We start from the raw sequence: 144,179 nt of genomic DNA on the forward strand, positions 1-144,179 counted from the left end.
AGGGTTACTGGGTTCAAATTCCAGTTCGGACCCTTAATCTATGGTATGGAGCTTGCGTATGTATTCCTCCTATTCACATGGTTTTCTTCTCATGTGTAGTGCTTCCTTCTTTCCCCTCCAGTCCAAAAAGACATGAATGGTTTCAGATCCTCGTGTCCTTACTCCTGCTCCAGTCTCTGGCCTCGGCACTGAAATTGATCCCCTGCCACTGGACTTTGGCTGCCCTGCCGTGTCGTAGTAAGACAGAGGACAAATTCCTCCTCTGAGGTCAATAAAGCGCTCCGCTTTCTGTTCTCTGAATGCTTTTGTCCTTCTGCGTGGAGTCCAGGTAGAAGTGCTACTCTACTTACTGGCCTCTGTGTGACATTCATTGGTATTGAAGGGCAGCCGTAGCCATATTTACCTCCATTTGGAAGATGGAATGACCGTTTTGGGAGACTATAAGTTTAGAGGCAAGACAATGAGAGGGAGTGAGCCAGTGTATTTGTTTGTGTGAAAGAGAGAGGGAGAGAAAGAAATAGTTCACTTTAATCACCAGCATTAGTCCGTTTATTATTCTTACTCGTGAGCTTGTGAGCACAGACTTGTGTCAATACACATTTCATGTCTCCCCTCAGAGACCGGTAAGCTAAACAACAGCTGTTAACATGGGCGTGAGACTCTCCATACGGCTCACACACATAAAGGCGCATACATGGAGTTAATTCCTGACTTTCTCTGGAATACCCCAACGTTTCTGAATATCACACACACACACACACACACACACACACACACACACACACACTGGTAGCCTACGCACTGAGTCGTCTCAACAGCATATACACCCGCTGGCATGGCCCAAATCCTCTGTGCTCTGCGTGTGACAGCCTGGTCTGCCGCCAGCTCAAGCAAAGGCCAGCCCCTCTCTGAGACGGTGAACAGGTGGCTGGCTTTACTCACTCTGATGTGTATATGCCGACAGACATAGAACCACGGCGGTGAGGCTGCACAGTGCTGCTTGAGGGCTGGAAGTGGTGGCTGCTGTGATGTGTCAGAGCGTCAATATGCAACTTAAGCCGTAACACTCTTTTCACACATAGTTAGTATTTGGTTAACTCAGCACCAGTGTACGATTTCGAAACTGCTGTGCTATATTTTTTATATTTTCATTTGTTCAGGTTTTGCAAAAGGACAATTTGAGTGCACCAGATTGTAATGCAAGCGTTTCATGATTGATCAGAGATTTGGAGGGTGTGCCTCTTTATGCTTTTTTTTTTACAATATTCACCTTATTCTTAACCTTTTCTTGCAATTTGTCACATCATTTTGTCCATCATTCTGGGCAGAATAAAATATGACGTGACTATAGAAACACACTGATTGTGTGAATGAGAACTGGTTTATAGTCAGTAATGCCACGTGTCCCTGAAGGAACCTGCTCATGTCACATCATCAGTTAGAACAGAAGACTATTATCAGAGGGCAAATAGAGGTCATTGTGATTCAAACAGGCCTGTCCTTGTCCGATGTGAGTCAAACCAAGATGTGAATCGTGCATGCGCTCTTTAACGTCATTAGCAGTACGCTAAAGTACCACACTACATGTCCCTCTCTACCTTCAGCTTTTGAAGACCCAACTCTTCAGAGAGCACATCCCTTCCTAACTGGCACCTTGACTAGTGCTTAACTTGCACTTACAGCAGTTGCATTCCTGCACTTCTTTTCTTTTCTATGTCGTTTTTCTATTTCTTATGTAAAGTAGTATTTCTTGGTACACTAGGTTTTTATTGCTCTTAGCTTGACTGTTCTCTCCCTTGTACGTCGCTTTGGACAAAAGCGTCTGCTAAATGACTAAATGTAAATGTAACATGTCCAGAGGGGAAGACCGAGAAGATCAAGGAGTGTCTTTTCTTTATTACAAAGTAAATGCTTATGCATTGTAAGTTGCAAGTTGTAAAGAAAAGTGCTGCGTGAATGAAACCCGTTTCTCTCCTTCCTTCTAGCGAATGGAGGGTCCAGGAGTGGGCGTGGTCAGGACTCACCCCGGGCCAGGGAGCCCTCATCAGGTGCACAACGGCAATCTGGGTCACCATGACGACAGAACAGCAGGCGAAGTGTGCCAGCTGAAGCAGGAGCAGAAGGTTCTGGAGAACGGGGTTTTCGGGAGAGCAGCGAGCCCCAGCCTGAGCCTCTCCCAGGAGAACGGCGTGGCGCCCAGCCGAGACGAGCAGGAGAACCCAGAGAAGGACAAGGAAGAGGGGCTGGGGCTGGGGCCTCTGCGCAGGAAACGAGGCCGCAGGAAACTGGAACGGCCGACCAAATGTAAGCTGTGGTGCCTAATCTGCATGCTGTTATCAGTAAGGCCTGAAATACATGTACAAAAACATATAAATACGTAAATCAATGTCAATCAGGTCAGATCCACACACAGTACTGCATATGTGTACTCTGTGTAGGTGTATACCTCTCCACTGTCGTCTCTCTCTCTCTCTCTCTCTCTCTCTCTCTCTCTCTCTCTCTCTCTCTTGCTCTCTTTCTCTCTCTCTTAGTCTCCCTCTCTCTCCTGCACCCTGCAGGAAGGCTTTGACCTTGACGCACTCGGTAAATAAAGTTGCCGCCGCAGACAGTGGCATCTGCTGGCAGGCTGCCCTGCGGGTGCCGCTGGCGAGAGAGAGGCAGCAGGCCTCTCAGTGACGAGCTCCTGCGCTGGCAGGGTTGCCACGACGATGGCATGGTGCCCAGAGCCACTCCGCCGCAGCTCCTCGCTGCCCCACTGCTGCCTGTAGGCCTGCAGACGGAACCCTGCTACTAATAGGCACACCTGCAGCACACACACACCCACTGAGCTACTCTGCTTCCACCTGCAGCACACACACACACCCACTGAGCTACTCTGCTTCCACCTGCAGCACACACACACACCCACTGAGCTACTCTGCTTCCACCTGCAGCACACACACACCCACTGAGCTACTCTGCTTCAACCTGCAGCACACACACACCCACTGAGCTACTCTGCTTACACCTGCAGCACACACACACCCACTGAGCTACTCTGCTTACACCTGCAGCACAGACAGACAGACCCACTGCGCTACTCTGCTTCCACCTGCAGCACAGACAGACCCACTGAGGTCCGGTGTCTCCGACTGCAGCACAGACCATGGAGGTGTTATAGATCCTGAGAGACTGACGGATTACCACCTCCATTCATTTCAATGGCTAATCTCAGCCCAGGAAGAACGAAATTGATCCCGACATTTTGTGCAATGATGCACCGTTTCGGCATCTAAGCCATGAAGAGCCAGCCGCCTGAGCTGCAAATGCCTTGTGACCTCTGACCACATTAACCAAAACCCTACACTGAGTGTCCTCACTGGTGCCTGATTGGAAACAGCCTAGGGAAAAGTGCTCTTAGCACTGAAAATGGCTGACGCTAACCGGTTGAAACTACCCCTCTAAAGCCTGACCTTGCTCAGCCAGACTCACTGAGGTCTGAGTGTCTCCAGCGGATGACGTGCAGACAGAATCCCCCCTACTGCTGCCGTTAGCCCCACACTGCACTACTGCTCTGCATTTATCATCCCATCAGTGCCTACGGACAAACAGACAGATCCTCACCACTGTTGATTGATAGGGTTAGACTGACAGACCCTCACTGCTGCTAAGGAATGATAGATAGATGCAGACTGACAGTTGCAGAGTCCCTCGGCTCCTGTGGCGAGTCTGTCTCGCTGCTCCACAGACAGATCCTCTTTCGCCTGTCGTATCATACGGTCACTTGTCAACATGAGACATACATGTAGAGAGATGTCCTGACTGTGCCTGCTGCCATCAATGACATCTTAACACATCTATTCTGTGCACGTAGTACTGGATGCTTTGCCAATGTGTCTACAGAGCATTGCGTTCCTAAAACACTCAGGATACACTTTGTGTGATTTACTGGTTGTTATGACCTCAAAATTCTGTTCCTTATTATATTGTCAGGACTGCCATGTTTTAAAATGGCATCCAACAGAGACCACCACAGGACCAGTCTATAGTCACTCTGTTGGCATCCCCTGATAGGCAGTGCAGATGCATTGGTGTGATTTAAGGAAGGAGGTTTACAGGCTGGGCCTCGGAGGTGGAGGTTTTGAAAGGAGGTTTACAGGCTGGGACTGAAATCCAGTAGTGTACACCACCAAGGAACTTGTTCCTTTACATTGTCATTTAATAGATGAGTTTGTCAGTCAGGTGTTTCTCCTAAATCCCCTAAATCTCTCTCTCTCTCTCTCTCTCTCTCTCTCTCTCTCTCTCTCTCTCTCTCCCTAACCCTCTCTCTTTTCCTCTTCCTCTGTTGAGGTTTCTTATTCCTCCTGGATTAAAAATGGTGTACACAACTCTAAATAACACGCAATCTGAGGATGTCATGTGGTCTTTCCTCTGTAGATGTGGAACAGAAGGAGGAGGATGGTGGAGACTCTGGAAAGAGTGAGGTAAGGATTCACAACCTGTGAGCATTGACACACACACACACACACACACACACACACACACACTGGGCTGAGACTGTATACCAGGGCCAGGAAAGAAATGGTACCTAGTGGCAGATAGATGTGAACCACCAAATAAAATACACCTGCAGTGGTTCTTTTGGGCCGGTTCTCTTCTCTGCTTTATACATATTAAATACTCGACCTATCCCTACACTTGCTTACTCACACACACACACACACACACATGTTCAGTTCCCTACCTACCTCTCTTAGGGCCTCATTTACTAACAGAATTGCGCCCACTTCAGGCATAATTTCTGCACAAAATGTGGGTAAAGATATGGAACCGTATTTACAAAGCCGGCGCACTTGAGTAAAAACCGCTGCATAAGCATAAATGAAAGGGCATAAAGGAAAGTGGGTGTTTGCCACAAAGAGATGAGAGGAGATGCGTAAAGTGCGCCTAATGATGTATTCCGTGGTATTTAATAAAACTGTCTGACAAGACTCTAATTTGCGTGAGAATTCTCCGCCTCATAAAAGGAGGTCTAATCCAGGTCTGTTCCATTTGTGACGAAACAAGAGGTGTTTTAGCATGACATATCAGCTGGTAAATGAAAACTATGTGCGAGAAATTTGACGCACTACGAACATCAGGGTTTTGGGTGAAAATATAAGAAAAATTGTATTTGTTTAAATATTTATATTTGATATGTAATTTAATATAGGCATATAAAAAAAAATCCCATCAGCTAACTGTTCGGCCAGGTGTTACCCAGAATCGCTGCTCCATGTAGGGTTTAAACTGTCTTCTTTGCCAAAACAGGCTAGACGGAGAAATATTTATGAGTTTCTATATTTATTGTGGACAGGGTCTAAGTTCACTGTAACCTCGTGAACTAAAAGCTCTAATTCTAACTCTAACTCTAATTCATCATCCATGGTGGCAGGAACGCGCAGGCCCATTCTCCCCTATTTTAGCGGCGCGCTAATAACACTAGAGGGCGGAGTAAGGCGCTGATTACGCGGCGAGGTTCTTGTTTGATAAATACTCCGCAAAATGCAGAAACACATTGTGTGCTATATGCGGGTTGGCAAAGGCGCTGATTACGCTGCGCTCGCAAATATCTGTAAATGAGGCCCTGAGTGTTCACAACCAAAATTACTGTCAGCACCGGTTGGACTTCCACCTGCCAAACACACCCAGAAACACCCCCATTTCCCCTGTCAAGTCACCCTCTGTACACCTGCTCAGATCCCCACCTACACCTACACTTGCTCTGTGGTCCCTTCTTATTCCCTGTGAGAGACTCAGCTATGCTCGCAGACTTCACCCAGCTCACTCAACATGTCGACATCAGGGAACCCCACTACAAAAAACCTCCACCTACATGTTACCCAGCTGAAACATGAATATCAATTAGATCTGCTCTTGATGAGACACCCTACCCTACCTACACCCTTCCTGCCCTACCAACCCTACCTACACCCTACCTACCCTACCCTACCCTACCCTACCTACACCCTACCTACCCTATCTACACCCTACCCTCACCCTACCCCACCCTATCTACACCCTAGCCCTCAGTTGACAGCTGCTTGCTACCCCTTCTTCATTTGTTCATTTGAGACCACATAAACGTAAGACAGCCCAGAATTATTCACTTATTCCTTCACTGCTGTGTCCCTTCCAGCAGGGCGTGTGTGGGCGTCTGCGGGGCGTCCGAGGCAGCCTCCGGCAGCGGCCCCCGCCCAGAGATACCTTCCAGGCCGGGGACCCCTACTACATTAGCAAGAGGACCAGAGAGGAGTGGCTCAACAAGTGGAAGATTGAGGTGAGTGACCACTGCTAGCCACTGTCCCCGACAGAGAGAGATGGAGGGAGGGAGGGAGGGAGGGGGTATTGAAGGGAAGCAGGGAAGAGCGGAGGGAAAAACAGATAGGGATGGACCAAGAGGGACAGAGAGAGTGTAAGAGAGGACTGAGGGATCCCTAGATGAGGTTAAAACACACTATGTGAGGGCATTTGATAGGTCATCTGATATCTCATGACGGTACCATTCATTTCATCATTTCGTCAGTAGTCAAATGCATTGGTCAGCTCCAGCAAAACCTGCTACTTAAGTGCTATATAAATCTTTGGGCGCAAAACCAAGGCTATCTAAAATATAGCACTTACTATTCATATAAAAAATAATATCAAAGAAGAGGTGGGGAAAATATATCAGTATGGAAATATATCATAAGATATTACCAGTTCCTAATCTGTTCATACAGCAAACAGTGTACAGCAAATAATATAGCAATAATAACAGTTATTATACCTATAATGATAATTATATGCTTTAAGATCCATGTTTTTTTTGCATAATCAGGTCGTTGTCAATCCCACCCATAATATGTAAATCAGAAGACACTGAAGAGTACTTAGATATGGGGCACTGCATTTGACTTTTACACACTCACACACACGCACACACACCATAGTGCATACTGTTCAATCATTGAAATATCCTGTTTCTTTTGCCACACCCTGTTCACAAAAATAAAATGTAAAAGAAATGTGTCTGTAGGCACCAGTTGAGCAGTGGGAACAGCCTGCTGCCACTAGTACTCTCATGTGGAGGTGGGTGGCATCTACCCTCTCAGCCAGGGAGGGTAGACCGATAATAAGAAACAAAGACATGTCCATATGATATTTCGCTGTGTAGCACTACTGGGAGGCCCAACTGAGATGGCATTTCCACTCCCAATGGCGTTTCCCTGTCGAGTCGACAGTCGAGTCGGCTCAGAGTTTCCATGTGGCACTTAATCGGGCCTCTTGAGCCTGAAGCACTGCAAGGTGTCCTGTGCTTCATGTTATTGTTCAGGTGTGTTCCACTGCATGGGATCGCCATGTTCTTTCCAATGGATGTGCGATCCAGAGAGGTGGGCAAGTATTTCATGCCAAACCTGTTTGTAGCCTCTAGGCAGGGAACATGTCACGTCAGTCCGGGCCTCCTCTTTTGGTTGCTTTAAGCACTTTTGAACATTCCTGTGTATTGTGAGGACGTGATTATCATGGTGGTATTGCTGATGTAGGTATACGTACATGTATTTTATTGACGTAATACTATGCATGCTATACTTATTATACTGATATATATATATATATATATATATATATATATATATATATATGCTGATAAACTGAAGGAGATGAGAGAATCTGGCCTCCTGCTCTGGAATGTAACACACCTGTGGGTCTGGTGGTACAGTAGGGTTGTCAGTCCGGTGGTGACTGGGGTTCGATTCCCAATCACTGCAAGTTGACTGTATAGCTAAATTGACTGTGGTAGCTAAATTGACACCTACATATATGTTGTGCAGTTAATTGAATCCTTAATTCAATGGCTCAACCTCACTTCAAAAGAGGATAGTTTCTAAACAGTCAGGTGTTGTGCAAAAAATGTTTGTTGTAGCTGTGGTAACCAAGCTCTACAGCTTGTCAGCTTCAATCAAACTAAGGTTTGTTTAGTTATTTCATTGTTGAATTCTAATGGTATTTCCGACAGTATTTCTATGTTGATGTCATATTTAAGTAACAGCTGGTGGGAATGCTCTGAGCCTTGCTTTGTAAAATACTGTAAGTACTTAAACTCAAGTACTTGTCCCAACTATTGGCAACATTTCTGTGTGTGTTTATTGTGTTCATAGTAATAATAATAATAATAATGATAATGATGAATTTTATTTATATAGCACACTTTAACAAACAAAGACGTCTCAAACTGTTATTGATTGCATGCATACATGCATCAGTGTGTGTGTGTGTGTGTGTGTGTGCATGCATGCGCAAGCGTATGTGTGTATGTGTGTATGTTTGCATGCTCAAGCGTATGTGTGTATGTGTGTATGTGTGCATGCGCAAGCGTATGTGTGTATGTGTGTATGTGTGTATGTGTGTATGTGTGTATGTGTGTATGTGGGTATGTGTGTATGTGTGTATGTGTGTATGTGGGTATGTGTGTATGTGTAGTGCCTCAGCCCAACCATGGCGGAGATTGTGGCTGGCAGCGACGCTCCATCCTGTGAGAGTCTTAGAGTTACATAATGAGCTGTTTCCATGGTGACAGAATGGGGCCTACTGTTCGGGCAGCCCATTACACACGCGAGCACACACACACACACACACACACACACACACACACACACACACACACACACAGACACACACACACACTCTTGCCATTCCCCCACTGGACACAGGCATAAATGTGTCAGAGGCTTGAATTATTGCCAAATTAGCAGGACATGCCAGCGTCTCGTGAGCGAGAGTCGTAAAATTCCAGGGAAACCAGAGCCACATTTTCCACACAAAGGGAGCCTTGGATTTTTGAACTCAATGACTCCACTGAAAAAAACAGAAAGTGAGAAAGGGGAAGATAAAAAAGGAAAGCGCTTTTTTTCCCTGAATAAGCACGTTATCTTTAGGGAAGTCGGTGAGGAATCTCCGTAGGAGTCTCCTGTTTGGCTGCGCTGTTGTTGTTCTAAGGCTGAGGCCTGGGGAGTTATCTGTCCGTGCAACCCGTCTCTCTGCACCTCTCCTTGGCATGGGGGAGTGAAGTGAAGGGGCTAGAGGGCCTGGACGTGCTCATGCTCATGCTCAGCCTCTTTCATTTCTCTGTTTCTACCCACTCTCTCTCTCTCTCTCTCTCCCTCTCTCTCTCTCTGTTTCTACCCTCTCTCTCTCTCTCTCTCTCTCCCTTCGATGTCACTTTCCCTCTGCATTCTTTCTAAGTCTCTCTCTCTCTCTCCCTCTGCTGTCTGCATATCTCCTACACGCACTCTCACACAAAGCCAGACATTTTCTCTCTCACACTCACTCTCACTCTCACTCTCACTCTCACTCTCACTCTCACTCTCACTCTCACTCTCACTCTCACTCTCACTCTCACTCTCACTCTCTCTCTCTCTCTCTCTCTGCATTCTCTCTTTCTTTCTCAGTTTTTTTTTTTATGCCTGCAGGGCATCAGTTACTGAGAGGCTCGGAAAGGGTGGCAGCATGAAGAATGAAACCCAGCGTCTTGCTTTCAGAGAAAGAGAGAAAGAGAGAAAGAGTGGGAGTGAGAGAGACCGAGTGAGAGGAGGGAGGGGGGTAGCAGGGGGCTCACTTCTCTCTCTCTCTCGTAGGCCTAGTGTTACAGTTGATATCTCTCTCTCTTTCTCTCCCTCTCTCTCTTACTCCCTCAATCGTACTCTCTAGCTCCCTCCCTCTTTCTCTCTCTCTCTCTCTCTCTCTCTCTCCATCCCCTCGGTCCCTCCCCCCTCCTCATTCCAGCGCGGCGACCCTCTCTCTCTGCTCTCGCTATGGAAACCAACAGGCAGCTGCGGAGGCAGCAGCGAGCGCAAGGGGAAGATGAGGTTTGCAGCGTAGCGCACTTCCCGAGCCGCGCGCAGCAAGACAGCCTCCTGGCTCGCCGCCAACCGTTTGCAAGTCCTCTCTAGCCAACCAGAATTCCTGTCGGCAATCACCTGACCTTGAATTCCCAGACAAAGAAATGTTCATGCTTCTTTTCGTTTTGTCGTTTCTGTCCTTTTCTTTTTTCCTCCCTCGCTCTCTCTCTCTCTCCCTCCCTCTCTCTCTCTCTCTCCCTCTGAACTGAGCAATCCTCTCCCCGCGCTTAACTGAGGTGTGCAAGAGGGACAGCTCTGTGAAGTGGACTTGTGTATGGGGGAGAGCCTGGCTTGTGTATGGGTAGGTGCCTGTGATATTTGTTTGGTAACAGAGAGCGGTGTGTGTTGGGGGGGGGGGTTCGACCTGCAGCTGGAATTCTGCTGACTTCAGGTGATTCAGGAGAGGCTGGCTACGGGAAGCGGAGCTTAAAGGGAAACCGTCTCTTTAAAGCCCCATGTGCGTGGACGAGAGCAGAGGGCCGCCGCGCTGGCCCCTGCTGAAAAGTTGCACTGCTTGGAAACAAGTTTGATTGCTCTGCTGTTTTTCTCTCACTCTCTCTCACTCACTCACTCACTCTCTCTCTCTCTCTCTTGCTTTTTTTCTTCTTCAGCAACTAGATGTAATCACAAGGGTCCATTTGTGCAGCGGAGCTATTTCCTGTTTTACTCGCAGAAGGACACATGACCCAGTGTGCTTAGAGCTTCGGGGTCGCTGTTAGTCAGGAGAAAGTAAAACATGCTACAAGGTCGGGATTTGCACAGTCAGGGCAGGGTTTTTTCGCACTGCAGAGACTGCTCACTTTATTAGGAGCAGTTTTGCAATTGGTTACTGATGTAAACAATGGAATTAGTTCCAGGGCTTTGAGGTTACTGGAGGGCTTTTGTAGTAGGTTAAGGAATTGGCAGAGTGAATATTGTCTTTAAGTGTTTATATCCGATTTGTCAGTGAAAGAGGTGGATTTATTCATGAGCATTACTAAGGTATTCATGAACAATTATAAAGTTATTAACACTGGCTGTTTCTCAAAAACAAAACTGGAAGTTGGTTATGTGGTAAGATGTTTGAATCTTAACTGTTTGACACAGAAAAAAATGTATTCGGTTGGTTTGGGTAGAAATATGAACTGTGAAGAACTATTCGTGTAATTCTTAAGGTCCTACTTAAGCAGGTTCATCAACAGTTGTTGCCGGCTGTTTGTGCATTGTCTGGATAAAATACGTGCATAACTAATATCATTGGTCATTAATATTCATTACCTCATTAATTCATGAATGTAGTTGAGTTAATGTAATTAAGTAATAAACGTATATGTTGGCGATACTCCTCACGTGCATTTGACTGATGTTATAAGCCATACTCAGTATTCTCCCACAGTAGGAGAAAAACAGTGCCAGGGAATGATTCATATGGCTTGTAAACATGTCAGAATGTATTGCTGAACTTCAGTACAGTTCAGTAAATACAGTTCCAATAAGATGATTACATACAGTACCCATAAGATGTGCATTCATAGCTCATTCATAGTGTATTGGTGGTGAAAAAATAATGAAACTTTCCATTTGTTGAGGATGTCCTTGCATTGTGTCGAAATATGTTAGACATTAGAGGTAGATATGTTGTGTGATTGTTGTGTGAATACAGGTAGAGCTGAGATGTCACACAGAGCTATATGTGATAGTTATCAAGGCACTGTTGAAAACAACCTGTTGTGTTGGCAAGAGTGAGCAACTACAGCATGTGTTAAAACTAACGGTTCCAGTATTTGCAGCATGAGGGAAATTTTACAATGATGGTGGTAGGGACCATCAGAGACTCCATCCTGTTTGGTCATCCTTTCAGCTGATCTTTTCATCAAGTTCTGTTTCCACGGCAGCAGACAGGAGCATAGGCACCGTTGGACCGTAGACATTTCAAATGGATCGGCCTGTTTCATGGAAAAACACTGATGGCCATTTCAAATATGAATAAAGGGGTGTGACAACCATTGCTATTATGAGACATCAAACCACGGTTGCTAGTTATGGCTGCACAGTGCTAAGCTGGGTTCTAATGGCTGAATTAGGGCCTTTGATCTTTAGAGTAGCATTGTCCAGAGAGGGGTATGGGTAAACATGTGAACTCAACTTACGTCATCGTCACTTCATGCCCTGCCATGTGTGTGTGGTAGCAGAGCCTGTGACTGCTCTGCCGCCAGAGATCTCTTCACCAAAGCGTCCCTGATAATCTGCTTTAGAGGGGTTGGAGTTTAGTCTGTTGAAGCAACAGTCTGAGGGTCTGAATAGACTGGGTATCTGTATTTATTCTTCTTGACCGAAGATTTGGATAGATTTGGAAGAGTTTTGGAGAATATTGTGTTGTAACAGTTACCGCCAGTGGAATCTTGACAAAAGGACCCTGGCTTTTTCTACCAGGCATTTGACTTCCAGTGGAACAAACAAAGGAAAGGAAAGGATCTGGGCTCCACCTAGGTGCCTTAAAATACCTCCATACTCAGCAAAAACATCACCACAATACAATGGGGACATGGTCATATAACAAAGTGCTATTTTGTACCACCATGATCCAAAATGACTTGTATTACCAGTATGGTATGGCATACATTTTGCCCGTTAACTTTCTTGTTGCTGTGTATTATTCTTGTTGTTGGAAAAAGGATGCAGTATTACTTAGTTTTTCCAATTGATTATTGGGGCCTGTCACACCCTCACCACAGCCTTTACAGTTGGACTTGTATGTGACCTGTATTTACCGCAACAGAAGGATCCCAATTGTGCTACCTAGGCCTGCTCTTGATCTGCCTTAATCAACTTCCATTCGTGTTTCATAATCCAAACTGGGCTAACGTGAGCTAGCAACAAGGCTTGGCTAGAAACAATGTTATCCGACATCAGAGAAGTTCTCTAGGCTTCTAATAACTCCTTTTGCCAGACAATGCTGAACAAGAAGCAATTTCTCCTGTCAAAAAGATGCCAGATCGCTCTGAGAAATGTATGTTTGTATTTTAATGGTGGACAGAAGCAGTTTGACCCTTCATATACAGCATAAGGTTGTATTCCTGGTGCTATCAAGTCATGCGTGTAAAAGCAATAAACTCTCTCCTGTGGCAGTTAGAACCTCCTCATTATCTCTCCTCCTCCTCTCTCTCACACACACTCTATCTCTTTTTCTCACTCTGTCTTTCACTCACTCACTTACTCACTCTCTCTCACTTTCTCTCAGTGTTGCTAGGTCTTTCTTCGAGATGTAGAGTGTCTGAAAGGGGGTGTTTACGTTTGGGCAAATGCCCAGAAACAAATCTGTGGTTCGTATAGCCACTGCGCTCCCCTCCCCCTAGTAACATTGTACTCACCCCACCCCCACTCAACTTGCTTTCCTCAACTACTGTAAGCCGACTGTACTCCCCCTCTGAGCTCCAGTAGCCCCTCTCTTTCTTTGAACTTTCTTATTTCTAGCTTTTTCTCTCTCCTTCTCTCTCTCTCACTCTTTTAGGCTCCTTCAATCTTTACCTTCTCTCTCTCTCTCTCTCTCTCTCTCTCTCTCTCTCTCTCTCTCTCTCTCTCTCTCTCTCTCTCTCTTCCTCTCTCTGTCCCCCAGCATAAAGGGCCTGCCTGAAGCAGGGCCCCTGTGTTTCTACTGTAATGGATCCTGACATCTCGGCGCTGTTTCCTGCCATGTCAGAATGAGCAGGCAGACCTAAGCGGCTCCTCTGCATACATTAGGCCACTCATTGTGTCTTTGTGCACTGCATAAGTACCACTAGTTGCTGCTGTTGCTGCTGCTGTGGTGGTGGTGGTGGGCTGTCTGCTTGTGTCTGTCGGCCATCAGAATTCAGGTCCTTGCTCGCTTGCCTGAGTCCGTTGTCTGTTTGAAAGCAGGCACTGGTGTGGTCAACAGGCTTTTCTTCATGCTGCTGGGAATATAGGCTTCTCTTGGAACAATATAGACTTCAGATAAGCTATCTGGAAAGCGGTTTTGTTGTGGATTTACTTTAGGTTGATAGCAGGGAGTAGAATGAGTTTAGGAGAGGAGACGATAACAGGCTGAACTTTGTGTGTGTGTGTGTGTGTGTGTGTGTGTGTGTGTGTGTGTGATGTTTGTATGAGATATGGTGTGCATAAATCCCTAGTCTTCAACAGGTTGCTGGTTGGTATTCTCAGCTCACAGTCATGTAGGCCAAAGGGCTATCCAGTTCAATCTGTTCATGTGTGTTTATTCATGTGTGTGAGAGAGAGAGAGAGAGAGAGAGAGGAAGAGTGTGTGTGTGTGTGTGTGTGTGTGTGTGTGTGTGTGTGTGTGTGTGTGTGTGTGTGTGTGTGTGTGTGTGTGAGTTTATGCATATGTGTGTGTGTGAGAGAAAGAAAGAGAGGGAGAGAGTGTGTGTGTGTGTGTGTGTGTGTGTGTGTGTTTTTATGCATGTGTGTGTGAGAGAGGGAGAGAGTGTGTGTATGCATTTGTGTACTGTATGTGAGCATGTCCGTCTGTGAGAATATTTGAGTGACATTGTGTCTATCTCATTGCGGACACAATGTTACAGTGCAGATGGAACCGTGCTTGAAGCTCATTTTTCAACTCCCCTTACACACACACACACACACACACACACACACACAAATGCACACACACACACACACTCTCTCTCTCTCTCTCTCTCTCTCTCTCTCTCTCTCTCTCTCTCTCACTCACTCACACACGGAAGAACGCACTGCCCCCTTTCTTTCCCCACCCTCTCAGAGCTGCACGTGTGCTAGTGAAATTGGAGAAGCGAGACAGAGAACGAGTGCAGCTGTGAAAGACATTCACGTGTGTGTATGTGAGCAGGAGAGGAGGGGTGTGAGTGTGTGTGTGTGTGTGTGTGTGCGTGCGCTGGTGGGGGTGAGAGCAACAGAGTGAAGGAGAGAGGGGGAAGAGAGAGTGAGAAACAGAGAGTGAGAACGAAAGTGAAGTGAGTCTGTGGAGAAGAGAAAGTGTGAGAGAGAGTTTGCGCGCACACGTTGAAAACGAGAGCGAGGGAGAGAGAGAGAGAGAGAGAGAGAGAGAGAGAGAGGTTGTGGAGTCTGTGCAGCTGTGTGGGATTTGCGGTGAGCAGCTTAAGTCATGGCTTGGCCCGCGTCCTCCGCTGTTGACCTAATGGCTTAGAATCAGGTTCCTGCAAACCCAGTGAACTCGCGGGAGCGCGCCTCCGCTCTACTCCACTCCGCTGCGCCGCGCCGCGCGCCCCTCCGCCACTCAGGCACACAACAGAGCTGATTGTGTCTTTTTCTTCCAAAAAAAAAGAGTCCGAAAACAGACCGGCTTCGGTGGATAAACAAACGCTTCTTTTTTTCTTCACATCATTTTTTTTTTTCTTGTCTAATCTCTCACCTCTTTAAAACTGGATACCCTGCCGCCTGTTTCTTAAAGAGGTCTTGGAGTCAAGCGACGGAGCGGTGCACCAGCGATCTCGTAAGCACCTCTGTTGTTTACCTTCTGCAGCAGAGTTAAGTTGAGTTCAGAGGAGAAGGGCTCGACGGCAGGGAGACCTGTTGCTGTTGGCAGGCTCCCCTCGTTGACATGTAATTAACATGAACATTTACACTGTGCTTGTTTTGAATGTCACCTGAGGTAATGTCAGGCTGCTCGTTTTTAAAAGTGTGAAAGCACATTTTAAAGGGTCTGTCAGTTACCTGAGGGAGTTGGATTGAAATGAAAATGCAATAGTTAAGTATGTATGTCAGTATGGCTATGCAGTCTTTAGAAAATGGCTCTGTTTCTGTTTCTCTGGAATGTACACAGCAAAGGTTCCGAAGGTCAAAAATAGCTTTTATCTCTTGTAAAGCACGTTGCAAGACGAATGCTTTTAATGAGGATTATAGTTATTAATAAGCATTGCCTCCATACCCCATGTCTACTACAAGCTTATCTGTTTACACCTTTTAGCAGGCCAGAGAAGGATGAGCTCCTGAATTAAGATGAATAGTTTTGTGCAATGTGTCTTACTTGTAGGAGAAATGGTGGTCCCAAGCCTCTTTGTTGGGGCCAAGTTCTCTCAGATGCATCTTTGTGGTGTTGTTGTCTTTTTTGTCTATGAACAGCCGTTGTAAAATTGTACAGAAGTTTCCCCAAATGTGGGCAGACATATTACTCAACATTGCCATACAGTTTCAAGTCCTCGGTTGTAAGTTCAAAGGCCAGTGACTACACGCTTCAGTGTCTTCAGAGAGACATGCTTGTGATTGTGCTAGTACTCATGCCTTTGAAGCCTAAGGTAGTATCTCCCTCTCGTGCTAAAGACATGCTTGTGATTGTGCTAGTACTCATGCCTTTGAAGCCTAAGGTAGTATCTCCCTCTCGTGCTAAAGACATGCTTGTGATTGTGCTAGTGCTCATGTCTTTGAAGCCTAAGGTACTATCTCCCTCTTGTGCTAAAGACATGCTTGTGATTGTGCTAGTGCTCATGTCTTTGAAGCCTAAGGTAGTATCTCCCTCTCGTGCTAAAGGTTACCGGCTCACTCCCAGTGCTTGGCTGTGTCTCACAGCCCAGGTTGCACAGTCAGTGCACGGAGACACACATGCAACACCATACACACTAATACAACACATCAACACAAGCGTGTTAAACACACACACACACACACACACACACACACACACACACACACACACACACACACACACACACACACACACACACAGCTCACAGAGACTGATACCTGTGGCTAATGGTCTGAGATACTCTACCTGTAGAGCCTCACACGGGTCTACGTTACTGTGACCTCATATTAGCCTCAGCTCCTGAAGTTGTTGGACCTCGTATTGATTTACTACTTTTGTGATGTGATATGACCTGTCCTCAGGGAGACCTGTAAATAAGGGACTCTACCCGTTGGATTTATACAGTATGTGAATTAATATGTCTTCTTACCTGTTACCAGTTAAGTCTGCTACTGCATTGTTCTTAATTTGGCCTCATATAAAATAAAATAAAACTCAGAGGTACCTGTCATTGAGGTACTCCACCTATCAGAGCTCATATTGGTATGAATTATACTTTATAAACTAAAAACGTTGTTAACTAAAACTGCTTTTGTGAGAGAACTCGTGGTAGTCCAGCGTACCGGCACCTTATTATCCTGGACCTAAGACAGTGTACCTTACTGCTGTGCCTTTCTGTGTCTCCCTGTTGTGCAGGCAGAGAAAAAGGCCCAACTGGTTTCTGTGATGAGCATCATGGAGGCTCACGGAGACATGGCCGAGGAAGCACAAGCGGAGGACGAGCTGCTCCTCAAGAGTCCCCTGCCTCTCCAGAGCCAGCTGAAGCCCCAAGCCCAGTTTAAGCCCCAACCCCAGCCCCAGTCTCAGCCTAAGCCTCAGGCTAACCCTCACATCGGGACCTTCTCCCAGCCCAAGCCTCTGACTCAGCCCAACCCCCCAGCCCACCAGACACAGCCTAAACCACAGCCTCAGCCTCAAAGCCAACCCAATCCACCGCCTCAAACGCAGCCGAAGCCACAATCGATGTCTCAGTCCCAGCTGCCCCAGGGGCCGCACGCCCAGGCGCAGGCCCAGCCACAGCAGCTCCAGCAGCAGCAGCCCACAGACCCAGCCTCCCCCACCGTGGCCACCACACCTGAGCCGGTGCTCATCGGAGGCGGAGACAAGACCTCACCTAAAGCTGCAGATATGGAACCAGAGTATGAGGTAAGCTGCCCATTTATACAGAAGCCATGGCTTTCATGTAAGGGATAACGGCCGACAAGCTGTACAGTTCTACAAAGATAATGGACGATGCAGGGCAAAGAACTCCACGACGCGCAGAGGGAGATGGAGAGAGAGAGAGAGAGAGAGAGAGAGAGAGAGAGAGAGAGAGAGAGAGAGAGGTCGATCCTGGCGATACTGGATATACCCAGAGCTGATGAATGTATGTGTGCAGTAAGCCTGTGAGTCATGACCTTTTAGGTTAGGTTAAGACAGTGAGCCACAGTCTTAACCTAAAGAACCTAAATCCAGAGTAGAACCATTTCTCTCTGTTGAGTAGCTTTTTATCCCTATAGTGGGAATAATATACTGTAATTGTTAGTGACAAACAACAAAATATTGCCAGACATTGTGTATCTTTACCATTCATCAAGCAGGGCTCACACTGCTGTAACTCTGCTCGTAATGCTCACATCACAGCAGGTGTTTATTAACCAGAAACCCTGCTGCCTTCATGCCAACTAATTCCTACCACAAAAGCAGTAGCCAGTGGTGAAATCCCATTATGCTTAAAATGAACATCGCCAAACACACGCCCACATGACAATATGCTGTAAGTGTCTTTCAAAATAAAAGGGGATATTACAGAAACGATTAAATCGTAGAAGTCAGACCACACAGGTAGGGGGGACAGGAAGTATTAACACCAGTAAGGATTATTGCCTGTACTGAGGAGCTGTTCTCTTTTAATACTGTCACACAAAAATTAATTGTGACAAAATGGAACAAGCACATTTAGCGATTAAATTGAGTAAATGGCGTGTGTGTGCTTGATTGTGTGTGTCTTTATATGCATATGTCTGTCCGTGTGTTTGATTTGAGTGTCTGTGAATGGATGTGAGTGTGTGTGAATATTTGCACATTTATATCTGTGCCATAGCCTATGCTGATGTACTGTCTGTACTGTTGTGTGTGTGTGTGTGTGTGTGTGTGTGTGTGTGTGTGTGTGTGTGTGTGTGTGTGCGCGTGTGTGTGTTTGGTGGGGGGGGGGTTTATGTGTGCCCAGGATGGCCGTGGCTTTGGGATCGGTGAGCTGGTGTGGGGAAAGCTCCGGGGCTTTTCCTGGTGGCCCGGCAGGATTGTGTCCTGGTGGATGACCGGCCGCAGCCGCGCCGCCGAGGGCACGCGTTGGGTCATGTGGTTCGGCGACAGCAAGTTTTCTGTGGTAAGTCACGCCACATGTGTGAATGTGTGTTTTAGGTGAGTGTTCTGAATTTGGTTGGCTTTTGGACAGTATCTGTTGCACAAGACTTGAGAATGTACTGTAAGAATCTGAAATATCCCCCAGATATTTAAAATGTTCTGTAGTATCTTATCTTTATGATATACTTCCTCAGGCTTCACTTCACCAGTGTTTTTAAAGGTACAATGTATAGTTTTAAGTGGCAACTTCTAGTAGAAAAGGAATATAGTAGTCATTATTATGTTTTAGTGTATAATCTATGAATCATTGTGTTTTTGTTAGCTTAGAATAAGCCCTTTATATATACATAGGAAGCGGATCCTCTTCTACAAACTTCTGGACATGAGTCCACCATGTTCATGTTTCTACAGTTGCACAGAGCAAACAAACCAAACGACTGGCTCGAGATAGGGCTTTTTTGGTTGTTATGGCATTCAACAGCCACTGTAGGTACTTGCACACGCTAGATGCCACTAAAAACTACACACGGTACCTTCAAAGTGTATTTGTCAAAAACAACATTTATGGTACAATTTATGTTAAAGATTTGACCATAAATATTATATTTATGTAGTTTTAAATGTATGTCACCATGTATGTTAAAATGCATTGACCTGCATAAAAAAAGGAAGAAAGGACTGCTCTATAACTATAAGACTTCTCCTGTATCGATATCTGACCTAGATTGAATTGAGAGTAAGTTGTGGCCCCTCTGATTGTCTCCGTTGTCCTGTGCAGGTATGTGTGGAGAAGCTGTTGCCTTTGAGTTCCTTCTGCAATGCCTTTCACCAGCCGACCTACAACAAGCAACCGATGTACAAGAAAGCCATCTTCGAGGTGCTGCAGGTCAGTGTGTGGATGTGAAGGGAGGTGCAGAAGGTGCCTACTCTCAAGTCACATTAAAGCTAAGAGAAAGACTCTATTGTTATGGCTGCCATAAGGTCTCATACACCAGCTTGCTTTCAGTTTCCTCAGTAATTGGTTGATAGTTCTGTGATGGTGTGTTGTCATGTGCTTCATGACCTAATGCAAAGATCAATCAGTTAATCAATCAATCAATACATACATAAGTGACAAAGGCTACAGATTCAATAATAACAGATAATACAATACCTACAGACAGAGTATCTATGCATCCCTTACGATCTCCATAAGTATTCCCTCGTGATTGTGACGGTAGGCTAATTCTGCATTCCAAAACATTGAAACATGGAATGATAGAAACTGCCATTTTCCGTTCGTCTGGGAATTGGCTTAAGTGAGTGTGGAGTCCTCTCGCCTACTTCTTAGTTTTCCCAGTCTTAGGTGCTTCTATGAGCACTAAGGGGCTTTGTGAATAACTCACACAAAGGAGACCCAAAGTTAGGACTGACACACCCATTATTAAGTCAGGAGCTACTTTTAGTCTTAAGATGCTTTGTGAATACGGTCCCTGGGGAAGCTGTAGGAATGTGTATGCTATGTGAATGTGTATACGTCCTGTGCTGGTGTTAGTGCCTCTTTTGGAACAAGTGTGTATGTTAAATCTGATTACAACATTGCCACCTGTTGAATTCATGATATAAGCATTCAGAGCACTTTCAGTTGAGGGCTTTTAAGTCCTATGCCTCCTCTGTCGCTCAGTGCTCTCACAGACAAGTGAAAAGCATGGCAAGGTTACAAAGACATTTTATGACAGTGACCCAACTGACCGGTAGTGTGTCTAGCTCGCTTTGAGCAATGAGGTTATAAACAGGCAATGCGATGGGTCAGTGTTGTTTCCATGATTAAGCTGATGCTCTGATGTTATAATGTTACAGAGCTATATGTTGTTCTTTAAATTGTTGTATGTTAATGTTACATGTTATATGTTTTATTGTTATAGTGTTATAGAGTTTTATGTTATTTTTTGGTATATGTTATCTGTATGACGTCTACTGCGTAGATGATGATGCTGGCCAAGTCGTAAGAATTTTGCTGTGCTGAAGCAATTTGGTACATGCAACAATAAACACACTTTGACTTTGACTTTGGTGTTTTGTGTGTCACTGCAGGCAGCGAGTGTCCGGGCGGGGAAGGTGTTCATTGGCTGCCTGGCGAGTGACGACACGGACACGTCGAAGTCAGTGGAACTCCAGAACAAGCAGATGATCGAGTGGGCCCAGACCGGCTTCCAGCCCAGCGGGCCCAAAGGCCTGGAGCCGCCAGAAGGCAAGAGCGCCAAACTGCGCCTCAACACACTGAAACTGAGCACCTGTGTGTGTTAGTGTGTTAGTCTCACTTTAAAATGACCATCGCAGACACAAAATTCTTAGTTATATAATTGTGGGTAACAGGATTTAGGATTAAACTTGTATCCAAGACCCTACAAACACAGTTTCTAGAAAGCCATACACCTGTTCATTATTCTAACACCAGTTCTAAATATCATTGACTTTAAAACCTTTATGAAATATTGCATGGTTTGATATCTGAGTGTCTGTGCCTACAAAGTACTGACTCTGTCTCCTCTCTTTCTCTCTCTCCTCGACCTCCTAACTCCTCCACATTTCCCTGCAGAGGAGCGTAATCCATACAAAGAGGTGTACCCTGAGAGGTGGGTGGAGCCAGAGGCAGCAGCCTACACGCCCCCACCGACCAAGAAGCCCCGGAAGAGCGCAGCGGCGGAGAAGGCCAAAGTCAAAGAAATCATCGACGAGGGGACCCGAGGTGAGTGTGTCACCGAGGACAGGCCCTGACCACAGCAGCCAGTGCTAATCCGTACGCTCCTGTCTGCATAGAGGACTCAGGAGTGACAGTAGTTTAGAACGGAGAAGGAAACCAGAGTGTGAAAGGAGATTCCATGCTCGCCACTTCTCCCAGAGCTCATGGTCTTGCTTGTCTGTGTTTCCTCTCAGAGAGACTGGTGTTTGAAGTACGGCAGAAGTGCAGAAACATAGAAGGTACACATCACTCCACATCACTCCAATCCACTTTTCACATCAGTAGCGTTACGTATTGGGAATTATTTTGGGGGACCTGCAAGAGTCTGTCCCCCTGTCCTTGACTCTCTTGTCTGATTGGGTTTGACAGATATTTGCATTTCCTGTGGCACTCTGAACGTCAAATCGGAACACCCGCTCTTCAGCGGAGGGATGTGTCAGGGCTGCAAGGTAACGCTCTCTCTTCCTTCATTGATGCGGGTGACAGTGGTACAGGAGGTAGAGAAGTCGTTTAGTAATCAGGAGGCTGCTAGTTCGATTCCTCAATGTCGAAGCGTCCTTGAGCAAGACACTGAGCCCCTAATAGCTCCTGATGTGCAGTGTGCTATCAGTTTAGATGTAAAATGTACTGTATATACGTCCTTCGAAGCCGCTTTGGATAAAAGCGTCTGCTAAATGACTAAATGTAAATGATTCACACTCTTTCTCACGTGTGTGAAGCCATTAATGTTTTACGGCTTCATAGACATTAGACAATAAAGCCCTAATAAGAAAAAAAGTAGGTTACATTTGTTGACTGGATGAGGTCAGACTACATCAAAGGAATTACCTCAGAGAGCTACTGTAATTGAACACAGGTTGGGGTTGTCTGGCGTTTTTTTCTAAGGTTGACTGCCGTGACTAGTGTATTAACGCATGCTTTTGTGCCTGCTCATGCTGATGGCTGGCTCCTGGCTCCTGGCTGCTGGCAGAATTGCTTCCTGGAGTGTGGGTATCAGTACGACGACGACGGCTACCAGTCCTACTGCACCATCTGCTGTGGAGGAAGGGAAGTGCTCATGTGCGGCAACAACAACTGCTGCAGGTCGGAGGCCATGTGTCTGTGTGTGTGTGTGTGTGTGTGTGTGTGTGTGTGTGTGTACCTGTGAATGATTTATTATATGTATGTCAGGGCATGGGCGCATTCCTCTTTTATGTGAGTGTGGACTGTGTTTGTATTTTCATCGGGCACTCTGAGATTCCTGTGAATGAAAAGTGCGTTAAAAATAAAATGAATTATTATTATTATTTATTATTATTTTGTGGGGAATATGTTTGTGCAAATCTGTAAGCATGTGAGAGTGTACATGTGACGCACATGTGATGAGTCTTAATTAACGTGTGAATTCAGTGTATCTCTGACCAATGTTCTGCTGTCTGCTGTGTTGCAGGTGTTTCTGCGTGGAGTGTGTGGACCTGCTGGTCGGACCAGGCGCGGCACAGGCAGCTATAAATGAGGACCCCTGGAACTGCTACATGTGTGGCAAGACGGGGCTGTACGGGCTCCTAGTGCGGCGGGTCGACTGGCCCAACCGCCTGCAGCACTTCTTCGCCAACAACCACGACCAGGACTTTGTGAGTCGTGAGGGACCTCCAGGCTCTGGGTCCACTTTGTTTTGGTTCTGATGGAAGCAGCTTAGCCCTTAACGTGTGCTTGTGCCATGTCATTGGCTCAGCATTTAGTATAAGAGACTGGACTGATCAGGGCGAGATGCATTATAGAATTTGAGTGAAATATCTTTATAACAGTTATTGTTGAGGCATACCTCATGAGAGTTTCAGTAGTTCAGAGTAACTGTTTTCAATAGAGTCGTTATACTCACCTTCTTTATTTCTGTCCCAGGAGCTACCAAATTTGTACCCTCCGGTTGTGGCGGAGAAGAGGCAGCCCATCCGTGTGCTGTCCCTGTTTGATGGCATTGCTACAGGTGAGACGACAGCATTTCCCTCAGTCTCAGCTGTCAATCAAACTGACATACCGATCAGGAGATTCCCTCAGTCCCAGCTGTCAAACAAACTGACATACCGATCAGGAGATTCCCTCAGTCCCAGCTGTCAAACAAACTGACATACCGATCAGGAGATTCCCTCAGTCCCAGCTGTCAAACAAACTGACATACCGATCAGGAGATTCCCTCAGTCTCAGCTGTCAATCAAACTGACCTCCCGATCAGGAGTTTCCCTCAGTCTCAGCTGTCAATCAAACTGACCTCCCGATCAGGAGTTTCCCTCAGTCTCAGCTGTCAATCAAACTGACCTCCCGAACAGGAGTTTGCCTCAGTCTCAACTGTCAATCAAACTGACCTCCCGATCAGAAGTTTGCCTCAGTCTCAGCTGTCAATCAAACTGACCTCCCGATCAGGAGTTTCCCTCAGTCTCAGTTGTATGCCCATCAAACTGACCTCCCGATCAGGACTTTGCTAATGACTTAGTGGGGTTACTTTCGCTGTCCGCTTCACATCGTAGGTCCAGTGATGGGTTTACACTTCTTGACAAGCAAACGCTGTTTAAATGCTAACTATAACTCTCCATAAAAAAATTACGTGTAGATCTGACAAAAAGCAGGTTTTGGCCAGAGATTTATCTTCCTTCACCTCCTATAATAGTCCTACAAACTGAAAAGCTCTTCCAGATGGTATGACATTTGTTTCACCCTGAGCTTTAACCTTTGCCCTCTGACCTGTGTGTGTTACGCACAGGGCTGTTAGTGCTGAGGGAGCTTGGTATCCAGGTGGACCGCTACGTGGCGTCGGAGGTGTGCGAGGACTCGATCACCGTGGGCCTGGTGCGGCACCAGGGGCGCATCATGTACGTGGGCGACATCCGCAACGTCACACGCAGACACGTGAGTGGCCACTCCAGCCTTTCTCCACCAGCTGCCCTCCACTCTGTGCCTTCACTGAGGCAAATCGTCTTCTGGCAGTCTCACTTTCTTAGGTTTAGCCATGATATGTTTCTGAGATGTGTATATGTGTCAGTCTCCCTTTCTTAGGTTTAGCCATGATTAGCCAGTATTTCTTTATTTTTTTGTGATACATTTTTTATTGACACCATTTATGCAGTCAAGACATTCATGCCGTTACGACATGCAAGACAAAAGTATATCAGAACTTTAATTACATGTGTCATTTGGTGTACGCCATGATATGTGTCTGAGACGTGTATATGTGTCAGTCTCACTTTCTTAGGTTTAGCCATGATGTATTTCTGAGATGTGTATATGTGTCAGTCTCCCTTCTTTAGGTTCAGCCATGATATGTATCTTTCTGGCCCAGCTTTCACCAAGGGAACCTGAAAGTTGTTGCTTCTCTCATGTTTGTCTCTCAGATCCTCGAATGGGGCCCGTTTGACCTGGTCATCGGGGGAAGCCCCTGTAACGACCTGTCTATCGTAAACCCCGCCAGGAAGGGGCTCTTTGGTATGTCACTCCTCCTCACATCTGTGATGCTAGTTTACTGCTGCATCCAACAGTGACCTTCTACCCTCCATGTGTACCCTAAGAAGGAAGGAACCCATTTCCCTTAAGAGCTGTCAAGGGGAATAGTCTGATAATAAAAACACAGCTGACAAACAAACCTTGGTTTTCATTTAGACAGGAAGGTTGTATCCATGGCCCGGAAATCCATAATTTAGTTAACTAGCAGCCCTTTTCTCCTGCAGACTTCACATAAGCACACTTCGCACCTGTATCAATTCATTAAACTATGTATTACTGCAGGCTAGTTGAGGAGTACTACCAAAAGGGGGATTGTTGTCATCAGCAAAACTCCTTCCCTCTCTAACCTCTCTCCTCTCTTGTAGAGGGCACAGGTCGTCTGTTCTTCGAGTTTTACCGCCTGCTGCATGAGGCTCGGCCTAAGGAGGGTGACAGACGCCCCTTCTTCTGGCTCTTTGAGAACGTGGTGGCCATGGGCGTCAGCGACAAGAGGGACATCTCTCGCTTCCTGGAGGTGAGTCTTGCTCTCTGATCCAACCTCAGATATACAGCCGCGGAAAAAATTAAGAGACCACTTCAAAATTATCAGTTTCTCTGGTTTTACTATTTATTGGTATGTGTTAAAGTAAAATGTACATTTTAGTTTTATTCTATAACCTACTGGCAACATTCCTACCAAATTTCAAATAAAAATATTGTCATTTAGATCATTTATTTGCAGAAAAATGACAATTGGTCAAAATAGCTAAAAAGATGCAGTGTCTTCAGATCTGGAATAATGCAAAGAAAACAAGCTAATATTCATTTTTAAACTACACAATACTAATGCTTACACTTAGGAAGAGTTCAGAAATCAATATTTGGTGGAATAACCTTGATTTAAAATCACAACTTTCATGTGTCTTGGCATGCTCTCCACCAGTCTTTCACATTGCCGTTGGGTGACTTTATGCTACTCCTGGCGCAAGAATTCAAGCAGCTCGGCTTCTTTTCATGGCTTGTGACCATCCATCTTCCTCTTGATCACATTTCAGAGGTTTTTTATGGGATTCAGGTCTCGAAATTGGGCTGGCCATGACAGGGTCCTGATCTGGTGGTACTCCATCCACACCTTTACTGGCCTGGCTGTGTGGCATGGAGCATTGCCCTGCTGGAAAAAACATTTCTCCGAGTTGGGGAACATTGTCAGAGCTAAAGGAAGCAAGTTTTTCTTCTGGGACAACGTTGTACTTTGCCTGGCTGAGGTTTGTAAAAGACCATAAGGATTGAAAAAAGCGGACTGGAGGGTCTTCTAGTTCGTCTTCTCTGATGAGTCCAATTTTCAGCTTTGCCCAACACATGGTCGTCTGATGGTTAGACGGAGACCTGGAGAGGCCTACAAGCCAGAGAATCTTGCACCTACTGTGAAATCGGACTCATCAGAGAAGACGAACTTAGAAGAACCTCCAGTCCGCTTTTTCAATCCTTATGGTCTTTTACAAACCTCAGCCAGGCAAAGTACAACGTTGTCCCGGAAGAAAAACTTGCTTCCTTTTGCTCTGACAATGTTCCCCAACTCTGAGAAGTGTTTTTTCCAGCAGGGCAATGCTCCATGCCACACAGCCAGGCCAGTAAAGGTGTGGATGGAGTACCACCAGATCAGGACCCTGTCATGGCCAGCCCAATTTCGAGACCTGAATCCCATAAAAAACCTATGAAATATGATCAAGAGGAAGATGGATGGTCACAAGCCATGAAAAGAAGCCGAGCTGCTTGAATTCTTGCGCCAGGAGTAGCATAAAGTCACCCAACGGCAATGTGAAAGACTGGTGGAGAGCATGCCAAGACACATGAAAGTTGTGATTTTAAATCAAGGTTATTCCACCAAATATTGATTTCTGAACTCTTCCTAAGTGTAAGCATTAGTATTGTGTAGTTTAAAAATGAATATGAGCTTGTTTTCTTTGCATTATTCGAGATCTGAAGACACTGCATCATTTTTGCTATTTTGACCAATTGTCATTTTTCTGCAAATAAATGATCTAAATGACAATATGTTTATTTGAAATTTGGTAGGAATGTTGCCAGTAGGTTATAGAATAAAACAAAAATGTACATTTTACTTTAACACATACCAATAAATAGTAAAACCAGAGAAACTGATAATTTTGAAGTGGTCTCTTAATTTTTTCCGCGGCTGTATATAGACAACTTCTGAATATTTAATCCAAACTGCATGTTGACTACCACCAGGTGGCACTGTTTTGAAAAATCCTGTGTGAGTTTACATTGGCAGAGCAGTGTATCACCTGGTGTCAGTGTTTTGTCCTGGCTTGTTGCATTACATATGAATACCACCAGGGGGCAATGTTGTGACTAAGAGATTAGCATCTACTAACCCAGCCCTGCTCTCCTCCTATCAGTGCAACCCTGTGATGATTGATGCCAAGGAGGTGTCTGCTGCCCACCGGGCCCGCTACTTCTGGGGCAACCTGCCTGGCATGAACAGGTTGGTCAGAGAAGAGTGAGTGATGCGGTAGCCTTGGTAACAGTCCAGAGATGTCAGACACGCGCTGTTCACAAACACTGTCAATACACTTTTTCACGTATACCTATCCTCACATGTAAAGTGATCTCTCTTGTTACTGATTCTGTTGACAGACCTCTGGCTGCTATGAACTCTGACAGAGTGGACCTGCAGAACTGTCTTGAGCACGGCAGGACAGCTAAGGCATGTGTGCGCGTGTGTGTGTTGGTGTCTGTGTGTGTGTGTGTGTGTATGTGTATAAGTATGTGTTTTTGTGTACCTATGTGTATGTACACAGTCATTGCTACATAGAAAATGGTGTTGAAAGAGTTAGAGTTAATACTAAGAGTCTCTCCTCACCCTCGTCTAGTTTGACAAAGTGAGGACCATCACCACCAGATCCAACTCTATCAAGCAGGGCAAGGACCAGCACTTCCCCGTATATATGAACGACAAGGAAGACATCCTCTGGTGCACTGAGATGGAGAGGTAAGAGGCAGACCTGCTGCATCTCCAACAAATACTGCATGCTGATTGGATATAACAGTGTTCTATTTTGTCTTGCTCAGAATAATAACAGTATCACAGTAAGTGCACTCACACTTGGTACTGTTTATGTAATGTTTTACATTTTTGGTCTCTTTAGCCTGGTATATTTATTTTGTTCAAAAAGCTATGGTTCTTGAAATACAGCTAGTGTGTCTTGAAATATAGCTAATCACACTAATCTATGCTATGCATTTAAATTGGCATTTCGTTATAGTTTCTGAAGAACTAAATCCCCTTAATCAGAATATGTCAATGATTTATTACAGTATTTTATAAACGGCACATGATTAAATCATCCTTTTAAATGTTTGATTAGTCGACTTATGTAATACCATGAGGATATTATGTTTACTATCAGCTCTGCTACAGTTTTATAATGCGATAAAAGCAAAATACTGCTTCCTCATTACATTTCACTCGTCATACTGGGTCTTTTTCTTACCAGTTATATTTATGTGTGTCTGTGTTTCCGTGTGTGTGTGTGTGTGTGTGTGTGTGTGTGTGTGTGTGTGTGTGTGTCAGGGTCTTCGGATTCCCTGTCCATTACACTGATGTGTCCAACATGAGCCGACTAGCCAGGCAAAGGCTTCTGGGAAGGTCGTGGAGCGTCCCCGTGATCCGCCACCTGTTTGCACCACTCAAAGAATACTTTGCTTGTGTTTAACACCCTTTAAACACACGCTGCAATGATACAGATAAATGTCTAAAAAAGAAACTACAAAAAAAAAGCTCAATCACAAGAAAACTGACGTCTGACGAATTAACAAGAGCATTGAAACTGTACTCTTGTGGTATTTACAAGTCAACCATCGAACGTAGATATTTCATGGGTTTTTTTCCTGTTTTTTAAAAAAAAGATTCATTTTATTCTATTTAATGTTTTTTATATTCATTTTGACTTTTTAGCAGTGTTATCCAGTGTTTGAACTGATCTATGTGTGCAAGCTATACACAAGGCAAAGCTCTCTTCTCCAGGCACTGATGAGTGAGAGTGAGGAGGTTAAAAGACTCAAGAGTCATTGGCGTTGGTAGAGGACATCTTAACCCGCCAACATCCACGTGATTGGTCACACTCAGAGTTTTTTCTGAGATGTCGATCAGTGGTGCTTGATTGGTCACATGTCGATCAGTGGTGCTTGTCCTCAGTGTCTGGAGAGCTCTTGTCTTCATGAATCCAAAACACCAGATCTCATATACCTCTTCGTTTACAGTTTCTATACACAACTGCAAGTAATAAAGGTACTACTGTATTAAGGTGACAAAATGGTGCTCTGAGGGGGGAAGAATCAGCCCAACCCATGTAACTCTCTGTAAGGCAGGCCTGCTGGAACGTCTCACGTAGGCAAAAAAAGGCTCTGGGACTCATCTGAATCATGAACGAGACCAATATGCCATATCTCATTTTTTAAATAAACGTGCTATTTTTTACTTTACAACCTCTTTTACTGTTACTCAAAACTACAAACTGGTGCTTATCACTGAACCTGCAAGCCTTCGGTTGCCATGGCCACTGGCCGCCATGGGTTGGGCTGTTTGCTCCCTGCCCTCTTTCCTTGAGATAGACGTCTGAGAGGACGCGCGTCTCTTTTCCTGGTGTCCCTCAGACCGTCGTCGTTACTGTACACTTACAGCAGGTGTGGAGGCAGCAGGAGGGGTGTGTGTGTGTGTGTGTGTGTGTGTGTGTGTGAGTGCATGCACGTGTGTCTGTGTGTGTGGCAGGTGACCACCACCACCACCCACAGCCTCTCCACAAGCTCAACTCAAGTCAGGTGCAAACTTCAGCAAATATGGTGCGGCTTCACGTGGTTCTTCTACCTTTTATAGCAACTTTTGTGCTTTATTACCAACTATATTGAGCACTTTTATACGTATCCTTCTGTTGTTTTTCTGATATTTTAAAGATTTCTTTTGCTCTTGATTTATGTGAATTGTTTTGTTTCTCGTTTTTTGTTCTATGATGTGAAACTTTTGTAGTCAGGTGTATGATGTTTCTGGTGACCCGTAGGGCTGTGCCAGTAGATGTGAAAGAGTGATTTAATTTTTTACCTTTTTTTTTTTTTTTTTTGGAAATGTAGAAGTAAATTTGTTCTCAAATGCGACAGGAGGATTTAACACAGAATGTTCTAGGTCCCATTACCTGTCATACTCTGGTGATATAGAGCTCGGGACTTCTGAACCCACTCTCCTCCCAAGTACCAGCTCAGACAGGCACCTCTTTCCTCCCTCGGCTCCTGGCCCCCTGGCTGTGTCCAGATAGTTTACTAACTGTCACTTTAACTCAAATATGAATTCAAATGATTGTAATCTGGATTGTAATCTCTCTCTCTCTCTCTCTTTTTTTATATTTGAAGGTAACTGAAGATGCAGGGTTTTGTCCAAAAAGGAAGACAGTGTAGAGACAGTCCACCTGCTTTTTAATTATTCTTGCTCAGTTGGGAAGTGATGATGCTAATGTGAGGCAGCAGAATTCTGATCATGTGTTTGAGAAAATGTCTCCCAAGTAGCGGCCTGTCTCTGGAACAGATTCAGTCCTTAATCTGGAATCAGATTACGGTCAGAACTGGCCCAGGGTCAGTCGATATGTGGGCTTCCACAGCACTGAATAGAGATGTTCATTCAGACTGGTTGAGTTTTAGAATTTGAATGCAGAGCCCCCCTTTTCTTTTTTAGAATCAACCACAAAGCCCAGATAGTGCTCTTGTCTTGGGTTTTTTGTACATTTTGTACATAATCTCTTCCTGTTGCTGTTTGGATTTCTTTGGAAATAGCCTGTGAGATGTACAAATATAATTCTTTGCTAATATATATCAAGGAATTAGGAATGCTCAGATAAAAAAAAAAGAAACCTGATGAAATTGTTTCGATGTTATTGACAAAATGTTGAGCAGCATAAGCTATGATGCCTTTTTTTGAGTGGACAATATGGGGTCATTTTTTTATATTTATGAATTTATTTTGATTTTCTCAAGCAGGGAGAGGATAAGTTTGTGAAGTGATGAGAACAGTTAGAACAGTCTCATCTAGACCGCACAGCCCTACATCGCCTCAGCCAGTTTCTCTCTTTCTCTCTGGTCCTCTCTCTCTCCCTCTGTCTCTCTGCTGCGTTCTGTTTGTTTCTTTGGCTTTTTTTTTCTTTCTATTATACTAAAAGAGGGATTGTAGGTGTTTCCTAAGGTGCTAAACGTTTTATCAAATTGAGGAAAAAAATATATTGTTTGGAAGAGAAAATAAACCTTGTCTGACTGTTTTTAAGTTCCTTGTAGTCTGGGTAAAGCGCTGTTGCTTGGCTCACTCCTCTGATGGGTATATTAACAAAGGCATTTAACTTTGTACTTGAATGATAAATAATGGAACAGATTCTTATATTGTCTTAGAATAGACATGGCTGTAGTTGGTGCTTATCTGTGGGGTATAATCATGAGTTCATATTGGGAAGTAACAAAAGAAAAAAAGGTTTTTGTAATCATGTTTACTGTACACTTATGTACCTGCTTAGTGCCTAGTGGCACTGCTTCTTAATCTGGCATTCCATGCAGCCCCATCCCAAGCCCCCCCCCCCCACCCCCATGTTCGATTTGATTTTCATATATATAACTCTGTCTTTTGTTATCAGAAACTTTGATATTTATTTGGCTACAACTCTTGGAGACTGCTCAGATTCTTTATATATCTCAGTGTCTCTGTTTTATCCCTTTTTTGTGATTATTTCTTCATGTATCATACCTGTTTCCGGCGTCTCGCTGCCCTCTCGAATCTCCGCGCATACAGCAGATGTAGCAGTCATTCTCTCCCTCTTTCTCTCTCTTCTTGCTCTGCGCCTAGAGAGAGAAAGAGGAGGGAGCCTTATGTCCCTGTGCTGGAGAACACTTGAATAAATGTTTTGTTTTTGTGCAAAATTCGCTCCTGTTATTCTTCTTGACCTACTACTAGCTTTAGACAGACCACTTTCATTGTTACTTGGACTTAACCACAGTACATCAGTTAGAACACTGTCAAAGGAGTTGCATTAATTAGTTGTCGAAAGTGACATTTTTAAAGCAAAAGCGAGCTGTCAGTGTGACATTTTCTTTTCTTGGGTCTGTCAGAGCATTTCCCCAGAGATACACACTCATTAATGTTTTAAAGCCTTTTACTGTGCTATTAATGACCTGCGTCTGGAGCGTAACAAGATTGTGTTGCCTACTGTCTCGTCTGTTCACACCAATAGCTACAGAGGGTCAGTGAAAGTCTTCTTCCTGCGTTCTCCACTTTGTCTTACTTTCTTTGAATGTGACGTTATTTTAGGTTTAAGTTTATTAGTAAATCTGACTTGTTGCGGCTGTCTGTTCCCGTGACTCTTCTACCCACTGTTGAGACGAGCTTTGGCACAAACCCCGGATGAGAAGGCACGCCCGAGCAGCAACGCTATTGGTCAAGGCAGCGATGACAGCCGTACGCTTAGAGGCTGATTGGACCTTCTGTGTGTCGGCCGCTTGGATGCTGCGAGCGGAGGGTGTGCGGGCTGGACCGGGTAAAGCATCTGCTGGTGTCTGCTCGTGTCTACTGGAGGGTGGCATCGGCAGTCATTGTTTGCTGCTATTGATTGAGAGCTAAGGATCAATTTGGGAACGTTGAACGTGAAAGGTATGTTATTTTTCTATTACCCTATGTCCTAATAAATTATATCACCAGCTACGAATCTAGACAACATTACGGTCAAAGGCCGGTAATTGGTGTCACTGGTTTTATGGCCATGATCACTGAATAGGAAGCTACACTGTTCTGAATTGCATTGTTTTGTGCCGGTCTGTGCAATTGCAGCCGGTGTTGCTTCACTCTCTAATTTACATTTATCAACGCTAATGTGATTAACTTCTAAGCTATACGTGCTCATATCTCCTGAACATTGAAATACTGTCTCGGTTATGGTGCAACATTTGACTTATGGCGGTGTAAAAGCTGAACAATGACGATTAACTGCTATGCATGCTCCTAACGACCCATGAATGAAATCATCGCTATGTTGATTGAGGCAGCCGGTTATTCTTGGGTGGTGTTTTGCCGTGGTTTAGCGTGAGCGATGTCTCTATTAGAGTAGGGTTTGGCCTCCTCTTTGTGTGTTATAGACTCGGGAGCGTCTTGTGGGATGGGTCTCTCACTTTCTGAGATGCCGGCAATACTTGGAACCTATAGAAAGCATCCGATGGTATATTATTTATAAGAATTAAGTTTGTGTGTTCGTGGAAACACCCTATCCACACCCACTTATTGTTGATGATGAGTTATTTGCCCTAAAGTAGCCGGGAAGCATCCTATGAGTACGTCCACCTCGACAAATCACTTAAACGACCCTGAGGCAGGGAATCTATTTTAGCCACCAGTCTTCATACCTCATTACGGTGCAGATATGTGTCAGCGTATTGTTGAAACTGTATTACAATTGATAATTAACATAAAGATCATACAGTATATCTTAAACGAGACTGTAGTTCATTTAGCATGAGATGCTAGAAGGAGCCAGCAGCTGAGCTGAGTGGTGCTGTACACCTTGCACTGGTGCAGAATCTATGGGGCTTTCTTCTTACCCTCCCTCACTCTGCCCTAAAGCAGAACCAGTAGCAGGGAGAAAGAGGGAGGGGTAAAACACCATGCCGTAGTCCTGCCGCACCCACACACACCCATGCACGCACACACAGGCATGCACACAGCCTCATTCGTCCAACCACCCACCCAGCCAGCCTGCCAGCCTTGCAGACATGCGTGCACACACACACACACACACCATGCACCGGTCAGATGTATTCACATTATGCTAGGCATTCCTGTTCACACCTTATGGAAATACTCACAACTTGTGTGTGTGTGAACACACAGACACACCACGTGCACAAACACACACTAGTTTTCAAATGCTTATGCCTATGGTGCATGTAGACCTTAGTACAGTTGCCTCTGAAACACAAGGGGAAAACTTTTAGATAAACCAACCTGGGCCAAAGACCCACTCTAGCTCATTCTCGAACATCCCCTCCCACTCAGCTGTTTAAAAACATGCTGAAGCACTTTCACCACCTTTTAAACTGAACACTCTTGGGTGGTGGTGGTGCGGGGGCTGTGTGGACTTGAAGCAGTGGCCTAGTTTGAGGCGAGCGCGTGCCATGTGCTCATCGTCAGGACTGAGAGAGACGCTCCTCAGCTGTGCTCTCGGAGGCAGCACCCGGAGAGTGTCTCTCTTATCTCGCCCAACCCAACTGACAGACTGATGTCATCATCACACGTCTCGCTCACTGTCTGTCGCTCCAAGCCTCAGACCGATGTCACACCCGTCCTGTCGGATTACTCGTCAGTGCTACCCTCATGGCTCTTATCTCTGCTGTTTAGTCATGTATGCTACGTCTTCCTCCTGCATGCATTATTCCAGTGCCTAACTCTCTTTTTCCTCATCTCTTCCATCACTTGGTGTCCCTCCTCCATATCTTTTCCACTTCTCCTCATTGGATCTTCTACCACCCCCCCCCCCTCCCCCCCCCCCACCTCTTTCTCTCTTTTTATCTTTTCCGTCTTTCTTTGTCTTTCTGTCCTTCGGCCCTTCTCTCCATTGTATCTCCTCATCTATTGGCCATCTCTTTATCTCTCTTTAATCCATTTTCCCATTCCCATCTCTCTCTCTTTTTACATGCACTTTTTTTTCTCCTTTCTGCTTCTCCACTACTCTCTCTCTCTCTCTCTCGCTCTCTCTCTCTCTCTCTCTCTCTCAGAATCATGTCTTCCACCGGATCGACAGCACGGATCCTCATTAAGGGGGGGAAGGTGGTGAACGATGACTTCACGCAGGAGGCGGATGTCTACATCGAGAACGGCGTCATCCAGCAGGTGGGCAAGGAGCTGATGATCCCGGGTGGCGCCAAGGTGATCGACGCCTCGGGGAAGCTGGTGATGCCCGGCGGCGTGGACACCTGCGTGCACCTGAACCAGAGCTTCATGAACGCCACGCCCGCAGACGACTTCTACAGCGGCACCAAGGTGGGGACCAGCCCACGCAGAAGTGACTCTGTTAAGGCTTTTCTGTGTCTAAGAATAGGCACTACTTACACAGTAAATTGCCAAACAGTTGGAAAAATCATATCATCAGATTTGGACTGAAATTGGACTTAAACAAAGTAAAAAGGTTATAATGAGAAGCATAAAACAGTGCCATCTGATGTGGTGCAAATCAATGTGATATTGACATGATAAGTATACATCATTTGTTCTGATTATTTGAAATTGCAGATTAATTGACTGTGTCGCTTGTCTCTCTTGAAGTCACAATGGCTTGTAAATCCTCTCAGCATTGCTGTACTGCCTTTGCTGCAAATACTTGGTAGGGGTAGGTGGTTTGGGACATTTCCTGAGATACTATGTTGAAATGTTTGCCCCAGATGTTGTGCCCCATGCATTTATACTCAGTTGGGATTCTTGGTGGAAGCAGCATTGCCAGTTGCCTAGGGCAACAGCAATTGGAAGCAAACATACTTTTTAACAGAGAGCCCCCCCCTTACAACACATAACCCATCCCACCTGATATTCTCGGTTTGGCTTGGGCACCAAATGAGCATCTCATCCTTATATCCTCATCTGCATATACCTCCTAATCAACACGTTACATACAGAGTGTGTATATATGAATATCTCAGAGGAATGTGGAGCTGAGATATTCAGATGAGTTGGAACATTTTAGGGAGCCAAGGGAACTGAGATCATTCCTACCCCCAAAAGACCTGGGGCTGTCTTAGTTGGTATTCTGTTTGTGTGAGGAGCCTTCAGTTCTAAATCACCATGAAGAAGTCTAGCTCAAGCCTGTGCCCATGGAGAACAGGGCGCGCTAAAAATAAACTCTTTTCAACTTAAAAATAACTTAAAGGAGTACAGTGATTCTATTATGTGGAGTTGTCAGTACAGAAGAATAGCTTGGACACGGGTCCAGTGATCATCTTCAAGTAATTCTGAAGCTATAATGTGCACCACCATTTTGGCTAAATACGTTCTTCTTATGGAATAATAATCATAGCAAACTCACTGACTTCACTTACACTGACTGCAAATTACAGTCTGTAGATGGTCTATATTGAACTTCATCAGACATTACTGTAATTAACATTTTCCTCATGAACAGAAAACAGAGGAAACATATCACACCCAGCCATTGGCACTGTCTGACTGACACCATCTTGTGGAGGATCTTACTGATACCAGCACCATCTGACGTGTACACTGCTTATAAACCGTCTTATAGTTCTTATCTCGTCATCTGATTAGTCCCTTGTAATTGAGACAGATTTACCAGGAACAGTCCCTTGAGGTAAAGGGGGTAAACTGACCATTGTGAGAGGCCATTGCTCAATATGTTGGTCAATATACAGTAGTCCATGCCTAAAATACAATTAGCCTGGTTGTCATGGCATTTCTGAGTGAAATGTCTGCAGTTTATCAGTGAAGTTATATAACAAAACAAACCTCAAAACTAGTTTGAAGTTACAGAATGTATGTTGTGAAGTTTATATTGGGCATTGTGTTAAGGGAACTACAGTATGCATGAATGTGCTCCTTTATAACCATGATGATCGATTGAATGGGAGAGGCGTAATAACTAATGGAACAACAGTGTTGTTACGACAGTGGTGGAGGGCAAACAGAGCGAACAGTGGTGGAGGGCGAACAGAGGGGTGCTTTGAGATGGGTTGGTGTGGGGGGGGGGGGGGGGTTGCTCTGTGGAAGAGTAGGGGTGAAAGAGGAGAGGGAAATCGATGAGGGGGTATTTCACATTTCTGTGGAGCCATCTGCTCCCCCCTTTCATCTCCATCCCATCATGGCTACCCTCCCTTCCTCTCTCCCGCTGAATCCCATCAGTTTAACTCTGTTCCTCCCTTCTCCACTCCTCTCCTCCTCTGCCTGCCTACTCTCCAATCCTCTCTCTTTTGCTGTCAGCGTTTTTCCTCTCCCCTCGTCTCCTCTCCCTATAGGATTCATCGGTTCAATTTCTTGTTGTTCTCTTCTCCTCTCCTCTTCTCTTCTCTTCTCCTCTTCTGTCTAAACACATCCCAAAGAATTCCTTAATGTATTATATGTATTCTCTTCTCTCCTGGTCTTCTCCTCTTTTTCCTAATCTTCCTCTCCTGCCTTCATCTCCTCCCATTTCTCTCTCCCCCATTCCATCTCCATCCCAGCAAATCCCACAGGTAGTACACTCTTGGGAATTCTGACAGAGTACTCCCTCAAAGCAAATGTACTTGTTTTTCCCATTGCAAAGCACAGGCTGATACGGTTAAGCTTATCCAAATCAGTTTTTAATTCAGCATTGTTTTGAATGGTTACAAGCTGATGCTATGTCTCATTGAGTAGTAGAGAAGTTTAATCAAGTGTTGTTCTACACTGTTGTAGAAACTACAGTGAGGCATGGAGCACTGTGATGAATAGGGGCAGTCTCCAATATCACCGTACTTCTATGTATAGTTGGTTACACTGTTACTGTATAATAGAAGTGAATATACTGTAGAACCAGGCAGTTTCTATGGCTCACTGAACAGAGAGTGAATGAAGGGCTTAGGTCTGGCCTTAGTACCGTCACAGTGCATTACCCAGCATCACACACACACACACACAGACACAAACACACACACACACACACACACACACACACACACAAGCACACACACACACACACACACACACACACAAGCACACACACACACACACACACACACACACACACACACACACACACAGACACAAATAAACACATACACTCACACACACACACAGACACACAGACACACACACACACACACACACACACACACACACACACACACACACACACACACACACACACAAACATACACACACACACACAGTGACCCAAGCTGTGCTTGAGAAGACAAATAAAGGAACTGTTTCTAAATGGCCATTGTTTGGTGTTGCAGATACAAGTGGCATTCCCCCCTCTCTCTTTCACTCTCTCTTTCTGTCTCTCTCTCCTTCTGCCTCTTCACTCTGTCTCTCTCTTTCTTTCCTCCTCCCCTGTCAGTTATCGTGGGCGTGGCCTAACACAAATGCAGATCGGTTTCTGTTGCCATAGAGACAGAGGGACTGCTGTAAAGACTGCTGCAAAGTCTTTTCAGTTGACTCATTGTGCTCAGAGACAATGGCCCTCAAATACCTCATGCCCCCAGACTCCCCCCCCAGACTCCCCCCCCCCCCCCCCCCAGCCCCCCCCCCCCCCCCCGCCACTGGCCTCTCAAAGAAGCTTAAAGGGCAAAGGTTCTCAGCGAAGATACACACTCACGTGAACATGTGTGCATACACACCCACACTCACCTATTCTTTATTTCTGATCATTATATTTTCAGTTTAGAGTCCTTTTCTCCTCCCACCGGTTTGTTTTTAGAATATATTGTTGTAGTCACATGTTTTATGTACACAAATGTGTAATTTACACTACCTTTATATGTTCTCTATCTGTAAATAATGCAGTGTCTTTGCACCTCCGTTTCTGTTATTTTGTACCTGCACAATGACAATACATTTGAACCTGAGCTAATATATCTGTTGTAATCCCCCTCTCCACAGGCCGCTCTGGCAGGAGGCACCACCATGGTGATTGATCTGGTTCTGCCTGAGAGGAATGAGTCCCTGCTGGACGCCTATGAGAGCACTCGCGCCGTGGCCGACTCCAAGACCTGCTGTGACTACGCCCTGCATGTGGGCGTCACCTGGTGGGGACCCAAGGTAACGCACCGTCCCCCCCCCCCCCACCCCAGCATCCCTGCCCTAGATCCACACTGCACCACAATTACCCTCACAGGCACAGTTCAGAATATTAAAACAGGAGTACATATCCATCCATCTAAGTCTATACAGTGCTTTACAGCACATGACAGCACAAACTGCTGGAGTATGATTAATTGATTCACATAAATAACACAGAGAACATCAGTACCCGTTTGTGGGACAGAGTAGATGTGCATTCTGTTAGTTTGTCTGCAAACCCAAGACTTTGGCATCATAAGCACCTTGCCCTGTCAGTTGAACTACGGATACACACTTTTATCAAGACCCTAAAGGACACAGGGCGTATTATAGCAATCACATGTGATTTAGGTAAGGGGCTACCTTACCAGAGAAAAGTGCACTTTACCAGAGAAGAGTGTACTTTACCAGAGAAGTGTGTACTTTACCAGAGAAGAGTGTACTTTACCAGAAATTAGTGTAGCTTACCAGAGAAGAGTGAAAAAATATCATGGAGATTGTGTGTGATAGAGAGGGGTATCAAGGGGTGTGGTCTTTTAGAGATACCATCTCTTGACATGTTGGCATCCTCTGCTGGGCTAAAGGGGCACTGCACTGCTGAGATGCAATCTGGTTGTCTGTTGTCTTTTACATTTGAGAGCATTTCTGAATATGAATTTTAAATCTGAATTATAGAGGTTAGATTTCTTCTTTTGTTGAAAGACATTGTATTTTAGAGCTCAGTGTGAAATCTTCCTTAATCGTTTCCTATGGTCCTTATTTGTATAAATATATGAGCTTGAATATCATACAGTCAGTGAGTATCTCTTTCCCTGTGACGATGCAGGTAAGCGCCCAGATGGAGTCGCTAGTGCGGGAGAAGGGGGTGAACTCCTTCCACATGTTCATGGCCTATAAGGACCTCTACATGCTGAGGGACAGCGAGCTCTACCAGGTGCTGCAGCACTGCAAGGACATCGGGGCGGTTGCTCGCGTCCACGCCGAGAACGGAGAATTGGTCGCTGAGGTGAGAGTGGCTTACTCTCCGACAGCACGAGGAGATCTAGATCGGCTTTGTTGTTTGCGGGCGTTGTTTCCTTTGTTATGCCGTGTGCCTCAGAGGATGCGTCAAGTGACAAGTCTTGTGTTTTATCCCTTAGGGAGCGAAAGAGGCGTTAGACCTCGGCATCAGTGGTCCAGAGGGCATTGAGATCAGCCGTCCAGAGGAGGTGAGGAGTTTGTCTCCATCTGTCTTTGCTGCCCATGCTCTTTCTTCTTCCCTCCCTGTCTGTCTTTCTGTCTCTCATGTAGTTCTGTCTGTCTGTCTGTCTGTCTGTCTGGCTGTCTGGCTGTCTGTCTCTTATGTAGTTATGTCTGTCTGTCTGTCTGTCTGTCTGTCTGTCTGTCTGTCTGTCTGTCTGTCTGTCTGTCTCTCATGTAGTTCTGGCTCTTCTCTGGCAGATCAAACATGGAGCCAGCGCTAATAAACTCTCTGTACTAAAGTTTGAGAATGACTTATACATAAATTCTCACCCAAATGCCTAAACATCTTCATTCATTAACAGCTGGAGGCAGAAGCCACCCACCGTGCCATCACCATTGCCAACAGAGTGAGTATGACTTTGTTCTGGTTTTAAAACATCACAGCCCCATGCCATGAACAGTATTAAGTATTCATTTTGTACAGCAATTAATGAACACTTTATTTATTTAGAAAGATTTAAAGCACCATTAGCAATGGCATTATTGTTAATTTTTGTATATATGTTTATATGTATCCACAGGCACACTGCCCCATCTATCTGGTGAATGTTTCCAGTATGTCTGCCGGGGATGTAGTAGCTACTGCCAAGATGCAAGGTAGGTGAAAAAATTATGACAATAATGCTATGATGGACAAAAACACTCAAAGACGCCTTGGGCATTAGTATACTTTGTGTAATTGCCAGAGTACAACGCTTAGACCTAACTAAAGAAAGGGAACGTTTGTGTGTACTAGTGGGTAATATGTGTGTCTTGTAAATAACAGCTGTGTTATTGGACTCAACAACATACAATATATGCTAGTTTGTTCATCATAAACAAAAAGCATCTTTTTCTCTCTGTGTGTTTGTGTGTGTGTGTATGTGTGTTTGTGTGTGCGTATGCGTGTGTGTGCGCGTGAATGTGTATGTGTGTATTCGTACATGCAGGGAAGGTGGTCCACGGTGAGACAACCATGGCCCATGCCGTGATGAACGGGCTTCAGTACTACCACCAGGAATGGGCCCATGCTGCTGCCTATGTCACTGTGCCCCCCTTGAGGCTCGACCCCAACACCCCCAACTACCTGATGAGCCTCCTGGGAAAGTGAGTTATTCACCCCCTTGCTGCATAGTTTTGAAAGTGTCTGTTGCTATTCAATTCAATTCAATTCAATTTTATTTATATAGCGCCATAACAATAAAATTGCCTCTATGCGCTTTACAGAGCCCAGAGCCTGAACCCCCTTAGTGCAAGCACAATTGCAACAGGGGCAAGAAAAACTCCCTGTTGCTACAGTTACTGCACAATACCGTCAAGCGCACTAGTAAGGGTTTAGGGCCAGAGGTTGAACCCAGCCAGAAACCCAATGGCTGTATAATGTTTTTAAATTGATTCGATAATATCTAATGTGATGAGAGCTACTCGTGTCTTAATGCACGATAATTTGCTTATCTCATTTCAGCGACACTCTAAATGTAGTTGTGTCAGACCACCGGCCCTTCACCACCAAGCAGAAGGCCATGGGCAAAGACGACTTCACCAAGATCCCCCACGGAGTCCCAGGCATCCAGGACCGCATGAGTGTCATCTGGGAGAGAGGCGTGGTAAGACATGAAGGAAAATCTGTTACTTGAAGGATAGTATAGGCATGATGACAGACACCATCCTTTTTGTCATGTTTGAATTGTCTTTGTTGTTAGATTATCTTTTAAAGGAAGAACGTTTGCCACACAAAGGAAAAAGGATATTAAGACAACTTTGTATTTGTTTTCATGGCAACCAGGTTGGAGGTAAAATGGATGAGAATCGATTTGTTGCTGTGACCAGCTCTAATGCAGCAAAGATCTACAACCTCTACCCACGCAAGGGCCGCATCATCCCCGGAGCAGACGCCGATGTGGTGGTCTGGGACCCTGACGCAGCCAGGTACAGAGGAGCGCAATGCTCTCAGGGGAGACATACCTGGTGGTTTAGCTCTGGCCTGATCACTAAAGCACTGTTCATTTAATTATGTGTGGCCATTTGAAGTGTTACCCGAGGTATTCCCAATATGCTCATCACATATACAGTTTACCATCAGTGCAAGACTGAGCTATGCTTGGTTACTGTAGAGGTAGGTATTTATTTTCTTTGTGTGTGTGTGTGCTCCTAGGACCATCTCTGTGGACACACAGCTTCAAGGAGGGGATGTAAATCTTTACGAGGGCTTGCGTTGCCATGGCGTCCCTCTGGTTACCATCAGCCGTGGCCGTGTGGTGTATGAGAATGGCATCTTCACCTGTTCTGAGGGCTCTGGAAAGTTCTACCCCCTGCGGACATTCCCTGATTACCTCTACAAGAAGATGGTCCAGAGAGAGAAGGTGCAGTACAGCTGGCAGCAGTGCACTAGCACAAGAGTTAGCCTACACAAGCAGAAATGGTGTGTGTAGTTGCAGTGATTTCAACATACCTGCCTGTGTGTGTGTGTGTGTGTGTGTGTGTGTGTGTGTGTGTGTGTGTGTGTGTGTGTGTGTGTGTGTGTGTGTGTGTGTGTGTGTGTATGTGTGTGTGTGTGCGCGCGCATGTCTAGTGTCAGGCTCTAAAGGGAGTGGAGCGTGCTCCCTATGAGGGTGACGTAGCTACGGTGAACTCAGGGAAGAGGGACGCTGGTTCCACAGATGGAGACAACCCCAACTCCCGCCCCACCACCCGCCACGGGGGAGTCAGAGACCTGCACGGATCTAGCTTCAGCCTGTCAGGTAAACACACAAACATATTCACACTGCACGGATCTAGCTTCAGCCTGTCAGGTAAACACACAAACATATTCACACTGCACATAGTGTCCTGGCCAAGCATGTCTGTTAAACACACACTTAATTCACACTGCACATAGTGTCCTGGCTAAGCCTGTCTGGTAAACAGATGCCAAAAACAGCCTCTTAAAGGTAATGCTGCTCTAGTGTTACCATGGTGATACCCTCTTACACTGGCTAATGCTATGCTGCTAATCTGTGTGGTCTCTACTCCTTTTGCTCTGGCAGGTGCCCAGATTGATGATAGCATCCCTAAGAGGGCCTCAGCCCGCATCCTGGCCCCTCCTGGTGGTCGCTCCAGTGGGATCTGGTAACGCGGACATCCACCACTCCTGGACCAAAAACAGCTGAACCGGATTTTGGAAGCCCCTCCCCCTTCCCACCAGGCCACCCCTGTGTATCTGAAGCTCATGGTGCACTCTACAATAAATACTGAGCAAAAAAAACTAGCACTATTTCAACACAGGGAGATACATGTAACTGGGTGCTTTCATTATTGCCTGTTAATGCATTCATTTTTTTCAATGTGAGTTGTAAGAAATGTGTAGAAGCAAAGTTGCAATTAGACAAACAAACACTCCCAAAGAAAGTGAATTTTGACTATTGAAAATGAGGGTTATTGGATAGAAAGAATGCAGTGGTCCAGTTTGAGCCAGAGGCTTGAAGCTTATACTCATCTCTTTTGTTACCTCATTTAACACACAGCATTCATCTTTCTTTGCAATGCTTGATTTCAGTGACTTTCTTTTCAGATGTACCAGCCCTGCTTATTGTTATTTATTGGAGTCAGTCTTGAATGATCTAAAAATATTTTTTAGAATGTATTTTTCGGGCACATAACTGTATGTTTACCTCATTATGGTATGATTGGTGTTGCACTTATACTTTTAAAACGTCTCCGCCTTCCAGTTGGTTTTGTGCGGAGTGAAATCAAATGGAAATATGTGTACAAAGACTGGAATGATCATTGGCCATTTGCCTTCTCTCTGTACTTTTAGGGCTCGCTGACATTTCTGACTGATGGACTGTTCTGACACAAACAAAAACGGTTGAAAGGCAAATAATTAATCTGTAATCTGTTGGATTTATCACAAAAACACAAACCACATAATGTGAAATTTTAAGCCTTAGCGTGGATGATGTTTCCTATCTGTTTGCAGCAACTTTGCCACAATGTAGCACCTTTCTGTGGCCTGTTTCTTCACTTGAACAACGTTAATCCACCTAATGAACAGTAACACCTACAAGTGTCTCACAAAACTATTCCTGCACACGATTCTATATGTTTAGTCTTGGCACACTCAAAATGTAGGCACTGGAATATGTTACTAATGTATTATTGTTTCAAGTCACAACCTATTTAATCGTTTTCCCCCCCCTGAAACTGTTAAAGTGGATGTCTTCAGTTTCTGCTTGAAAGCAGGTCCATGTAGTTTTCTTGTTCTCTCCCGGGAAGAAGTGACTGGGCCCTTAGCTGTCAGTGTCAACTCTGCTGGACTCCACTCTTTCATCTTGTCCTCTCCTCTTCCATCCTGTCCTTTCCTCCACAACTCCTCCTCTCCTCTAACTGCTCTTGTCTTTCTATGGGGACACAAAAACAGACTTTCACATGTGAAACGATCTACATTGAAGTGAATGTCTGGATCAAGTCTCTTTTTTTTCTCTTTATAAATGAAGGGAACACACATTAGGATGGTGTGTGGATTTCTATTGGTGCTCAATATTTAAATGTATGTGTTGTTTAATTTTAAACAATCTAATGCACTGTTTTCTTTTGTATTTCAAACCAGTGCACTGTTATGCACTGTTATGGTTTTGAACATGTTCACCACACAAGTAAGTGCAAATAAACCATCAACAAGTCTACTGGTTAAGTGCAATTTTTGAATTAATCCCATACGAAATAAAATGAATAAACGTGTTCAAAAGGTCTTAAGAATTTCCAGAGCACACACAGTGTGCCAATGTCGCCGTTATTTAACATGATCAGTGGCAGTGAAGAGTACATGGATTTTAGATAAATGCCGGTGTTGTCCGAGAATTGTCAGAGAAGGGGCCAGACTGTAGATACGCCCCGCCGTATCTCGGTCATCCAGTCCTGCGTAAAAGCTGCGCCCCTCTATGGCTGCAGCTGCAGTGCGCATGCGCTGAGGCATCGCCACGGCTTTATTGCACGCGCACGGGGTGGCCGTCTCCCATCAGTGGAGTATCTGCGGGGCTGACAGAAAGGATACCGCCAGCGATAGAACGAAACAGACGGGCGCACTCTAAACACTGTAAGTGAGATACACGTGATACATTATAGTATTGTGCGGGTTTATCCCGAGATCACTGATTTTAACTTTGCCTTGAGGAATTAAGAGGAATTGTGTAAACGGAGTGTCTTGCCATCCATTGAGAATGTTCGCGTACAGTGACAATGTTGTGTGTAAATATTCGGTGGGGCCTGTAGAGGGATTCGCATGGGCTGTCTCTGTCATAATACCGGTGCATGTATTGTCCTTAAAACGTGGGAAAGACACAAAATTATATTATATTTTGCAAAGTGAGGTGAAGAAATATGCTTAGTCAAAATCAGAAAATGTCAGTGTTAGCTCACGGAGGCCTACACGGCATATTACCTCGGATTTGCGCACAAGAATAACAAGAGTGTCATTGCAAAAGGGTCTGTCATTGAACTGATCCCGTAACTTAATTGGCATGGTTGTTTAAACCTCAGTTTGTACCTAATTGTTTATGTATAGTCCTTGGACACATGAACATGGCCACATCGGGATATTATGCACGAGGAGATTACAATGAATATCTGTGCTGAATCCGGTGTGTGAAGTCCAATGCACTGCGCACGGCGGGAGGAGGGGGTGGTACAGGCCGCCGCTTTTGACGTATTCTCGTGCAGGCGAGGAGCAGCATGAAACAGCATAGTTTCGCTAGTCGAATTCGTGAAGTTGATTAGACTGTTAATTTAGAAATAGAATAACTTTAAATACGTAACTGGTTACCATAGTTTGAGTAATGCCAGGCGTTGATGCGTTGACGCGTTGACGGATACAATTGATCTCCACAATATGCTATGCTATAGTACAGAAATAAACATTAATGGAAGTGTGAGTTGCTATTTGGATATTCCATTATCTCATCACTATTTGCCATCATGCCACCTTTGGCTGGGATTGGGAAAACCAGATGCGGCAAGGGAAGTATCTGACACATGCTCAGCAGAACTCCCTCTAATCTGAAAGGATTAACAGCAGTGGATTGGAAGTTCAAGAAGTGATTGCTTTCGCCCTTTGAGTTGTGTCTCGCTGATCAGCTCAGCTTAGAGGCATATCTGTCATATCAGGCATGGGAATGGTAATATACTCATTAATGTCAATTTTTAAATGTACCTGAATGATGTGATCTGATAAATCGTAGTGTATGTGGATGTATATGAGGGCACCATGAAAGAGGAGTGAGTGCATCCAGATGTAAATCTGCAGGCCCTTCATCTTGTGTCTGATTGTGCGTCTATAGTACCCATCCTGTATCTGTAAACACCCCACTCCCTGTGTACATGTTCTCCCTATGTGTATTGTTTTTATTGTGATTCATGTATGTATGTTTGTGAGTTAAGAGTATAAGATACTGGATGACCTTAATTGCCCTTGGGATCAATAAAGTATCCATCTATCTATCTATCATCCATCAGGTCAGTCATGGCTGTGAACGTGCATTCCACCTCTGTGACCAACGAGAACCTGAGCCGGCATGATATGCTGGCCTGGGTGAACGACTCTCTGCAGCTCATCTACACCAAGATAGAGCAGCTCGGTTCAGGTGAGTTAGCGCACTCTCTCTCTCACGTCATCACCAAAGTATTTCCTCTGTACTCTAGTAATTACTTTTACTTGTTGATTAGGTTTTTGGCCAAAGCATGAAGATACCTCGTTTTGCCTTTTTAGTCTGGTCCATTGATCAAGCCTGTAGGTGTGTTTTCTTTATAAAGATAAAGGCTTTGTGTATGGTAATCAGAAGTGGTTGGCTTTTGATCAATGGAGTAGGGATAGGGTAATCATCCTACTCTATTGTCCTCAATCAGGATTTAACAAAACCAATGAGGTGATCTTGACCCTGGGGCTTTGGAATCCTACTATTATTATTTGCTTTTATCTTTTGTTGTCTGACTTTTGTTGTCACTAGGGATAGACCACTAGAGGTGAATGCAGCTTTTTAGTTTGCTGGGTGTAGAGACTATATACAGTCTCTACACCCAGCAAAACTAAAACGCTGCATATAGTTTATGATAACAACCTTAAACCTTTCACCCTTAACCTTTGACGTCCTTCTCCTGCACAGACTCCTAACTCCCCTCTTTTCATCCCCTCTTCCCTGTAGGGGCAGCCTACTGCCAGTTCATGGACATGCTTTTCCCTGGTTGCATCCTGTTGAAGAAAGTGAAGTTCCAAGCGAAGCTGGAGCACGAGTACATACACAACTTCAAAGTGCTCCAGGCTGCCTTCAAAAGGATGAATGTCGACAAAGTCAGTTCATTTTTTTATATTTTATTCTTTAACGGTTTCCTATGTGATGCAAATTATGCGAAGAATTGTGCTTATGCTATTCGTTTGGATGTCTCAAGGTATTATTAGGTGAATGATTCAATTAGAGTTGTGTTTTTCTTCCCTCCTTATGCCTTCAGGCGATTCATCCTTAGCTGCCAACAGCAGTCACAGATTTGACATAAAATAGCTCCTTTGTCTCCTGGCAAGCTTGAGTATAGTGCCACAGCTCATGTTCACAGCAGCTTGCCCGGGATTCAGTTTGATGTTTTATTTCACAAAGCCATTTGTATCTTTAGCTTGGTAATGTTATCTTTGTGGCATCTCAAGGATTTTTCACCAATGCTATTTGACACATTCTCCTGTAGCCAGTAATTGTGAAAACATTTGTGTGGTTCTTTGTTTTTTAGGTAAAAACTGATTGAGCTACGCTAATAACGCTTGGAGTTTTACTAGCGCTGTAAATATTAACTTCAGTTTGCATCTCCTTTTTCGTCCATGGCATCATAGATCATTCCCGTGGAGAGGCTGGTGAAAGGAAAGTTCCAGGACAACTTTGAGTTCGTTCAGTGGTTTAAGAAATTCTTTGAGGCCAACTACGACGGCAAGGAATACGACCCGCAGCAGGCAAGGCAGGGCCAAGATGTGGCCCCTCAAACCAACCCAGGTGAACACTTTTCTTACAAACCCAAGAAAAGTTGTGGCCACCCAGGTAACCCACCGCTTCTGTTCCTCTTGTTGCCTTGTTACCGCTGAGCGCTCAATGCTTCGGCAGGCAGACAGTGCGTGCACAATCTCCAGAATGACTCCTCCATTCATGAGCTTGCTTTGACTGGTTAAGTATTACTACCTCCTAACTGTGTAAAGGGATTAACTATTTTACATTAAACTGAATCTTTAGTTGTGGAATTATCACCAGAAGGAAACTAACTATACTGGTGTCACTGCAGTGAGCAGTGTGTAGAACATGCATAGTCATTATAATTTAACAGTGTAACATGTTAACCCCACATTCAGCAGTTAGTCTTGACTCTTCAACGCTAGCTTTTACTTTCTAGCTTCTGCTTTGCATCTTTGTGGCGTGGCAGTATGAACTCTTCAAAAGGCTTCGCCAACTCAGTTTCTGTAGGAGAACTCTTTTGGGTCGATAAGACAATGGAATTGGTTCTGGTTTCTCGAAGTCAGATACACAGCAGGCATTTCCACCAAGAACCCAGCTGCTTCTGCCCTCACGGGATGTGGTTTACTGATGAGCAAGCAGTGAAACCATAGAAGTTACAAGTTTTTTTTTTTATTCCACGAGTGAAACCATTTCTCCAGTCAGTATGAGACTCCTGACTGTCGACTAGAAATAGCTGTGAAGTCTCAAGGGGGACCAGTAGAAATAGTCTTTCCACATGCCGCTTCTTTGTGACTCATGCACAGGAAACAGTAACAAGTTGGGTTAAGACACTATGATGGTACAAGAGGCTATGCTATGTCCTGACACGCACAGGGAAGGCCTACTGACAGGAAGAAATGGAGAATCGCAGGGAGGTGAAAGTGTTCTCCTGCAGGAGCGGATTAAGTCCTTTTAAAAGAGTATACTGTACATGGTAATGCAAACATGCAAATATCCCTCCTGAGAGAATAGCGTGCGCCATACTCTCACTCTCACTGTTTGCAGACAGACAATATTTTTCATATAAACCAGAAATTACTCTAAGAATACATTTATTCTTTAATGCTTTCTGAAACCAGTGACATGTACATTAAAACTATCAAAGCCTGGATGCTTTAATGCTTTTTTTTGGGATGGGGGAATCCATTGAGAATTTGGCAAGTGAGAACTAAGGGTCTGCAAATTTTGGCAAGTCTCAAGACTACCCCTATGTCTGTCTCCATAGAAACGTTGCACACTAAAAAGCATTCGACTCATTTAGTCAGGAAGGTGCTCAGCTGCACATCACAGCTAACATGCTACGCTTGTGGGCAGCTTGGAAAAGTTCACAACCTGCTTTTGATTGCATGAGGCCAGTTACATTCAGAGGGGTTGAATGTTGTTTTGGTGATGAAGGCACCTTTAAAGCTTAAGAAAATTCTTCAACTTTTTCAGGACCACAGAGAACATCACCGACAGTCCCCAAAAACATGCCCACGCCACAAAGATTGATGAACACCACGATCAGGAAGAACCCAGCCCTTTCACGGAACGGTGGCAGCGACGCAGAGATTATGGAACTCAATCAACAGGTAGATTCCTGAGGGGCACTGTGGCGCAACCAGTAGCCCTGATCAGATTCGGGCTTGATGCCCATGGAGGACACAGGTTCGATTCCGGCCTGATGTCATTTCTCCTGTCCACTCCCCACCTCTTCCTGAGGGAAGCAGCCCTAGAGTGGTGAGATGATGGCTGTGAAAGGTGGTCTTTACTGCTTTGCGGCTTTAGTATAGCTGTTAGCCTATTTAGAATCTGTAAGTGATACTGTCTGAAATCAGATTTATTTTTCAGGTGATTCATGCATTCTGTCTTTTTTTTTCCTTCCTTAAGTTTTATTTAAATGTTTGGTTCAGTCAAATGATAAAATGTCTATGTAGCCGAAGTTAGTTAGTATGGCTGATATTACAGTACAATGCAGTAAAAATAAATGTACTGAATTGGAACGTGCTAATCAACTGATCTGACATGAACCAGCTGACTCTTCCTCCATCTCTCTCTCTCTCTCTCTCTCTCTCTCTCTCTCTCTAGTTAATGGAGTTGAAACTGACTGTGGATGGACTTGAAAAGGAAAGAGACTTCTACTTCAGTAAACTGAGGGACATTGAACTAATCTGCCAAGAGAGTGAGACTGACAGTCCCATCCTCACCCGGATAATAAACATCCTGTATGCTACAGAGGTACCTGTCAGGCGTCTTTGGCAGCACTTTGGCTGCTTTTCATGACAATTGTAATATCTTTAAGTCCCATGTGATAGTTTTGGAAGTTAATTGAACATACGTTAATCAGACATCAGCTACACAAAAACTAAGCATGTTTTTAGCAGTCTGTTTGACTTTTATAGATCGGTTGACTTTCTGTTTATCTTAATCGTCCCTAATTACTACACTGTAGCACAGATTTCAGAATCAGCAAAGCACAGCCTATATTCTTGTCATATTGTGTACTTAGTTTTCTGGCCTCTATATTCAGGGCTGTCAGTTCAGCTTTGTGTTATGCATTTGTGTCCAATAGGACGGCTTTGCGCCTCCCGAGGATGATGACCTTGACGAACAGGCCCAGCTGGACCAGGATGAATACTGATCCTGTCCCTCCATCACCTCTCATCCTGTCGTTCCCTCTTTTACTCCCCTTTAACCCCCCCACCCCCACCCCCTGCACGCGCCCTTGATCTTCTGTGTTCCCCTTGTATCAGTCATACTGTCTGCTTGTCTGTCTGTCTGTCTGTCTGTCTGTCTGTCTAGCCTACCCACCTTGCCACATGGACTAACATCAGACCCCCACAGGCACGCAGACCGTAGCAAACAGCAGTTAACATATCCTCAGCATGATCCACTGCAAACTCATACAATTAACAGAAAAATCCAGGCCATGTTGCGGGGGAGAGGGGTGGGCGAGTAGCACAAAGGGCAACCCTTTTGTAAATATTCCGAGTGTGGGTGATACAGCAGAATGGCTACTATCCAGAAGGCCTCCTTTTTTCTGTTGCTTTTCTTTTTCCTAATGGCTCCACACGGATCGAATACAAACCGACGGCTCTTCCAGCTTGAAGTCATCCTCATTCCATGCTCTCATGTCCTCAGTCCAGAAAAGCACTCTCACTGACTCCCACAGTCACACAGGCAAGAAGAAGCACCTGGGATGTTGGCTTTCCTTTTCCAGTTAGGTAGTTTTTTTTCATGAAATTCAATTGACTGAAAAAAAAGTTTGCTATTGAAAACTGACTGAGGTAAAAACTGAGTAAACAAAACAAGTAAAAGAACAATCGCAAAAAAAAAGGAGATGCTTAAGAGAGCGGTTTCTGAGAGAGTCTTGGATGGAAGGCAACTGACTATCTTTTTACAAACACATACTGTAACTGCTATGGCTGAGCATGTGAATGTGATTCATTGACAATGAATGAGTGACGTATTTGTAAAAAATAATTTTGTTTTCAATCAAAGCGTCTCGTTTTTTTCCCACTGCCTTTGCAACTGGTGTGGAGTTCAGCAGTTGACATGTAAACCTAATATTTTTACTGTGTTTATCCAGCATGGGGGTGCTAGTTTTCATTGTTACTGTGAATTTATGTTTTATTTTGGTAAAAGACATGTGTAGATGATAAATTGGTCCGATTTCTTGTTATCATGTTTTGCTGCTAATTATGCTCAATGTTTTACTTGTTTTTATATTTATTAAATTGCACATGAGAAATGCTTTTTTCTAGTCCCACAGGGAGTTTAATAACATAGGCAGGATGTATAAAAGGGTATCACTGACCACATTGGGAGAAAGGTGTGTCCAGCACATTGTCAATTTCTTTTTGAGGCCAAGAGCTTAGGCTGGGCTACTGGTATATTAACATCCATTTGCCAGAAGCACTTTACACAGGTTACAACTTTCTAGATACAATCCCCATGATTTAGTTATATAATCAAATGTGCAAGCCTCTTCTGAAACATCTCTTCAGTCCCACTGACTAACGTCCACACAGTATTTTCCTGCAGGTGGTTACCTTGTGAGGAGAATATATTGTGGGCATTTTTTACTGCATAAAAGTTTATCGTGGATCTCATGGGGTTTGTATCAAGCTCAATCTCTTCCCGCTTAAGCTCCTGGGTTGTAATTCAAAAGCTGGTTACAATTCCTCTGTCCCAGGTGACAAAGACAGCACATTAGGAGAGACAAGTCCACTGGGTATTTTAGTGGTTTGCCTGTACCCTGATTGGCACACCTCTGCTAGACCTAGCATCAGACCTGATCTACAAGGACATGGCCCAGGGTCTTTGGGCACCATACATTGCGCGAGGATCACCTCAAAGGCTCAAGCTAAGGCTTTTCACAAAATATCAATAATAATAATAATAATAAACATGGCCACAGCCTTTGATTCTCCGCGGTGGCTTTTCATTATTTGTGACTTGCCTATTTTGCTTGTGTAGTGGAGCCACATTTTCATTGGTTGTAGTCATGGCGATCATCTCTTAAACAAAAACAAAAAAACATTGAATCACTGCAGTTCAGCACACCACCATTGATACATGCAGTGCAGCCAGTAGCACTATAAAGCTCACACTCATTCTGATTCTCAACTGGTAGCATTGCGAAGCACTCTCCCTCATTTAATTCAGTAGCCAATAGAATAGGGGAACTCATTCTCATTCAGATCTGCAACCAATAGTAACGGAAATTCATTACCATTCTCACAGTGACTTGACAAATAACACATCAGTGTTTGCATAACTTGCATTTGTTTGAGTTTTATTGAGTAATAAACTGTTGTGAAAATGTCAAAATGTCTGTTTGGAATTGTTCACGCACAAAATACTTTAACGAACGTTCCAAAATGAAAAGCATTTACGGCTGACTTAGGAAGAGATGGACTAGTTCTTTCACCTCTGGTCTTTCATATTAGGCTGTAGGCCTAATGCAAACTAATTAAAATGATGACATGCTAACCAGTACAGATCACATTTAGAGCAGTTTAAATGATCTACTGCCAGCCTTCCTACCTGCCACACGTTTACAGTTAGAATGGAGCATACAGCAAACACACAAAACCAGGGTACATTGTGCCAAGTCACATTAGAAATATCTCTAGAGGAAATACTATTTGAAGTCTTTACATAGGGACCTTATAACATATCCATAAGCATTTAGGTAAATGTCATTTTAGATTAATTAGATCTAAATAAATTACTTATATATGTTTTGCATTTACCAGAATGCTTTATAAGGATAACAAATAATGCTTTTCACTTCAGGGGTATCATGTTTGCTCAAAAATATGAAAGATCCTATAAGAACTGATATTCAAGAGGTCACCCTAACGATTTGTGCATATGAGGTCAAACCAACAATTCAAAGCAAATCTACACAGAAAATCTTAGACCTCACTTTATATCAGCATCTTTTGAATACTGACTATGTGTTTTCAGCAAAGTACAAGTCGAAAGTTTAAAACCCCTCCTGAAACAGTTTTTTTAATAGTCACTTCACATAGACCTTAAACATCCAGGGTTATCATATACCAGTCAAAAGTTTGGACACACCTTTAATTTTTTGGAGAAATGTTCTTTACTTTTATTATTTTCTACATTGTAGATTAATACTGAAGACATTTAAACTAGGAAAGAACACATATGGAATCATGTACTAAACAAAAAAACTGTTATCTACCGTGTAGAAAATAATAAAAGTAAAGAAAAAACTTCTCTAAAAATGAGGTGGTGTGTCCAAACTTTTGACTGGTACTGTATGTACTTGCTTAAACTCAGAAATATACTGTATGTATAAAGATATATCCTTTGGAAATTTCCATGAAATAGGCCAGTAGGTTAACAGCCAGATATGTGCTAGTGTGTGAGAACACTGGTTTGGTGTAAGACCAATATTAAAAATGTTCAAGATTTCTTTTGCTACCATTTATTGTATTTGTCACCTATTATCCTTCCATGTACAGAAGGTGTATAAGGTTGACATGCCATAAGGCAGATTTTGGAATTTGGGCTAGTTGGATATGAGAATATTTACAAAAGACATTTTCAAGAATAATGCACAGCTTAGGAGTAAAACTTATTTGACTATATCACTGAAAAATGAGCAGAAAGATTTTGATTTGACTTTAAAATCACTTACTTTTGACTGGTATTGTAAGTTATACAATGTCTATACATACGTTATGCAGTCCCTGTGTGGAAATACTTCAGTATAAGTATTTTTTGTATTTGCTAACAGTACCACCAACACTGCATAAGAGTAAAAAATAATTCAGACCCCCAGCATCCCCCCATACTTCTTTCTTTCCTTCTTTTCTCATTCTCTCCACCACTCCCTGTTCCCTCCTTAAGCGCCCAGCATCTTCTTGACCAAGTAGCCAGGCATGTTGTAGAGGAAGAGCCCCAACAGGGCCAGAATCAACAGTGCAAACACAATCTTGATGACGAGCCACTTGTACTGGTTACAGACTAGGTGGCGGATGGCCTTAAATGGCATAAGGAACCACAACATGGCGATGTCTGGACGACTGGTGAAGAGAAAACAAAGGGGTAGGGGTTAAAGATATCCAGGATTAGCATTCAGCATTCTAATCAAGAGGTGCAGTATGTAGTTTTTGTTTTTTAAAGATGCAATGCTTCTAGGTCTATAAACACTGTAATTCTAATGGTCCAATGAAAAGACAATGGGCCTAATTCTCGAACTTTTACTTACGGACTTCGGAAGACCAACGTAAGAAAAAGACCTCCGCCTGATTCATGAACGCCTGGAAATGTGTTCTTACGCAGCCAAAGTGTTCTCAGCTGTGCTCCCCTGAATGAGGATTCTTAAATTGAAAGTGCGTTCTCGTGCACCTGGATTTGCATACATACACGCCCCGCCAGCTCCTTTTAAGGGCACGCAACCGTGGTGACGTGTGCAGTCGAAATCTACCGAATCCACGCAAGAGCAACTTAAAAGCGAGTCATGTCAAAGCGGAAAGCGGACACCAGTCAAGTAAACGCAGATCTAACTTCACCAGTGCAGAGGTAGAAATACTGTTGCAGGATGTAGATGTGTCCATTCAATTCCACTATGGCTATATCAACGTGATTGAGTTTAGTGCTTATTTATTTATTCACTTACATTTGCAGTGTTCGTGGAGTGCTTTTATTTATAGTAGAATCATGACTATAAATGTGAAACGTAATTCTTAATGATACAAATATTCTCATGTTTTTAATATAATAATTATGTAAATACGAGGACATCTGTAGAGTTGATGTGAACGCAATCACAAACGATTTCGCACAAATTCAGCCCTTAACCCTTCTAACGTGGAGCGGCGTGTGGCATCTGGCTTTTTTTTGAGGAATTGCATTTAAGAAAACAACGACTGCTATTTCGCGTTCGAAGAACAAATCCCAGATGAGAAAACTTTCATGAATGCCAAATTTGTTCCTAAAACACCGCAAGTGGAGTTCAAAAGCAATTCCTTCTGAAATTCTTCTTAACTGCATTCGAGAATGAGGCCCATTGGGCCTCATTCTCGACAGCAGTTGGGTAGACTTTCCGAAGGATTTCAGAAGGAACTCCACTTCGGAAACATTTATGAAAACATTTGCATTCTCGTTATTTTTTTCTTCTGTGCTTTCTTCTGAACTTCAGACAACTTTCAGAACTCGAAATAGCAGTCGTAACTCTACCGGAATCTTCTCAAATTTGATTCCACGGGCCATCTTGTGGTTATTTGAGGAATCGCGTTGAGGAATGACATTTGAAAAAACTCCGTATTACAGTAAAAGGGTTAACGGGCGAATTTGTGAGAACCCGTTGGTGATTGCGTTCACGTCAACTCTACAGACATCCTCGGATTAAAATAATTATGATAATAATAAATACGAGAATATTTGTAGGCTATCATTAACAATTACGTTTCACATTTATAGTCATAATTATACGAGGTAGTGTTTATTGTTACACTAGGTCTATATGGCTCGTAGCTTGACTGTTCTCTCCCTTGTATGTCACTTTGGACAAAGGCCGCGTCTGCTAAGAGACTGATTGTGAATGACATGAACACTGCAAATGTAAGTGAATAAATAAATAAACACTAAGCTCAATCTCTAAGAACTAAGGCATGAATTTATTGCAATTTTTACTACTACTGGTGGCCAGTCTTCACCCCTATGGTGGCCATTTCGAACAACATGACGGACTACAGTTTATACTCGTACTTGGGACCGGTCTTCACACCTATGGTGCCTATTTTTCGATTAAAACAAAAAAAGTGACTACTTAAATGTGTTTTACGGACTTCGGACGTTCAACGTTATACAATATCTCCACCTTATTAATGAACACCTGTTACGAGGTGGATTCGGGAGATTGCGACAGCACACGTTTCTAAAATTGCGTCTCCTAATAAGGAGCTGGCAGGCCGTGTATGTATGCAAATCCACTTTCACGAGAACGCGCATCAATCTAAGAAGCTAATCGGAAGGAACCCAGTTGAGAAGACTTCGGCTGCTTATGAACACATTTTCAAGCGTGCGGGAATGCAGCGGAAGTGTTTCTCTTACGTTGTTTTTGCGAAGTCGTGTAAGAAACATTTCTGAAGAATTACAGAAAAAGGTCGAGAATGAGGCCCATTGTTTCCAAATATTCAACTGCATATCTTGAGTCTATATTAATTGTGTTGGTTGAATTTGTTTACATTTTTCTGCCCCTGAAAAAGGTTACACCAATGTATTAAACACATGAAACATAGAAACAAGATCCCCAGAATGCATATGAACATTGAGAAAAATAGTATTTTTTACTATAATATCAGAATTACATTAAGGTTGTATGGTTAAAAGCATTTTGTGACAAAAACTACATCCAATACATTTCCCATGCGGTTAAAATCAAGCAATGTTCTACAAAAACACAGGACATTTATTTTTTACCATACTTTTTCTTTATTCTTCATTACTTATCACACACATCTGCACACTGCAGAAAGAATTACAAATTCAGGTTAATTTAAAATTTTGATCAAATAAAACACATTACTTATAACTATGGTACTGATAAAATAGTCTATTATCTCTGCACCTCACAATAGTTGTTAATTTAAATAAAAGGCCTTTACAATCATTAGGCTTTCAAGGGCATTAGTTCCACAAGGCTCACCACTTGGACCCCTTTTACTCCACCTAGGTAACTCTGGATAAGAACGGGGATTGGGCAACATATAATTCTCCACTGGTTTGCAAATGACACACAACTTTATACATATCTTAAGTCACATCAAATATGTTGCTCTCAACGATGAAATCTTCATTAAAGACTCAATAAATTGACGGCCTACATATTTCTAATTCAAGCTCTTCAAACCAGTGCAGCGGTTGACACCAAGCCACTAAGATGACCTCATACTCTCTGAAAACAAAACAAAATTATCACGTGTATATGGGTCTAAATGGTTTTGTGTGATAAGAATTTCATACAGTAAATTCTACATTAACCCATGTTGTTCATGTTGCTGCTCCTACGTCACATTTTTGTATTTGTATATTTTAAGACACTTAAGATACCAGATTAGAATTGATATGTAGGGACTGATTTCCATCCCATTTCCTCCTTAAACGCCCAGCATTTTCTTCACCATGTAGCCAGGCATGCTGTAAAGGAACAGCCCTAGCATGGCCAGCAGTAGCAGTGCAATCACAAGCTTGATGACGAGCCACTTGTACTGGTTACACACTAGGTGGCGGATGGCCTTCAGAGGCATAAGGAACCACAACATGGCGATGTCTGGACGGCTGGTGAGGAAAAAACATATGAGAGTTTTGAGACAGTGTTAGGGATAGATTTAGAGTGTAGACTTAGTAGAGTGATTGAGAGTAAAGACTTAGAATAATTGCTTTGGTTTGATCATTCTTCCCAGTGACTGAGAATATAGACAATACATACACCCTACAAACCAGGATACTAAAATCATCACAGCCATATTTCTTAGAAGCGTGCATCTATTCGTAATTAAGCATCTCTTAAATAAGGAGCAGCTTAAGTTACAGACCTCTGAAGGATTTTCTTTCCAAGAAATCTTTTTGTAGTGGACTGTCTAGTATTGTCATACATAAATGAATATGAAGCCGAAGCTAGCCGCAAACAAAGTACTTCTGTATCCCATTTCATAGCAGGATCAGGGGCGGCCCGTAGCATAGGCAATATAGGCAATTACCCAGGGCGCAAATGCCAGAGGTGCGCAGCAGAAGAGTTTTTTTCTTTTTTCCCCTAAGTGCACCACCACACTAGCCTGGATACCAGCCTGAACTCCGCCCACAACATTTTTGGTCTGGGAGATTCAGTCTGGAGTCGAGCTAGTTGGGAAGGATTAAACGTTTCGAAAAAGTTGAGAAAGCAATCTAAACCAATCAAATTGTAAGGGCGGGCTTTATACGTTGATGGACAGATGACCTGATGATAGATAGAATATACATCGAACAAAGATGGCGCCGTCTCGGGAGCTTAGTGGGACATATTTGATATGATTTAAGCTATCTACACGACTTTTTTTATGTCTACATTGACTCGGTTAGTTGTGCATGTGCAACACGAATGTTGCCGAGGATAGCAGCTCTTAACTGAAGCACTCTAGACCATTATTGATAGGTTATGCTAACTAGCCTTGAGTGCTAATTAAGTAACGTGAGCAGGCATATCTCAACAGATATTGACAGCGCATTCATTTTGAAAGAGGAACAGAGAAACGCGATCAAGGCATTTGTCGATTGAAAAGATGTTTTTGCCGTCCTTCCTACGGGATCAGGTAAAAGTTTAATCTATCAGATGGTAATACTACGTTGCTCTGATTGGTTCTAGGTATCCAATTCAGGGAATAGGCATTTTCTTTCCTGGTTCGTTGAAACACGCCCCATAATCACAGCCCAATGGTTCAGTCTCAGACTCATATTCTGACTAGAATTATGAGTATGACATCGTCAGGCTACCATCACACGCTTATAGAGTCATGCCACCCTTCTAGTTAGCTGCTGGGCTATAACCAATCAAAACAGTCCATTGCTATGCATAGCCTCTCTGCTGAATATGCACTACCCCTACTAAAAGAATTCTAAAGGGTTAGCTAACGTTAGTCTATTTGCAGAGTGGCTTACACCTTCAGCAGCATGTATCAGTTTTGACAATTCAGGATCAGTTTTGTACAAAATACTAATGATCCAAAGAAAAGTTGCTAAAGCCTCATAATGTCAAAACAAATAAAATACATTTAGAAATTTAGATGACAATTGTCAGAAGGAAAGTAAAGCAAACTTTCCATTTCATGTAAACGGCAAATCTGTTGCAAACACTAACAAGCATAGACCCAAATGGGGTGAATAAAAGAATGCTGTTGTTTCAGAATTAATGCATCTATTCATGTATGCATTCAGTGTTGGTAACTTCAAATCAAAGAGATATTTAGGATTTAAAAGATAGGAAAGCTTTACATTGCATTCAATATTGTGATTTGAGTGCACAATTAAGCATTTCCCTACTCAACAAAATTATATGGGATGAATTTTCCTGTTGAACTCCATGTTAGCATCGTCAACTAGTCCAGCACAATAAGAACATACCAACAACTCATCGGATACAGGTGTCACAAATTAGTGTCTCAGTTTCTCATTTCTCCTCCAAACTTCTAATTCTAATACCTCTTCTAAATCGATTTCTTTGGAGCGGTTGGGTGGTTTGTTATTTCCACTTCGACTTATTTACTGCGTTAAGTTCCCTGTGATTACTTGACCAATTCATACGTTTCTATCTGGATAAGTTTGCTGCGTAGGCTACTTGCTATTTGCTGAGTGACAGTTCCCGTTGCCTAACACCATGACTGATTTGATCTTTTGTTCATGTCCAAAATGTGCCCCAATCCAATCATTCAGTAAATTACTGTTTTGTTCTGCAAACAAGATCATCCCCTCCCATGCATTCCATCAGTGACTGAGTACTTTGATTATTCAGCTAAATGCCGCTCCCCATTCATCCTGTGAATCACACGTCATTCAAAAGATTTGCCATGAAAGTGGGTTACATGCATCATGGAAGAGGGTAATATCACGTTGGACGAGTCATGGCCTGGCATTAAAGTGGGTTACTTGTATTATGGAAGAGGGTAATATCACGTTTGATGAGTCATGGCCTGGCATTGAAGTGGGTTACATAGGCCTACATTATGGAAATGGGTTACATACATTATGGAAGAGGGTAATATCACGCTTGATGAGTCATGCTTTGTCGTTCCCTTCAGAGTTCCGTTACCATTCTGCCACGATACATTTCCGTGCCAAACACTACACGCTTTAAAATAGCCTCAATCCAAAGAGTAATTACAGTATTTCATTCTTGATAATGTAGGATCATTTGAGATATGACTCCCAATGCTAACAAGAATTGTCGTTTAAAATAAATAAATAAAACATGTGCAATTTGCTGTAAGTAAAGACAGAAGGAAGCATGGAAAAAAAAGAAAGAAAATTAAACAAACTAACACTATCACCAGTGTCAAACACTGACCTCATCTCTCAACTCAGCTGAAACTTCAAATAAACTGAGTGACCTTGTTGTTGCAAAAACTCATCGCCACCATATTAGTGTAGGAATAGTCTATTTCAAATAGCTCGATAATGTTAAAAGTAATCAAGTACGACTATTGCCTGTCACTTATATAACTCTGTAATCGGAAATTTGAGTATTTGCAGCTCATCTCTTCTCCTGGTTTTAGTTTGCTTGCTTGAGACAAGCATATCTGTATTATAGACTGGCAAATTATTAAATATGGATATTTGTGACACTGATATCTCAACTGAAGCAGATAACATTGCATTAAATGGGTGTTGGCAGTTGGCTGCCTATAAAGCATCTAACTACTATCTGGGATCTAAAGAGCATTTCCAATCAAGGAGGCTGGCTTGAAAGCCAGCAATACAGTTTTGATGAGTTGGCAGCTATGTGTTTACCTTGAGGACTAGGTCATGGGGTCCAATTTGTCATGGATATGCAGCTATGTCTACAATTGATACTCTACTATACATACAATATGTGATCTGACAACTCTGTCATACTGTGTTCTGGTGATACCCCTATGGCCGTTAAATATATTCCCATTCTTTAGGGGACAATGTGGTCAGAGATGCAGACACAGTCACAACCAAGGCTTGAAACTCACCTTTTCAGTCCTACAGTTGAGGCACGAAAAGAAGTGCTTTGACACATCTAAACAGTGGTTGAAACACTAATTATCCAAACCATGTACGATACCAAGCCTGGGCTTTCCATTAGACCAATAGATTGTCTTTAGCACGCCAATATCAATCTTGTAATGGTTGCCCTTGTCCTACCAGCTCTGCCCATCAACCCTCCTTCAATATTATCTGTGTGGTTTAATCAAACACAGATAATTCTTAAACACACACACACACGCATACCTACGCGTGCGCATGCCCACATACACCACCTAGCGCTTTTGTTCTCACCTACCTTGTCTAAGAGTCATAGTTTCCAAAACATCTCAGGCTCTTGACCCTAAGGCCCTGCCACTATAACACTCCTGCCCGTTCATGTGTTAGGCCAATCACTCACCTCCTCATATCTGGATGCAAGCAACTTGAGAACCTGCCAGTCGTCTACGTATATAGACATCTTAGCTCTCATATGTTACATGATAGCTTGTTTATCCTCTCTGGTACCTACCCTCTTATTGTCTTCTACAACTTGCTCTGAATTGATTGCTCTAGTTTTCCACCAACTACATTATTCTCTTGTGCCAGCCTGGTGAGGATTGGCTTTCACTAGAGCCAGACTCTGTGTTACTTCCACTAATAGAGTGGTTTACCTCTGCATGGTCACCAGATACTTCCCTTGGGCCTGAGAGCTCCACTTTGCTGTAAAGTCTGTCTTTTTTTTTTTTAGAACAGTGTTATTTGTTAAGAACACAAATCAAAGGAAATGTCAGTGGAGTTAAAGGGACATAGTCATTTGAAAAGAGTTTCATAGACAGAACATTTAGTTGAGCAATTGAACAGATGAAGAAGTGTCTTTAGTTAAGGGTTGGAGATCAGGTTAAAGTTTGGGGTTAAGGTTAAGGAGTAGGTTTAGTTTAGATTAAGAAGGAGAGATTAGGCAACAAGGATTATAGGTTGGTGTTCAGGTTTCAAAGGTTAAATTTGAAGTAAAACTGACAGACAAGTATTGTCAATGTCTAATGAAGTCACGGTTATTTCTTGATGGTGTTGAAACAGATAGAGTTTTTATTTCTTAATTTATTTGTCCATTATCAGAATTAAAGCACACATTTACTGCACACTGTGCAGTAAAGACACTGTAAGGGACACTTTTATTGATTTGGAGAAAAGGTGGGAAATATCAATAAATACAAATAATGCACAATCACAGCTCAATCTAAGGCAAGCTCGAAAAAAAATAAAGTATTTTGAGTGCAGGACATTTTCAGTGCTGAAGTAATGAAACTATAATCACAACCTTAACTTGATTGGGCCTTCATGGCGGTAAGAAAAACACTACTTTGATTTACATGTTTTTAGTATGGGCTTTAGAGACAGTCAACTTGCTTCAGAAAGGTTTTAGTCCTTTTTAGTAATCTTAGTCAGGTCAAAACATCTTGGTTTGAATAGTCTTAGACTATCCCTATCAAATTCAAGTTCCTATCAAAATGTCTATTTGTTTTAATAAGCGAGGTTAGCGTTGTCTCTACTGACATCATTTCTCTCCATTATGTTTTCATATTTAAAACAGGCAATAAAACTAAGGGTAACATTGCCCTTTCACCACTCTACTTCTTCCTTTCCATCTTTTCTCATTCTCTGCACCACTCCCTGTCTCCTCCTTAAGCGCCCAGCATCTTCTTCACCATGTAGCCAGGCATGCTGTAGAGGAAGAGCGCTAGCATGGCCAGCACCAACAGCGCTACCACAATCTTGATGGCGAGCCACTTGTACTGGGTACAGACCAGGTGGCGGATGGCCTTCAGGGGTGTGAGGAACCACAACATAGCGGTGTCTGGACGACTGGTGAAGCAGAGATACAGTCAGTCAAAAAAGGATCCTTGTCATTATAATGTTATATGGGTCTTATGATTTTATTTATAATATTAAAATGTGGGCTAATTCATTCTAAAATACTACTTTTTCAAACCATTCTAACTACGCAGCTCAAGCCACTGGCCAGCAGAGGCGCTAGTATTCACATGCTGAACATGCTGTAACTACTACAATTAGATACACATTTCCATTGATCTACAGTTCATCAGTCATTCATGGTCATGGGTTCATATGGTTTGGGAGGACATATGTTCATATGTAGGTAAACATATATGTAGTGCAGGCTGCCTTGGATGAAAGCACCCACTATTAGAGGATTATTACAGGCTGTGCCCACAGGTAAAGCAGGTGCCATGCATATGTAGTAGGCTGCAACAGACAGACACCACCGCCGTCCAAAGTAGAGGTCGGCTGAATTCATCAGAATACAGTGAATGAATTAAGAGGCTTGGTCGATATACAAAGAAACTTGATGATATTTAAAGTGATGAAGGTCCCAATTCCAAAGAATGCCTGATATTTCAAATGAGAGAATAGCATATTCTGATTCAAAACTACGGTACAAGCTTACACATGCAGTACAAGGGCCTTTAACAGCTACTTACCATAAAAAGCAAGCTGAAAGTTCGCAAATCCGGACCATGAACGCAAAATTGCCATTTGCCAAAAATTGCCTAATAACATTCCATGACGCAGGGAGGAATCCATTTTAGGTTGTAGTGTGAACCCAATTCTTTCTGTTATTTAATTAACTACACTAATGTCTGACATGCAAAGTTTGAAACCTGGGCCTGATGCATAAAAGAAAATGCTTCTGCAGTTCCCATGAACTGAGTAGATGACATCTAGCTCTGAGAAACCAGATTTGAAGAAAGAAAAATCCCTGCTTCCTGTAGGTTCATTAAGGAAAGGAAAAGTGGTATGGGTTATCATAGGGTGTGGACCTGGTGAGTGAGAATGAAGGGAGTTTGGTGTGAGAGTGAGGTGAAAAGAGGACCCTGACTGGGCTTACTTTGGTTTCTCCATTGGCTCTGGCTCATTGCGTCCCTCCCCAACCGGACTCTTCTCCGCCTCCTCTCCTGTGACCAGGTGCAGTTCAGCCTCTACCTTACCCTGAGAGAGACACAACACAGGTTCTCCTAACGGGCACCACCACGAGAACACAAACACCTCTGACTGTAGATCTTCACAGGATTGATGCTCTTCTCTCCATGAACTTCTTATAAACCCAAGAGAACAGGAGTTTTCTCTGCAAATGCCCTTTCATCAATGGAGATCTAGCAAAACACACTCAAGCCTAGAGAACAATATCTGTTTTTATATGCTTCAGTGAAATTCCTTCTGAGGCAGAGGACTGCAGGTCTTCCTGAGAACAACATGAGTGTGGAGAGTAAAATCATCATAGAGAGGCTGCTGTTTTTTTAAGTTAGTCTGTCATAGACATAAAGTTTCACATACCGTGATCTCTATCTCATCATCCTCATTTCGGGCCAAAAATGGCCACCAGCCCTTGATCCTCTTCTGCTTGAAGATGGAGACCATTGGCATGTCCTCCTCATTCTCAACCATTTCAAGGGTGCACTGCTTTGCTGTCTTGGCCCCACGAACAAACCGATTGAGGTCTAGCTCAATTGCTCCTGCATACGACAGGGAACACATTTCTTACAGTAATGGGAGCAAAGAAAATGGTCATATGGCTCATAACTCTTTAAGGATTAGTTTAGGACTTTTTTCACTCTTGTGAAACGTAATGGTCCTCCTAAAGAATGACCAAGTTCAGCTTGTTGCTAGGTTACTGTTTGGTATGTTGGTATGTATGCCATTTGTTTGTGTCTAGGAATTAGCTGTGCGCATATGCCCACCACAGCTAGGGCAATATTAGTACAATGCCAGCAGTTTTTATACCACAAAACAACCATTTGGGACAGAAACCCGGATTATAAAGTGACTATAAGATACATACTCCAGTAGTAAATGTTTTACCATTCAAACTTACTCAGTGAAAATATTCAAACACGTAAAGAGTAAGGTTAAAGCATAATGACAAAAAGGATTTCCATACCCAAGAAGTCATCTGCAGAGAAGTGATCAGCATCCCACACTTGTATGTTGAGTCGGGGTGGGATCTTGTACTCTGTTTCATCCCACGCAAACATGGACTCCTTCTTGGAGATTACAATCTTCTCCTCTGCCATCAGGTAATCGAAGGGGTAGACATACCTCCAGTTGAAATTACCCTCTCCGGTCAGTGAGTGGTAGTGCACATCTGTGTCCTGCTTGTCTTCCTGCTGCCCTTTCAGCCAACTGACACAAAATAAGTTCACACTCAAGCTTAATTGACTGTTACCTTACCTTTCCTCATTCATGCTCAGAGGACCATTCTTAAAACACAGACTCATATCAATTGGTTAACATCAATATCCAAGTTTGTTTTTACCCCCTGACAAAAATGTCACTGGACTTCTCCCCCGTGAAGATGTCGTCATCTTCCAGAACGACTTCATCTGTGTTCCAGATGATTACCCTCAGCTCAAACCTGTTGGGGAAGACGCACACATCAGCTTCAGCAGAACAAACAATGTGTGCAGAATTATGATCACTGATCATTATCTTTTCAGGAAATCTTTACTAATCTTTGATAAGTAAAATTAGTTGATGTACTGTGTCTCAATCACTCAATCAGGGATTCAGAATCTCAAAGGAGCTATCTTACTTCTTTGGTTTCCTTGGAGAAATATCAAGGGCTGGACCAGGTGCTGCCATTTCCTTGGGGAACATATCCACCCACATCTCAATCCTGCCCTGTAGGACACAAAAACACCCAACCATATTACATTCTCCTTGACTACATTTCTGCTGTAACCGCCTGAGAACCAACCCATGGACTTGGGTCCTCTGCATTTGTTTTTCATGCATACCCTCTTACTCTTTTGAGCTATTTTGTACATTTTTCTTGGTTCCCAGGAGGATATGATATTTTAACAGTAATCCATACTAACAGTCCACCTAGGAGCAGTACCAATCAGGATCATAATGCAATCCTTAACTCAGCAGACTAGCTCTACCTGAGCAGTCCATACACTAAAAGGTGGCACCGGTTACCTGCTCGATCCCGGGCTTGTCTGGGTTGAGTAGCCGGCGGGTCTCTACGTGCTCAGGGACGAGCTTGCAGCCAACCCTTGGCATATCCTCCCAGTGGTTCAGCACCGTCAGGGCCAGGTGCTCATCTGACTGCTTCTTCAGACCTGTCCCAACAGCAAGTAATCAGTGAACTCAGATTGGACCACTTATGTTATCACTATATTTATGTGTGAACCATTTATCCTTGACCACACTGACCATTGTTTTCTATTATGATTATTATTATTACCTTTTTTATAGTTGGGCTTTTGATATCAGTTAGCCCAGGCATTTCTCTGGAAAATGTACTATTTGGTAATTGTTATTATTAATAATAATAATAATAATAATAATAATAATAATTTGGTAAGAGCCAGTTCAGAAAATGAAATACATCTTAGTTTGATACACCATTTTTCTCACTGATGTGGTTGCATTAACACGCACCGTTTTCATCCTCTATTTCAGTTGGTCCAAAGTAAACACGATTGGCCACCTTCACCCTCCCCCCGGGGCCGAAGTGTGGCCCATCCAGCTTGCCGTCCTTGCATAGTTTACTCAGGATCTGAGTGGGCTTCATTGGGTCTCTCCACACATTGTAGCCATATCTATAACAAACACATACGTCAGTGTGCAGAACATCAGATCCACAACCCCTTATTTACCAGATATGAAGTAATTGGTTGGTTAATGCACGGAGAACGTACAGGGAGTATGTTGAAGCAAGGCCACACGTGGCTCTGTGTTTGCTGTAGTAGCGGTTCTCCAGGTCAATCTTCGTCTCGCCGATAAGGTCATCAGTGCCCACTAGATCCCAGTCATAGATGGACACTGTCAGGGTGGAATCCATTGGGAACGTGGCTTCAATGTCGAAGGACCTGAGAGGAGAACACCAAGTCCGTTCTAGTGATTTTGTGGTAATGGCTTCAAGAGTCTATACTAGCATCCCAGCAGTCATTTGAAATAGTTAATGTGACATGGTTTGTATAGTATATAATCTTTCTGTAGGTGTGGAGCAGACTTGCACCTACGTACTTTCCAAATACAGGGTTCAGCTGTTTAGAGATGTAATTCTCTTTGTCTTTGATTTCACTTTTCCCCAGCTTAATAGCAACGTATGGATCTGCCTTCCCATTAATGTCTGCAGGGTGCAGATCTGTAGCCTGGGAGAGAAGAGGTGGAGGAGACACATATTTTAGGGTTGTAAGGTAAGAACAAACCTGTATTTTATGGACAGGTAAAATTGTAAGTAGAAAAACAGAAAAAGGAAAATTGGTGATCTTCTACTTGTAAGAAGAAAAACAGAAAAAGGAAAATTGGTGATCTTCTAAAGAAAGAAGAAAGAAAGTAAAAAGTTGAAACTAATTTTTGGTAGTATGCAGCATGTAGCTCGTTGACTCTGCTGTACCTACCCTGACAATATACACTCGGACTAAAATGTTCATGGGGTTGTTCTGTGGAATGTTCTGGAACATGCCCATGTTTGTGTCAGCCCCAGTCTCTCTGAGCATCTCATCTGACATTGGGACTTTGTATATACACATGGAGCCCTGCCACAGAACAAAAAATATCATTTAACAAAATCCAGTTGACATTGAACATATGTATCATTGTTCATTGATCTCACATCTAAATATAACTTCTCTTACTTTAAATTTGCCAACAAGCCTGTCGTCATCAGGCATGTTTTGGTCATCATCATCACCACCCTTCCCCCTGTACAGGTTGAAAGAGTGGAGCCAGTCCTCAAAGCCGTCAAACTCATTGTCTAACTCCCTGTTATAAACCTGGAGAGTTCAGACCACAAGAGAGTTGAGGGGAGAAGAAGAAAGGAACTAGAACTACTTACAGTTTCAGCATAACACAACAGATGACGATACGTTATCTAAGTGTCCACTTGAGCCTCCATTTAGTACTACACATCCCATGCTTATACCGTTTAAAGTAGAAATGTTCTGGAGAAAAAGCAACCAACTAGTGAAAGTTGATAAGGCCTCTATGCAGGTAAGTGTGTTGAGGGCCAGCTTCTGAAAAGTCTCTACAGCCTCTACCTTCAGCTCGTTTAACCTTGGGCGCTTCTTCTCCGCCGGCCCATCCAGATTTGCTGCTGCTGCTGCGGCCGCCGCCGCTGCCTTCTTCTTCTTCCCTTTTTTCTTTCCTTTTACAGGAGATTCATCAGGGTTGATTTCTGAGCAGAGGTGAGGTGGGGGGCGGGGAGGAGAGGAGAGGAGAGGAGAGGAGAGGAGAGGAGAGGAGCAGGCACAGCACTCCAGACATGAACTCTTCATGAAAGTTGCCAAGTACTTTCAGCATTCTGCTTTGGATTCTAGAACTACTGGGTTCTTAGTCATGTTCTAGGGCAACCCATACTGCACTCGTGTTGTTTGTTTGCATACAGTATGTTCACTCGCAGTTTAAAAGTTAATTTATGTAACATTTTTAAATTACTATTTATATAAATAATAATTATCCAGTAGTTTTATGTGTATTTGTATGTGTGTTGACTTATAATTTCCTTTAAATTGGATTACAAAATTAATTGATAACGAATTGCTATCATTTAATTTAACTTATTTACATCTGATGTTGTTTTGACAACTTTCATGGCAGGCATGTGCTTGGTTGTCATGCCAATAGGACAGGAGGGCCAAGGCCTCTGTTTTACCACTCTAGATTGAGATCCAGATTGAGACACAATTAGATCTGGTAAAACAGAGGCCTAAACCATTATGTTCATATTGTGTTTAATGAACCATTCATGTCTGTTTCACATTTTACTGCTTTATGCAGTAATGGGATTTAGGGTAAGAGGGTTGGGATAGTCTGGAAGTTACTGTTATAAGAAGAGGGGGAAAGCTGCTCAAAGTGATGTACTGTATTACAAAATCAATTAAGCTACTCCTGCTTTTAAGAATATATTAGCAACATAGTTGTTAAGAAGAGAGTTGCATGCAAAGACTTGAGGAAGAGCGATAATGAGAGGGCATCTGCAAATAAAGCTGCAGATCAATGAAGTTTCTGATTTCAGGGTTGGGCTGGAAGGCCATTGCCTTTCACAACAATCTCATTGTCACCACTTGGACTCCCACAGTTCTATATGCCATCTGAGGTAAAGGTTTATAAAGATGTTTGCTCTCTGAGTTAGACTGCTCAAAATATCTTTAAAAGATTTAAAAATGTTTATATTTTTTAAATTTTGTGTTTAACTGCAAGCTGTTTAAAAACTTAGAAATATCTGCCAATATGGTTCTTTAATACATTAATCATATATGGGGCCAAACTCATTTAGTTGAATTTGATTTTAGTTCATTAAAGCAGTTTAGTTTAAATGGTTTTAGTTGTATCATTATCTACTACACCTTACAACAGGATATAAACTTAATAGCAAAGAAACTGCTATCAAATGACAAGATAAACTCATAGTAATGTTTCCTAAATGTTGTAGTACTTGGAGTGGGCAAGTGACTCTGCAGTTGTTTTCCTGTGTTTGTATACAGTTATCGTTGTGGTGTTGTTACCTCCCCCTTCAGGTGGATGATCCGCATCCTCGTCTCTCTCAGCCTCCGCCAGAGCAGCTTCCTGGGCCTTTAATATCTGATAACAAATACAAATACACAGAGAATGAGAGAGAGAAAGGCAGAGAGAGAACATGATCTTTGCTATTTTGCTTAATACAAGACACAACCAAGAGAAATTTGGACCGATGTCTGTTCACTAATTGGCTAACGGACTGATTTTACAATGAGAAGTTTTAAGGGACAAGATGTCTGGACCCAGAGCTCTCACCTCCTTCAGCGTCTCAATGGAGGCGAAGTACTTGGACCACCAGTCCAGCATGCTCTCATCCACCTCCTCCTCCTCCACCTCTGCTCCCTTACCCTTCTTCTTCTTTCCCTTCCCAGTCTTATCATCATCTGGCTGTAAAAGAGAAGAACACCATCTGAGCAAAACCACCTGTCACTGTTTTTTTAGCATTTCTGCTATATTCAGTGTGGCTCAAACTATACTTCAATGCCAATGCAATATTCCAAATTGCCAACTAAAATGTTAAGTGTTAAGGTCTTTACCATGTCAACCTTGACCACTGCATCAGATGCCTGTTTTAAAAAAAGGTAAGAGTAAACAGCATGAAATGTCCACTGTGTAATTTGACAATGACTAAAATATATTAGTGTTTCGTTAGATGGAACATTTGATTGAAATAATAAAAAATGCTGAATTAGGTGTCTCTGCAACAGGACACTTACAGAGTCCAGTTTGACCACAGTCTCCATCTTCTTCACGGGAGGCTCTGGTTCTGCGTTACAGATGATCTCATCTGGAACAGTAATATCCTGAGCCTCAGTGTTGAGCCCTCAAACCACACTGAGTTTATCACCTCCACTGATAATAACTAAGATATCATCCGCCGAGCATGTTTCACTTCAAATCATATCATCCAAACTCATATCATGCCTATCAATTCCTTCATTTAATTACCAAATGGTACAGATTTGATGTATTAGATGTACGTATAAAGAAAGAAAAGTTTAAGAATTACAAAAAGGAGAGATTAGATGAGTCCACAATACTGACTCACTATCTCAGCAGGGCAGGACATACCGTTGTGAGAGTAGTTGTTGGCATGCTTGTCTTGGGGACGATAGATAAACCTGCGGAGTGTACTGACAGCATTGGAGCCCACCAGCGTGTAGCGGCCGAAGGCACGGCAGTCCACCACACGGATGTTGAGAGGAGGGTGCAGAAGCTCATTTTCAGGCAGGTCCTGTGGGACAGAGGCTGGGTGAGGGCTGTGGTCTGCTGGCAAAGCTGAAATAGCCTCCCATCTGCACTGCCTCTGGTGTGTTAACCTGTCCATAATGCCTCCAACCTTTGCCATCTCAGGCTTGTGTAATGTCAACTCTACTGTCTATTTCCTCAACCCCATGCATATAGTATCCTCCTCAATTAGAACAACCTGTCCAACGCATAATGTGTTCACAGAATGATTACTGGGGTGAGTACATGACGTACTGATGGGATACCTTGGCAATGTTATCCAATGGATCATATGTAATACATTTCACTTTAATTCAATTTACATTTCACTCTTTCAATTTTGCAAACTAAGTGGAGTATGAGAATACTAGTACTAAAAGAAAATGTTAATTTGGTATGTGAAAAGTTCAACTGCAAAGTGTCTAAGACGCAACAAAAAATATTTTTGAGATCTGTATTTGTAAATATGTCTAGTCCTCTCTTTCTCTGTGCTTCCGGTCTACACAAGAGTGCTGTGCGGCAAATACATGCTGCATGCTCTACTGGCTCTGCACTATTGTGACATATCCCTTCAGTATGCTTCTATGAATGGCTAGTGTAGTGCCAAATTTTGACAGCTTACCACTTCAAACCACTTGACCAGGGTGCCAAAGTTTGGATTTTTCTTGTAGTTCTGGATGAGGGCAGATTGCACCCCTTTTCCAGCACACTCAATGTCCACTCTTGGTCTGTCCACCTGTGCCAAGTTCACCCGCTTCAGATCGCGCAGGCCCCAGAACAGCACCTGAGGGCAAGAGGCAGGACCTTTAATATGACAGGGTACATGCAGAGTAGCAAAGTTGCAAATTGTATGTTGCTGTGCACAATTCAGTGTACATGCAGAGGAGCAAACTCCATAGAAAAGTGGATTCAGTTTCTAAATTACAAAAGTTGCAAATTCGGCTGTGCCAATTTTGATAGTGGTATGTGGATTTAATGATATGCCATGCCACAGATGCATAAACATTACATTATTTAATTATCATCAGTCAGGTGACCATGTCAGCCACTCACCTCGATGCGGTACTTGCTGAGGACAGGGCGTATGCCAATAGGTACAGGGAGGATGGGCCCACGGTCCAACTCAGTAGGCCCATCAATCGGAGGCAGCTCTGACTTCCCACCAGGTCCAATCTACGAGAGACACACCAGCAGTCGGACATTTTATATTTCTGCTGTCAGTCAATGCAGTTGTTAAGAAGATGTTATGTTAGGTAAGTAGTGTAAGTGCATTTTACAATAAGAACCTACAACTTATGTACTTATGTGTCTTAGTGGGTGTATACATGTGGGTGATTTGTTTATGTGTGTGAGCATGTGTGTGTGAGCATGTGTGTGTGAGCATGTGTGTGTGAGCAGGTGTGTGTGAGCAGGTGTGTGTGAGCATGTGTGTGTGCTATAAGGGTCACCTGTAGGAGTTCAAAGGCCGCCAGCATTTCTCCGGCTGTGCAGTTTCCTCTGTAGATCTGGTAGTACTCCAGTTGGGGTGGGAAGCGCGGGGGTCCGTAATACTCGTCTGACATCTTGGTGATGGGCTTAGCAAATGTCCGACCCATGAACTCTGCCTTGCCCTACTCAACAACAACATCATAACAACATCAACAACAACATCATTCAGAGCTAAGATCATTTTCTTCAAGGAGAGTCAGAAGTATGCAAGCAACAAGGCAATAACAGATGTGATTAATATGCAAATACTGAGATGATACTGTAAGTATTCACGTGTCAACATACCACAGCATCTTGATCATAGATCTCTATGACAATGATTGGTGGGTCGTCTCTCAGCTCACAAGCTTCCCCGTAGAGCTCCACATTATCAAACACCATCAGCTGGTCCCAAGTGGGACAGAGCGTCTCATTCAGGACCTGCAGAGAGAGAAGTCACAGAGTCAGTGCTATATAATATTTGTACGTCTCAAAATACATCTCATACTGTTAGATAACTAAGCTTGTGTCCGCTAGCCATGCTAGTGCTTCACTGTTCAGGGTAGACAGTGCCTGAAGACCAGGGCACTGGTACTTGATGCAGTCGTTGATAATGTGATCAGCCGTTTGCTCTGGGGCCCCACAGGGGCAGTCTGGAGCATCACATAAGTTCATCCTTCATCCATAGTCAGTGCTGATCACCGATCACCGAGTGTGAGGCTTCTGTTCTGAGGGTATCTGGGTATATATGGAGGTGTAGGTATTTGTATGACCCCCTCACATGTGCCTTTAGTGAGAAGGCTTATGACTTACCTCGGTGACCTGGCTGTGTGTGGAGAAGAAAACCCTGGCGAAGGGGTCAGAGAGGCCACTGCTGTCTGCAGCAAAGAGGCTGCGAGCTTGGTACATATGCACCCTCAGCTGGAAGACCTGCTTCACTGGGGGGAGAAAAAGGGGGAAATCAGGATCATTTCAAGTCATGATGTGGATTTTATGAATAGAATGTCTATTTCTAATTCTGTGGCTGATGTGGAGGTAGTAACCCTGTTACAGCTAGTGTGTCTCAGCCTCTGTGAAGTGTTATTTCTAGAAGGTCCTGGTGCCTTGAGGGTGATACTATTACACTAGAGAAAGTTGGGGATGTGTGAATGTGGTTCTGATATAGTTATGTTATGTTATGCATGTTGATAAAATATTGTAGAGTTTCTGGTGCAGTGGATGATGTGGTTCTGGACGCTTACTAGTATAGATCAGGCTGATGGGTGGGGCAGCCTGCATGCCAGGTCCTGTTGAGACTTTGGCCTCCTCGAAGCCATTTGGTAAACCCGCCAGAAAGTCCCTGCGCTGGCGACTCAGGCCCAGCCACAGGTACATCTCAGTCTTAGCCTGCACCGTCCACCCGGCCGGTCCAAACGACTTCTTACCGGGCAGCTGGAGCAGGATAGCAAGAAAAGCAAAGATGTGTGATTGTGAGCCCAGGATCTTAAGATTAGTTACTATAGAAATAAGTATTTGTCTGAATAATTAAATGTTTCTTGGTTTATAGTGTAATAGTGTTTTATGGGGAACCATGAAGACGAAGACCCAGACCCAGACCCATTTGATTACAAGGTCAAAAGACATGCAGAATCACCTTGAGGAAGATGGTCTTGACTTTAGCACAGTCTTTCCCTTTCTCTTCTTCCACCGGAGAGTAAAGGATGTCTTTTGAGGGAACTTGTGCGTAGGCAATGCGCTTGTTGTTGCTCAGCATCCAGATATAAATGTCTGGAACACTGTGTTGCGGCTGAGAACATACGATGCAAAAGTTTAAACATCAATTTATACCTACATACTTTATATAACATATTAATGAATTGAATTATGGTCCGGCCCAGACCATAGAACTGCATTGTGCTAGGCGGTTAAATGGAACAACAGGTTTGTTTTTCTGTCCTACACATGACCATATACCATGGAAATGTATTTGAACATGATGGCAGTACCAGCTGCTTATAAAAACATGCTTCAGAAAGTGGAAAATTGTTGCATAATGTACCTCTACTGCCAGGAAGCGTAGCTTTTGCAAGAAGTTCTGCACCAGCTTTATCTTGTCTTTTACTGTATTCTTCTTCACCTGTGAGCGAATAGTCTTTGCTTGCTGACCCATTGTTTCCTGTGATGTGACATCAGAGAGAGAGAGAGAGAGAGAGAGAGAGAGAGAGAGAGAGAGAGAGAGAGAGAGATAGAGAGAGCAAGCTTGTTAGGGACTGATTGCTTATGTATGTACACCTTGATGTATGTACACCTTGATGTATGTACACCTTGATGTATGTACACCTTGATGTATGTACACCTTGATGTATGTACACCTTGATGTATGTACACCTTGATGTATGTACACCTTGATGCAGAGGAACTTCCCACAGTGAGGTTATTGTGAGGACACTGAGAATCCAAGGAAATCCTATAAATCTCATAAGCTAATTCAGGGCTCTTACCAACTCCCTCATGCAGAACTTCAGTCGCTCCCGATCAAGCTTGGTCTTCCCTGCCTGATTCTGGTCCTTATTCGCCAGGTTGAGGAACATACTAAATTGGGGGATAGTGGTGGTGAGATAAGGGCATGTCAGGAATGATGTGGAGATGCCAGGGATTTCTTTTGATGAATAATAGTGTAATTGGTTCTTAGATAAGTAAATTGGTAAATTAGTAAAAAAAAAAATTAGAAGATCAGTCGGTGAGTGCTTGATTGCGCATGGGCATATCTGTATCTAGTATCTGTAAATAGATAGATTTGTCCAAACCTGCAGCCGATGCTGAGCTCCTCCAGGACTCCTCTGAGTCTGCGTTCTGGATACGCCTTCTCCGTCTTTATGACCTCCTGCACATCATTCAGTCCCTCTTCCTGTTAAACCAAAGCAAAATAATTAATTATCTTATTGAACACTTCTGATTTAATTTTTAACCTTTCTACAAGTTCAGTAAAGCAAGAATGAATTGCTGGTGAATAACTGACCAGTTTATCTGCTATGTTGTCAATGATGTTGGAGTTGTATAGGCGTCTCCTCTGATCCTGCCACCAGCTCCTGATATAGATGCAGGGCTTCCTCTCAAAGTAAGGCAGGTGGAAGTAGTTCCTACACATATACCATACAATGTCTCATGTATCAGTGCACAGGCAAGTCAACAGTCAAGTATTTGATGTGTAAAATATCTGCCTTTACAGGCCTCTCAAATTGATGATTGATCTCACCTATCAGTGATGAGGGGTTTCATGGGTGGTGTGGTTGCTACGGACACCAAGTCTCCATTATCCTCCATCTCTTCATCACTGGAGCCCTGGATCAAGTCAGTCTCCTCTTCATCACTGTCCCCGCCTCTTTTCTTCTTATTCCGTGACTTGGGTTTGATCACCCCATCTAACTCATTGCCATAGTAACCTGTTGAAAATTATATTTTGTGAGCATGTCTTCAGTCATATATTTTTCAACGTGTAAAAAAGTTTTTAAAAAAGGCATGGGTATTCTGACCTATGGTGACCTCAAAATTGATCGGCTTATCACCAATCTTCCTGTCAAGCATGGTGGCTTCAAGGAAGGACCCAAACAGTAAGAATTCTTCGACCTTTCCAGTAGCATTCTAAAGAAGAAAACAAATTCCATGTCAATATTTACATTGTATGAAACTGTATGAAAAACACATTAACACAGGTTTAAGCTTTAACTTCCACAATGTTAATTTAATTCAGTAAAAGCCCTTATAAACTGATTCAGTTAATTAAAATGTCATTGAGGAGTTTTTGTCTTAAATTAGCGAGCTACAGCAGTTGGTAGCCCTGTAAATACAAATAATAGCCCTGTTAAAACTGATATAATCTACCTAACTTGGTAACTGACATATTTCGGCGATATCATGAATTAAAAGTTGCTCTTACATTTTTTGCAACCTAACCTTGGTCTGCTGACTAAAATGCCTGGGGGCTAATTGGAATGACACATTTGTGTTACCTCCCCTTCACATTAATATATTAGATTCAAATACATTTTTTGAGGATGTTATAGCCTGCACACGTGTAACTACAAAAATATCTACTTAAAGGTAAAATCAGATGTACTGTTGCTTTACAATATGCTGTCTTATCTATGTTATTACCTATTTAGCATTACCTCACACCACAGAATTCTAAATGAGGATTTTATATTCCACCTACCACTAAACTCCCCAATCACCTGTGCATGTCTAATTCCCCAATCACCTGTGCATGTCTAATTCCCCAATCACCTGTGCATGTCTAATTCACCTCCAGACAAAAGACGGCTATACCCAGCATCACATGAATAATGCATGAATTACTTTGAAGTAAATGTGATCAATAATTCACTCTTACAGCAACATGATGACTGTATTTCATCCATCTGTTGCCTCTAGCTGTTTAGAGAAAGGTGTAAAGGAAGATAAAATCTCTCCCCTCACTCCCCCCAGCCATATCCTCCAGTCTGACAGAAAGCTGAACCCCCTAACCCCCTACCCTCCCCCCCAAAAATCACTCAGGACTCTGTACTTTTAGCACTTGTTGACATTTAAGATACTTATTTATGAATATTTATGTTTACTTAGTTTTAGGAAATCTATTATCTGTTGTGCCTGTGCACCTTTATATGTTTCACCGTGGGAGAGTGGGAAACGTCCTATCGATTCCTTTGTGTGTCTTGACAAATTGAGTTATTGAAAATAAAGCTACTTTGACTTTTGACTTTGACTAAAGGAGAGGAGACGCACCTCAGCAATTTTGGGCACTCCCTCCACCTGCACCTCCGTGGAGGTCACTATGTCTGGTGAGCCTGTGTCCAGGATCTCCACGGCTAGGCTGATAAGGAGGCGGGCCCTGAATGAGACCCCCTCGCCCAGGCCCTCATTCAGGTCCTGGTACTCATCCATGATGGAGTAGTTCCTTGTGGAGCCATACATGTTCACCCAGGCAGGACCCAGCGTGGGCAGGAAGCCTGGAAGCACAAGAGATTCATGGAAACAGATCCTACCCAGGTAGCAGATCACACTCGATCAACACTAGGCCCGAATCAGTCCTAGAGGCAATCCTTCTCCTGGTCATTCTTTCAGCAAATTTTCAGGGTTTTACTTGTAATAAATTACATATTTCTTGTGATCCATAATTAGCATACATCTACAAATCTTCTTGTTTGATTTTATCTTTACAGCAGCTAACATATTTTATAAACGTTGCTTCCAGCTGTAAACAGAATCATTCTCACCTTTGTCGCCATCATTAGCAATGTTTCTAAGGTCAATGAAGTGTGTTCCTATTGCCACATCATTAACTTTGTCTGAGTCACGGATCTGGACTTTCATTCTCTTGCATAGAGGGGGGAACATTTCTGTGAAGACGACTTGTTCATTCCATATGGGCTCATAGTTGCTTTTCTGCACTGTGGTCTTGCCCTGAAATGATCAACAAAGTGTCATAACACCATGTCCATATCTCAGAATTTGTATTTTCTTTTTTTTTTTTTTACATGCATTAGCCTTGCTACCATGTCAACATTATATGTTTATAATCAAATCAAACACCTTTAAAAGTGATTCAGCACTTGGTAAATGCCAGTCTATCAATGACACAATTATCTCAATGTGGAATTAAAAAGAACAGTCATACCTTCTGGCCAGCAAACAAGACTTGAACATATGGATCCAAGAGGTCTTTGTTTTCTCCAATGATAGCCTTTTTCACATTGGCCATAAGGCTGGCGTTCATCTTGGGTAGCCCCTCAGCCCTATAGATTTTCACATAATACCGCGCCCACTGTCTCTCCATGGGCACACCCTCAGGTAGCAGAAGGTTCCTGAAAACGAAAGAAAGAAATAACAATATGTATGCTGTCTACATGTTCATGTCAGCTGGTAGAGAGAGTTTAGTTTGTTATCGCTCTAGGGTTTCACCTATTATTTTGCATGAGCATGCACAGTATACTGTATTGTATATTTATCTTAAGTAAGGTTGTTTAGGTTATTGTATGGTTATTACCTGTTAATTATGTTCAGAGTACTTGTACAGAGTGTATACCATGATATGTTATACTATGTTATGTTAGGGTAGGTTGTGCGCTGCCTTGTCCTAAGAATTTCAGGGCCCAGTCTGATCCTGTGTCATTTTTGGGCATCTGACAATAAAAGACTTGTAACTTGTAACACAGGTCAGGTAGCCTTCTGTGTGTCATTAAGTGTTTTGGGGGATGGGGGTGGGCGTGTGCAGGCAGTCCTGTACTCATCCTCACCCCTCTATGTCATCCTCATCTGTTTCAGTGGACTTGTGGGGTGTCTTGATGTTATCGCCCTTTGCAACCACAGCGACATCACACTTCACATAACCCTTGCAGCCAGCTGTGATATCCTCAGGGTCCAACAAGATGGCCCACTTGTGGTAAAAATTGTGCTCTGAAAATGAATGAAATACAACCATATAATTGAGTAATAATCTTATAGATCATTGATTGCGGGTGGTCACAACAGTAATGTGTGTCACACTCAGTCTTACCAGGCTGTGAGTACACTGTGCCTACATCCATTTTGAAAGTCCCAACTAGTGTGCCACTTCTCAGAAGGTTCTTAGAGTGAATGACCTAAGGGAAGAAATTATGTTTGCCTTATGAACAGATAAACAGGATAAAATATCACCCACATAGTCAATGGCCAGTAAGACTCACCGAAACCTTCAGGATCTTATCAAACATCAGATCAGGAGGGACATGGAAGTCGAAGACAAAGTACTAATAAGAGAAGGAAAAAGAGAATCATGGTTATTGAGTGACCATTGTAAACCTTCTTTCATTTAAAAACTGTCCACATTAAAATACATTTATTTTCCATAGATCAGGGTTGTTAGTTTCACGGTCACCTCGTTGTAATATGGGCAGTTGGTTGACTCCTTCATTGATGTGTATTTCTTGTCATCTCCAATCTCCACGCAGACAACAGGGTCCATATTAAGGCCTACCAGCTGCCTGGCCTCAATGACTGTTACACTCACCTGTAAAAACACAGAAAGCATTTTTTTTTTTTTATAACTGGAGGAAAAGACCATTCCTGGAAATAACAGCCGTTCGGTGCAAAGGAAAAAGAGAGATTGCACACTGAATCACCATCAGTGAAGAATTCTCTAACATGACCCTTTATTTTGTATTTCCAGCAGAGGGCGCTGTGGCAGTGCAAAGTTCTGTATCCGAAGTGTAGGCATGCGGCCTGGTACTAACTGGGAGTAAATTAAGTTGCATTTTAGCAGGGATTACGGCAAACTTACTTGGAAGTCCATCGGTCTTCCAGCACCAGGCTCCATTTTTATGTCAGGCTTAGACCTGTAGGATTGTGTGCAAACCAAAGTTACTTTTTACCCATGTGTTGGTGATGGTTTACTGAGCTTGACACTAAACCTCTTTCAGTGACAGAATTGAATGTTCATGGTCATCTCACCTCTTATTAGATACATTTGTGGTTACCGCGGTAACAGAGGCCAGGGAGATTGTGTCAGGGTCTCGGCCTGCAAACCTGCGGTCCAGGTCCTCTGTCTCCAGAACAGCTGGCTCATCTGGGAATGACAGGGAAAAGAGTTAAGGATATTGCTTGTGACATTACCCAGATGTTAAATGTTGTATTACAGAAATGTAGAATAGTGAAGACCCAGACAGTCTCACATGTACCACTGCTGAAGTATATCAATTACAAAGCATATTTAAAGTAAACCAACCATCCCACACACCACAATCATGTACATGTCACTGTTTAAAAAGAAATTGTGTTGATCAAGAGGATATCTCTATGTGTCAATTTCCAACTGTATATAAATAATAACCTATTTAAAATAATTGTGATTGCACTGATGTGACTGGCTATCAGGCCTAATTCTCTTCTGTGACACTCACCATGACTTTGACCTTTGTCTTTGGGCGCCTTTGACTTGCTTTTCTTCATGGCTGCCAGGAGTTTGGTTTCACCTCTGGAGGCACAGGTAAGACAGGTAAGACAGAGGAGGCGCTCATATCAAAGCAGGATGTTCTACTTTGACACTGTTTGTTTCTTCTGTCTGGTCCAAGAGGCCTTAAAGGCCATGAGTGAGTCATCCATTCCCACAACACTGATGCAATATCTTGTAAGGAGGTCCAATACAAGTCTGTAGCAAACATTAAAGGTCATAATGCATGAAATTGAAAATTAAATCCTTTCATAAAGAGGACTCCTTTTTATCTTTTACAGATTTGCAGACAAAACATACATCTTCACATTCATTAACAAGATACATCTTGGCATTCATTAACAAGATCAATTGTGCATTACTAATCACTAAGAACAATGAGCAACTGATGAAAGAATTGTGTTGTTCCAAACCAGCATCTTCTATACTATGAAACAGCAACAGTTTGCAGTTTTTGATTTGGTAGAATGGTTAAAGAGGTCACTCTATCTACTTTGTAAAACCTTTCATTTAGCAGTTTTAAAGTGAAAATGTGCTCCTGTAGACCGACAGCACATACTGGGGATCTTTAGTAATCAACAGATTATATAGGAAATATTTTGACAGGTGTCAAATTACATGCCCTCATACGTCATTCAGCAAAGATCTTTTGTTGCACTCTGGTTTGGTTTCATCATTTCAAATTGGTGCTTCTTATTGAAATACTGCCAACGTTAAGGGTGAGATAACCTCACAATTTAATGAGCCATAAAAAAACCCATAAATGACACATACGGTGAATAAATAATGCTTTCAGGTGTGTTTTGTAATGGGTATGGCATGGCTGCACGTATCCCATAATCATTTGGCCTCAGAAGGGATCTTAATAATTCAAGTGGGTGACCTTAATCTAGGAGTGTATCTGTTCCACAGGCTTGGTGAGAAAAAAAATGAAGGTTGTATCTGAGTTAAAACAACACTTAGCCTAATCATTGTATAAATATTCTTAAACCTAAAAAAAAGATCGTCATCAAGAATAAGTTGCAGCTTGCAAAGACCCATTATCACTCCACATTCAACCACTAGCATGATGTGGTAGGATCAGAAACTAGCATGAATTTGAGAAAGCCATTTTTAAAGGTGATATAAATATTAATTTCACTTAAACTAACAAGGGGAAACAAATCCAAGAAAAGTAAAGTGTCTACAAGGAATCATCTAGCTCCAACCACTTCAAACACCTTGAGCAGTGGGAACCTCCATCCTCTCCCTGATCAGTCACCTCAAGTAAACCAGGATTCACAACCAGAGTTAAGATGTCCCTTTTTTCCTGTATTAAGAAGGCTATCTGCACAATATTCCCTGAATGTATTACAGCATTGCTCAAGGGCAGACTTTTATTATGAGGATATACAGGACCAATTTATTCAAATTATACTTCATATAACAACATTAACTTGCCAGTGTAATAAATCGGTTCCCAGTTGGTGCTGGTGGCATTTAAATCTTATACTCCTAATATGCCACTGGACCCTTGTATTGTATACAGTCAGAACACCAGTTAAGTGAATGTATAAGCTACTGGATGACCTTAATTTTCCTCGGGATCAATAAAGTATCCATCTATCTCAACAGTGGTGCCTAAAACAAACAATCTTTTCACAGCTCCCTTAGCAGATCAGAAGAAGCCTCAACTCACCATACAAATAACCCAGCTCTGGGCTCCTCAGGACTCCCCGCAACTGGTTCCAGCACTCAGAAACTGACTGCAAATATTTAAGTCGTCCTTGAAAAACAGTCTTGCTACATGCTCTTTTTTTTTTAACAATCCACAAAAGAAAGCCAAAGGCCACAAAAGTAAAGTAGCCTAAAAAGAAGTGGTTTGGAGCAGGACGACCGTTGGACAAGAGAGATGTGATATGCTGATGAATTGTGCATGAGGTTTAAACCTGAGAGCTCTGTAACCAGAACTAGATCCTGTTTAGAGACGTCATCAGAGGCTGTACTTCTGAACATGTTCTAACAGGATATCAAACTAGACTTTAAAACCTGTTGTGTAAATAGCAGATTAACTTGTATAGAATTATGTTTGTGTAATCTATTGAAGCATATGAGTACACAATATTTACTCATTCTACAGTACCCTGCAGAATGAAAGTTTTTTCAATTTCAGAAGGTTAAAAAACACTTCGAAATAGCGGCACCATAGAAGCCGGTCAACATATAACACACTGCATGAAACCTATTTAAAATAATTGTGATTACACTGATGTGACTCAATTCTGAAATGATTGCAGATAGTTTATCTTAAAGACCTGCATCCCAAATCTCATTAGACATTAGGATATTTAGATCATATACTGAACTCCAGTTTTTCTAATTCAGCTAATGCTTGGCATTAAACAAATATGTCCACTCCTCCCCTTCCCATCTTTCACCTTACCACTCAGGTTTGATTGACACCCTAGAGGCCCAATCCCTGACCATAAGCGTTTCACAGTTTATCATTGGACAAAGTCTGAACCAGACAGGAGGATATTTGAGTAGTTCTTCTGAAATTGTTTCAACAGCCTGTATTAAGGGTGGCCTTTAGCAACACATGTCCAAATTAAGATATGCTTCTTAACACACTGCTTCTTAAAACACATCTTACTGTAACTTCGATGTCAGAATCTGTGTGGGTTCTCTCATCACTACTTTCCAGGATCCTTTTATGGGGCATGTTCATGTGCTGTTGAGTTTTAGTGGGAATCACAGTGGCATTGGCCTCATTTACTATCTAAAAATGGGGTCAAGCTCTCTTCTGATAAGCAAAGACATTTGGCTCACTGGAACAGGGGCTTTAGCCTCTTTCTGAATGACCTGGAATGAACCCACTTAAACCGCGTGTACGTGTTACATGTTTGTGGTTGTAGGTGAAAAAGATGGATGGTTGGTCAAAAGGGTGTGTTGTGTGTCTTGTTGAACCACAGCAGGTTTGATCACACTTGGTCGTTGCCCTAAACAATCTTAGACAGGCATATAGTTACTAGGTTCAAGTAAATACATTCTGTCACATTGGGTTTCAATATAACTACAATTTAACTAACCACAACACAACTCAGCATGCCTTCATTGGCACACAGGTTTGTAAGCTATACGTTCAGGTCTAGAGTTGCCTGTATCCGATGAAACACACCGCTCAATTATTTACACACAGCCTGGGTATCACATGTGTCATCCTCATTATCGTGCCAGTATTGTTCCCACTGGCAAGAAAAAGGCTGTCATTTTTTATAGTGAGGCCAAGCATTTTAACGTAATGCCAACATTTGATTTGAAAAAAAAATTATGTTTTTTAACATCTGGCATTTCTCATACTAAAAGGTACTGAGGTTAACAACAACAACATTTTACATTTTTTAAATACCAATGCAGTGTTTCAGCCGGTATGTCAGATTGCATGACCTGTATACTGGCATAAGTTCATTGCTCATCATTCTTACTGGTCCCTGGCTACATTTTCAACCTTTTCAGTAAAGAAAAGGTCTGCTTAAACAGAAATGTTTCATAACTTCAGACAGATTCTGCCACCAAATTCACCTCAGACAAAATGTGTTCCTATTTTTAAAATGGTATCAGTAGTCATTTAGTCAAGACATTCATTTGATCAGGACTCGCTTGAGATTAAACCTATGACCTCTGTGATCTTCCTTATATGAGCTGCATCTTGCAGCCCTACATGGCCGATCAGCTGATAGATTTCTCTTTAATCACCCAGCTGACTCTCCTGGTGAGCTGTGAGCCGGGGATGTGTCTTTCAGCTGCTCCACTTCCTGGCGCGGACACCGTCGGCACCTCACGGCTGTCGCCAGGCCCTCCGTGTAACCCCGCGGCTCCATGTGTGGTTAAAATCAACACCAGGAGAGATTCTTATGTTCTCATCTCTCCAGCTAGCACCGAACACCCAATCCTAACAGCTATACAATCCCCCTCTCTTCATGTAAGTAATGACTCAATTCAATCCAGCTTTATTTGCATAGCACCTTGTATAGCTGGGGGTGTTGTTCACAAAGGCATACGCCAAAATTATATCCAAAGGGGCAGAGGTGTTTTTCTTAGTCATAGTCTTATTTTGAAACAAACTTCTTGCATAAACGCACTACTTTACATGCACATACATACACTGTATTTTCACCTGTTAATTGACACAAAGGAGACCAACTATAACTATGTGGTCACTGCATGAGTGATCCTCACCCTGGGGATTTTCCTATTCTTATCAAAATTGTGCAGCAGCTGAGTTACGATAATGAATATGCATGAGCCTGCAAATAAGCCTTTCAGAATGACACCTTTTGCAATGTCTTCCAGAGCAGGCCACAGCAGGAACTGATACCCAGTCCTGCAACCCGATCCGTGTGGGTCTGAAAGGCCCGTCATGGCAGCAGACGTTCGCCTGATCCGGTCGAGCTCCGCTGCCTCGGTGGAGCACCATCTGACTGCGGTGTTATGTGTCAGCCCACTACGCCGGTGTGTCCTTGGGTTTCTTTCTGCGGCTCGGAGGCCAGCGGTGCCACAGTTATCCCATTCAGCACACAAAAGGCTGGAATTCAGTCACCGCCAAACCAACTGAGGCATGATGCTATTTGGGGGCAGAATCTGCCTGGTGAAATTCCAGGCTGACCTCATCTACAACTATGATTCAGAGGTCCATGGCCTGCACTGTGTCACACAATTTGTGCGAAATTGAAATAAAAAACAGTGAATCTACTGGTACTCAAAATGTTAAGTTGTTTACCTGTTTGCTTGTGTAAATGCCTGTAGCTAAGTTGGTAAAGCAGGGGACAGCCAAAACAAAATCATGGGTTCACCCAGGTGATTTACCTATATGCTGGTAAAAATATTTGTTGTGGACAAAACAACTGCTAGAGGTTAATCACAGTATTACACCAAAATGTACATTTCCCCATAACTCTATTGTGATTTACAGTAATTCCCTGCGTACTATAGTGTGTAACAGTACTACAGTGTTATCACAGATCACAAAAACAACTTTGACAAATGACGTGACAGGAAATATGTTTTACTTTACTTAAGGGCTGGGTTAAGTTGTGCTCCAATGGCAATCACAAATGGATTGCACAACACGAGTTGAACATTGTATTTAATTGAGAAATAATACATTTTTAAAGTTGTAAAGAAAATGTGTTCTCATCAAAAGTGTGAGCTGTCTAGTTGAATGGTTAGAATAGTTCACTCTAAAACAGTTCAACACTACAGGGTTCAAGACATGTTTGAGGCGTTGTAAAACGGTAAAAACACACTCCAGACTTAGAAAAAAGTTGATTTGTAAACCCAAACCTGTCATTAATAACCTCTGCTCCACACTGCTGTTTCCCTTAGTGAGAAGGAACCACTTTGAGGTCTAGTTGTTGGGGGTCCAATCATCAGCCGTTCTGTATAGTATTCTGAGTAGTCTTATTGGTACTTTAATTTTAAACAGTACATCCCTGTAATTCACTGGCCAATAGCTGCAGATGCTTCTGTTTGTATTGTTACATAAGGCTTGCTGTTTTAACAAAAATCTACCTCAGTCACAAACACAAATGTTTCCAATAAATTGTCAGATCTTAATGAATGAATCAATCAACTTTAATCTAGAAGAAACAAACAGTACATTTATTTTTTCCAGCTTTGAAAGTTCAGCCCTTTCCACACAAGATCTGAAGTCAAGCAACACTGGGAGAATCTGTTTTGCATTTTTAACTGTATTGCATGCCCAATAGGGTGAGAGTGACCGCAGGAGCTTTCCACGGCTGGTGCTGAGGGCTGTATTTTTGGCAGCTGTCCAGGGTGCTGACAGGCTGCTGGCTTGTTGTGGGATGGTGAACATTCTGCCGGTGCTGAGTTTTAAGGCCCCAAGTGCCACTATTTCATCAGAAGAATATTCTTCACTGTCTCCAGGAGGGCTTTGTTTTAAGGTGGGAACTAGTGTCTTTAATGATCCTTCTTCTCTAACCCTAACGTACCACTGGAGATACTTCAACAGGGCTTCACTTCTAGATGGAGCAATCTGCTTGACCATGTGCAGCTGAATGACAGGGATGAGGGGAGTAATTCATAATAATAAACTTTATTACAGGCTAAAGGCCCACATGGAAGATGTACAATACATAAAATCAATAAATTACATATAAATATACATACATACAATCATAAATACATATAAATACACAAGGAAAGAAGGGCTAAAAAAGGCACTTATGCCAGTGTTCCCAGATCTTAGATGTGTACTTGACAGAGCTGCGGCCAGGGTCTGTCATCAGATCAATTATAACTGACTAAATACATTGATGCATACTAAAACTCGTTATGGATGGTAATCTAGATTATCAATCTATGTTATCAACTCTAAACACTAATACTCCATACTCCAAGTCCATACTAACAGATACTTTGTTGTAAAGTGACCTGAGTATCCTTTCTTTTTTGTTATTAATCATTTCACAATTGATAATAGTGTGTTAACTGTGTAGTAAACTGTGGTATTTCATTACAAAGAACCACTTTGCAATGGCCTACATGTGATAGTCCTTTACGTATCAAACGTTCTATGAGGAGGATGACGTATTTAGAATTCTACTTTATAATACCATAGAGACAACCAAACATTCAAACTTTCCACGGCACTGGTGATGAGGGCTGTGGTTTTGGCAGCTGTCTAGTGGGATTGCAGGGCAATGTTGAGTTTTAAGGCTCTCTGTAAGCCATCATAACAACATAACCATTGTCCAAATCATTGTTCATCGCCTTCTTTCCTGTAAACCTGAACTACTCATCAGATTATTCTTATTTCATCAGAAGAATATTCTTCAGTCTCTAGGAGGGCTTTGCATGCTTTGTTGCATGCATGTCTTGGTGATCCTTCTTTGGGTGTCACATACCACTGGAGATACTTCAACAGGGCTTCACCTCTAGATGGAGCAATCTGCTTGACCATGTGCAGCTGACTGACAGGGATGAGGGGAGCACTCCATACTCCAAGTCCATACTAACAGATACTTTGCTGTAGAGTGACCTGAGTAGCCATACTTTTTTTTGTATTAGTCATTATGCAATTAGTAAAAACAATGGCTTTTAATGAATGCTGAAAAGCGTATAATGTATATAATCTCAAGTATGAGTGTTTGTGAGTGTCTTGTATTATCAAATTAAATTAAGCTTGATAAGTGTCATAACTGTGTAGGATATTGTGGTATTTCATCCCAAATAACTACAAAGCGGTTCAAATATTTAATTGCAGAGAATAAAAAGTAAAGAGTATTCCACCCAAAAAATCTTTCTGTACAGAGAAGAAATGCATAATTGGAATACCATAAGATATCGTGCAGACTAAATAGAGTGATGCATACTAAAACTCGTTATGGATGGTAATCTAGATTATCAATCTATGTTATCAACTCTAAACACTAACTCCTTGTCTGAGCAGAAGGGACTTGTTCACCAGCAATGGCCTCCAAACCGACATGAATGCAGCCTTATCTAAACTCAGAAGTTGCTTGGCAGGTGGAGACATACCTGAGGAGCACAGGGCCTCTAAACTGAGGGAGCTTGAACAGTATTTCACTGTTCTTGAGGAGGACCTGCAGAATCGTCTGCAAGAGCAGTAAGAAGAGTATGACATGAGCTGAGGTCTCTGGAGAGGGAGAGAGTCCAGAAGAGAGTGGAGTGGGAGAGACAGATGCGGGATAGAGAGAAGGCCCTGCTGTCCACTTTTATTTCTGTGGTTGTCGACATGACGTCATACAAATTTGACCCACAATGACGTACTTAATTCCATTCCTAAAATATGTACCATGGAAACAACTAAATTATCCAATCATTTTCTTGTATTCTACTTCGGAAAGCGGCACGCAAAGATATTTCTGGCTTGATCTTTACACGTTTTCAATCTTACATTTGATTTTACAACCAGTTTCTCATCCAAATGTAAGTACCGATACCTCGACATACCTGAAAAGACTAGCTGCAACCTGGGCTTTGTCAGGTCATTTTCTTTGTTAATGACTATGGTGAATCTGCCGAACCGAATCCAACTTCCACCTACTGGCTAAGGGGCAGAGTCTATACATAGTTTGTTCACCTGGCGGTTCACCCTTTGCACTACCTGCCAGTACTCACACGTATTCCTGCATCACTGAGCTATATCCACGTATCCTGAAGTTTGCGTCTTCAAAGTTAACGTCAGTGGTCAATTAAATTCATCATTTTGATTGTTTAATTTGTATGCCTTTTGTGGTGGCTTCGTGACATGTACTCTGTTGCCCTAATCCCTTTGTTCCCAGACATGTGCCAGGAGCCATGTGGGATTTTGTGTTGCTTATTCGTTGCTTTTGCTGTTTAGTTGTGGATTGTGTATTCGCACAAGATTGTTGGTTATTTGTTGTTTGATTGACAACTCCGTTATTTAATTGTAAATGTATTGCTTCTTTGCTTATGTCTTCTGATGCAGCACACGGAAACAAATATCAAGATCAAAAAAGGAAAATAAAACTACTCATGTTGCATCAAACCTGCCTTCTCCCTTGCTTCATATCCTCACTCCACTCCTTGCCGTTCGAGTCTTCTTACCGAGACTCTAGCTGCGCTCCAATAGTCTTAAAATGCTGTCTTACTACCTTCCCTCTCTTAAAAGAGAGAAAGAAGGACAGTCCCAATTTGCTTAATTTTTTTCTTCAGGGTTATAAGATACCTTAAAATACGTCACATAAGAGCTAAGGTCCGGGACGTAATCAGGCACAATTCGAGTGGGCGAGAGTCGCCACTTGCGCTTCACGCGATTTGCCACTCCGCGAGTGGGCGAGACTCGCCACTTTGTGAATTAAGCGCGCTTCACTTAGGACACGATCTAGCACTCCACGCTGCATTGCATAGAGACGGGCGCATATGAGACATACGTTGTTGAGACTCTTATTAAAGATCTTACTCATTCTCACAAAGACAAAACAAATAGCTACACGTAACCTATAAACGTTGTTGAGACTCTTATTAAAGATCTTACTCATTCTCGTGGTCGGTAACAAAACAGAGACAAATAGCCAGACGGTCAAGCAATGTAATTTATTACGTTCTACGAATCCAACTTACATTACCACTGCACACTCACAACCTTACAGATAATGTGTTGTACAGATAATGTATGCACATGCTATTTAAGCTACCATTTTCACCCAACGTTGTAAAATTACAACAATGACATAACAAGCTGAAAATCTAATGTGATGCATTAATTCCACAATTATTGTCAAAGCATTTTTAGGAAAAAAAGTTTCTGTACAGCCTATTTGGACAGGAAAGAGCACTGTGTGTGAACTCATAATCATCACAAAATGTTTGTGATCATGCACATAACGAAGAATGGATGCATTGGGGATTCGTTTTTCTTGTCGCATCAAAACCCTTTCATGCATTGTACATGTATGACTGCACAGTCTGTTCCTAGTTTGGGCTAATGTTGCACACTGTATCTTTCATTTTCCCTTTGTTGTTTTCACAGTCTTCATTTGTTTCTTGTTAAATTACCTGAAACATGCTGTCCCAATTTAACATGCCCTGTTTGGTAATTTGGGACACCAACACCAAGGAAAAGTTCAAATTAAATTAATATAAAACATCATTTCAAAATAGTGTTTTTTTTATTTTAAGTACACTTATACATCACTTACATTTGCTAAACATTGGTGTCCACGTTAAATGAAGCATATACATTTTACAGCTTTTGTTAAAATCCTTTTCCCTTATGCTGTCCCAAATAACCTGATATCCCGATATAACCTCAAGTCACCCCTAGTTAAGGACACAACATAGTCTTGTCATATGATAATGTTTCTTCACACATTTACCCGCTCTTTGGCCAGGCAACATTACGCTTATAGTTACACATGCAATCTATTCTTCTCATATGATTCACACATTTTGCCGCACCTGGGCCAGACCACAATACGCTAATAGTTTATGACGCAACATAGTCTTGTCATATGATAAGGTTTATTCACACCATTTGCGTAAACAACTTAATATTGCACATTATAAGGACGTATGTCGGTACAGAAGTACATTTTATCATTCGGATCGAAGATGAGTCGACGTCACGACAGAAGGTGGTTCAGGTTGCATTGGGCTAGGTGCTGTTCATCGGTGAATAGCAAGCCTTAACAGGGATCTGCCTGCATTCATGATGCAGATGGATTTGGACAAGAAATGGGAATTTTATGGACCCAAAGGGGTTTTGGAAGTTCTGGAGCCCATCATGGACAAACTGCAGGCAGTAATGAGGGCATGGCAGACGGAAAACTCCATTGACCGGAATGCAGGAAGACACGTCGGTAAGATAGCCTACTTTTGATTTATAGTTACTCTTTAACATTCCATGTGACGGTTTTGCACATTTTGTGCAGTAACAATTTGCTGATTTATTTCGGAACATTAATTTGTGGTTTTCACTATTACAGATGAAGAAGGTGTGGTGGTCAGGAAGGCCGTATTATGTAAGCCGTCAGTCCCCGTGTCGGAGATGAATACGACGGAAGCCCGTTCCACAGTCTCGGCCTGGGTCTGGGCGCTCAGGCCTGGTGCAGGACTGCCGAAGTACGGGGACGAAGAGTCGCGGCCAGTCTACTGGCCAGTGGGGATCCCGTTTGTCTCTCCGTCCAGGCCGCCCAAGCAATACGGAGGTAGGCCTACTGCCATATGCTTTATTTTTTGTATTTAAAAAAATACTATAGACAGCTAAATAACACGTGACATATGACCGTGTTGATAGTCATATATTTCGTTCTAAATACAGGTACAGGTGGCTGGCTGGGGGCTTTGAGGGCAATCCTGGTCACCATGCTTCGCCATGTTGGCGAAGACCCGGCGACATACCACAGCCAGGACGTCCCCAGAACCAGTCAAACGGTACACCTGCCCGCCCCACCGCTAGACGAATCTAGTCTAGATTTATCGCTGCTACGCGACCGAGAAGCCATGCCACCAGTGCCGACCGCCACCCCGACTACTAGCACGCCGCACACACCATCCACGCCGCCGAGAACCAGCCAAACGGTACACCTGCCCGCCCCACCGCCAGACGAATCCAGTCTAGATTTATCGCTGCTACGAGAAGCCATGCCACCAGTGCCGACCGCCACCCCGACTACTGTCCGCATGCACAGCACGCCGCGCACTCCACCATCGTCGCCGACCCGGACCAGATTCCCTCCAATGTCTAGGGTATCACCAAGGTAGCCCAGGGTTAAGAGGGCAAGGGTTGTTTACACGCCTTCTTGATTTATATTTTGTGAGTGTGTATTTGTGAGTTTATATTTCTTTTCAACTAGATGTGTAATTTAAATTGTTTTAGTGTATTTTGTATTTCTATTTCTTTCAATTTATATTTTGAGAGTGTTTATTTTATTATTTCTGTGTAATTTATATTTTAAAGAAATAAATGACATTGCTTGACCGTGTAGCTATTGGTCTCTCTTTGTCGACTTTCAACCACGAGAATGAGTAAGAGCTTTAATAAGAGACTCAACAACGTTTATAGGCTACGTGTAGCTATTTGTTTTCTCAACAACGTATATAGTAGGCTAGGATCTTTAATAAGAGTCTTAACGTATGTCTCATATGCGCCCGTCTCTGTGCAATTCAGATCGCGTCCTAAGTGAAGCACGCTTCGCGGAGTGCCAAATTGCGTGAAGCGCAAGTGGCGACTCTCGCCCACTCGAATTGTGCCCGATACGGCTTTGGCCTTAACTGCACATAACGGTCATTTTTCAAGGTACCACCGATGTAGCCTTTTTTTCTGTTAAGATTGGTGGTATAGAAGGAAGACGTTTAACAAGTACAGAAAAAATATGAAATTCATAAAAATGTGTAGATTAGAATGAACTAGTACATTTCAAAGGCACACTGTGTCTATAATAAATATGCCATATTTCATGCAATGTTTTGGTTGGAATAGATACTCCCAGGGTAACTAAGGCAATCAGGATGGCCTGTTGTCTAGGAATTCCCCGCCCCTTCACTGCATTTCATTTGCTCAGTTAGTCTGGCAAACTACTCAATGGAGGTCCACTTTCGTCACGTAATTGGACACTCCCTTAACCAACCAGACCAACGATACTATACAACGATCGATAATAAAGCAAAACACATATTTTTTCTGAATAATTTGTTCCAGGGCAAGTTTCTGTTCTATTTTCAAAGCAAACTTGCCTTTGAAATCATCCAGCCACGAGAGCAGTATCGAAGTTTTGCTGTGCTTCTCTCTTTACCGTCGCTTTTGTTACGTAGTCGTGGATAGTTTAAATCCGCCAATGGCGCGCCAGGTAGCCAATAGCCAGTTTGTGATTGGCTCCAAGGATCCTTACAATGCTGAACTAAGTTTGTACAGTTTTGCACAGCACAGCACACGGAAAGTGACCAAAGTGGCACAGCAACAACACAGCAGCCAATGATCACAAGTGAGCATGCAATGACGGGACTCCACCACCAGGTGACTAGCCCCCCCTCCAGGATATGCCTGCTCAGACATACAAAAGGGGATAAAGAAACTATTCAACACCAGTCGATCCCAGTTGTACGACAATACACATAAACACAGAAACTACAGGGCAAGATAGTTTCCCCTCTCACAGGATACCTGAACTACCCATAAACAATACACATGCAGACAAAACAAAAACAGAACACAAGAACAAACGTGTGCTTTACACAACTATGCCCATGCACGGACATAAAACACGGACCAAAATAACGAAAGCAACAGAATAACAAGTGAAGCACGCCAAACCAAAGCAATTAAACTAGGTGAGACGAGACAAAGCAAGCACGTGAACAAATGACAGACACACCGTTTAGAGATTACACGGTAAAGTAGGAAAAGGCTGACGCCAAATCCCCAAACAAACTCGCGAAAACCAAATCAAAAAGACGACAAGACAAGACAGCAGCTCGTGGCTCCAGCTCTCCACCAGGCTGGGTTGCGTCTGCAGAACACAAATCGTAATTAAAAACCAACGGAGGTAAAATGAAGCCAATAGGGAGATTTAAATAATACCCACGTTACTCGGAGACATGGCTGCCGCGGGAACGTGCGTCCTCACTAAACAAACGACACTGAATATAAATATAATTATAAAAATACAACGACCAGGTCTGCTAACACATGCAAGAACAAAGTATACCTGGAACTAGTGGGCAACAGTTCTCGAGGTCAGCAAAGGAGGAGAGGATCACAACACCAGGCTACAATAAAGAGTTACGGAGTTAGTCCACAGTGTGATTAAAATTCAATGCTTAGTGGCAACGAAAACCTACCGCGGGAGAATTAGAACACCACGCTGCACAGGAGGTAGCGATTCACCATCTATGAATAGTGCAAACTTCTAGGCTTTTATAGCCACACCCAAGCAATGGCCACTAATTAAACAGGTGGGCTAAATGAGTGCAGCGACGTGAGAGCGTCTCACTACAGTTGGAAATGGCTCTACATTGGTCAGACATTCTCCAACTTTACCCGATCCGACTGAACATGTTGAACTCTTCCGACAGTATAGCCAACATTCTCCAACTGCCGGCGCACACTGACTCGACTGTTGGAGAATGTTGGCGTTTGTCGGGGCAGTGTGCAAGCTGCGGGCGACACTCGAGGGCGCCCCCAAACCATTTGTCGCATAGTTCGCCTATATATCCCCGGCCCTGCACACAGCGCGTAATCGATGAGAGACCTATGACGGAAATAACTGGACAGAGTTCAGCACCACTGACAGCGCGCAGAGATGTCCTGGAGTGTGTGAAGAAAGTTGCAGTTGCGAGTACGTATGAAGTAAGTATCTAAGAAACTACGGGTCGGCAGTCCAGCAAAACCATAATTTAACCCCGTAGCCTATGTGACAAGAATGCACACTTGAGGGAAAGCTGTCTTGTATGGCTCTCGCATTTGCTGATAACCGTGTATTCATGAGGTTGGTCAAAGGACCGTACAAAATGCAAACAGGCAGTTTAGTCTGTCTGTCAAGAGCATGAGAACGTGTATTTAAGTATTCGTGAAAAGCTACATCCATCCTAGATTATAGAGCACATATTTCTTTAACCAGGGAAAGAACATCACCACATTATCCGTGGAAAACGGGCCTTCTGCCGACATAGTGTAAGATAGCAACTGGCTCAAGAAATAGCCTACATTAATATAGGCTGCCGTTAGTCATTCACCCACAATGTGTACGACGATGTGTATAAAGGCCAAAAGCTCAAACTACTAGTTGGCTATATGTGTGTGTGTGTTTGTTTGGAAATAATTCTTCGAGTAAAGTTGGGTCTTTATTAATCGTTAGGCCTGCGTAGGTAGCCATAGATAGAAGTAGTAACATATCAGGTGTATTCAGATGGAAACTTCAAATTTATCCTGAGCATTCTAATAGAAGGTCATTGCATTAAAAACACAATGTTGCCTGCGAATGGAGTTACCATAGCAATAGAAAATTAGGCTCTTTACTGTGTACTTCACCATTATGACGTCACATATTCGTACCAAATTACGTCAGGTGCCATAACCCTGAGATAAATATCGACCATTTACAACTTTGCAGGGCATACGGTTGATTTGAAAAGGGACAGAGTACATTTCAGGTTAATTTGGCATAACATCTGTATGATTAATTATGCCGTTTAGGCAACCATTGGAGCCTAAACCGGCATCAACAGGTAAGCTAAAACGTCATATATTGAATATTTTATTTGTGACCAAAATCAAGGTATGAAATAAGATAAAACGTTAATAGCCTATTTTGAAATAGACCTACCTTCATAGTTGTTTATGTATATGTAATGTTAATACGTGTAAGTTGTAAAGTAATTTTAAAGTAATTTAAAAGTTCTTCAGTCCAGAATTATTGCATATTAAATCTCAGCTCTAATGCGGAAATAGTTTAAAACTAAAAAAAAAAAAAAAAAACCTTTGAAAAGTCCAGTTCTCAGTCATACTGTTCATTTTAGCTAAGAGACAGGTGAGAAGAAGGCGGCGGGTTGCTAAGAGCAATAGGAGGAAAGTTCCTCCTCCCAGCTCAGGCATCCCCAAGGATCCCGCTGCTGAACCCTCCACCTCTAAGTCCGCTCAGCATGGACCAAACAGCCAGGAGAGAGACTGCAGCCCGGGGCAAACCCAGGGCCACGTCCCTCCACCAGCTGCAGTCCCCATTGGCAGAAACAAACGAAAGAGGGACTACAGTGACGTGGGGAAGGATGTAACGCCCCTAAGGCAGCCCTTGAGCTCCACAAACGCGGGCAGCAAGGCCCCATGTGTGGGTGAGTGTGAGCGTCCATCCAAGCTGAGCGGTCACAGCAAAGTCTCCAAGTGCCCAAGAGCTGGAGACACTGACGACCCTCTGGAGGGCCCATCTTCCTCCGTCATGGGCTTGAGGACAGTCACCAAGGGACAGCTGCATGAGGCCACGCAGGCGTCTGAGCCAGGGCCATCACGACTGCCAACATCTTCATGCCAGGTCAAGGGAGCGGACAAGGCAGAGGCCAGCAAGATCTGCACACCTCGAGCCACGCAGAAGAGGAAGATGGATTCCTTTGTCCAGGAGGGATCTAGTGAGAACCTCAGCGCGGCAAACCCATCGGTGGCGAAAAAGAGACGTGCCGTGCCTCGGACTGGAAAAGGGTCGAGGAAGACCACTGACCCAATCCAACATCAAGGTTAGCACTTCATGTAAAATTGCACAGATTAATCATTATCATTGTTTATTCAGGGAGACTTTTTTGCAGCAATGCCCTGACTTAGGCTACAAAATACAAAAGAATAAATAAACAAACCATAACAAAACAAAACAGACAAAACACATTAAAAAACTCAGAAATTGAGTATATAAAAAAAAAGATGGACCTGTTATTCAGCAGTCTACTGAAATCATTATTGTCAATGAAAAGGCCTGCAAACAGAACATAACCGAGCATACCCTGATCTCTTAGATTCTCACCTTGACTCACAGCTCTGTAACATTTTTTGCAGGGACCGTTGGGTCCCTCTACACAATTGGAGAGCTGCTTGGCAAAGGAGGGTGTGGCTCTGTCTATGCAGGGATCAGAAAGTCTGATGGAGCACAAGTGAGAGACCCTCTTAACCTCTCGGTTTTTGGGAACATTTCTGTTCCTGTATTAATCATTTAACTATCTGGTGTACATTGCAGCACAAGTTAAACAACTGCATTTCCTACTTCCTGTAGGTTGCCATCAAGATTATACCCAGAGGACGTAAAGGAGATGATTATATCCTTATGGTAAGTAATCATTAAAATGTTGATGCGACCATTTAGTTCAACCTATTATCATCCAAGTACCCTTCTGACATGAAATACCTCAGGTATATTTAATAAAGTAGCCCATGTTATTACTCACATCCCAACAGCTCTGATTCTTATTCTGACAGCAACCCCAGTTGCAATTTAAAGGTTTGATCCTAATTCTCCGATTTTCCTCAACTTTCTTCTTCTAAGCCACGCAGCGGAGAACTCCTCCCACTGGAGGTGGGCCTCATGACCATGGTCTCCGAGCTGCCAGAGTGCTCCAACATCATCAAGCTTCTGGAATGGTTCAAGGGGCCTGACGTCTTCGTGCTGATCCTGGAGCGCCCAATGCACTGCATGGACTTATTTGACTACTGCCAGACGGTCCAGGGGGGGCGCCTCAGTGAACAGCAGGCCAAGGATATCATGCGCCAGGTGGTCCTCGCCGCTAAACACTGCCTTGACCGTGGCGTTTTACATCGCGACATAAAGCGAGAGAACCTTTTGGTCAACACGGAGGACATGTCTGTCAAGCTTATTGACTTTGGCTGCGGGGACCTTTTGAGCAGGAGCCCCTTCAATTTCTTTGAGGGTATGGTTGACAGAAACTGCATTTAGATGTGAAAGTGGAGTATTATTGCCTCTCTGATTCTCTGTCTCTTATACTGTATCTCTGATCCCCTTGCTCTCTCGTTGGCAGGCACGAAGGAGTTTAGCCCACCTGAGTGGGTGAAGCACGGCAAGTACGAGGGCTGCCCCGCCACCGTTTGGTCCCTGGGCGTGCTGCTCCATCTCCTTCTCTCTGGCAGGCTGCCATTTGAGAGCGAGGAAGAGATCGTCTCTGGAACTTTGCGGTTCAGGAGGGAACAATCCTGGGGTGAGGCAGCACAAGAGCTCTCTGGAGTTACAGTCACAGCTGCCCTTAGATTTAAAGATCACTCCCCCCAAAGCTGAGCCGCAAAAATAAGCTTAAGGAGAAAAGTAGTCGACATGCACGATTAACATGACTTTGTTGTGACCCCTGTCCAAACCTGTAACTTGTGCAGCGAGCTGTGATCTTATTCAGTGGTGTTTGAGGAAAAACCCCACGGAAAGGCCAGTCCTGGAGGATATACTCCGCCACCTCTGGTTCAAAGACACAAACTAGAGTTAGCTTACAGCAAGGAGAGAGAGGAGGAAACTGTTAACCAATTATACCTCAACAGTGAGTCAAATACATTTTTTCCCTTTAACCAGATGTGGGTAAAAAAGATGCCATTTTTCTTTCTGACATCTTTTTCCACAAAATCATTGACCAACAGCAAAGGAGGTTGCCAAAGGAACAGCATTTCTTGGTTGATTGAGACTTTGAGGTGATTTACTGGCTCTCCTAACCCTGCTGGGTTTATAGTTCAGCATGAAAAAGGTAGGGATGCACCGATCCGATATTTGTATCGGTATCGATATTGAAGACATTTCAAGATCGGGTATCGGTGACAATGGGCCGATCCATATTTAATTTTTCTTTTATGTTTATGTATAAGGTAAGAGGTGACTGTTGTTTGGTTGTACATTGAACAGCTTTACAGAATACTACAGACTAAGAGGTAGAAAATGCATTAAATGCTGTTTATTGTGTAGAACACAAGATCACTTCTAGGGCTGTTCCAGAAAAGTGAAGGAGGTTGCCAAAGGAACTTCTCAGATCATCTGGACAAGAAATGCCATGGAAAATTGCATCTCCAGAACTGACATGGGGGTCTATTAGGTCAACAAACACAAAACAGGGGCAACTAACATATAAACAATACCCTTCAGAAATTGAGGAGATCCAGCAGAGTTGGTTGATTGAGACTTTGAGGTGTTTCACTGGCTCTCCTAACCCTGCTGGGTTTATAATTCAGCATGAAAAAGGCCCCTTGTACACGGAGCAGGCAGCCTGTAACATCTCATACCTGGTGGGTTCACCTAAGAAGTTACAGCTTTTTAAAAACAAATCTGAATTTAAGGGGATTTACAAACTTAGAAATGATATAAAAAGATCAAACACTAGGAAGATGCTCATTGACATTGAACATACTTACTCATTGTAATTATCCCCTTCTTAAAGGCCTGCTCCAGGGAACAATCTTTGTAACATCGTCAGAGTAACCCCCTGAAATGACCAGGTGCAGCAGGGTTGGTTGATTGTCACTGTCCCAGCCTTGCTGTCGGCTGCACACCCAGCCAATACACCTGTGTCCTACAAGTACCACGGACTGGACCGGTTGTGGGAAGCACTTTGCATTTCATGAAAAGGTAAGAGGTGACTGTTGGTTGGTTGTTCATTGAACAGCTTTACAGAATACTACAGACAAAGAGGTAGAAAATGCATTAAATGTTGTTTATTGTGTTGAACCATCACTTCAAGGTCTGTTCCAGAAAAGCATTCTTGCGACCGTTGATGGCATCCACCTCTCCACCGTAGCCGGTCGCCACATGGCAATGAAATCATTTTCATTTCAATAAAAATCTGTTGTACACAATTTAATGTCTGTGGTTGTTTTTTTTAGTTTTAGAAAAAATTGTAATATTGACTAGCATTACTTCTTTTTGGTGTATCAATTTGGAATGGTCATTCATTATGCACTATGTGTGGGTCTGTATTTATAAATGCAACCTTCATGCATTATAAACAACTAAACACTGAGGTGTAACAACCATACAAGAAATATGGCATGGCGAAAGAAATGACAACAACTATATGGAAGGTAACTGCGGAGACCAGACAGAGTCAGTTGTGCCTTGTGAACCTATTTACCCTACAATAGTATTGATCTCACACCGTTCAGTGGATAGTTATTTGAACAAGCTGTCTTGCTGAAATACCTCTACTCTCCAAAAGAGCATTTCCATCAGAACAATATAAACTTATTTTTATGTCTACACCTTGTCTGTCTGTTTTTTACCATTTGTTTTCTTAACTGAACTGTTTTGTCAAACTGTTGCTTATTTTTTATTATTATTATTATGTTTAATTATATAATTTTGTATTATTATTTCTTTATTTTATTTCCATATCTCTGTCATGCCCTGCCAAGGGACAACAGCTGATAACTAGCTAACCTAGCTGATTCCGGTGCATTTACATTTTCTGGGAATATTCTGACTAGAATTATGAGTATGACATTGTCAGGCTAGGAGACAAGTGCTATAGTATATGTTCAGAACATGCAGAGCATCTTGAAAATTCCCTTTTTTCTATTTTTTTTTTTCTTTCAGTTAATCTAAAGGGGTGGTTTGTACCTCAATTCTTGTACTTGTCACCTCTAGCTAAAACCCAAAAATTGATGTTGCTCAAGAGCAGGAAGAAAGGGGGCACCTCTGCTGTTTGGAACTGGTTTTGCTTTAAAATCCAAGACCCCAACCAAAAAAGAATAATAGACAGTAGTGTCGCCGTGTTGTTTTAGCCAAAGGTGTAAGCACCAGCAACCTGTAAAATCAACATTCAATTGGCAGCTTGCAAATTGTCTGCTGGTTGTTTATCATATTTCACATCATTCTTAACACACATACACTGTAAAAAATGACCGTGAAATTGACATAAAACCTATGTAAAATCCCTACAGAAAAGTATAGTAAACCCAAATACGTATATTTTTTGTTTAAATCACAGTTCTATAAACTATTAAACAGAATGTTTTGTTATATTTACAACAACAACATGTGATTATAATCAAATGTTTTTGTTAAAACTACAAATATTGGTAACAAATACAAGGAAATACTGTAATACTGATAACAAAACAATTTTGTTCATTTGACATGGAAATATTGTTAAAACTAAAGTTTTTGTCAGTTGTTTTGAAAAATACAAAAAAAAAAATGCAAGTCACTTTACAAGTTTATGTTGTACTTTTAACATGATTGATAAAACGATGCCAATTGAGGTAATACAAATGTTTTCACAAAAAAAAAAATCATTGTGAACCTGAGATGTTGTCTATATTCATGTATGAAAATATTGAAAATAATTAGGCTATAACATTTTTTTTGGAAGATTTCTTGTTTCCCGCCTCACCTTACAGCCCAGAGCCCCGCCCCTTTCTCTCCCCATTAATTTTCCCACTCAGTTCAATCACCTCCAATTAGCCCATGTATATTACTCAATCACTCCTTGCCCTGCCAGAGATTATTTAAGACAAGCAAGTGACAACACCCCTTTCCTTTTGTTCAGAGACACTAAAGCTGAGAGCTGTGCTTTTTAACTCCTTGTGTGTTGGTTGTGTGTATAACAAATGTGAGTTATGTTTGTTTTGTTTGCAACTGAATTCATCATAAAATATTGTGTTGCTGCTAGTTATCATTGCCATGATATGTTGTTCTGGGAAATCTTAGTTTGAATGCAGCATGGTTGTAATGATCTTTGACCTTGGTATGTGAACATTAGAAGGCTTTCATGTTAACTCAATTGTGGCAATTGTTGCAGTGAAATTTCTTGCTTCAGAAACCACACATAAGCCTACTTTTAGGGCTTACACAAGTCCTGCTCATATAGGCTACACTTCTGGTGGAACTGTCATGCTTAAAAGGCACCGGGTGCTTAAAAGAGCCCGGGTGACGTAATGTTGACTTTCGAACGCCTCTTGAGTGACAGTTGCTATGCCAACGCTAAGGTAAAAGAGGGTGTATTCAATTAATAAAGTTTAAAATTGCCAATATGTCTTGTTTGTTCCTTGTTACTGATCGAGAGTTCAATCATCCAATACACCTATCAACTCATAACATGTGGGAATACCAACATGAGAATAGACTGTTTAGCATTGGCAGAGAATTTTGGCAAATTTTGCTTGGCTAGGGTGACCAGATTTGCCGGACCTAAAACCGGGACACTTTGCACGTGCCCATAATGCTTGTGCACGCACACGCTTTTTCTCCTGAACATGTGCCAGGAACATACATTTTGCCAATAACAGGAGCATTTCTAGGCATAGATATCTATAATAAAGGCTAGATAAGTTGTCCGCGTTGCTGGCCGACGGAGTCAAATGTCCGCACAATTCGGCCATTTTGAGACGGAATAGCTCGCTCAGATAGTTGCCATAAATACACATGCACAAGCTATTTATGTAAAATCAACAGGCTACTAAAACTCAGCATATAGAATGGCAACAGGAGATACATGTATACTTTTATTACCACCGTTTAAAAAGCAATATTACTGATATAATAAAATACCAGTGATCCCACGGGATCTCGTTTTAAGGGAACGTTCACTAGAACAGACTGCACAAAATTCTGGCATCTTCATTGGCAATAAAGTCAGCAATTTCCTGTGGAAATCATAATGTAGATGTTTAACAAACCAACCCGATTGGAAATCATGTGCAACTTCAGTTTTATTATGTGCAACTTAAGTTGTTTTGAAAAGAAAGAACAATTATGCCTTGCCAATTGATGTAAAATGATTGAAACACAATAGCCGTGATACACAATAAAGCTGCACATTTCAACATGTTCAAGCATCGAGAATTATTACCAAGGTAATGACGTTTGTAAATCAAGTAATTTGTAAATCCGTCAAGATTTCTGCGAGATATGAGTGTAAACGATTGTGAAGATCACTGACTAACTTACCTAACGTACCACTGATCCCTCCCGGAACTATTCCGTCCTTAAAATGGCCTCATGTACGGACATTCACGAGTCCGCCGTTGCACCCCCTTGTTTCTAGGTATCAAAGCTATAGGGGGCCTACCCCAAGGGGAGAGGCATGTTTTTTGGGGTGCACATTTGAAATAAATCTTCATTATCAATGATAAATATTGTATAATGGGCTGAAATGGAAGGCACCCAATGCATTCACTTGAATTATGTCAAATTAAGATTCACTAGCATTAATAACTGATTATAAACAACAACATTCTATAGGTAGGGACTGATATTATTGTTTCGAAATACTAGAGAGCTATATTAATCCAAAGAATAGAGAGATGTCGATAGTTATTTCTTGTATTTCGAATTTGCTCGTTCACACTAACAAAATAGCTAGCTAGCTTAGTGTTAACATAGCCCACTACATTTCAATATTCCCTTTCATTTACCTCAAGTAAACCTACATTTGAGCAGGTAACAATCGTTAACAACTACAGATAACAGATACAGCCACATTCTTTAACTACCTGTACTTACAATTTCACTCCTTTGAGTTAAACTCCATGGCTATAATCCTGGTTGTCTTGAAGAGACGTTACTAGTCAGAAACAAATAAATTGTAACGCTGGTTGCACAGGTTATGTAGACGCAGACCACTATGATTGACTGACACACGCACACATTGTTCAAATCATACGCTGGATGCTTTATTAGTATTTCTACATGGGTTTAGTTCATTATCAGGCTATAATAAGACCACATCGGCTATGTAATTGCTGACAACCGGGACGATTTCATACTGGTTGGTGTAAACCGGGACATTTTTAGCACACGCAACTCAAAATCGGGACGTCTGGTCACCCTACGCTACCCACATACTCAGTTGTGCTGCTCATCCCACAAATGCATGCTCCTTACAAGTGTGGCACCATTTAAATAAACAGGCTTCCCAACGGTATAATATTTATTGCCAAGAAGCATTGTTACAACAAAGGAATTATCTAACAAACACACATTCCTTACTTTTTTTGCTATGTTTAGTTTGAGCGCCATTGTATCATTATCACAGGCTAAACAACCTAACGGTTCCTAACCGCTCTCTGATTCCGCCTAATTTTGAATTTCAAAGTGCACAGCTGAAGCTCGTCTCTGATTGGATAATAACGTGAGGGCGGGAGCAGGAGAAGCAGAATTCCTCGTTCACGGCTGCAGCTGACGTCATTAACGAGGGAGGCAGCCAGAGCGGCGCTTGCTGGAGAGAACACGGGAGCAGAGCAGAATCCTTCCAACCACTTTTGTCATTTTAAAAGTTTTTAGAAAAAAAAAATCGACGATTTGAATACAATTTTTTTGGAGGGTCCGCTGCTTTTCATCGGATAATTGAAAGTTTCGAAAGTAAGTTTCACATTACCCTACTTTTTTTCGAGACCAAACGAAAATGTGTGCTGAAAGCACATGGTGTAAGCTAACACCAGTTGGGAAGACCAGTAGCTGCCTGCTAGCTAGCTAGCTCAAAGCGTGAGAACTTAGTTCAGCTGAAAAGAGCAGGCGAATCCTTTAAATCCTAAAAAATGATCACCTGCGTCTTTTGTAAAAAGAAATTGGATATATTAAGAGGCTATGTACTGCATTGCAGAGTGCATAGGAATGAGCCCCGTTGTCTTTTCAAATGTGTTGGCGCCAACTGTAGTCAAACATTTACCACTTACTCAGCTTTCAAGGGTCATTTTTATCGTGTGCACAATGCACCTGCATTTGAAATGTGCAGTTTCACTATGTGCCTGCCATTTTCACACGGTGAAAGAGCTAGTGTCTCACTTAAATGATCATATTGGAGAGGGCAGGTCTGTGTCATGTCCAGTAAGTGGTTGTTAGCACGTGTTTACAAAAAAGTCATCATTTACTTCTCACATGTGTAGGAAGCATAAAGCATGCTCCCCTGATGGTATTGATAACATGTTCAGGGAAACTCGCCCTCAGCCCCCAGATGTAATTGCCGATACAGTTGATTCAGAAAACACGCATGAAGCCGTGCCAACAGTTAGTGCAGCCAGTGATATGCCAGAAAATGATGGTCAGTCTTATCTCAGAAACATGTGTCTCTTTTACCTTAAAGGGATAGTTTGGTTTTTAAGACATGAATCTGAATAGCTTCCCCGTCACCAGTGTCATGCAATCATGAATCACTTACCCCGACAGCGTCCTGTGAGCAGAGTTCTCGTCCAGTTTTGGTCAAACCGAAAGTAGTCCGGCAGGTTTGCTAGACCCAGCAAAATAAAAAGTTTCTCTTCCCAAAACATTATGTGTTCAAAAGAGTGATATATTTGCATCCCAAAAACATTGTAGTGGAAAAAGTCACACCTCGTTATCACTTGGCCCTATTTTCAATACGCTCGATACTGCAGAGTCTACGGCAGATACTACTAGTCTAGTCTGGGTTGCTACTTATAGGTCGTTGGCAACTTACTGGTATCTTTATTTAGGGAATATAACTTTGGTGCATCAATTATTTATTTAACAGTAATTGAGGACTAACACTAAATGAACAGGTTTACACAAATCAATCAGTTTTGCTATGGTCCTTGTAGGGAGAGTGGAAAGGAAGGACAGGAGGTGCTCTATGAAGAGTTGGGTCTTCAAGAGCTTCTTAAAGGTAGATAGGGACGCCCCTGCTCTGGTAGTGCTAGCTAAGCAGTTCATTCCACCAACGTGGAACTACAAATGAGAATAGTCTGGACTGCCGCGCTGGCACAGACGATATATATATATATATATATTACACAAAATGACGAATCGAGTTGGAATCATTTGTTGACAGATTGGTCCCCCCCAGTTCAAAAATCCTATCTGTGCCCCTGCGGCCAAGGTCAGCCCACTTCAGGCCAGGAATAAGTGGGACAACCTGAAGACTAAATATAAGGTATGACCAGATTGTCACACATGACCTACCATTGGAATATTGCATGCGCTGATGCGGTGTGAAAAATAAGTATTTACTTTCATCTGTAGGAGCTGAAGTGCCCACCCACGGGCACAGGGACGGATAATGGGGAGGACACGGCTGCCACATGGCCATGGATGAGCTGCTTGGCCAGAGGCACTCAATAGCACCACCCGTGGGTGGTGCCTCTTGAGAGTTGGAGAGTGAGATGCGGGACAGAGAGAAGGCTCTGAAGAGGGAGAGGGTGCAGAAGAGAGTCGAGTGGGAGAGAAAGATGTGGGAAGGAGAGGCTCTGTCCGCCTTTATTTCCGTTGTTTTAAGCAAGGTCAAGGTCATGAAAGACCTGAGGATCCATATTGACAGGTAAGGCAGGTTTTTTGTGTTTCTGGGCACCAGATATTGCCTTGAGGAGGCATTTCTAACTGTATAAAATATACAAATAACTTGATTTGTGGACATGTGTTATATTTTTATAACCATCTAAGTCCATCTAAGTGATCTCCAGGCACTTTTCTTTCCGTTTCCCAGGGCTGCACTCTTTTCTGTGGCCTTCCTTGAATGATGTTTAACTTTGTGACATTAAACATTTCGTGAATCATTTCTTGTGACACTATGGGCCTGATTTACTAACAGGATTGCGCCCATTTCAGGCGTAAAATAGCGGTCGTAAACATAAAACGGTATTTACTAAGGGGGCGCATTTGAGTAGAGCCGCATATTAACGCTTTGTGGGTGTGGACGGGGAGGGCACTGAAACGTGGGTGGAAACATGGGTGTGTAGCGCAAATATATGGGAGGAGAGAAGATAAGTGCGCCTAATGATGTATTGCGTGGTATTTACTAAAACTGCCTGACGAGCGCACGACTAATTTGCGGGATAATTCTCCGCCTCATAAAAGCACGTCTTAACCAGGAAGCGCATTTCCATTGAGTCTGAAAACGTTGATATGGCAGCAGTTATAAGAGCAAGGCGAAGATATAGACAGAGACAGCGCACATAATTTTTTTTGTCAACTCGTATAACACTTTTTCACTTAAAGTGCATATGACACCTCAATAAAACATTTTTCAAATAAATAAAACAAAGGAGGTATTACACAATCGATATATATGTTTCTTTAAAATATATAAATATACTAATCAACATTTGAATTCCAGGCCACTGAGCTACCGACTTCCCAAGTAACTCACTTCCGCCCCGCGTTATAAAATGGAAATGACGGCAACGGTGGAACTCTTTTGAACTTTGTCACTGTCAACAAGGTCAAAGTCGTCCTTACCATTCGGTGTGTTGCAGTCTCTGCATATCTCTCAGAATTTCGCTTACCGCGTTTCCATGCACTCCATCCACATGCACATTGTCAGGGGCAGAGTGGGACACAAAAATCCACAAGGACAATTTTGTCTGCACTGACACACCACCGGCTCACAACGAGCCCATCTGGCCCAAGTTACGTTCACTGTACAAAGGCAGAGCGATATGCAGGTGCCATTTCCCATGAGGCTTTGCTTCTACCATTCGACATGCATTTTTGAGCAAAAAAAACTATTGAAATCGCTGGCCAATTTATATTTGTGGTCATGAAAGTTATATAACGTCTGAATAAAAATAATAAGATCAAGATAGGAGGTTAAACAAAAATCAGTAGGCTGGATTAATGAGTGAGTTCGACAGACACCATAGGTGAGAAGTTGATCGACAACCTGTGCTTTATATACTGCTTGGACTCTCACCAGATTCAGCTGTCGGAGAACATGTCGTTTTTCACAGGAACAAGATTTAATTGACATTTATTTTAACTCAATGGGCCGCTCATGAACTTTCCACGGCTGCGTGCAGTCTTCAGACTGCTTCTCGTGATCGGTACGGCTCAATGCCCACAATCTCGTGTACTAACTGATCCGGATAGTCTTCCTCAATTTCTGAATCTTAGCTCGAGTCTGTGACATAAACTTGCTCGAAATCCCGGACTTCTTCACCCTCCATCACTAGTTCTAGAATGAATTCCACCGCTGCCGTCACAGATTTCAGGTAAACCGGCAACTGTTTTACAGTATGAGTCGCGAAAAACACACTTTGAAACTCCGTACAAACTTAATTTTTCAATCTTCGGGTTTAAACATGACTTCAAATTACTATGTTTTATGGATAGTTTTGATACTGATATGCCTTTTACCTTTTTTTAAGGTGTCATACGCACTTTAAGCAAACCACAAATCATTAGACGGTACAGGTTAACCTGCCACGCAATGCTTTAATTACTGAACCAGATCAGAGACGACATCGAACCCTCCAACCAGAGATCACATTCCATTCCATTCCATCAATTGTTAAACTCCGGACAACATTGGAAATATTGGCATCGGATCATTTCAAACAGTTATAGCATCAGCAGTTGGTATATCTCAGCCTTCACTCAGCCAAATATTCACCCGCAGGTACTCGACGCATTGCTACGGCGCACTGGTCAATACATTTCCCCACTGCCATAGCTGAAATTAGAGACATCAAACAGGACTTTTTTTGAAATCGCAAACTTTCCGAACGTAATTGGAACCATTGATTGCACCCATGTCCATATACAGTATATTGTAGTGAACCCATGTCCCTTGTAGGAATGATTAATCTCGCCATGTACACATCTATATTGTTATAATAGACAGTTTATGCATTAATGCCACCAATAGCATATTCTTTATAATCGTGTTCTTTTGAACATCTCGCTGTAGGTGATGGCGGGTAGAACAACAATATAACAGCGTACACATTGAATCAGATTCAGTGATTGAGCGAATGTGAACCAATATATCTATCTCCTCTTCGCTGAAACTTCATTTTCTCTACCTAAATAAATACCACGGAAAATGCGCAAAAACACTGTGCGTTAATGTGCGACCGCAGATTAAGCTGCGGTCGCAATCTTAGTAAATCAGGCCCTATAGGGCGGAGTAAACACAGATTGCCCAGCGCGGATACGGTTTGATAAATAGCACGGAAAATGCACAAAAACACAGTGCGTTAATGTGCGACCGGTCGCAATCTTAGTAAATCAGGCCCTATATGACTACCCCCAGAGAAGGTACATAGTGTCACGAATTCCCCTCAATTCTAGTTTGTTTTCATCTTGTTTTGATGTTCTGGTATATTCACCATCTCCTGTCATTTCAGATCCGGTCACTTCCACTTGCCTGGCAATCTCCTCATTACTATCACCTGGTATTCTCCGCCCATCTCTGCACCTGCAGCTCATCTCCCCATTAGTTTCTGTGTACTTATACCTGTCCACTCTCACTTGTTCTTTGCCAGATTGTCTTGTGTGTTTTTGCCAAGCTTTCCCGCAATTGTTCGTTTACTATAACCTGACTACCCTGTGTTTAGACCGTTGGACTGTATCTTGGATTTCGTTTACCCTGCCTGCCCCTCGTCGGATTGTTTGCTGTTTTGTTTGATCTCCCGGTTCTGACCCTGCCTGCCCGTCCATCGGATTCTGATTACTCTGCCTGCTCCTTGGATTGTTTATACGCTGGACTCATTTCCTGGTTTTGTCCCTGTTTTGGAATTACGAAGTAAAGATACTTTTTCTACTCACTCTGTTTGGGTTCCTACTTGTCTCTACCTGAAAACGTTACACATAGGGTAAGTACAGCATGTCATATAGGCCTACTAGGGGTGGGCGATATGGCCAAAATCTTCTATCGCGGTATTTGTAATTTTATATTACGGTTTATCTCCCTCTGGAACGAAATACTGTTTTCTGATTGGCTAACGGGGTGTACATTAAGTTCGTGTAACCGCACACCTTGGACGTAGTCCCAGTAGAAAAGTTAAATCGCCGTTCCATATCAATGCTCTTGAATGGTTACCATTGACAACCAACGTAACGTTTATTTTTTGACAGCTAGGATAATTTGAACCAAGATGGCGGCATGTTGGGAGAAGTTTGTGGGCAATGTTTTATGTCAATTAAGCTATCTACACAACTTTTTATATGTCTAAATTGACTCGGTTAGTTGTTTATGTTCTACACGAATGTTGCAGAGTATTGTAATTCTTAACTGAAAGTCTCAAATATTATTTGTAGGCGGCTGCTAGCGCTTAGAAAAAAAAACCCATTGAAACAGATGGTAGCTCACACGGCTAACTAGCCGGCTCGATTGTGAGCCTTCGACCAAAATTACTAAACTTGACCTCCCTGTTGCTCTGTCCAACTTCACCATCAACGGAAACGTGGAGTTCAACTGTAAATAGTAAAACCTTATGAACAATACCTGTGTCCGTGTGTCAGTTTACTTTACAGAGGTGAGCTCATGAGTGTCACTTTGCAGCAACGCCCGGGGAAACTAAAGGTCCAGTTCCACGCACTAGTTTCTCTAACGGGAGCACTAGGCTTCAAATCAAGAATTCATCAGGTTATTTTGCATATTAAATGTCCTAAAGATAAAGTAAATTCTAAATAATAATAACAATAATAATAAAAACATTTTTGGATGTTGTAAACGGGAGATAAGCGGGATAACGGCCTCCGAGCTGTGCAGTTCTACTCCGCGTCGTGGTGTTCTTTGCCCCGCAGCGTCCATTAACTTCGTAGAACTGCACAGCTCGTCGGCCGTTATCCCTTACATAATATACATAGGGTGACCAGATTTGAGTTTGTGAAAAAGAGGACACTTCAGCTGTGGCTAAATGTGTCCAGACATAGGCTAAACAGTATGGGGCGCCGTTTGTAAAATGTTGCACGTTCTAAAATCCTGCTCAGTTTTGGCACATTTAGAATTATAATATGGGGAAAAAAGCACGACAATATTCACATGTCACTTTTTCAAACATTTAGAGAGAAATTGTTGTTTAAGTTGTTTAATAATATGAATCTTTCATCTGTGTTAAATGTTATATGTAAATGTTATACATATATATATATATATATATATATATATATGTGTGTGTGTGTGTAAATGATAAATGTAAACGTAAATATTAAATATATAAATGTTAAATTGAAGTGTTGTTAAATGTAAATGTTAAATATAAATACTAAATGTAAACGTAAATGTATATGTTCAGTCTACATTTCAGACGGTAGTTGGCTCCCATTGTGGAGCAACGGGTTTTTTTGAAAGGAGAAAGCGCGGTCTTTTAGTTATGGAATTAGCTTTAGATATAGAGCGAGCTGTTGCCGCTGGCGTTAGGGCAGCTCTCCAAGACCGACCGACTCCTACATTGGGAACAAGTGCTGCAACAGACACCACATCATTGCCCTCGGTAAGTTCGTAAATAAGATTGTTTCTTTTAATGGGGAGAGGTGGAGGGCGAACTAGCTAGCATAGTTGGCCAGTGAAATTCTCCTATTAGCCAGGTTACAGCCCCTGAGATGTGTGCTAATAATTCATTATGCATGGCAAAAATACACCTCAAACATGTTTCCCCCCCCTTTACTCCTATCAAAACGAAACTTTACACAATGCAAGTACCCATGAAAAGTAATATGGTTGGTATGTTTCTTTTGAAATGTATTTTTATATGCACATGAGCTCCACACTTATTGAATATGTCCGTAGGCAGAAACACCATTCATATGAAACACATATAGTAGCTAGCCTCGCTGCTAATAAAGTATACCGTTACGTTAGCATGCTGATATGCTCTCGCACGCCACCCTCATTTACGCAAAGACTGTTTGGACTCAACTAGGATTTTATTATCTAATCAACTGACCTGACCTGCTAAATGACATGGCTGTGTAGTTAGCAAATGTTGTTCTTATTTGGAGCACTGCATTAATGTGATGTTTTATTTATTTAGGTATCAGCAGGGATTTCATCCCCAAGTTCAGCGACTATATCACTGAGATCGGTAGGTTTTGAATTTATGAGAGATAAGGGGTCTGCTACCCAGCCTGTTGGGTTGTTTAAACCCTGTCATTTGTTGAAAGCATGTTTTTTTTTTTTTTTTTACAGTGGTTTTCAAACAAGGTTCTGCAGGTACCCTTGGGTAATCTTTAGCTGCAACTGCAAATCTATGAATTAAAACAACCTGTCATCATTACGTTGACACATTCAATCACCTGTAAATACTTAAGGATGCTGCTAGGTCATATCTTGTCAGAAATATTCCATTTATACAATTGCAAGAATTGCAAAAAAAAAAATCTGATTGAGAATTGTGGTGTGTTGGTTCAGTCCCAATTGAAATTGTTGAAACATGGTCATTGGAACTTAAATCTATGAGTATTTTAAGTAAAAAGTAAATGACTGTTCAAATCTGTATTATTTGTCAAGTATCCACTTTGCTGTTCTTCCAGGATGTTAACCTTGGACACCAGAGCTCTATTTCCAAACAAGATGTCGAAAATTTGCTGTCATTAAAGACCACACTGACATAACTTGCATCCATCCTCTGCATTTCAAGACCAACCCTGTACAAACTCATGAGGGAGTACAACATCTCAAGATCAAAGTTTGTTCAAATGAGTGATGAGGAATTGGATTATGCAGTATCACAGATTTAAGCAGAACATCCTCATGTGGGAGAAGTCATCCTAAATGGACATCTGCGTTACAGGGACATGGTGGTTCAAAGAAAGAGGTTAAGGGAGTCAATTAAATGGGTTGATTCTGGGGGTGTTGAGGCTAGGAGGAGAACAACGATATCAAGGCGTGTTTATTCTGTGCCATGTCCAAATTTCATCTGGCACCTTGATGGTAACCATAAATTAATACGATGGAAATGAGTTGTACATGGTGCCATGGATGGCTACAGTAGGATGCTTATGTTTCTGAAGTGCTCCAACAACAATCGGTCTGAAACTGTTAAGCAGCTTTTCAGTACCGCAATAAGACAGTTTTTTTTTTTACAGTGGTTTTCAAACAAGGTTCTGCAGGTACCCTTGGGTAATCTTTCGCTGCAACTGCAAATCTATGAATTAAAACAACCTGTCATCATTACGTCGACACATTCAATCACCTGTAAATACTTAAGGATGCTGCTAGGTCATATCATTATGTTTACGAAGTGCTCCAACAACAATCGGTCTGAAACTGTTAAGCAGCTTTTCAGTACCGCAATAAGACAGTTTGGCAGACCTCTGCATGTTAGAACTGACCTGGGGGGAGAGAATGTTCTTGTTTGGGAGGATATGCGGGAAAGCAGAGGAGAGAAATCTGTTTTAACAGGAAGCTCTGTACACAACTAGCGCATTGAGCGTTTTAATCGGGACTTAAATAACAATTGCAGTCATGTTTATGCATTTTTTTTATGAACTGGAGTCAATGAATGTGCTTGACTTGGACAATGAGACCGACAAATGTGCTCTTCATTATATTTACATACCCAGAATTAATCGCACATTAGATGAATTCGGAGCTGCATTTAGAGGGAAACCGAACCCCACTGCAGCTTTTTACTTTGGACAGCCATCTGCGGAACCCCCACAGCCCAGACACTGTTTTAGAACAGCTGTCCAATGAGCCTACAGCACCAGCTCATATGCATGGAGTTGAATCATTTTGCCCATTTCACAGAAGGGATTTACAGGAGCTTTCTCTCACAGTTAGACCCTCTTGAAAATGACCATAATAATGGAAAGACATTATTTCAAAGAGTTCAGCAGTTTGTTTTCAGCAAAATTGTAAGCTAACAATTCCGTTAATAAGTTTGCTTATCATCCTGATTATTTTCACCTGCCCCTTGTTTGCTTCCCACCAATTGTCTGTTTACTCTCTGGTATTTAAGTTAGGTCTGTCCTTTGTTCCCTTTTTGGTCATCATCTAAAGTATGTTAAAGAGACCTGCTCTTTCTGTTATGCCTGTGACTGGAGTGTTAAGCCTAATTTATACTTTGGTAGACGACACTTTTGAAAAGGTCGCCGACAAAGATTACGTCATGGACGACACTTTAAACCGTCGTTTCAAAGTTTCGGCTACGTGGAGGAATTTCTACTGGCGCTGAAGTCGTCACAAAGTGTCGCGCAGGTGTGATTGGCTAGATATAGAATAATTCATTTTATTTTTATTTTTTTTTTAGAAAAGACGGCACGCGTCGTTGACTTCGTTGTTTGAATTTTTAGCGAGCGGTCAACAGCTGATCTTCAACATCGAGGGGATTGAAGAAGTGCTGTCAGAGCAAGTGAGGCAGTATCCTCACTTATACAACCCGGCATTGCCTTTTTATAAAGATGCCCAAGTGGCAATTATCTCATGGGGGGAGATCGCCGAGGGGGTCGGCCTGACAGTGGTGGAGTGCAAGGCACTCAGAGATAGGTACGTTAAATTCCTCCTTGTGGCTAATGTAGCTAACAGCAGAATATTACAAATAGTGTTAAGTTATCTTAATAAAGGTCACTCCAGGGTACCCCCAGGATTTTTCATCTCAAATTTAAGACTTTTTTAAGACCTTTTCAAGACCACTTTAGATGAAATTTAAGACCAACATCGCACCTTTCCTGATATGCATATGAATAAAATAAAAAAATTTAATCATAAGACAGAACCATTTAAAACAATAACTGTGAGGGGTGGACGTGTGAGTGTGTGTTTGTGTACATGTGTGTGTGTGTGTGCATTGCGTGTCTGGATACGTCTGTGGGTGAACCTGTGTGCGGTTGTAATACAACAGATCCTACAGCCTTTGGCAGCAATCTGTTCATCCAGTATGATGAGTTCAGCCAACTTATTATAGCGGGAGCTTTTCCATAAAAGTTGCTGTGTTTTTGAGGTGTTTGTTGCAATTAAATTGGGGGAGCAAGTGGAAGTTGTGATAGAGATGCGAATTCCCCTCTTTGTAATTATAATTGAGTTATTTGTTAAAAATAAGTTATTAATAAACAAACATTCATTAAATAACAAAACCATTGATAAATGGTCCTCTAAAATAATAACCTCACCAACATGCCAAATAAAAGAGGTAGCAAAAATGTAGCAAAATAGGCTGTTAAATGTATATTACTTGTATTGTTGCTATGGAAACAAACACCGTTTAGTATTGGACTTTTACTTTGACATCATTCAAATGCTCCTCTCGTGGAAATGGCAACAGCTGTTATCAAGAAACATAGTTATGCGATGTAATGCTAAACACGTAGTGAGAACAGTACATAGGCAACAACGAAGTGCACCTGTTGGTATTACAAAAGGACCACCAGTAAGACTGAATAAAGTCTTATGAATATCTCAGCATTCACATATAATGGGGAAAAAACTACCTGTGTCACTGTGATCTGACGTCCTGGCCTGCAAGCCTTTCTGCCGTTATCAATCGGTTTTGCTATCCTTGTTAACTTATTTTATCTGTATAGGGGTTTATGTTGTTCAATCTCATATATTAATTTAAAGTTGTCCAATTTCAACTAACCCATTCCTCAACACTATGCTACCTTATCTTCAAACAGAAAGTAAAGTTAAAATCTCAATTGACCCTTCGCTAAGCCACGCCCAAAAACTGCCCCAGGCCAATCGTAGTTTAGCAACGGGTAACTAAGCGCGGAGGACCTGACAAACATTTGGCAAAGTGAAGATTCCGAAGCACTGTGCCTATGGGTTGTGCAAAACCGACAGCCGATACCCAAAGAGTTTGGAGGGTGGGGTTGAATTTTTCCATTCCCAAAACCCAAAACTCAATATGAGAAATGCCGTGAGTGGATAAAGAAGTGTGGGAGGCCCCAATCGCAGCTGAATGTTTACAAAGAACACTTACATTTGCTTACAACAAGCTAATGTTAGCAAGCGAGCTAACTCATCTCAGTATTGCTTGCATATAATTACAGTTCTTTGTTCACAATGCACATATTTTAACGTAAAATGAGACTATAAGATACATATCTACTGTTCGCGTTTGACATACTGTTGAATGTATTTTGGCACTTTGTTAAGTCTCCAACATGAGGACAAGCTAATGTTATCAAGCTAGCGGATAGTTAACTCATCTCAGTATTGCTTGCAAATGATTACGGTTCTTTGTTTATAATGCGTACATTTTAACGTAAAATAAAATGGTAAGAGACAAGATGCAGGCTCGCTTTGACATACTGTTCAATATATTTTAGCATTTTGTTAAATGACGGCCGACACACAACTTCCCCAATCCGATTGCTGCTCTCCCTGTGTCAGTTCCTACGTGGGAGCATCAGGGGGGTTGCCGGAGGTTTTAATATGTATTTCCCCATTGTCTGACTTCGTGCAGATATCATGTATGTATCCCTCAAAAGCATACTGAAGCCCCTTTTGCCTCGTTCTTTCAGAGATCTCCCCTGAACTCCAGAAATTAGTAATTATCTCTCTGCGGACGTCAGATAACGGCACTTATCATTGAGATTGATATGCCAGGTACGAAAGCTTGTCAGGCGTAGCAACAGTAGTTAAGGTGGGCGGGGCTTAGCGAAGGGTGAATTGCAACAGCTTCTGAGGGTTTGGGAAATAATCGCTGCTGATTTGATGTTTGGTGGAGTCAATCCAGAATAAGTGTTGATGAAATTATTATCAAGTCACCCAAACTGCCGTGAAAAAAAATGTTAGACGTTTCAATTTCTTTAATCACCCAAAAGCCCCGCTCCACGGTTGCCTGTGATAGCAGAAGCTTATTAACTAGCATTACCCTGTCCCTGACAGGGCAGTGTCCTAGTTAACTGTCTAGCTAGCTAGCGCAGCGAGTGAATAGCTAACGTTAGCTAGTTTTATCCTTTATATCGTGTCAGCATCTCAGCCAGTTCAGAGTCATATACAGGTTGCCTGGTATTTTGAATGCGACGTTTGGGTGTACTAACGCCCGACTCACATTGTTGCGTTGATGCAACGGACGGTGGAGGAGGAGTTTGGCGCATAGGGTTCTGTTGATAACGGAGACGTTATAGTGAGATTGACAGGTCAACAAACCAATCACGTCATTAGTAAGCTTTTACCCTGTGAGTAGTAGCATGCTAACCCTAACCCATCATTAGACAGTGTGCTCAGACACCTCGCAAATCCTATGATACGTATTTCTCAGTTACAATAAAGGTTTTTTTTTACATTGTACAGTGTCTATTTCTCGGTAACTTTTAAAAAATCTAACCAAAAAAAAGTCAAACAAGCAACTTGAAGGTACAAATACGACCATCTACGGAGTTTGGCAGCCATGTTTTTTTTTTTGAGTTTGCCGCTCTGTAGACGTGAGCATATACGGGATATGATTGGCTAGTGCCTGTGCTGTCAGTTATGCATGAACGGCAATATGATTGGCTGACGCATGCATTGCCTGTCGAAAAGTTGAACCTTCTTCAACTCTTGTCGCGAGCAAAGCATGAAACGCAACGCACGCGAACCAAACGGAGCCACAATTCAGTTCGGCAAAGGATGACGTCACCCCATGCAAAGTGAATGGGGATGCGTTAACCCTGACGCATCAACGGCTTCCAACGCAACAATGTGAGTCGGGCTTATGATTCGTTGTCACAACGAACAATAAACAAATGTGGACTTGATGAAGGAAATTTAAGACCTGTTGACGAAATTTAAGACCGGTTGACAAAATATAATACCTTTTGAAGGCCTTAAATTATGAATACTAAATTTAAGACTTTTTCAAGTTTTTAAGACCTCGCGGGTACCCTGTCACTCATAATAGTAGCATGTACGCGTACCAGATATGGCAAGGCAAAGAAGAGGATGGTGGGGAGAAGCGGCGAAGCCGGGGGAAAACGTATCCCTGAGATTTACATCAGCCTGTCATGGATGTTCGACTACGTGAGGATTACCAACAACACCGTGTCGAACTTCCCAGAGAGAGAGGAGGTGACGGTGAGTAGTGTGATTTTGTGTCATTATGCTGCTGTCAAAACATTTAAGTGCACAGTAGGCTATCTAAGCTGTCTGAGATGAGGCACAATGCTCGAAATGATTGGAATCAGGCTAAAATTACATTTATATAAATTAGGGCTGTCAGCGTTAACGCGTTAATCTATGAGATTAATGTGACCGCGATTAACACGTTAAGATATTTGAATGCCTTTAACGCAACTTTGTTTACTTCCGGTGTGCGGAATTAATCACCATAATACAGATAGCACTGCAACAGCTAACTCCCGATTGTACAATCAACACTTTGTATTTTCCTGCACCACTATCCATGGAGATGTTGATTTTGGGTTCAGAGCCTGGGAGTGACTGACATGTTAAGTGAAATGCAGCACATTACTACAATCGTGAACAATTGCTGTGCCTTATCAGAGCTAAACTCTCCTGACTAAGCTAGTGTGCTAATAGTTAGCATGCAGACATAATAATTATAATAGAGCTATCTGTTGACATTACACTCTATGAATATATACTCATTTTTAAGAATCAAGATTCAACACAGCAAAACTGACACCTAGCTGGCTCCATGCACCATTGAATTAACTTTAAAAAGAGCCCAGATTTCAGAAATTTTAACTTACATGAGAGAAACCAGAGCATTAAGCATTACATGTATACTGGCGGCGGCAGTCTTTATTTAAAATTCGCTGTGCATATGTAAACTATAGCGTTTTTGCCAGTTTTCAGGGTCAAATTCAAAACTGACACCTACCATGCACCATCGAATTACCTTTAAAAAGAGACCAGATTTAAGAAATTTGAACTTACATGAGAGAAACCAGAGCATTAAACATTACATGCTGGATTCAAACATACTGGCGGCACCGTCTTTATTTAAAATTCGCCATGCATAGAAACTATAGCGTTTCTGCCGGTTTTCAGGGTCAAACACTAATAATTTAATCGCGATTAATCTAGATTAATGAATTTCAAAATGTGAGATTAATTAGTAATTTTTTTTAATCTATTGACAGCCCTAATAAATATATATATATTTCCTGTCAATGTGGTATTCACTATGCAATGCTTGACATTTTACAATGTATTCCTTTGCCTCCTAGTCGGAGAATGAAGAGGAGCCAGCAACATTGGCAACCATTAACACTGAAGACCTTCACCCTGACCCTCATCCCAGCACTTCCCAGCCAGCTGACCCACCACAACCTTCAGCATCGAGGCCATCTCAAAAAAGAAAAAGAGCTGCTGCTGAGGAGGCAATCCTGGAGAGGCTGTTCCTTTAAAGACGGAGGGGCTTTGATTTGTATATGTTTCCCATCGATGCAACCCAGGCAGTTGGGGAAGTTCCACATCCTCCAGAAATGTTTTGAAATCTCCTCTGTTCTGACCAATGACTGTCAGTCGAATTCCACATACACCAATAATCATTAATCAGTCAATACTTAATCCAATCATAGAATACACCTCTACTGTTACTGTGCAAGGATGAGCACAAAAGACTTTAAATACAGGGTCACGAACATCATCTCATTATTACGAAGTCTGAGGTACCAGTTATTTGGTGTGTTGGGGATTCCTGGATCTCTTGGCTTGAGAGCCATTGCCAGGCTCAAGGAGTACGCAACCTTTCTCTGCCTGCCCATGTTGAGTGGCTAGGCCAAAGGGCAATGCGGTGGCAGCAACTCATTCCCAGCTTAAGTCCCAAAAAAGGCTCAGGGTCGCACCACAAGTCCTCCTCATCCATGTTGGAGGGAATGACCTGGGGTTAAGCCAGGGCGCAGACCTCATCGACAGGGTCAGGAATGACCTTGCGTCGGTGGTGGCTCTGTTCCCTGGTGCCCAGATCATTCTCTCCAACATTTGTGAGAGAAGGGCCTGGATGAGGGGAACTTGTGACGCCCTGGGGCGCCTCAATGTTACGAGGAAGCGTCTAAACAGGGTGGGGAATTCCTACTTCCGGAGTATGGGCATGAGCTTCGTGGGGCACACCAACCTCCGTCGCTCTATGCCTGTGTTTCGGCGGGACAGGGTTCACCTCAACCCTGAGGGCAACTCCCTGTTCATGGCCAATATAATTGACGTTGTCAAGTTGGCCCTCTGAACAACAAAACGGCCCTTTTTAGGGCCACCCCAATAACCAGTTAGTGCGTGCGTGTGTGTGAACGTGTAACCAAAGCTAATGTCATCCGATGTTTGTTAGCGCGCAATGGCTAATTTGTGGCTAGCATAAGCTAACGGTTTCGCTAGCTAGCTTTAGTTAGCTTCCGTTAACCAAACTAACTAATTGTACCGTGTTTTTTTTGCCAAACCACGGCAGACAAAACGCTAAAAAAACTTCAATCACATTGTGACTTTGTGTTAATTGCCGCTACACAAATGTGGACCGTGCAGGGGCGGACCGGACGAACGGGCAAACCGGGCAGTTGCCCAGGGCCTCGGCCACCAGGGGGGCCTCGTCGTATTTCCGATTTTTAATTTTTTTTTGCTAATTAAAATAAATCACTTGGCATTGCAAAATAATGACAATTCATAATAAGCATGAAAAACGATTATTTTCTTTTCAGTATCAGCTTAAAATGTATCTTAATTCCATCATGGAACAAATTATTCCAGGTCACGTGACTTTTCTGTCACTGACAATATTTCGTGTGGTGACGTGTGTGGTCGCAAAGTTAAGCGAGAAAAGAAAGAGGAAAGGGCAGGATGAGAAGTTCAGGGAGAAATTACCTAAGGTAACACACAATTTCCTATCAAGGAATTCGTCCGTGGAACTGGAAGAAATATCTGATAATGTGTCGAGTTCATCTGATAATGTTTCAAGTGCGGCTAAGCCAAGTTTAGCGATTGCTAGCAGCAGCAGCAGACAAACAGTTTGTAGTGACACCAACTAGCTCTGCCTGCTTTGCTTCTACAAGCGGTGAGCCATCATGTACCACAGCTGCCCATATCCGAGACACTGTCACACCCACACTGACGACGACACGCATGAGACTGCCATGGTCATGAACACAGCTCAAGCACAGTTGGCTGATAACGACAGCGGTGATGTCAACAATGTGAGTACAATCAATGGTGGAGATACAGTGATTAGTGAAGACCCCTATGGCGTGACAAATTGACAGATAGAGAGAGAATTGAAATGGTTAAAACAGGACCTGTACAAATTTGGAAGTTTCAGTTGAAAACATTCAGAAACAGAACTATAAAGCATTAATCAAATGTTAGAAGCAACATTGTTTTGATTAAGAAATAAAAAAGTTACACTACTAAAACACTGCACTCAAAACCTTATATTTTAATAATTTACAACTGTTTAATTGTTAAAGTAATATACTCACAATAAATGTCAGTTCCACATAACATTAAAACGATTACTTTTTTTGGGGGGGAGGGGGGGCCTCAACATTGTTCTTTGCCCAGGGCCTCCAATTTGCTAGGACCGCCCCTGGGACCGTGCATGTGTGTGAAGGTGGCTAGCGTAAGCTAACGGTTTCGCTAGCTAGCTTTAGTTAGCTTCCGTTAACCAAACTAACTAATTGTACCGTGTTTTTTTGCCAAACCACTGCAGACAAAACGCTAAAAAATACTTCAATCACATTGTGACCTGTGTTATTTGCCGCTACACAAACGTGGAATTACTTGTCACAACGGTGTTTCGGGTATAATTACTTCGTTTTACCATTGAGCTGGTGGCTTTGACAGGCTGGGGTCCTGTTTAAATTATGTATTTTACATTCAGGCTTATATTTTACAGCTACGCTTTGACTCAATACATCAACACGCGACGGGCAAAATGGCGCCACCTAGCAGATACCATAGTCAAGCTGAGAATATCCCCACAATTAGCATGCTAAGCGGAGATTTAGCTATGTTCTGTTTTCATGTTGATACACTGTAATAAAGATGGGTCAATCCTGTTAAGATATCGACTGGATGAGATATGAATGAGATCCATGTTGCCTAGAGTAATGTCCACTATCAGATGTATTCAGTAATATTAGTTGTGTTTTGTTATTGTTTAGCAATACCTCATGTTAATGTAATTCAGTGCAGTGCTAATAGTCCCCACAAAGAAGACTGCTTTGGTAACTCAGTGAATACTACGTGCCCTTCTTAGGAAAACTATTGGCCCTACTTATATTTAATATTTACGTTTACATTTTTCAATTAAATATATATATAACATTTAACATTTAGATAAAAGATTCATATTATTAAACAACTTTATGTTACTGCCAAAAATTACCCTTGAAAAAGTTATTGCGTGAATTTTCATGAATTTCTCTCTAAATTTTTGAAAAAGTGACATGTGAATATTGTCGTGCTTTTCCCCTCATATTATAATGCTAAATGTGCCAAAACTGAGCAGGATTTTAGAACGTGCAACATTTTACAAACGGCGCCCCATAATACAGTATGATCATTTATTTATTGACCCTTATGAACAAGTTGCAGAAACGATACTGCCTCAATAGGCTACACTCAAGGAGGTTAGTGGGTAACACTAAAAATAATTTTCGACATAATACAAATAAGTTTGTTGCATGTACATGTATAGTTGAGTAGACAACTTATTTTGGTACGTTTTTCAAACTGAAAGATAGAAAACTGTCTCAACTTAATAATACATATATTTTCAACTTCAACTTGCTTTAACCTAACAATAGATAAGTATTAAGTTGGTGAAACTTGAAAATTTCGTGACCAATTTGAGGGACTGAAGGCACTGAGATGACGGCGACGTTGACACGTGATCCAGACTCCGTGTGTCTACATATCTATATTCCAGACCACAGCGGGCTGCACGCACATTGATCATCAAAGGTATGTGCAAATTATTCTTTTTTTTTTTTTAAAGCAACAACTATCAAACTACAGCACATAGTGCATCAAATTCGTTGTCACATGAAACTACATTTGAAATTAACATAACAGCTTGCCCTTTAGCTAAGTTGAACATTTGAAATGTTAGCTATCTATCGTCTTCCAAGTTAGCTTACCCCTGTACTTAGCCATTTGAAATATTTGAATTTTGGCTAGATACCGTCTTCCAAATAAGCAGCTTGCTCTTTGCTAATTTTGAGTTATTAAAAGTAACGTTTAGCTATCTTGTGTCTTCAAACGTTAAGGTACCACACTCCTTAGACTGGCTCGTAGGCAATAACTGAATCAGTTGTTTGCTAGCATTAGGAGGCTAGCTATTTCTAACGTCTTTCAGCCAGATATTATTATATATTTCAGTGTCTTCTGTAGTTTTCATGGACATTTGTGCTGAGTGTGTTTTTCACACTGGATTTAACTCGGGAAGCTGGGGTCTAAGCCCTGAGGAAGAGAAAGAAAGAGCCAGTTAGACAGAGAGTTAGACCAACGTGCTATTGGAAGGTGCGCCACCTGTTCACGGTCCCGGTAAGTTCTGTCAACTCTGTGCCATTTGTTTGATATCCCCGCTGAAAGACGTTAAAACTAGCTAGTGGCATGTGTTTGATTTTTGGTCGTCCTAATTGAGCCTAACATTGGACATTTTATGAAGGTTTATGGGCCATTTGACATTCTTAGCTAAACCCGAACATAGGAACCAACATTTTGTGTCTATCCATGTCTGCAAAACCAAACATGCGTGTCCACGCATGTTTGCATTAGCTAGTTCTAGTTGCACTAGTAAGGAGGTTTGTGGGCCATTTGCCATTTTCTTTACTGTGGAGAAGTTCGAGGAATATTTGGTGTCTGCAAACCACGTTGTAGCTGCTATATTTAGCTCATTCTTCATTGAGCTTGCGCCATCAGTACAATTTCTGTTCATAAGAACGTTATTGTTTTTTTTATTATTTTATTTTAAAATAACTTGATATTTAGGCAACTCTGACACGTATCATATTGCTTTGTGTGTCCACGTGTTGGGTGCTCACCTCTTTTTCTTTAATGAAGGTAAAAAGAACAACCACTATCAGATCCTCAGTGAGAAGATGGCGAAGACTTTCTCCATTCGCAGACAAGAAATTGTCAATGTAGCACCAGCAGTCAGTGACCGGTGGCCTGCACATTTTGATGCAACTCAGGTAAGTATTTTTTCAAAACATGGTTTGAAGTATGTGCTATATTGGAGTACATTTTCTAATATTGTGCTGTAAAATGTGTGCCTCTTTTATACAGATAAATGAAGAATTCAGACGGATCTGTGCTATTAACCTGGAGCCTACATTCATGGCAAAACTTGACCAGTACCAAGAGAAAATTGTGTCCTCAAAAGGAGGGGCTGCCAAAATGAATATTCAGCGCATAAAAACTGTACTGTACTTTTTAAATCTGATATTTAATGTGATAACTTAAACACTAACGTTGCTTTTGCTCTACTTAGGATGATGGGGATACCACCAATGAGTTGATGAAGATTGTTGTAGGAAGAGGTGCCACACCATCTTATCCAGCTACCACGAGGATTGTAATTGAGGGAACCGAAGTCCTTGAAGGCCTGGATGTACCCAGAGCCTGTGCCTTGCTGATTGGGCTGATATATGCACTCAACTTAAGATACCAAAAGAAGATAAAGAATACTTTAGAGGCCTTTCAGAAGATATTCCTTGAGCTGGATGGTCTGAAAGCTAGCCCAAGGATAATGTTACAAAAAAAATAAGCTGCTGTGCTAATCTCTCTCTGGAAGGCCTCAAGTATTCTTTATCTTCTCTCTATCTCTCTCCATTCAATTCAAAGGCTTTATTGGCATGGCTGCATACAATACAACGTTGCCAAAGCATGTTTACATACAATTTACAATCACAATTCATACAAAAAAAAAAAAAAATACAAAATAATTCATAGATAGTAACAATGTGGTATATAAAGCAGGTTAAAGGTGCATTAAGGATTAATAGCTATTCGCTAAAGGTATGCTAGCAGCTAAAACTAACGAAATCTCTTGAAATGTGCTGACTTTGACATTATGACAAACTAATTACTCAACGACTGTCCTTACACAGTCAAACATCAAATCATGTGCAACACAAGACTAAGCAAGACGGCAAATAAGCTACTTACTAGATCGACAGAAGGTAATCAAAGTCAGGTCGGCGGGCATCGGCAGGCAAAACTGCAGTTATATGCCTATCGACCCTGCTATGCCATTGGCACGGACGCAATTCTCCATATTAAAAGTCATTGTAGCGCCCCAATTTTTTTTAAGCTGTTATTTTAAGGTTAAACTGCTTATCCTAACCCTAATCCTGAAGCAAAATTGTTGCATATTGTGCCTCTAATTGTCAATTTTATATAAATCTCACTACTTTCCAAGGTTCCAGTGCTTTAGGAGCGTTCACACCAATAAGCAGCCCAATGCTTGCATCTATCAGTGGCAATTTAACCTCCTTCAAGTATGGCCATTTTCTTAGGGTATGTTTTCTTTGGTGACAGGGATTGACTTTTGTATATACACATCAGGCAGTTAAGTATTTTCATTTAAAGCAGAAACTGTCAATCCAGAGAGCTTAAAGGTACTAACAGGCTTTTCCTGTCCCATGGTTTTAAGCAGTATTTCCTCTTTTTTCCCAGTTCCATTTAACTGCATCGCCAACGCCTCAGTGCAAAATGTGTCAGAGCTGCCCGAATGGAGGAAGGCATACGTCGCCACAATTTTAGTTCCTTTGTCCAACTTTACTCTCACTGGGACGACAGACAGTGCACAATCTTTTTCTCAGGCCCCAGTATGGTTCTCAGCTCCGAAGGACAACAGAGCTGTTGACATTAAGAAGAGGTGTGAGAAAGCGCTTGAGATTTGAAGTGAAGAAACGGACAGAAAGTGGCAAGACGACCTGCAAATGCAATGGCGAGAGATAGAGAGAGAAAAACCAAAACAGATAGAGAAAGAGCTTGGAATTAAGAAGAGGTGGGAGAAAGAGCTTGAGATTTGGAGTGAAGAAATGGACAGAAAGTGGCAAGACGACCTGCAAATGCAATGGCGAGAGATAGAGAGAGAAAGATTTGGACCAATCAAAGAACTTATTCATTCACGCCGATAGGCAGGGAGACGTGCATAAGTTTCGCGTTATTTAACCTTTCACTCCCTCAAGAGTGCTACAAGTACGACTTGCTTCAGAAAGTCAAGTTCACTGTCTCCAACGTGTTAGACTGGCTAGTCTCTGACTAGCCTGCTAGCTTGGTTTGCATTCACAGGTACATTCCTAGCATCAGGTGAATGAGCTAAACTCAATTTTTGTATTGCAACGGATGATTAAAGCTACCCATCAGCAACAGAAATTTCCGCTGCTATTTTTTCCAGCCATCAAAGGCATTTATAGTCATTTCTGTTAACATTAGCATACCACTACGTTTGTACAAAATGATGAGTAAAAATCGATCCAGCAGTGGACCACGGATGAGATGAATATGCTAATAGCGATTAATATCAGAAATTCAAGAAAACTAGCCAGTAAGGAAAGCTAAATATATAAGGAAATATGAAACGCCACCCTCTCCCCTGCCAGGATCTCAAAAAATGGTACCATACTATGTAGTAGCAGATGAAGCGTTCCCGCTTAAGCCCTACATAATGAAATCCTACTCAAGGCGAGGCCTTCCAGAGGAGGAGAGACTGTTCAATTAAAGGCTGTCAAGAGCAAGAAGAGTCGCTGAGAATTAAAGTAGCATTTCGGATCAATTGTTAATTGCTTACGATATGCTAGCAGCTAAAACTAATAATCTCTTGAAATGTGCTGACTTTGACATTATGACAAACTAGTTAGTCAACAACTGTATAGTCCTTCACAGTCAAACATCAAGCAAGTGCAAAACAACACAAAGCAAGACGGCAAATAAGCTACTTACTAGTTCGGCAGACAGTAAAAAGCCAGGCAGCTTCAGGCAATCTTACATTCAGCAGTTATATGCCTATGGACCCTGGTGTGGCAATGGCACAGAGGCCATTCTCCATATTAAGTCATTGTAGCGCCCCAATTTTTTTCAAGCTGTTATTTTAAGGTAAAACTGCTTATCCTGAAGTACAATTGTTGTATGTGCTGCTTTAACAAACAGATGACACGTGGTGTTCACCACAATAAATGGTTTCTAGTCTTCAAATGGGTTGTGCTTGTGAACTTGTTTTAAAATGGTAGAAAATTACATTCTTACATCAAGAGACTAGTTTGATTTTGATGGCCTTTTTCTCATAAAGATTTTAATAAACTTTGTCTTCCACAGCATCGAGAATAACGCTAACTTGGAGGCAGGGTAGATTTTAAAGCAATGTCGGCTCGAAAAATATGCTCAAAGTGTCTTACGGTAGGTGTCCACGGCACACGTTATCGTGCTGCTCTCATTGGGATTGAATGGAAGCAATATGCTGCCTGATGAGGGGAAAAAAGGCCTTTGCTGCCTGCTCAAAGTTGGGAATTGTTTAACTTTATGCAAATGACAGTCACACGAGAGCTAATCAGTTAGGCGTGTTTGTGATTTGGAAGCCACCGTTGTGCAGAGGGACGGGGGTAATAAAAGTAAAATTGAAACAATTTTAGTGCTGCTCACTGAGGCGCCCCCCCTGAACAGTTTGGCAGTAGTCAAATAAGTCCATGCAGGGCATTGGACGCTAATCATCTCCTTTACGTCCTCTGGGTATAATCTTGATGGCAACCTACAGGAAGTAGGAAAAGTAGTTATTTAACTATTGCAACACTGTAGACCAGAAAGTTAAATGATTAATACAGGAACAGAAATGTTCCCAAAAAAAGAAGAGGTTAAGAGGGTCTCTCACTTGTGCTCCATCAGACTTTCTGGTCCCTGCGTAAACAGAGCCACATCCTCCTTTGCCAAGCAGTTCTCTAATTGTGTAGAGGGACCCCACGGTCCCTGCAAAAAAATGTTACAGAGCTGTGAGTCAAGGTGAGAATCTAAGAGATCAGGGTATGCTCGGTTGTGTTCTGTTTGCAGGCCTTTTCATTGACAATAATGATTTCAGTAGACTGCTGATTAACAGGTCCATCTTTTTTTTTATACTCAAGTTCTGAATTTTTTTAATGTGTTTTGTTTATTTGTTTTGTCTGATTTTTTTGTTATGGTTTGTTTCTTTATTGTTCTTCTGTATTCTGTAGCCTCAGACAGGGCATTGCTGCAAAAGAGCCCTGTGCTCAATCAATTCTCCCTGAATAAACAATGATAATGATGAATCTGTGCAATTCTACACAAAGTTTGCTAACCTTGATGTTGGATTGGGTCAGTGGTCCTCCTCGACCCTTTTCCAGTCCGAGGCACGGCACGTCTCTTTTTCGCCACCGATGGGTTTGCCGCGCTGAGGTTCTCACTAGATCCCTCCTGGACAAAGGAATCCATCTTCCTCTTCTGCGTGGCTCGAGGTGTGCAGATCTTGCTGGCCTCTGCCTTGCCCGCTCCCTTGACCTTGCATGAAGATGTTGGCAGTCGTGATGGCCCTGGCTCAGACGCCTGCGTGGCCTCATGCAGCTGTCCCTTGGTGACTGTCCTCAAGCCCATGACGGAGGAAGATGGGCCCTCCAGAGGGTCGTCAGTGTCTCCAGCTCTTGGGCACTTGGAGACTTTGCTGTGACCGCTCAGCTTGGATGGACGCTCACTTTCACCCACACATGGGGCCTTGCTGCCCGCGTTTGTGGAGCTCAAGGGCTGCCTTAGGGGCGTTACATCCTTCCCCACGTCACTGTAGTCCCTCTTTCGTTTGTTTCTGCCAATGGGGACTGCAGCTGGTGGAGGGACGTGGCCCTGGGTTTGCCCCGGGCTGCAGTCTCTCTCCTGGCTGTTTGGTCCATGCTGAGCGGACTTAGAGGTGGAGGGTTCAGCAGCGGGATCCTTGGGGATGCCTGAGCTGGGAGGAGGAACTTTCCTCCTGTTGCTCTTAGCAACCCGCCGCCTTCTTCTCACCTGTCTCTTAGCTAAAATGAACAGTATGACTGAGAACTGGACTTTTCAAAGGTTTTTTTTTTTTTAGTTTTAAACTATTTCCGCATTAGAGCTGAGATTTAATATGCAATAATTCTGGACTGAAGAACTTTTAAATTACTTTAAAATTACTTTACAACTTACACGTATTAACATTACATATACATAAACAACTATGAAGGTAGGTCTATTTCAAAATAGGCTATTAACGTTTTATCTTAATTCATACCTTGATTTTGGTCATAAAAAAAATATTCAAGATATGACGTTTTAGCTTTCCTGTTGATGCCGGTTTAGGCTCCAATGGTTGCGTAAACGGCATAATTAATCATACATACAATGCCAAATTAACCTGAAATGTACTCTGTCCCTTTTCAAATCAACCGTATGCCCTGCAAAGTTGTAAATGGTTGATATTTATCTCAGGGTTATGACACGTGACGTAATTTGGTACGAATATGTCACGTCATAACGCCCGACTCACATTGATGCGTTGGAATGCGTTGATCCAACGGAAGGCAGAGGAGGAGTCTGGCGCATGGGGTTCTGTTGATACCGGAGACGTTATAGTGAGATTGACAGGTCATCAAACCAATCAAGTCACTAGCAAGCTTTTCCCCTTTGAGTAGTAGGCCTAGCATGCTATCATTAGACAGGGTGCTCAGAGACCTCGCAAATCCTATGATACGTATTTTTCAGTTACAATAAAGGGCTTTTTACGTTGTACAGTGTCTATTTCTCGGTAACTTTTAAAAAATCTAACAAAAAAAAAGTCAAACAACCAACTTGTACGGAGTTTGGCAGCCATCTTTTTTTTTTTTTTGAGTTTGCCTCTCTGTAGACGTGAGCATATACGGGATATGATTGGCTAGCGCCTGTGCTGTCAGTTATGCATGAAAGGCAATATGATTGGCTGACGCATGCATTGCCTCTCGAAAAGTTCAACCTTCTTCAACTCTTGCCGCAAGTAAAGCATGAAACGCAACGCACGCGAACCAAACGGAGCCACAATTCAGTTCGGCAAAGGATGACGTCACCCCATGCAAAGTGAATGGGGATGCGTTAACCCTGACGCATCAACGCATTCCAACGCAACAATGTGAGTCGGGCGTAATGATGAAGTACACAGCAAACAAAGAGCCTAATTTTCTATTGCTATGGTAACTCCAGCTGAGGCAACTTAAGCAATTTGCGCTGATTTTAGAGTTTTAGGGGAGTTGTTAGGCACGATGCGATTCTAATATCAGCGCAAAGCACGGACTCGCGGGGCTTATTGCTTTTCTAAAATTGTCACTACAAATATTTGATATGGTTTCATTAAATAAAAACTATTCAATTTAAGAAACAGTAGTTTAATGATAAACCGTCATTCTTCCGCCACTACAAACTATAGTTCCTAAATAAATCGTTGCCATGCAACCCTTGAAGCAACGCAACAGCCAGATGGAACAGTTGCGCTACCCACAAAACAGGGTGCTTATTTATTCACATTAATTTTGTATATTGCCATTAATAGTGCAATTGTTGAAATGGTTTTCAAACGGGCTCCTCTTTGCTGGTGCAGCGACAGGGGTATCTTGATTTTGACACTTCCGTGTCCCAGATGATGTTGCTCCACATGTGTATGAAATGCGCTGTATGAATTAAATTGCCTTGCCTTGCCATTCGCTGCGCAGTAATATGGAATGTTGTAAGGTTATGCTGGATTTTACAACGGCTTTTAGCCAATCACAATCAAACATTTGAACAATCAGTTTTAGAAATAGGTTTTAATGCAATGACCTTCTATTAGAATGCTCAGGATAAATTTGAAGTTTCCATCTGAATACCCCTGATATGTTACTACTTCTAGCTATGGCTACCTACGCAGGCCTAACGATTAATAAAGACCCAACTTTACTCGAGGAATTCGACAAACACACACACACACACACACACACACATATAGCCAACTAGTAGTTTGAGCTTTTGGCCTTTATACACATCGTCGTACACATTGTGGGTGAATGAATAACAGCCCTAGTATACGTTCAACATTAGAAAACAATTTAGATATTGCTGAGAACTAAAGTAAAACCTGTGCGTAAATGAGAGCATTGTGCATGTGGATTTTTTCTGAGATTTACACCTTTAAGTATTCTTACGTCCAATCATCATATTATGGTATTACACACAGAAATGTTGTATGCTGGGCCAGATACTGACCCATTGGGCTATGATCGTTTTTGTTTATTTACCGCTAGCGATTACACCAAAGTGTAATTCAATTGCTAGCTGGCTAGCTAGGTCAATTAGCTCGCGTAAGATACTTTAATTTAGGCTAACCAATTACCTAATTTTCATACAAAAAACATCGTTTACGTGTGTTTGTGATGTGTAACATATATCCTTTATCAGCCATTTAAGTTATTTACGTTTACATACTGCTAGCGATTACACTGTCACAAGTGTAATTCAATTGCTATTAATGACCATTACACGTTAGGCAAACAACTTTTATGACAAATACAATCATCTACGGAGTTTAGTCCAGCATCTTTTTTTTTTTTTAACCTTCCTACTCTTTAGTCGTGAGACGTCTCCGTCAGCCGGATGTAGTTGTGGAGGATGATAGTGGCCTTCACACAAGCCTCAGCCTTTGCTGCGCTGACAGCAATGACCCGCCTGTATATCCTCCAATGACTGGATAGGATCCCGACGGTGCACTCTACCACCATCCTGGCACGGCTGAGCCGGTAATTGAAGGACCGCTTGTCTGCGGTGAGGTTAGTACCAGGCAAGGGTCGAATCATGTTTGAGCACAGGGGGAAGGCCTCATCCCCTTCAAAGACATGTGGCAGTGGCCCCAGTCCTTTGGCAGGTCCAAAGTGCCATCCCTCAGGGCCTCACCCAGGGACGCAGGAAGTGATATGAAGTCATATGAAGTGGGGGGTGCTGTATGTGAAAACCCGCGGCATTGCCTGAGTTCAAGTGTTGTAGTTGCGTCTGTTGTCCACTAGAGGGGGTGCGGCAGCACCCGGAGCACCCCACTTCCTGCGTCCCTGGCCTCACCAAAAGAGGAGTTGAACAGAGTTCCCCCGTCGCTGTTCCGCCCATAGCCACTCACATCCACCATCCTGAACAAATTATGTGCATCAACAACTGCAAGCAACACAATAGAATGTGTGCTTGTAGTTATAATGCAGTGAGCCGGAGTTTGAGGGGGCCTGAATCACTACGTGCTTCCCGTCGATGGACCCTACATTATAGGGAAATCCCACTTGTGGAGGAACCCATCAGCGAATTTCACCCCAGTCATTCTTTCGTGGCACGGGCATGAACTCCGCAACCAGGCAGTCCTAGATGACCAGACACACCTCACTAACGATATTGGCTACAGTGGAGACCACCACATGGTTCAACAATCGCCTTTTAAGTAGGTTCACTTATTATAGGCTAATTCAAAATGTATGCTTTAGCCTACATGCAATGCTCTGTAATATAAACCTTTGTACCAAATTGCATCAAAAACATTTTGATAAATTTCATGCGCCTAATACAAAATGGCATTGGTAGAAAGGTTGCAAACTATGCTGTAGTGTCGCGCGTTAACAGAAAAACTAAACTCACCGGAGGCAAATGGCGAGACGTTCTGTCGGTCCAATTGCCTATATGCCACAGTGAGCTGAGGTACTTCCGCTTAAAATCTTAATCGGGTCATCCACTTCCGCTACTATGGCGTCCATGTTGATTGCTCAAAGCTAGTGAAGAGAAGAGAATCGACGAAAAAGTTCAAATATCAGCGACAATCTTGTACAACTGCTGAAAACTGTTGTGTGACTTAACGCCAGAATTCAAGGTACAACGGTGTGCTTCGACAGTCGCTGTGCTTCCTCGGACAAAGATATCCGTTTCTTCACCCCGGTAAGGCAAATTTAGGCCGAATCTCGATTCTTCCCCTTGGCCCTTTTGCTTTGTCTTTGTCTTGTCTTAACCGTAAGGGCCAAGGGCTGAAAACTTTCCCCTATGAAATGAGACGCCACTCGGTTTCGGGTACGTCATGCGTGACTGTATGAGCTATGAAACTAGCGATTTAAAAAAAAGTCTAATGTAGAACATGGTTGCAAATATATATGTATACAACTGTGTAGAGCACGAAAAAAAACTGTTGTCATTTTTAAATTAATTATAAGCCAAAAATACTTACATGTAGTGTATGTAGCATGATAGCTGGCAAGCTACCATATAAGCCAATGGAGTGGTGGTATACGCGCTAATTGTATCCTAAAACTACCGTTTGAAAGCTTCAGTTAAGACCTACAATACTATGCATCGTTCGTGTAGTACATTTCAGATCAAACCGAGTCATTATAAACATATAAAAAGTTGTGTAGATAGCTTTATTCATGTAAAATATTCCTCGCTTCAAGCAGCCATTTTTTTTTGAAAATTCCCGAACTGGTTTCGCTATGTGCTCTGGGATAGCCCTTGGAGGTAAGTGAGCTCTCAAATAATCTTAAAAATTAGGGGTACATTAGTGATGTGTCGTTCGTGAACGATTCGTTCATTTTGAACGAATCCTTACAACGACTCAAGATAACGAGTCCTCTCAAAAAAAGATTTGTTCTTTTTCTCGTTCATGACCGCGCATCGGGACAACTGGGACTGTTGCATTGGCTAAGCCAAGGAAACAGAAATGATTTGTTGAATGCAGGTCACGTAAAAATGATCCAAAGACCCGTATCCAAGAGACCCAGTCGGAAAAAGAACGAATCATTTCTGTTTCCTCTAGCTGACTGTACTGAGCCTATGCAGGTCACGTGGAAAAGGATCCAACGACCCATATCCGGCAGATGAACGAATCATAGATCCAAAGACACGGTTGTCAAAAGAACGAATCATTGAACGAAAGACACGTTTGGCAAAAGAACGAAACATTGAACGATCCGGCAAAAGAACGAATCATTGAACGAAATACCCATATCCGGCAGATGAACGAATCATAGATCCAAAGACACGGTTGGCGAAAGAACGAATCATTGAACGAAAGACTGATATCCGGCAAAAGAACGAATCATTGAACGATATCCGGCAGATGAACGAAACGTTGATCCAAAGACGGTCGGGAGGTGAACGATTAGGTCATCTGCCGGATACAAGTACTTGGATCATTTTTCACGTGATCTGCATAGGCTCAGCATGGGAAGCTAGAGAAAACCGAAATGTTTCGTTCATTTTGACTGGGCTCTGGATATTTTTTCACGTAACCTGCATAGGCTCAGAAGAGGAAACAGAAAGGACTTATTAACCTAGTTCACTTCCGAGTGTCTATGTTTAGTAAGACGTGAATGATATTCGTTCACAAGAAATAATTACAGGTGTAGTTATTTTAACTTTTTAAAACTTAACTTTTTAAAAAAAACGTTTTAAAAACTTTTTAACCCCCCCCCCCCCCCCCGTTAAAATGAACGAGTGACTCGAAAAAAGATTCGTTCATTTTACTGAACGAGATTCAAAGATTCGAGTCGGTAAAATGATCCGAACTTCCCATCACTATGGTACATAGCACTCGATCTTATCCCTTAATCTTGATCAAATTGGGTATTGAGACACCACTAGCTCTCACATGAACGCGCAATTTCAAGGGTAAGGGGTAAGGGGAAGTATTGAGATTGAGTATTGAGATTGGGCCTAAGTCTATTTATTCAGGGTTAAGAGTGCCAGGGAAATGTCTCTAATGTTACCTAGATTGAAGAGGACAGTGTATTGGGTACGTGGCTACGTGTAGCCTAAAATTAACAGTGTTGGATAAGCTGCTTGGAAAATGTAGTGAACTAAGCTACCAGTACATTTTACAAGCTAAGACACACAGACACACACAACACAATTATTTTGGTGTGGTGATCTTAACTGTGAGAAATGATAGGCTTAGATGAAACACAAACAATACCATGCAACATTGTTAGAAGTCATGTACATTTATTAGAAATCACAAAGAAATTAGGACATTGTTCGACAGACGAATAAAGACAAGAATTATGACACTGGATGAGCCTTCCATCAGATTCAGAGGTGATCCTTGAGTTGGTTCACTGCCCCTGCAAAAAAAAAACTGTTTGCCTGCTTGTTTTTCAGGAACCTGAACTGAACCTGTGTGATGAAACTCAGACAATGAGGAGGTTGACTTTTCCTAATTGTTAACCCTGTCAGACCTTGGTTTGAAACTGTGATTAACATTGAATAAGTCTTAAATACATTATACCAATAAGACACTGAACAAAATACAACAGTAATAAGGATGTTGTGTGTAGCTGATGTCCATGATGTCAATGAACGTTAACGTCGTTAGCTACTCGCTAACATAAAACACTTAATTTTAACCTTACCTTCATAATTATGGACATAATTTGAAACGTAAAGTTTGACTCCTTTGTCCTTTCTTGCGATGGCTTAGCCCTGATGATTCTGCTCACATCTGTAAGTGAGATTGTTGGGAGATCCAGGAGTTAGCGGGTAAAATATGCAGCCATTGTTAATGCGTTGATAGAGAGACAGGAAGTGAGTGCGCCGGCTCAGCCCGTGGAGCGGAAGTTCGGGGCATATAGGCAATTGATCTACGCACCCTGGTATCCTCCTTGTTGATCCGGGGGCCAACTCACGAGAGCAGATTATAAAACTGCTCAATATTGAGCCTAAAATAGCTTGCTGAATCTTGATGAAGGCAAATCATTTATACAAAACCTGCATTCCAAAATAGCACTCAAGTTCAAGTCTATTTATATAGCACATTTCATGTTATTCATAGACACATTGTGCTTTTCAACAAACAAACAAAAAACGCAACTCGTGGCCAACTCAAAACAAGCGCCTAGTAGCCTCATTGGTGCGTTTTGCCTATGATATGTGTGATATCGTGATTTAACTGGTAAGGACAATCTGCGCATGTGTTTTTATCTGGGAACCTAATTTCTAAGAGGCCGTAGGGAGAATTTTCAGAGTGGTCAATGACTCTTCCGTCTGGGGATGCCCCTAAATGGGGAGCTTTAGGGTTTACCACAAAACCACATGGTAAAACATTGGTTCCTGTGAATGCAGTGTACTTTGCTGCAGCCACTGGTTCCATTTCTATACCTCTTCGCATAGATTTGGTCTGAACACTTTTTTTTTTACCCCTCGTGAACTCCGCAGCAAGACTGTCAAAGTCAGCTTGTCTTGAGCACACCCTTTTAAAATGGGAGCAGGTAATGCGCTGAGACCGCACGCAATGCCAGACCTCGTTCCGGCTTTGGTTTCTTGTTTCCTTCTCCAAGAGTTCAGAGTCTGCCTGAGTCATTGAAAGACCACTGTAATAGTCCATCTCCTCTTCACTAAGAACAGTGGCATAGTCTCTTGGCTGTGGGGGCAAAGGGAAGGGGGGGTAGTCATCAGACTGGATAACTGCAGGGTGATTTTGGTAACTCAGGAGGGAGCCCAGAGGTACATCGCCATACGGTGAGGGCACATACTGTGGCTGACCAAGATGGGTGGCTCTTAAAAGAGCCTTTGGTTTTAAGTAATACATTTACAGGTCGTCGTGATCTGGGGCGTAACATTGAATTGCTTTCCTCTGTCTGTTTTCTGCCCCAGAGACGTTTCCTGGAGGTGCTGGTTCTGGTGCTGGCTGGTCCTCTGCTTATGGAATCAGATCAATGCCATAAATATTTTGTATCTGTAATATACAAAATATATATATGGTGTTTGTGCAGCTCTTGACATGGTCAGCAAAGTTGCTGAAATTCATGAACCTGGCTGGGACATATAAAGTTCCAAAACATGAAGAGGATCTCAAGTTCTGCCTTTCTTCAACCATCACTTGCATTTCCCCCCCCTGTCAACTCCCATCCGATCCAGAATTGCCCAAAGCCACAGTGCTTTGTGTGCAGTGAACATAATTAATAACATACATTTCTCTCCGCAGCCTCTTCAATCAGCCTGAAACAGGCATTTCCAATCTAGTATTAAAGGGGGGAACAAACTTTTTTCAAAAGCCGTAAATGCTTGTGTAATCAACTGTACACTGAAATAATTGTCATGAAGCTCACAGTGGACTCCAGCCACTGGCTGCAACCTAGGCTCCAGAAGTCCTCTCTGCTGAGAAAAGTCTTGCCAGCTTCAATTATTTTTTCAGTGGCAGGGCCAATTCTGTCCAGCACGTAGTTCATAATTGCAAAAAAAAATTCAATGGTGATTACTACTGCGGCATTGAGAGCAGCTACATACAGCAATCTAAAAGCTGCCGTACCTAACAGTCTGAGGCTATATTTGATATACAACATAGTATCTAACTTACAAGCTTGGTTTGTTGACGCTCACATGGCTGCAGCCACTTTGGACCAAGGTCGGCGTAGCAGTGCTCCATTTTCACCACACCACAATCCGTGTCTGTATATAAAGACATTATATGGTCATTATTGACATTCTCACTACAGCAAGGCTACTGAAAACTTTTACTTAATACATAACCTTTTCTCCATTGGTATGGCCTCAGGCGATTTAAATTGACCTTCTGCGTGGTACCACTGTTGCTTTTAATTGTGGCCACTCCCGTTAGGCTCTCCATCTTAAAGGGCCCCTGGTGGAGTGGTGTCAGGCCTTGGCCAAAGTTTTTTTTTTTTTTTTTTGCCAGACACTAACACCTCGTCCCCTTTTATATTGGCTGTCCTGCAGCCCTTTCTTTTCTTCGCGTCATAGTGCTTTTTTTGGCGTTCTTGTGCCTTCTCAATGTTGGCGAGAACCTACCAAACAACGAAAAAGCTATAGTTACATGTAATATGTTACATACATCTAGTATGGTATCTCCATTCAAAAAAGTGTTTGTCTCACCTTTTTGTTCAGCTCAATCGAGTCGGAAATGTTCCTTTCCAGGTCTTCCTCCGGCTAAAGAACATTGAAATCATCGCCCATGAAGCACAGATTCATCACACCTGGTTTCCCAGGTTTCCGAAAAAAATGGAGTGTATTTTGTTGATCCCTGCAGCAAAAAGAAAAGCAAATAGGTGTGGAACTGTGAAAATGCCGTTGGTCAACTTGGCCAACAAAAAAAAGTTCCAAATTTAAGGTGGAACATACATAGTTCTGGTGTGCCACACTCACAGACCTGTTTGGCGGTGTTGATGCCATAAGCTACTGGCTGTAGGTGCAGGTCCCAGTTATTTTGGTGGTCATTTACGTACCGCCGTAGTGCAGCTTTAACCGTCTGGTTAGTACGTTCATCCTGTGTAATATTTTGAACATATTTCACACATGCTCTATCTAATGCCTACTGACACAATAACATACAGCCAGGTTTACCTGCCCATTTGCCTGTGGGTGGTAGGCACTTGTAACTACGTGTTTTACGTTCCAAAGTGCAAACAACGCATCGTTGACCTGTGTAGTGTACATAAATAACAGGTTAAGGCAAAATCCATCAAGCATCTGAACACTGTCAATGTGTACAAGCCTATAATTATATTAAAAACATACCACTCACCTCATTTGAAAACTCCCTGCCCCTGTCGGTGATGATTTTGGTGGCTGGCCCATAGCTGTAAAAAGTGGCACTGATGACTTTAGCCACTTCCACTCCAGATTTGGATGGAAGAGCAGCCACCACCACAAACTTACTATATAAGTCTGTCAAAGTCAATATATACAAATTTTCATCCTCTGTCTGGGCAAGGGGGCCCATCAGGTCCAACTCCAGCACTGTCCAGCAGTCTTTCACCTGTGATTTCAGTAGTCCATAGGTCAATGAAGAGGCACTTGTGCATGTCCTTGCATAGCATTATCACTTTGGCATCACACACAACAAAGTTCTATGGAGGACTCTGCATATTACTCTTAAGTTAATGGCAGCAAAATGTTACCTTTATTGGGTGGAGGACGGGTGCCACAGTCTTGATGGGGTCATTGACCTGGCAGGCATGACAGCACTTGACCTTTATCAGGAAACAGTTTACATAAAAGCGAATTCATAGAGGACATGGTTGTATGCCAATGTCTGCACCTGTGAGCTTACAACTCAAAGTGTGAGTGTGGGTGTGTGTGACACCAACTTCTCAGATGGGTTTCTAGTAGCACAGCCACATAGCCAATCTTTTCGGGAGTACCACTCCGTCTGAAAAGAATGATTTACCTTCTGCCCCGTCGTTTGAACCAAACCTTTTAGCTCCGGCATTGGTCTCCCATTATCAATCATTTCTCGTTTGGACTGAAAGTCCAGTTTTGAGAACTGCTTCGGCTTAGCAAAACAATCTTCCATTTTCGCCGTCAAGGTCAAGTAGGAGTGTAGAATAAGTCCAACGTCAGACTATATACCCGACAAGTGCGCTCTCGCTCGCCCCCTTCACTGAGGCAGTGGTACTGCCTGCCTCACTAACAATATTTTTCAATGCGTTTTGAGCTCAACTCAAAAGGTTCTACGCTTGCGCACGCATGCGTAAAACCCAGTTTTGGAGTGATTGCGCAATCCTAGGGGAGGCACTGCCTCCCCTGCCCATAGACACCAATGCATCTGCCTCCCTTGACCGCACGTCCCTGTTTTCAGGAACCGGAAATGCGCAAATTCAGTGATTTTGATAATAAAAACGCTCAAAATGATCTGAATCATGCAGAAATGACACCCATACCACAGATTAGTAGAGATATATGAATATTTATTTTATAATATATATACTATATGTATATATACATTTTTTTTGTTTTACTTTTCAAAATGACAGGTGAGGCTCTGCCTCCTATGACCGCACGTACCTGGCTGACATGGTTGTTCAATTTGGTTTCGTGTCTTTCTCTGAGAAGTGTGTTAACGGTTTTGAAAAGTGTTAAAACTCAAAGAAAATTGTGTGAAAGCAATAAGAAATACTTAATCCATTCGCCAGAGAAGACTATTGTTGTGCAAAGAAGGTGTGAGCATCAGATTAAGATGACCCATGATTCGCTGAATGTGTGTAAGCAATCGAGAAAAACTGTATTATACGTATGAGCATATAGCACACAGTACACTTTTAATAATTATACATACAATTTTGAGCATGCTGTTCTAAAAACTTTCAGGCAATACAGGTGTGAGACTGCAGCTTTATTCACGACACTGGGGAAAGTAAGAAGCACCACAAGGGTCAAGCAACAAATCCAAATCACTGCGGGGCAAAACCTCTTCTTCTTACAAACTCAGCTCATGTCACACATACAGTCCCATTATTTAGGTGAAAAACACATGGCTTACAGACGTATGACCAAACTCGTTTTGGTTGGTTTCTATCAAGACTAGGAAAAAGTGATGACTCGAGGGGGCTTTTACAATACACAATATACATCTTTCTGTCTTCAAATGGTTGTCATCACATGTATGTCAGCATCCTTTGTGGTGTATGGCTGGCTAAGGGAGGTCCCCATGGTCCTTTAAATATGTTAAGTAATTTGTGTTTGCACCAAAATACATATTGCAGTTATACCTCAGGGGCAGAAAGGAAGAGCATATATTTGTTACCATTAATATTACCCACTTATTACCACAATATTACCCGCATATTACCACAATACTACCCATGTATTACCCCAATACTACCCACCTATTATCAAAATACTACCCAATTTGTGTTGGTGTGTCTGTGTGAAATACATATCGCAGTTGTAATACATCAGGGACAGAAAGGAAAAGCATATCTTTAAAACTTACACACTGTAAAAAGAATTATCTCAACTAGGCACCTTAAGACTTATTACCACAATACTATCCACTTATCACCACAATACTACCCACATATTACCATAATATTACCCACATATTACCACAATACTACCCACCTATTACCACAATACTACCCACCTATTACCACAATACTGCCCAAATCTGCTCAATGAACATGTGGCTCTACTAAATGTACCACTCACCCCTTTATTAACTATTCTCCTACTATAAACACATTTGTTTTATGTCAAATATCATGTTTTGTTTTCATTATAGGAGATTGGAGACTTGAATCCTGTGTGGATTGTTTTGATCATTGTAGCCCTGTTTGATGATCCATGCTGTATGGGTGTCGTGATCAGCAGTTGTCATGACATTCTTGCCTTGAAGCAGGTTGAACCATTCCTGTACCATCGTTTTTAAATGTTGCTGGAAACTATTTTAAAAACTTTGAAGCCTGGTTTTTCTTTATTGGTTGTTCTGGAAGACTTTGAAGTTCTTGGTACGTCATAGCATGAATCTGGGCATTGCACTTAGGTTGGTCAGTTTGAAGGTGCCCACAACATCATCCCGGCTTATTGCAGAAGGTGAGCTCGTCCTGAAGTTTGGTGATTTTGTACTCATAAACTCGCGATGTACTTCTATGAACGTAAACGGTAGGAAGTTTAAGGCCATGATATTTTCCCACATCAGTGACCGGATTGGTATTTAGTGTTTTGCTTGTGGCCTCTGATTTAGCCCTGTCAATCACGGTGAAAATGGAGGAGTTTGCATTAAGCTCATTCAGGTGGCTTATTATTAGAGCATGTCGCTGATCCGTTGTGTCTCATGCTGGTCTTAAGCTGGTGTGATTCTTCCAGTCTTTGATTCAGTTCTTCTCGTCTGTTGTTCTCTTCAGCCTCTACTCTCCTCCTCTTCTCCTCATATCTTCTTATCCTTTCCTCCTCACCTCTTCTCCTCTCCTCCACGCCTCTTCTCCTCTCCACCCTCTGTCTTTCCTGTTGTCTTCTCTACTCATCATCTCCCTTTTCTCTGATTAAAGCATGCATCACACTCGTAGTTCCAATTACCCCCGACTGGCCTGTAGTACTCTCCTCCGTTGAAAACATGTAAATGTTCCCCAAGAACGGTTCGTTTTTCTAAATTTACGCAAGGAGGCAGGGTTTTAACACACCTACTGCATTTCAAACTGTTGCCCTGGTTGGCCTCTCTTGGTACCTCGTTCCCCATATTTAATGATTCCTTCAGTAGCTAAGCGTGATGTTCAGGGGCAACCTCTGTTTTCCTGAGAGAAAAAAAAAACACAGAAAAAGACAACAAGATACAATTAAATGCTTGTAAGTTTACCCTACACTTGTATCTTGTATCATGACCCTAAATCGCTTTCATTTTGCGTGGTTACCACAGCTCTCAGAACAGAGTATGCAGAATTCTGTTAAGAACCCACTTCTGAAGTATAGAATTATAAATATGTAAAAACAAATTGTAATCAATAAATTATGAATTGTCTTTAAATGTCATGTTCCCATAATCACACACATTCCTTGAATATCTGTGGACTGATCTGTGCTCTGAACCTGAAGGCTGCCTGGTCAAACTGGTTTTAGAGGAAGTGGTACTTGTGAAGGGTTAAATATATATATATATATATATATATATATATTTACAAATACCAAACACACAGAACACAACAGTGACAAAAGAGAAATTGACAATGTGAGACCAGTAGCAGTGGCACACACACACAGTCAAATACCACAAACACACAGAACACACACTCACACACAAACACTCTCCACTCACACACAGAAAATACTCACACAAACACACACACACACACAGTCAAATACCACGAATACACACAGAACATACGCGCACACCCACACACACAGTCAAATACCACAAACATACACACACACAGTCAAATACCACAAACACACACAGCACACACACTCAATTACCATTCACACAAAGAAAACACACACACACAAATACCACGAACACACACACACACAGTCAAATACCATGCACACACAAAACGCACACACACACACTCAAATACCACAAACACACAGAACATGGCTATTCCTTTTACTGTAATAGAAAATGCACTTGACTGAGATAAGTTCTCTGTTACATTGTAACCTTAGTTCTCTTGGCGTCCTGATAATTGCAGCATGAAGCACCTGTGGGACTCGACAGAGAAGCTAGAAGGAGAGAGTGAGGCCTCCTTACTCTATACGATAGAGAGCTAGAAGGAGAGAGTGAGGCCTCCTTACTCCATACGATAGAGAACTAGAAGGACAGAGTGAGGCCTCCTTACTAACTATGATAGAGAGCTAGAAGGAAAGAGTGAGGCCTCCTTACTCCATACGATAGAGAACTAGAAGGACAGAGTGAGGCCTCCTTACTAACTACGATAGAGAGCTAGAAGGAAAGAGTGAGGCCTCCTTACTCTATACGATAGAGAACTAGAAGGAGAGAGTGAGGCCTTCTTACTAACTACGATAGAGAACTAGAAGGAGAGAGTGAGGCCTCCTAACTAACTACGATAGAGAGCTAGAAGAAGAGAGTGAGGCCTCCTTTCTGACTATGATAGAGAGCTAGAAGGAAAGAGTGAGGCCTCTATACGATAGAGAACTAGAAGGAGAGAGTGAGGCCTCCTTACTAACTACGATAGAGAGCTAGAAGTAAAGAGTGAGACCTCCTAACTCTATACCTTAGAGAACTAGAAGGAGAGAGTGAGGCCTCCTAACTCTATACCTTAGAGAACTAGAAGTAGAGAGTGAGGCCTCCTTTCTAACTACGATAGAGAACTAGAAGGAGAGTGAGGCCTCCTAGCTCCATACGATAGAGAACTTGAAAGGCTCTCAGACAGCGCAGGCATCAGAATTCTGTATCTCGCAACGTTAGCGAAAGTACATTCTGATTTGCTCTAAAATGCAATGGGTTCATTCTTGGCCCATGCTACACCTCTCCACCATGTTGGATGAAAATGAGGCTGGTAGTTGTTGAGTAACAGACAAACTGCACTAAAAACATAACCTCCTTCACAGAGGTAAATACATAACCTTCTTCACAGATGTAAATACATAATCTCCTTCACAGAGGTAAATATAGAATCTCCTTTGAGTTTGCGTTAACGCGTGTTTAACTAACAGCACTAGTAAATACCTAAACTCCATCACAGAGGTAAATACATAACCTCCTTTGCAGAGGTGACACTAACGGTCTCAAAAGACTTTCCATGATAGTAAATTAGTAAGGAAAAACCCACCTGCTTCTGTGCTGAAGTCTTGTCTGCTAGTTAAAATGTAGAGTGCTCTGATGAAGTAATGTGTGTAGGTGCCAGAGATAAGGGTGTGTTAGAAGAATCCCTGCTTTTATTCACATCTGTGCTGTCCTAGTCCCACCCACCCAGGGTTGTAACTATAGGAGGTGCAGCAGGTGCGGCTGCACCTTGGCCCGTATCCAGGCATTAAGACAGTCACATCTCTCTCGATGGGGCCCTCCCAGTACTGCATATAATTTCCGCCTCTCTATATGCCTGGTTCAAAGGCAAAGTGTAATTACACTGTTGGCAGTGTCTAATTCTGTTTATAACATGGGTAAATCAACCAAATCAATATATACAAATATTAACAAAGTTGACAGTGTCTCATTGTAGTTTTTGTTATTTTAAGGGCAAATTTATAAAATGAGCAATGTGAATGAATAAAATGGTGCAAGATTAATGTCGATCTCCTAGCTAATCATCAACAAACTGTTGCGCGTCGGGCCTAACAACTCCCTCGAACAAGTACATTATTGACGATACCGTACTGCCTCTCGAACCTTATTGCTTAAATATGCTCTTGAAAAGGCAAACTTATCTCCATCATGGTTATTTATTAATTTTGAATGGTGAAAGAGGGGACAATGGAAAAGCTTCAGTACAGGGGAAGTGTCACTGTCAAAAGCAGGCCCTAAGGAGGCCAGTCCCAGTGACCAGTGCAGGCTGTCCAGAGATCCATCTCAGCTGTGTCATCGTCTGTGCCTCACCATGGAAAGGCAAACAGAACAGATCAGCCTCTCTCCAAGGCCAGGAAGAACAGATCAGTCTCTCTCTCAGGCCAGAAAAAAAATAGTTTGAGAGGTAGTAGTAATTGTGCCAGGGGTTAAATATTTCTCCTGAATCTTTCTTTTAACATACTCCACAATCACAATCATGGCAATAGAACACACTTATAATCACAACAATAATTTTGGCTCCATCTGTAAGACTGTAGGGGCAGTCTGTCTCAATACTCCATACATGCACACGCACACACACACACACACACACACACACACACACACACACACATAATGTATGAATCCATACAAATATACTCCACACCCAAGCTCTCAGAACAGCATATGCTGAGTTAAGAGTCAACTTCAGAAGTATAAAATTATAAATATGTAAACCATGTCATGTTCACATAATCACACACATTCCTTAAATCTTTGTGGTCTTATCTGTGCTCTGAACCTCTGCACCAGGAAGAAGTCTGCACCAG

At 42.4% G+C, this 144,179-nt stretch overlaps 4 protein-coding genes across 6 annotated transcripts; 3 read left to right on the plus strand and 1 right to left on the minus strand.

Moving 5' to 3' along the window:
* The first annotated feature begins 15,047 nt into the window (after positions 1-15,047).
* On the plus strand, positions 15,048-31,811 carry dnmt3ab (DNA (cytosine-5-)-methyltransferase 3 alpha b). 2 transcript variants are annotated; one of them, XM_080850633.1, is made up of 18 exons: positions 15,048-15,342; positions 17,068-17,577; positions 18,641-18,799; positions 19,556-19,663; positions 20,851-21,007; positions 21,356-21,505; positions 21,694-21,738; positions 21,869-21,948; positions 22,470-22,582; positions 22,929-23,112; positions 23,381-23,465; positions 24,237-24,382; positions 24,865-24,955; positions 25,339-25,487; positions 27,376-27,476; positions 27,614-27,683; positions 27,850-27,968; positions 28,551-31,811. In XM_080850633.1, exons 2-18 carry the CDS (start codon positions 17,098-17,100, stop codon positions 28,690-28,692), a joined length of 2,379 nt encoding a protein of 792 aa, XP_080706759.1. In that variant the 5' UTR covers positions 15,048-15,342; positions 17,068-17,097; the 3' UTR covers positions 28,693-31,811. The 2 variants fall into 2 exon arrangements, with proteins under 2 accessions (XP_080706759.1, XP_080706760.1); XM_080850634.1 differs by having other exon boundaries at positions 27,376-27,461.
* Positions 31,812-34,769: 2,958 nt separating this feature from the next.
* On the plus strand, positions 34,770-43,141 carry dpysl5a (dihydropyrimidinase like 5a; the record flags this gene model as incomplete). The annotated part of the gene is made up of 12 exons (XM_080849876.1): positions 34,770-35,030; positions 38,616-38,774; positions 39,622-39,801; positions 39,935-40,003; positions 40,340-40,384; positions 40,559-40,634; positions 40,967-41,123; positions 41,482-41,623; positions 41,803-41,945; positions 42,172-42,379; positions 42,589-42,757; positions 43,043-43,141. 12 exons carry the CDS (start codon positions 34,770-34,772, stop codon positions 43,126-43,128), a joined length of 1,695 nt encoding a protein of 564 aa, XP_080706002.1. The 3' UTR covers positions 43,129-43,141.
* Positions 43,142-45,013: 1,872 nt separating this feature from the next.
* Positions 45,014-52,415, plus strand: mapre3a (microtubule-associated protein, RP/EB family, member 3a). 2 transcript variants are annotated; one of them, XM_080850335.1, is made up of 7 exons: positions 45,014-45,090; positions 46,506-46,633; positions 47,192-47,337; positions 47,866-48,067; positions 49,451-49,587; positions 50,084-50,233; positions 50,568-52,415. In XM_080850335.1, the coding sequence occupies exons 2-7, from the start codon at positions 46,513-46,515 to the stop codon at positions 50,634-50,636; spliced, it is 825 nt and encodes a 274-aa protein (XP_080706461.1). In that variant the 5' UTR covers positions 45,014-45,090; positions 46,506-46,512; the 3' UTR covers positions 50,637-52,415. The 2 variants fall into 2 exon arrangements, with proteins under 2 accessions (XP_080706461.1, XP_080706462.1); XM_080850336.1 differs by having other exon boundaries at positions 47,866-48,022.
* A 5,221-nt stretch (positions 52,416-57,636) lies between these two features.
* On the minus strand, positions 57,637-80,040 carry LOC308374465 (otoferlin; the record flags this gene model as incomplete). Its single annotated transcript, XM_080850246.1, has 39 exons — positions 79,928-80,040; positions 79,758-79,812; positions 79,356-79,487; positions 79,165-79,227; positions 78,996-79,080; positions 78,736-78,895; positions 78,117-78,303; positions 77,716-77,902; positions 77,225-77,448; positions 75,976-76,084; positions 75,699-75,885; positions 75,462-75,582; positions 75,250-75,350; positions 74,944-75,034; positions 74,502-74,618; positions 74,097-74,249; positions 73,705-73,894; positions 73,277-73,401; positions 72,770-72,904; positions 72,445-72,606; positions 72,050-72,169; positions 71,619-71,780; positions 70,841-71,003; positions 70,486-70,556; positions 70,306-70,335; positions 70,025-70,156; positions 69,734-69,832; positions 67,888-68,025; positions 67,651-67,788; positions 67,274-67,401; positions 66,946-67,116; positions 66,686-66,846; positions 66,221-66,363; positions 65,832-65,920; positions 65,556-65,654; positions 65,181-65,422; positions 64,577-64,755; positions 64,131-64,231; positions 57,637-57,817 (listed from the first exon to the last, which is right to left on the minus strand). The coding sequence occupies exons 2-39, from the start codon at positions 79,791-79,793 to the stop codon at positions 57,637-57,639; spliced, it is 5,112 nt and encodes a 1,703-aa protein (XP_080706372.1). The 5' UTR covers positions 79,794-79,812; positions 79,928-80,040.
* Positions 80,041-144,179: the final 64,139 nt, after the last annotated feature.

This window comes from Sprattus sprattus (genome assembly GCF_963457725.1).
Source record: "Sprattus sprattus genome assembly, chromosome: 13".
Lineage (NCBI taxonomy): Eukaryota > Metazoa > Chordata > Actinopteri > Clupeiformes > Clupeidae > Sprattus > Sprattus sprattus.

Bases quoted from the DNA above. Each gene is read 5' to 3' on its own strand.
- dnmt3ab (XM_080850633.1), top strand. From the start codon at position 17,098: ATGAGCATCATGGAGGCTCACGGAGACATGGCCGAGGAAGCACAAGCG. The intron at 19,664-20,850 runs GTCAGTGTGTGG...GTGTCACTGCAG, and splicing joins CCATCTTCGAGGTGCTGCAG to GCAGCGAGTGTCCGGGCGGG. The intron at 21,739-21,868 runs GTACACATCACT...TGGGTTTGACAG, and splicing joins GAAGTGCAGAAACATAGAAG to ATATTTGCATTTCCTGTGGC.
- mapre3a (XM_080850335.1), top strand. From the start codon at position 46,513: ATGGCTGTGAACGTGCATTCCACCTCTGTGACCAACGAGAACCTGAGC. The intron at 46,634-47,191 runs GTGAGTTAGCGC...TCTTCCCTGTAG, and splicing joins GATAGAGCAGCTCGGTTCAG to GGGCAGCCTACTGCCAGTTC. The intron at 50,234-50,567 runs GTACCTGTCAGG...TGTGTCCAATAG, and splicing joins ACATCCTGTATGCTACAGAG to GACGGCTTTGCGCCTCCCGA.